This window comes from Lotus japonicus, chromosome 2, assembly GCF_012489685.1.
Source record: "Lotus japonicus ecotype B-129 chromosome 2, LjGifu_v1.2".
NCBI classification, from domain to species: Eukaryota; Viridiplantae; Streptophyta; class Magnoliopsida; order Fabales; family Fabaceae; genus Lotus; species Lotus japonicus.
The window spans coordinates 71,458,848-71,580,314 of record NC_080042.1 but is presented as its reverse complement, the minus strand read 5'-3'; the positions used below and the strand labels follow the sequence as shown (position 1 = coordinate 71,580,314).

General features: G+C 35.3%; 14 protein-coding genes and 2 long non-coding RNA genes across 19 annotated transcripts; 9 read left to right on the top strand and 7 right to left on the bottom strand.

Moving 5' to 3' along the window:
• Positions 1–563: 563 nt before the first annotated feature.
• Positions 564–3,441, top strand: LOC130736979 (uncharacterized). Its single transcript, XM_057588752.1, has 4 exons — positions 564–653; positions 735–1,897; positions 1,983–3,177; positions 3,262–3,441. The coding sequence occupies exons 1-4, from the start codon at positions 564–566 to the stop codon at positions 3,439–3,441; spliced, it is 2,628 nt and encodes an 875-aa protein (XP_057444735.1).
• A 1,070-nt stretch (positions 3,442–4,511) lies between these two features.
• On the bottom strand, positions 4,512–6,497 carry LOC130736978 (protein MAIN-LIKE 1-like). Its single transcript, XM_057588751.1, has 3 exons — positions 5,379–6,497; positions 4,799–5,302; positions 4,512–4,718 (listed from the first exon to the last, which is right to left on the bottom strand). Exons 1-3 carry the CDS (start codon positions 6,495–6,497, stop codon positions 4,512–4,514), a joined length of 1,830 nt encoding a protein of 609 aa, XP_057444734.1.
• Positions 6,498–7,560: 1,063 nt separating this feature from the next.
• Positions 7,561–10,287, top strand: LOC130739262 (uncharacterized). 2 transcript variants are annotated; one of them, XM_057591515.1, is made up of 6 exons: positions 7,561–7,724; positions 8,824–8,911; positions 8,994–9,082; positions 9,198–9,343; positions 9,517–9,598; positions 9,976–10,287. In XM_057591515.1, the coding sequence occupies exons 2-6, from the start codon at positions 8,875–8,877 to the stop codon at positions 10,087–10,089; spliced, it is 468 nt and encodes a 155-aa protein (XP_057447498.1). In that variant the 5' UTR covers positions 7,561–7,724; positions 8,824–8,874; the 3' UTR covers positions 10,090–10,287. The 2 variants fall into 2 exon arrangements, with proteins under 2 accessions (XP_057447498.1, XP_057447499.1); XM_057591516.1 differs by having other exon boundaries at positions 8,815–8,911.
• A 1,315-nt stretch (positions 10,288–11,602) lies between these two features.
• On the bottom strand, positions 11,603–13,119 carry LOC130739264 (uncharacterized). The gene is made up of 2 exons (XR_009019818.1): positions 12,576–13,119; positions 11,603–12,091 (listed from the first exon to the last, which is right to left on the bottom strand). It is a non-coding gene; the product is annotated as an uncharacterized LOC130739264 (long non-coding RNA).
• A 13,856-nt stretch (positions 13,120–26,975) lies between these two features.
• On the top strand, positions 26,976–33,869 carry LOC130739261 (uncharacterized). Of its 2 annotated transcripts, none has more exons than XM_057591513.1 (5): positions 26,976–27,548; positions 28,292–28,663; positions 28,752–30,732; positions 30,820–33,058; positions 33,401–33,869. In XM_057591513.1, the coding sequence occupies exons 1-4, from the start codon at positions 27,447–27,449 to the stop codon at positions 33,021–33,023; spliced, it is 4,659 nt and encodes a 1,552-aa protein (XP_057447496.1). In that variant the 5' UTR covers positions 26,976–27,446; the 3' UTR covers positions 33,024–33,058; positions 33,401–33,869. The 2 variants fall into 2 exon arrangements, with proteins under 2 accessions (XP_057447496.1, XP_057447497.1); XM_057591514.1 differs by having other exon boundaries at positions 33,314–33,869.
• Positions 33,870–37,851: 3,982 nt separating this feature from the next.
• LOC130739260 (xyloglucan O-acetyltransferase 4) lies at positions 37,852–41,095 on the top strand. The gene is made up of 3 exons (XM_057591512.1): positions 37,852–38,324; positions 38,441–38,730; positions 39,954–41,095. Exons 1-3 carry the CDS (start codon positions 38,033–38,035, stop codon positions 40,743–40,745), a joined length of 1,374 nt encoding a protein of 457 aa, XP_057447495.1. The 5' UTR covers positions 37,852–38,032; the 3' UTR covers positions 40,746–41,095.
• A 2,000-nt stretch (positions 41,096–43,095) lies between these two features.
• On the top strand, positions 43,096–48,464 carry LOC130739259 (uncharacterized). Its single transcript, XR_009019817.1, has 3 exons — positions 43,096–43,444; positions 43,722–43,815; positions 48,238–48,464. It is a non-coding gene; the product is annotated as an uncharacterized LOC130739259 (long non-coding RNA).
• Positions 48,465–51,219: 2,755 nt separating this feature from the next.
• LOC130739258 (uncharacterized) lies at positions 51,220–53,063 on the top strand. Its single transcript, XM_057591511.1, has 2 exons — positions 51,220–51,957; positions 52,683–53,063. Exon 1 carries the CDS (start codon positions 51,408–51,410, stop codon positions 51,954–51,956), a length of 549 nt encoding a protein of 182 aa, XP_057447494.1. The 5' UTR covers positions 51,220–51,407; the 3' UTR covers position 51,957; positions 52,683–53,063.
• A 1,328-nt stretch (positions 53,064–54,391) lies between these two features.
• LOC130739257 (alpha-dioxygenase PIOX) lies at positions 54,392–61,849 on the bottom strand. Its single transcript, XM_057591510.1, has 10 exons — positions 61,672–61,849; positions 61,318–61,581; positions 60,617–60,766; positions 59,648–59,781; positions 56,397–56,610; positions 55,974–56,119; positions 55,592–55,819; positions 55,285–55,487; positions 54,933–55,176; positions 54,392–54,792 (listed from the first exon to the last, which is right to left on the bottom strand). The coding sequence occupies exons 1-10, from the start codon at positions 61,792–61,794 to the stop codon at positions 54,567–54,569; spliced, it is 1,932 nt and encodes a 643-aa protein (XP_057447493.1). The 5' UTR covers positions 61,795–61,849; the 3' UTR covers positions 54,392–54,566.
• Positions 61,850–67,066: 5,217 nt separating this feature from the next.
• Positions 67,067–70,428, top strand: LOC130739256 (uncharacterized). Its single transcript, XM_057591508.1, has 4 exons — positions 67,067–68,121; positions 68,218–68,311; positions 69,069–69,703; positions 69,809–70,428. Exons 1-4 carry the CDS (start codon positions 67,129–67,131, stop codon positions 70,319–70,321), a joined length of 2,235 nt encoding a protein of 744 aa, XP_057447491.1. The 5' UTR covers positions 67,067–67,128; the 3' UTR covers positions 70,322–70,428.
• Positions 70,429–75,311: 4,883 nt separating this feature from the next.
• On the bottom strand, positions 75,312–78,399 carry LOC130739255 (WAT1-related protein At3g28050-like). Its single transcript, XM_057591507.1, has 7 exons — positions 78,082–78,399; positions 77,921–77,986; positions 77,699–77,812; positions 76,834–77,086; positions 76,401–76,559; positions 76,158–76,309; positions 75,312–75,816 (listed from the first exon to the last, which is right to left on the bottom strand). Exons 1-7 carry the CDS (start codon positions 78,273–78,275, stop codon positions 75,642–75,644), a joined length of 1,113 nt encoding a protein of 370 aa, XP_057447490.1. The 5' UTR covers positions 78,276–78,399; the 3' UTR covers positions 75,312–75,641.
• Positions 78,400–87,439: 9,040 nt separating this feature from the next.
• Positions 87,440–91,721, top strand: LOC130739254 (RING-H2 finger protein ATL46-like). The gene has a single exon (XM_057591506.1). The coding sequence runs from the start codon at positions 87,978–87,980 to the stop codon at positions 89,136–89,138; it is 1,161 nt and encodes a 386-aa protein (XP_057447489.1). The 5' UTR covers positions 87,440–87,977; the 3' UTR covers positions 89,139–91,721.
• Positions 91,722–94,561: 2,840 nt separating this feature from the next.
• Positions 94,562–95,346, bottom strand: LOC130739252 (uncharacterized). The gene has a single exon (XM_057591505.1). It carries the CDS (start codon positions 95,259–95,261, stop codon positions 94,794–94,796), a length of 468 nt encoding a protein of 155 aa, XP_057447488.1. The 5' UTR covers positions 95,262–95,346; the 3' UTR covers positions 94,562–94,793.
• Positions 95,347–97,300: 1,954 nt separating this feature from the next.
• On the bottom strand, positions 97,301–101,148 carry LOC130739251 (uncharacterized). 2 transcript variants are annotated; one of them, XM_057591503.1, is made up of 7 exons: positions 100,978–101,148; positions 100,802–100,882; positions 100,522–100,698; positions 99,619–99,789; positions 99,138–99,371; positions 98,953–99,041; positions 97,302–98,552 (listed from the first exon to the last, which is right to left on the bottom strand). In XM_057591503.1, exons 1-7 carry the CDS (start codon positions 101,060–101,062, stop codon positions 97,815–97,817), a joined length of 1,575 nt encoding a protein of 524 aa, XP_057447486.1. In that variant the 5' UTR covers positions 101,063–101,148; the 3' UTR covers positions 97,302–97,814. The 2 variants fall into 2 exon arrangements, with proteins under 2 accessions (XP_057447487.1, XP_057447486.1); XM_057591504.1 differs by lacking the exon at positions 100,978–101,148 and having other exon boundaries at positions 97,301–98,552; positions 100,522–100,693.
• Positions 101,149–103,062: 1,914 nt separating this feature from the next.
• On the bottom strand, positions 103,063–105,450 carry LOC130736977 (subtilisin-like protease SBT1.7). Its single transcript, XM_057588750.1, has one exon. It carries the CDS (start codon positions 105,448–105,450, stop codon positions 103,156–103,158), a length of 2,295 nt encoding a protein of 764 aa, XP_057444733.1. The 3' UTR covers positions 103,063–103,155.
• A 5,212-nt stretch (positions 105,451–110,662) lies between these two features.
• LOC130736976 (heat shock 70 kDa protein 15-like) lies at positions 110,663–111,240 on the top strand. Its single transcript, XM_057588749.1, has one exon. The coding sequence runs from the start codon at positions 110,663–110,665 to the stop codon at positions 111,035–111,037; it is 375 nt and encodes a 124-aa protein (XP_057444732.1). The 3' UTR covers positions 111,038–111,240.
• The last annotated feature ends 10,227 nt before the right edge of the window (positions 111,241–121,467 follow it).

Below are 121,467 nucleotides of genomic sequence, written 5' to 3'. Positions count from 1 at the left end.
TTTATGGCAGGGACTATTTGTACCATCCCTCTTTACTATCCACACCATCCCCTTTTTTTATAATCCCAAAAATACCCCCAACATAAAAAACATACAAAGTAGCAAAAAAAAAAAAAATACTCTCACAACTCACCTTCTTCTTCCTTCTTCCTCTTCCACTCTCACATTCCCCATCCCTATTTCATCTTCTAAATCAAGACATCACACACCTTTGAGGTATTTGAAGCTCCAAATCAGTGTAGAAAATAAGTGGGTGAGATCAAGGAAGAATCAAAGCTCAAAATAGGTTTGTTTTTTAAGATTTGTACTGTTTTTTCGTGAATCTGGGTAGAATATATGGGTTCTGGTTCGTTCCGCTGTCAAGATAGCGGACGTTGTCTTGTTTTCGCTATCTTAGTAGCGGTAGTTTCCGCTATTTTGATAGCGGAAGTTACCGCTACTAAGATAGCGGTAACTACCGCTATCAAGATAGCGGAAGTTACAGAAACTTAAATTACGGATATTGTTGCAGGTTCTGGTTTAGGGGTTTGACTTGGTGAAGTTTGTTGTCTATTAGGAGCATTATGGAAGCTGGAACTTCTGAGGTTGATAATGAACATGATGGCACAATTGTTGTTAGGGTGGATCTCACAAAGGTCTTTACTACTGATAAAGTAAGTATTAAAATTGTTTAGTAAGGACTTGCAGATACGTTTATGTGATGAGATAATGATTTATAATTTTTGTATGTGCAGGCTTTTGCATCCCACACTGATCTTATTGATTGGGCTCGCTGTGTAGGTAAAGAGAATGGTTATGTTGTTATTGTGATTAGGTCTGACTACGGATCTGCAAAAAGGAAGCCTTTGATAACATTGGGATGTGAACGTGGTGGGAAGTACAAACCAGCGGCTAAAGTGTTAAAACGCAGTCAAACTGGAACAAAAAAATCTGATTGCCCTTTCAGGCTAAGAGCAAGGCCTGGCGGCGTTGATGGGCGATGGAAGGTGATAGTTCATTCTGGGATTCACAACCATGATTCAGCTGAAACATTACAAGGTCACTCTTTTGTTGGTCGTCTAAATCCTGATGAAAAGGTCATGGTGGGAAGTATGATTGAGAAAAGGGTTAAGCCAAGCGACATGTTGATTGCACTAAGGGAGAAAAACCCCAACAATCTGACTCGAATCAAACAAATCTACAATGAGAAGCAAGCCTACAATAGGATTAAGAGGGGACCTTTTTCGGAGATTCAACACTTGATGAAGTTGTTGGAAGGTGACAAATACGCATATTGGTCTAGGGTTGAGGGTGGTTCTAATGTGATTAAATCTCTGTTCTTTGCTCACCCTGATTCTATTCATCTTTTTAATGAATTTCCTACTGTGGTGCTTATGGACAGTACATACAAGACCAACAGGTACAGAATTCCTTTACTTGAAATGGTTGGGGTGACATCAACTAATTTGACATACTCTATTGCCTTTGCTTACATGGCGAATGAGCGCACAGATGAGGTGTTATGGGCATTAAATAGGTTGAAAGGGTTGATTGTGAAGGAAGAAAATCTTCCTAAGGTAATTGTCACTGACAAGGACACTGTTTTAATGAAAGTCATGGAAGACGTGTTCCCCGCAGCTCGCCATTTGTTGTGCCAATTTCACGTTTCAAAGAGTGTGACCGGGAAGTTGAAGACACTTATTCAGTCGATAGAAACCCGTGTATTTATTACTGATATCTGGAATCGGTTGATGCATGCTAACAGTGAGGCTGACTACCTTAAGGAGGTTGCAGCGATGCAGGTGAATGCATGTAACTTATGGCCATACCTTGAAACCAATTGGTTGCCGTTGAGACATAAATTTGTGAAGTTCGAGATTGATACCTGCATGCATATGGGGTGCACAACAACAAACAGGTAGTTACTAATTATAGCTTCCTTCCTCAATAATCTTTGCTTTTTGGTGAATTTATGTGATAATTGTTATGTTATTTGTTGATAGAGTTGAAGGTGCGCATTCAAAGTTGAAGAAGCTTCTTTCAGATAGCCTAGGTGACTTGGTTAAAGCTTGGACTGCTGTCAACAAGCTTCTTATCATGCAGCATGACAAGATTAAAGAATCATACCAGCTCAGCATTTTTGTCACCGAGCATACTCTCAATGATGTGTTTTATAAGGATTTGCGAGGCTTTGTTTCTAGAGCAGCATTGCATATGATTGCTAGAGAGAGGAAACAAATCGGTAGGCCTCGTGTTGATGGTTTATATTGCGGTTGTGCGATTAGAAGAACCCATGGACTACCATGTGCCTGTGAACTTCAGAAGTTAACTTTTGTCCCATTACTTGCGGTACATGCCCATTGGAGGAAATTGAATTGGGATTGTTCAGACCCTGCCATTGATCCTGAGTTGGGCGTCAGTTTTGAGTCTGAACTTGAAGCTTTAAAAGTTAAATTTGACGGATCTTCTGCGGCAGTGAGGAAGTCCATCATTGATAGCATTAGAATGATTTCTTTCCCGGAAAGGACTTCCATGTGTCCTCCTCCAAAGAAGGTCCCAACTAAGGGTAGGCAAAAAGGCTCTTCGAAAAAGGTCACAGCAAAGAGTATCAAAGTACCTAGTCAGCGCTCTACAAAACGTATGGCGTCTCGTTGGGAGCGTATTGATGTACAATATCCGGGCTCTTGGGAAGGTAGCAACTCCACACCAAATACTAGTCAGCGCTCTACAAGCCGAATGAAGAATCAAAGCCTCCGCCCAAGCATGTTGAGACAAATCCCCGAAGAGTTTCATCCATTCATTGATTCCTTGGTTCATGTAGAGGGAGACGGACATTGCGGATTTAGATGTGTTGCTGCAATGTTGGATATGGGAGAAGACAAATGGGCGATTGTTCGTCGGACTCTGATCCAGGAACTTGACACTGAATTTGACATGTACTGTTCAATATTTGGGATAGCTGAGGCAAATGAGATACGTTGTGCTTTACATGTCACTTCAGACGGGCCAGTAGGAGACGATAAGTGGATGACCGTTCCTAATACGGCATACATTATATCCACAGCTTATAAAGTGGTGTTCATGACCCTTGCTATTAGTGGATGTAACACTTTCTTCCCATTGAGAGGAAGTGCAGACCCACCGGCACTCCACAAACGCATTGCAGTTGCATTTGTTAATGAAAATCACTTTATTGGGGTAGTTAACTCTTACCGTATTATTGTCTTTTTAAGTATATATATATATTTATAGTGTTCTAAGATGCTTAATTTCCCAATGCAGGTTGTTCTTCGTGATGGGCACCCAATGCCGCTCACTGCTCACATGTGGACATATCATCGCAGGAATGAGGCCAAGACATGGGTTGATCCCTATTCTGCTCGAATCGACACTTATAGTGCATATCTTGCCGCTAAACATGGTGGTGGTGATCACTCAAGAATAGACCTTAGTGAGGATTAATAATTATTGTAATGTTATAAACCTTAGAGAATTTATGAGCATTCTGAATTCTGTAATGTTATAAACCTTAGTGAATTTATGAGCATTCTGAATTCTTTAATGTTATAAACCTTAGTGAATGTATGAGCATTCTGAATTCTGTAATGTTATAAACCTTAGTGAATGTATGAGCATTCTGAATTCTGTAATGTAACCTTAGTGAATATTATGAGCATTCTGAATTTTATACCCAGGCAGTTGCCGCTATCTTGATAGCGGACGTTACCGCTATCTTGATAGCGGAAGTTAAAAAATTAACAAGCAAACTGAATTTATTGTATCCGCTATCTTGATAGCGGACGTTACCGCAATCTTGATAGCGGACGTTACCGCTATCTTCATAGCTGAAGTTAAAAAATTAACAAGCAGACTGAAATTATTGTATCCGCTATCTTGATAGCGGACGTTACCGCAATCTTGATAGCGGACGTTACCGCTATCATGATAGCGGAAGTAAAAAAATAACAAGCAAACTGAAATTATTGTATCCGCTATCTTGATAGCGGACGTTACCGCAATCTTGATAGCGGAAGTGAAAAATTAACAAGACCTCTTCACAATGAAATTATTGTATCCGCTATCTTGATAACGGAAGTTACCGCTACCTTGATAGCGGACGTTACCGCTATTTTGATAGCGGAAGTAAAAATTTAACAAGATGGGTACAAAGTGAGATTGGTGTATCCGCTATCTTGATAGCGGACGTTACCGCTATCTTGATAGCGGACGTTACCGCTATCTTGATAGCGGACGTTACCGCTATCTTGATAGCGGAAGTTAACAGAATACAAGATTAGATTGTTGTAAAATTCTCAGTAAAAGTTTAACAGAAAGTATACAAGATGAGAACTGAAACTAAAATTTGGCTGCAGTTTCCCATAAACATAAACACATCCATGTCCATAAACATAAACATATACAACATCCATGTCCATAAACTTAAACAACATAAACACATACATGTCCATAAACATAAACACAACTACCAAAGTGAACAACATAAACACATCCATCACTCATAAACACTAGCATCACTCATAATCAGCTGAAGTCCCAACCCCGCTAGCACTCCTCTTCTTTCTACGTTGCTTTGGCTCCTCCGGTCCCTCCAATGTCTTCTGAATAATGGAATGCATAGTATGAACTACATCCCACATGGTTGTGCCCTCTGTGGGTGCCCCAACAGTCTCTGGATCAACAGCAACAGTAGAGTATGTCGACAGCAAAGCAAACTGACCCTGTAACATTCAAAGAAAGTGTCAATATTCGCAAGGTAATATTGCAAGAAAGTGTCAATACAGGGTTAAGTTTAACAAACCTCAAGAAATGACCAACGGTCAACTCTCAGCTCCTCAGGAATCATGAAAGGATGTGAGTGTTGTTTGTACCAGTCATTGTACTCAGTATCACACTCGTGCGGGTAATCAACATAGCGTCCTCTAATAGTATGGTTCCGCCAATCCATCCACATAGCATCACAATCCTCGCATGAAACTTTTGATGGAGGAGCTCGAGGCTTGGACTGCACAATCCCAAACTGCCTGGATACACGCTCAGGTAGGTATGGATAAACTGAGCCGTTGAACCTGATGAATCCACTATACAGTGAGACATGTTCAAATGAACGATGAACATAGTGGTCCATATAAGGCCTCCATATCACTCCACCAGCAGGAAAGTTATCGAGATTAAGTCTCTTCTGGTCCACTTTCTTTGTCCCCCTGAATGCCAACCACCTCCTAGCCACAGGCATACCCGCTTTGTATTGAGGGAACTCCTTTCTCTCAAACAGCGACCCAGGAAAACGTGCATATACCCACGCCTGCAAATCTAAGGTGTCAGTATTAAAATACAAAAAAATACAAATGAACTTAACAACAAATATGTCAAATACTGACCTGTAGCAAAGTCAAATACCCAGCAACTGTCCTCCCAGTCTTTTTGCAAGCCTCCCCTAACTGACCATACAAATATGCCAACGCCGTCGCACCCCATGCATACTGACCAGCCAAGCTAATATCCCTGAAAAGCTCAAGATAGGCAACACTGACAGACGTGTTACTCTTATCACAAAAGAGAGTCATGCCAACCAAGCGTAACAAGTAAGCTCGGGCTGCTTCTGTCCATTTCAATTCCTTCACACGGTTTTTCACAAGAGCTAGAAGCCAAGCATAATGAAGACTAGGACCTCTACACCTCCGAAACTCATCCTGCACCTCCTCAATTGTCACCCCCAGCAAATCAACAACCACAGGGGCAGCCTCTTCCTTAGTCGGCTTGCCCAATGAGAAAAAGGACCCTACCACAGGGATGTGCAATAGAGCTGAGACGTCATCTAGAGTGATCGTCATCTCGCCCCACGGCATATGAAATGAGGACGTCTCTGGCATCCATCGCTCAACAAAGGCGGTCACAATGCTAAGGTCAACTGAGCCGCCGTTACAGCTATACGGAAGGTGTCCCAACCCTGCAGCTGCCACAAGTGTCTTCACATTGTCAGAGAAGAATTTTACAGGAAAGAAGTGTTTTCCATGATGATGAATCTTCAATGGGGCCCTACATTTGAAGTCAGATCGCACATATGACTTCCAGACGTCATGCGCTATATGCTGCCCAAACTTAGGCAAAAGAGAGAGGTCATAGGGACCTCCGGGATACCAAACACCATCTGTTTCATCACCATCCTCAGACTCTCCATCCTGCTCACTATTACCATCCTCATCACCATCTTCAGAACCCATCTCAACCTCATTCTCATTATCATTCTCATTATCATCATCATTCTCATTCTCATTCTCATAATCATTGTCATTGTCATTCTCATTCTGCAGACCATCACCATCCTCAGCACCCCAATGTCGTGCATTAACCAGCACACCCTCCTCAACTTCTCCCACACCCTGAGTCCCTTGACGATCTCGGCGAGCGGAAGCATGAGTTCGCGAACGGTCTCGGGGAGGATGAGGTGGTCGTGAAGCCTCTCCCACAACGCGTTGTGTATGTTTTGTCCTTGCCATCATGCCTGTGTTAACAAAGAAAATCAATGTTAGTTCTTTATTTACAAAACAAAACCCAAAGCACATATTAATAAAAACATGATTTCATGGCATCACAAGTTTCTGGCCTACACATGATATGAAATCTGTAGCTGACATGATTTCATGCTAATTAACCAGAAATCAGAACTAATTTGAATCACAAAGGAAACAAGCTAGAATATTACAAATTATAACAAGCTAGAATACAGGGAACAGACCTGAGAATATTACAAAGCAAACAGACCTGTGCTATAATATTACTAATTTTGAAAATCACATATTAATACTGCAAATTATAACTCCTGTGCTTCTTGATCGAATTACACTACCGCTATCATAGCTGCGGAAACGACCGCTATCATAGCTGCGGAAACGACCGCTATCATAGCTGCGGAAACTACCGCTATCATAGCTGCGGAAACTACCGCTATCATAGCTACGGAAACTAACCCGCGATGCCACACTACCGCAATCCTTGATTGCGGAAAGGTGAAACTGTGGGTTTTTAAACAGGCTAACAACTCGGAGGGAACAACATTGGGCAAATGGAATGAAAAGGGAACAACTCAGAGGGAAAATGTGGGTTTTTAAGCAAACCAAAGGGAACAACTCAGAGGGACTTACCAGAGTCAAGGTTCCTTCTGAAATTGAGTCCTTCTTCCTCTTTCTTTCTTCTCCTTCTGAAATCGTGATGGTGATGGACAACGGAGAAACCGTGATAGAGGCTAGGGTTTTGGTGGGGAAATGTGAAGGAGGACCGTGATGGAGGCTGGAACTTTGGTGGGGAAACCGTGAAGGAGATGAGGAGATGACCGTCAGAATGAGAGGAGATGAAGAGGAGGAGATGAGGGCCGTGAATGAGAGGAGGGAGATGGGAGATGGTGCAGCCGTGTAGATTAGGTTTTTTTTTTTTTTCATTGGAGCAGTTATTTTTTAAAATATTTGGGGGTATAAGTGTATTTTTGCACTTAAGGGGATGGTGTGGATAGTAAAGAGGGATGGTACAAATAGTCCCTGCCTTTTTTTATCCTAACCATGAACCAACCTGACAATTTGACCAAACAAAAAAAAACCAGTCTAACGATAAACCACTTCAGTGTTCTGGGTTTTTAGCAAACTTTGAGGTTCTTCTCTCTCTCTGCGCAGCCAAATTATCCATTTCCCTACTGAGAGACTCAACCAAATCGCTCGTTATCATTCTCACTGGTAAGATTTCATTCTCCTATTCAATATCGAGCTTAATCTCTTTATCTGCCACTTTCAGTTTCCTAATTGTTCTGGGTAGTTGTGGATTCTATGGCTACACAAGCCATTTATATGATTTAAAAAAAAAAATCAGTTAGACACCCTTTTTCTCAGAAATTTTAATTCAAATTATTTACTGATACCTGAAAGAAGAACTGGATTAATTAACTGTAGAAAGTGGAAACTTGACATTTGCACACAATGGTTGTTGAACAATGCAGCTAATATAGTGATAGAATCCAAATGATCCCCTCAGAATTAGGGGATAAACTTGTCCATTCATGTGATTGTACTAAATGTAGTATGGAGTCAAGGGCATTGTATTCCTATTTAGTGTATCGAAAATTCAGCTTTGGTAGCATTGATTGACATTTATGGAGTTCATTGTAAAGTTAATAGTGGTTAGCATTCCTCTCATGCTCAGCTAAGCTTCTAGTAATGCCAATTTTCAATTAATTTCGAGTCAGGAATTCCAAATATGTCATAAAGTGTAGCACTAAATACAGTACTAAGTAACCAATGTTATAAACTCAGACCGGCTGCAAACTTGGTTAAGGTATTGAGTTATTGGCTCACTTGTAGAACTAGTATACATAAAAACCTACAAAATTTTATGCTAGCATTTCAATTTCCAGCATTTTCAGGCACTTGAATCTGTGCAGTTCTGTTTCTAGACTTGGCAGGATTTTCCTCGTCCAATGCAGTTTTTGTTAAAGCTTAAGGTTCGTCTTGGTTTCTGTGTAGTGTGTAATGAACTCTTATCACTTTCCTGGATAAATTGAAGTCTTGATAAGTTTAATGTGTAAGGCACTTTGACTGATGAGAATCAATTTCATGAGCTATCAATATTTTCAACACATCAAAGCTTTCTTTATTTTCTCTCTTTCTGATCTGGTTGATTTTTGCTTACTTTTTATTTTTTATTTTGTACCCAATGGCTGCTTTTCTGTCAACTGTTAATACTCTTGGTTATAACCAAGAAACATAAGGAGAAAAGGTTTTTTATTTTGAGACAAATTGATCATGCATGAATATTCAATAACCAAATCAGGTTATGCAGGTTTCCAGCATTGAATTGGGTATGATTGGTTAGCGAACATTTAAGTCTCTAATGGAGATCCTTTCTCAGTCGCCAGTGAACTATACAGGTTTTCTTCTAACTATGTTGGTTTCGACCTATGACTGCTTATTTTGCTTCCTGTTTCATTTCATTGACTTGATATATTGCAGGTTTTCTTCATCAAGGTACTCCCTTTCTGCCATCGAAGTTTCCAGTGAGAGTTGATTATTACAGAGATGTTTCTCGAACACCACAAATGGTAATTATTTCCTATCTCCTCTCTATTTTTACCTTCATGCCTCCTTCTTTATATGAGTCTGTACATGTGTTTCTAGTGGTAATATATCATTTGAGATTGCTTGCTGTGTTGCCAGATTTGTAGAAGGAAGATAAAACAAGAACGTGCAAACCATATTTGCTCCAAATTTGTGACGTCAGCCGCAAGAAATGGTCGCCATCTATGCTATGATGATTTGCCTCAAAAGCCTTTTTTGCTAACATTGATCAAGGATGCCTTCTGGTATTTTGAAACTTCAATTTTTCGTTAAAGTGCAGTAGTATAACAATTTTGTGTTCTTTGTCATGTACAGATGCTATTTTTATAGTGATTAAAGACTTAAGTTTTTCTATTTAATTTTGGAGAAAAATATGATCATATTGACTAATAAGTAATAACTATCTATTCTTTTCCAGGGGGCTAAAATCTTTATTTGAATTTCTGATTGAGCAACCTAGCCAGCTGAAGTATGTAGAGTGGCCAAGCTTTAGTAATACAGTATGTCTCTTTTGTTTATTATTTATAGCTACACACCATAGTGGTTCTGTTATAATGTTTTGTTTTTTGGTATAGAGAAAGGAAAAGGGAGAGAATAGAAACTGAATTGATATTTACTTGAGATGATATGATGTGTTGGAAAATATATCAAAAGATAAAAGACTAATCCTTATCTATACCAATAAAGGACTCTTAATCCTAATTACACATGAAAACAAATCATGAAATATAAGGAAATATGAAACTAATCCTCAGATAATGTGAAGTACTACACTGAAAGATATTTTTCATATAATTAACAGGTACCAATTATATTCATAATGTCTTTTATTGTTTAAATCTATTGAATGCTTTATATCTTTATGAATCCTTTGCAGCTGAGGACTGCGACTCTGACTCTTGTTATTGTTGCACTGCTTATCGTTGCATTATCATCAGTTGATTCGGCTCTCTACTACCTTTTGGCTTTAGCTCTTCGGAAAAGCCCATAACTCTGCCGGGATGCCTGTGTTACCAGTACCTTGTAAGCAGTTGAGTCTGATACTTGTAATCTGTTTAGGTCTATCCTTGTAAACATGTAAATCTCGACTCCTGTTCAATTAGAACGGACTAGTATATCTAGTACATTCAAGAACCTTTAATTAAAGCCGTTTGCAACGCAGTGAAGGCGTTGTTTGCATTGCATAGAATCTTGTTGCTGACATAATGCCATGGATGGAAAGATGGAACCTGGATTGGAATTGTATGTTTAACAACAGGGACTGGAGTGGATACAATTATGGATGCTCTAAAATTTTGCAAATATATTGTAATCTTGGGGTGTAGAAAAATTATAAATGGATTATTTATATACATGTAAAGGAGGGAATGACTAAATATCATTGAGTTGGGAATGGTATTTTCATTCAGTTGCGTTTGTAGCTCTGGCTAAAGTTTGAGTTTTGTGACTAAGGATTGTTATGATTATGAGGCTCATATCCACTAGGATTGTCAATACAATTAAATTTTGATCAGAACATTGACTGTTAGAATTGATAATAAACTTCTGAAAGATTAAGCTGTTTGTCTTTGTTTTGAAATCCTTTTATTCATTTAACCAACCCACTTAGTGGTAAAATCAGTTTTTTTGTTGTACTCGAATAAATTGCAAAAGGTTAACATGTTTGTCCTAGCTTTCAAAAATAGTAAGAAGCCGTCATCAGTAACAATAGGTAGCTTTATGGTGAACCTTCAGATTTTCATATTTTTGCAGACCACAAGGATCTCAGTATTCAGATCTCTATGCTTCTATCAATTATCAGTACCTGAAAAAAATGTGTATTATCTCAGCAGTAACTATAAGATATTGAGATAAAACATTGGCTTTATTATAGTGCAATAACTTCGAATTTTAGTATCATTTTGGATGATCTGAAGCATGGAATCAAACTTCCAGGATTTTGATTTATGATGCATTCTGTCTGCAGAGAATCCTTACCCTTCTTGTATAGTCTTATCATGTTCACAGTTATGAAAATAATTCAAAGTTTCATCCGATATAGAAGTGCATCTTCGTCTAAAGTTTCCTAGATTCTATAGCTGTTCCACTACTGACATGGTAAATGTGCCAGAGGTTCAAAGCTTGAAACAGAAGTTCTGAACCTGCTACAACAGAGAATATAGTACAACTGCAGTTGCATACGCAATGACCACATGTTCCACAATTTTTACTCTATATCAATAAGGGAACCGGGAATTGGCTTTAATGTCACCATTTTTTTTTATTTCTTTTTCATTTTCTCGTCACCCAAATTTACCCCATTTATATTTGCGGGAACCAATTACACACCACACTTATAAGTATGGAATACAAATTATACATTCTATGGGAATTGAAAGTGTTGTAACATTAAAACCAATTCCCTATCAGAAATGTGTTAAAGGAGATATAAGTATGGCCTTTCTTTTTTTTTAATCAATCAATATTAATATTAGTAGTGCACTTGTTTTTATGGGGATCAGTAGAATAACTAAATTTGAGCAATCCTCTTGTGAAACTTGTTACACATTGGAAGCTTTATTATTTCAGCTCAACAAAGAACAACGAAGGAGATCAGAGACTTTTTCAGACCGAGAATATCCACGTTCTGGTAGGCTAGCTCTCTCAATAGAAATTATTTTATACACATAATTCGAAGCTGAAACATTGCTTATGGGGAATAAGTCAATCATGTACTACTGTTTGAGCAGGTGCCCTCACATACCAAACAGAAACTGCATGTAGATTATTGTCTCCCAGACTCCCACTGTATAATAGCTGCAATTCTTGCTTAGATACACTATTCTTACAATAACTTTCCATCAATTTCAGCTCTACTATGATGCCTGAGTAGTGGGAATTAACACCATCTTGCATTGTGCTTCCTTGTTGAAGCTCAGTGTAATCACATCTAGATGGTTATACAGCTACTAATTAAGATGTAACCATGTTACTACATCAGCTGGAAAAGTGCCCTGAGCTTAAGCAAGAATAAAAAATCTGGTGAATATTAGATATTCAGGAACTTGCATAACTTAATGCTGAAAAGATAAAACTGCTTCACTAGCATGAATAAAAGGAGAGGCAAAGGCAATCATGGTCATTGCTAAGCTCAAGAAACAAATACTAAGCTGAAACATGAAATTCATTCAGTGATTAATTCATAAATAGCCAAACTGAAATCATCAAATTCAAATTCAAAACCATAAACACAAAATAGTAGAAACAGTGGTGCTGCATATAATACTGATTGGCTACTGACTCTAAAGCTCATTGCCATGTTCCTTCAAATGCACCAGAATATCATGGACAGAGTCAATCAAATTGTGATATAGATGGTTAGATGGAGAGTTTTTGAAATACAAGTAGAAAAAAAAAGTAATGTCTGCATTGAATAAAACTTTGTTGACTCTTTCTTCAAATTGAAGTAGGACTTTGGGGAAAGAGAGAAAATGTAACCTCAACAACAACAATATGACCTCAACAACAACAATATGAAGACTTAGGAGGCACATCACAGCACAACCAAACAAACTTGAAGTAAGAAGCCTCTGGCATCCGCATCACCTATTCAATTCAGCAATTAGAATTTCCAGAGAACCTAAATTCATTCTCTCAAAGACTCAAACAGCCAAACCTGTCCAACTAAAACCTTTAGTGTTAAAGACTCTCTTGAAAGGTGTTCCACCCAAAGCAAAGTTGCTCACTGCTTCTTTATTCATCATATAAAGAATTATAGTGGCACACATGTGTTTATCTTGTCACCACTATCAAGTTTCTTGGCAAAGTGGGCATTATTATTATGGTTATGGTCTCAATCAATCACTCTGCTTAGCTTTACCTACTTTTGGGTCCCACAATCAGCACCAAATACAAGATTTGTTAAATGGAAATATGGGACACAATCTAAAAAGTGACAAAACCAACACTATCATGATTGTGCAATATGTATTGTTTATGGTAGAGAAAGGGAAAAGTAAAATAAAAGAAAAAGAATAGAAGGAGAAACCATCTGGGCCAGTGGGCTTGCATGAAAAGAAACAAGTGGAAATTGAACCCTTATGGTGGCCCACCAATGAGGTCCAAAATCTCCAAGAGGAGGCAAGAACTGACTTGAGAAACATCCATAAAATGAAAAAGCCAAGTTGGTGAAGGGTGACAGAGACATACATCAATATATTGCATATAGTAAATGATAAAGGCCACAAAAGCAGTTTCGTGTCTACAATAATAATTATTACTATTTGTTATAATTATTTGTCATTTGCTATAACTGGTCAAAATCTTTCGTTTTCAATCCCCCACCACCCCACTTTCCTCTATTCTTTGTAAACTCAAACACGCACTCCTCAAACATGAGGTCATCATCTCAATTTAACACACTTTCAATTCATCCACAGAAATTTGTAGCTATTCAATAAATTAGAATTGATGCTTGTATTGGATTATTGGTAGTTAGTTGATGGAATAATTCATTTAATTTATTTATGTTCAAATCAAATGTCCCCTACACTTACGTCTGCAATATGTAATGCTATATGACTTTAGTTGCATGATTCTTGTGGTTATAATAATGTTTTGACTCTTAATACTTAAGGAAACATTTTATTGGGTCAAATTGATTTTAACCTTGTTGATAGATTGTCATTGCCTGATTCAGCCAGCAAGAACTGATTTTGATGTAGCCCAAGGATCACTATTTTAGGGTTATAAAAATATGTGATGTTCACGTTTATTTTTTTATTTTTTTTCTTTAGCAAAAGATAGACTCAAGGAATTTGTGCGGCTATACGTTTCGGGAATGTGCATTTCTCCAAAATAAAAACTAGCAAAACAAAGAAAGAAAGAAAGAAAGAGACATGCTTAATTTTGATATGATGCTAGACTTTAATTATATCTTTCCCTTTTGTCCTCTTGGATTGTTGATTAATCTAATCAGACTTTGAAATTCTGAAAATGCTGGCCATGATGCATCAAATGTTACTAATAGATTGTGACCGGAGGGTGCATTGTACCATAAGTTTAGTTTTAGAAGAAGACAAATGACAATGACAATTGATATGCACCTTAAACCATCGTAGGGGAAAAATGCAAAAAGAGAGGACACTGAGGGATTCACTGAATATATAGAAGGAGAGCTAGAAGGAATAAAATTTAAATATATATAATCATACAAGTTTTTTTTATCAGCTATATAATCATACTAGTGAGTCACAACTCACAAGACAATAATTTATATATAAAATTATACATCTATACATAATATTGTTTTTATAAAAAATAGGAGATCGTCTGGACCAGGCTTTCTCTCTTATTTAATCGGTTCCTTAGGAAGGATGCTTGTTGGATTTTGCATTTGTTTTGATTTGAAAATTTTAAGGTTGTACTGCAAACATGAAACACCCCAATAAAAAATACAATTATTTGCACACACTTAAAAAAAAGAGTTCCATACATTTTTACTTTAATTTGTTATGTGTTAGAGATAAAAATACCTCCGCTTGACTCAAGCTTAGTGAGTGAGAGTCAAGCTTAGTAGTAGTAGTTTTGTTAGTTATGCTTCTGTTATACTTGTTGAAGTTAGTTAGGAATTAGATACATTAGATTGTCTAGGTTCATTCACTTTGTATCCAAGCTGCAACTATATTAAGCAGCATTGTATCTTGTTCACATAATTAACAATATCACAATGTAGTTTCTACATTTTTGTTATTATGTTTTCTTGTGTCATAAACTTTTAAGATTTACCATCTAATTCTTTATATTCTAAATAATTAACTGAAAAAATACTAAATTTTCCCGTTTGTAAGAGTACCAGAGCGATATCAATAAAAAGTTGTTCTCAGACCCCAAAAAGATTTTGATCTCTCATTTGTTTGAAAATCAATAATTTTTTTTATAAAAAGAAAGAGAGAATGAAACACACGAAAACAATTAAAAAACAGGGATATATTTGTGTGTTGCTCTTAATAACTTCATAAACAATTATCAACGCCTCTGCTGAAACACAAGTGTGCAATATGCTACAGATTTTAACTTAATTAACCCCGAGAGTAAAAATTAGACAGATTAGATAATTCATCAATAAAAATGCTACAGTAAAAAAACGTCCTACCTTTTAGAAAAAAATGAAAAGAAAGATTAATCAATTACTTCATATACCTTGCTGTGGTACCTTAAGCTAGATTAAGGTGTGATACCCAAAATGAGTTCGTCCGATAATAAAAACTCAATATACCGATTGAAAGTTTGATTTTATTCTATCGTATTAATGCAGCGTTGCATTCTTAGGGACGTGAGATTTGCGAGTTATGTTTTCTGAACTTTATTCATCCATCAACCATGGTCATTTTATGCGCATCTTCATCATCATCATTCGTTTCCACTACTCATTCATTTTTCATTAAAATATAAATTTCATAAGATAAAGTTAATTGATAAGTAAAGTAAAATCTAAAGATGTGGTATTTACCTTGGATAACATGATAATAATCAATTAAATTACTTAATACGGGTACCATACCCAAAAAAAAATCAGGGTACCACAGAATTTACCTACTAATAATAGATAAATCAAGTGAGTTGATATAGTCGTTCAACCTGAGATCTTTTAAGTAAGTTATTGGGGTTCGATTATCAACTTTTGTGGATAAAGAAATTGTTAGTCTCATATGTTTAGTGCGCTGACCGTGCAACTATAGATTAATCTCACGACTACTGGGATATATTGACTAAGATAAAAAATTATTAATATGTGATTTGTTCAAGTGGTACATATCTAATTCTCTTTTAAATATTTCTGACTTAAATAAGATTACATCTCATTAAGGATATTGACGAACAGATGCAGATGTAAGACGTGTAAGAAAGGGGCATCTACCCTCACATGTTTTTTTTAAATTTTAGACCAATGGTATACTAGTATTAAGATGGTAAGTGTTAATTAATATTGCTCCACCCAATAGAAAGTGCTCTCGCACTCATATTTTCCATAAAATTATATAATTTTCAAAATATTAAAATTTATAGATAACAATTATGATGTATATAATTGTAATATGTTAAGTTTTTCATATTACAATTTTTTAATATGTTTATATTTATGTTCAAGTTAATCGAAAGTACATTCATTCTCCAATAGCACAAAAGACATATAAATTAACTAAAACCACATTCAAACTACCTTAAAAATATGTGCTAATAAAAATATAAATACACCTATATATATTGTCCTCACAATTTAAAATTTTTGTATTCGAAGATCTATCTATGGTGCATTAAAAAATCAGTTCATAAATTATTCAAACCCAATTAATGGTAATTATCAATTAATATTAGCCTGTTACTTTATTTGATATGTTTCTTTACTTTAGCTAGAATGGTACAATTTTCTTCCATCTTAGATGAATGGACTATCATTTACATGAGTCACAATCATAACAGGTATCTCACATGTAGATGTGGCCATTATCCCTCATGAAGAACAACAACAGGTAATGCTTGTCCACTCCTCTCTCTCCAACTACCATCCCACAATTTCATCTCTCTATCTATAAGTAAAATATGTTTAGTTTGGATGGGGTTTAACAAACAATTATGTCCTAATCAAAAACAAAGAAGAAATAGAGAACAGGACTTTTGAGTTTTGATACGTTAATTCCCAAACGTTGCTTTCAAGGGGTCGCTTTTGGAAAAACAATTTAAATTTAAATTTAAATAAACACCTCCAAAGAAAACAACAACATAATCAATCACTTTCCCACATCAACATCAAAGACCCGTGGGGCTTGGACGGTTCCTCATCCTTATGGGGTTTCTCAAAAGCCTCACTGCACAAACAAGCCTTTCAAACATTTCATAAACACCAAACAAGGAATGTTAGAATTTTGGGTCACAAATGTAACTTTTAATTGTGTTAGGGTCATTATTTAATTAGCTAAAACTAAAGTGGTCTATTTAATATTGATCTTATGGCTAAGGGCATATGTGTTATGAAAGGGTATTGTGCGGATACCATAAGGCAATATTCTAATTTGACGAGGGGCCAAATTAGAAATATTGAAAACATAATTGTAACTGATGCAGTTACTTATAGGGTTATGGTCCCCAATTGTAGACATAACAACGTAACAACGTAAAAAGTTTCTCCTCATCCCCATCAGAGGAGAACATCAGGAAACCCTAAGGGTGATCTACAATTGGAAGATCACAACCCCAGATCCTTCAGCGATTCCCATGGCTCATTCAGGTACGCTTCCGCTCTAGATCTTCATCATGTTTTTCGGGTATGGGTTAATCAAGTGTGGTTTAGGATTATGCTCCTATTTTCTATATGGGTAGAAAAGCATGTGGTTAGGAACAAATCCTTATTTATTAGAAACCTACAAGTGGTATCAGAGCCACCCATGCCTGATTCATGTATGACTTTGGTAATTCTAAAAAAATTAGGGTTTCAATTTTTGGTTATTAAATCATGTCTGCAGTTTCGGTTTTTATGGATTCACGTATATATTTTTTTTTCGCCATGGGTCATCACATGTTTCATTGATGAAGTATTGGGTTTTCGTTTTAATTATTGAGCAAATTCAGATTGTTGGGTTTAAAGAAACGAAATTGGTAACAATTTTGTATTAGCATTCACATCATATTCATGCTTCAGTGGCAACTTCCATTGATGTTTCAATATCTAGTTTCAAATTCAGTTTCGTTTATATATATATATATATACATATATATTCACGGATTATATATATGCAAGTGGTTTTTTTTTTAATGTATAAATTCAGTTTCGGTTTCTGTAATTTATTCATACTGTTCACACAGTATATGATTTAAGCTGCAAAATTTGGTTGAATACATGCCATCGTTCTCTTGTTAAGAATGAATTCTGGGCTAAAGAAAAGTAAAATTTTTAGTATGTTTTCAAATTTTGGTTATGGTTTGTATTTTTATACAATTGTTTGATATTTTAAATGAGTCAATTAAAATAAGAAAGTCACAAAAGTGACCTCTTTTCATGGAGATTACTCATAAGAAATATTAAAAGTTTGTGAGTGTGTATGTTTATCCATGCGAGTATTAATGGACCCCAAAGGAAAAGTTAATGCTTGGCCGGATTTCATACACACCTGTGATGATAAACATGTGATAATTTTAAGGGTTTACATGTGAATGATAAATCAATCCAAAGAAGGGTTTGTTATTTGACATGATTTATTATCAATGTTTGATCATTACAACAAGAGTACCACTAGCAATCAGTATTACTGTCAAAAGACATGATATTGATGGTGCACTAGGTATCTTGAGATGGGTTATGCCATTATTTGAACGTATTGATGATTCAATTTTTCTTAATGTGAGTATATTTATAGCATTTGTTTTTGTTCTATTTTCAGCTATTATCGGTTCGATATCTGCTAATCTGAATTCGGTTCCGATCCTTGATGGAACAAATTTTAAGGATTGGAAAGAGAACATGGAAATTGTTCTTGGCTGCATGGATCTTGACCTTGCACTAAGGGTGGAGAAACCCGCTTCTCCTACGGAATCTAGTACCTCTGAACAGAGGAAAGATTATGAGAAGTGGGATCGCTCCAATCGCATGAGTCTTATGATCATTAAGCGCGGCATTCCTGAGGTCTTTAGGGGTACTATCTCGGAAGAGATAAAAGGTGCCAAAGATTTCCTTGCTGAAATTGAAAAGCGCTTTGCAAAAAGCGATAAGGCGGAAACAAGTACTCTTCTTCAGAACTTGATTTCCATGAAATATCAGGGCAAAGGAAATATAAGGGAATACATTATGGGCATGTCAAATATTGCTTCAAAACTTAAGGCGCTAAAGCTTGAGCTGTCGGATGACTTGCTCATTCATTTAGTATTGCTTTCTCTTCCTGCACAATTCAGTCAGTTTAAGATATCTTATAACTGTCAAAAGGAGAAATGGTCTCTTAACGAGCTCATTTCATTTTGTGTGCAAGAAGAGGAAAGGTTGAAGCAAGAAAGGAAAGAAAGTGCTCATTTTGTTAGCACCTCTAAAGACAAGGGCAAAAGAAAGAAAACTGTTGAGCCCAAGAATGAAGCTGCAGATGCTCCAGCACAAAAGAAACAGAAAGAGGATGATACCTGTTACTTTTGCAATGTGTCTGGGCATATGAAAAAGAAATGTACTAAATATCACACTTGGCGTGCAAGGAAAGGTACATTTTTTGCTTTGGTCTGTTTTGAGGTCAATTTAGCTTCAGTACCTAGAAACACTTGGTGGTTAGACTCTGGTGCAACTACTAACATCAGTGTTTCAATGCAGGGTTGCCTAAGCTACCGGAAGCCAAATGATGTTGAAAGATACATCTATGTTGGAGATGGCAAGACGGTGGAGGTGGAAGCTATAGGGCATTTTAGATTATTATTGTGTACTGGATTTTATTTGGATTTGAAAGACACTTTTGTGGTACCGTCATTTAGACGGAATTTAATTTCAGTTTCTAATTTGGACAAATCAGGTTATTCATGTTCATTTGGAAACAGTAAAGCCAAGTTGTCTTTTAATTCAAATATTGTTGGAACCGGTTCACTTATTGGATATGATAATCTGTATTTGCTGAGCACTGTAGCCACCTATAGTGAATCCCTGAATGTGGAATCACGTGGTACTAAGCGTAAAATTGATAATAACAATTCAGGAGCATTATGGCACAAGCGCCTAGGTCACATCTCTAAAAATAGAGTTGAGCGGCTAGTGTCAGATGGAATTTTGGATTCCATTGACTTCACAAACTTTGATGTTTGTGTTGAATGCGTTAAAGGTAAACAGACCAAAACAAAGAAATTTGGTGCATATAGAGCTACAGGCGTCTTGGAATTGATACATACGGATATTTGTGGACCATTTCCAACACCTTCTTGGAATGGTCAACAATATTTTATATCATTCATAGATGATTATTCGAGATATGCATACTTATTTCTTATACATGAAAAGTCTCAATCATTGGATGTGTTCAAATCATTTAAGGCTGAAGTTGAGAACCAACTCAACAAAAGAATTAAGAGTATCAAATCTGACCGTGGTGGTGAATATTACGGTAGATATGATGGTTCAGGTGAACAACGTCCAGGGCCTTTTGCTAAATACCTAGAGGAATGCGGAATCGTCCCACAGTACACCATGCCAGGGTCACCTAGCATGAATGGTGTGGCTGAAAGACGAAACCGGACTCTTAAGGTTATGGTAAGGAGTATGATTTGTCATTCTACTTTGCCAGAGTCACTCTGGGGAGAGGCACTAAAGACTGCAGCTTACATTCTAAATAGAGTGCCAACTAAAGCAGCTGCCAAAACACCTTATGAGCTTTGGACTGGGCGAAAGCCTAGTTTGAAACATTTTCATGTATGGGGATGTCCAGCTGAGGCAAGGCCTTATAGGCCAAATGAAAAGAAATTGGAATCCCGAACAGTGAGCAGCTACTTTATTGGTTATTCTGAAAGATCCAGGGGCTATAAATTTTATGATCCCAAATTAAAGACAATTTTTGAGACGGGAACAACCATGTTCTTTGAGGAAATTGAGTTTGGAGGGGAGAACAAGATTAGGGACTTTGCTTTAGAGGAAGAGTCGGTAACAATTCCAAAACTGATTCATACAGTTGCTTCTTATGAAGCAAGTACGGAACCTCTACAAGACATTGTTGTTGAATCTCCTCCTACTCAAGATGATATGGTGGTTCATGAAGAACAAACTCAAGATCCTCAAGAACAAGTGTTACAAGAACCAATACCTTTGCGGAGATCCACTAGAGAAAAGAGAAATGCTATTCCAGATGATTACATAGTCTTTCTCCAAGAACATGAGGAAAATAATGGTATGATGGAAGCTGATCCAATCAACTTCCAGTAAGCCATGCAGGATTCCAACTCTGAAAAATGGATTGAAGCAATAAAGGAAGAGTATAAGTCCATGCAAGACAATAAGGTTTGGGAACTTGTCCCATTACCGGAAGGTGTGAAACCCATTGGTTGCAAATGGATATTCAAGACCAAGCGGGATTCTAATGGTAATGTGGAGAGGTATAAGGCTCGTCTTGTGGCTAAGGGTTATACTCAAAAGGAAGGGATTGACTTTAAAGAGACTTTCTCTCCGGTTTCATCGAAAGACTCTTTTAGGACAATCATGGCTCTTGTTGCACATTATGATTTGGAACTCCATCAAATGGATGTCAAGACAGCGTTTCTCAATGGAAACATTGATGAGACAATCTATATGGTGCAACCAGAAAACTTTGTGTCAGGAGACCCAAAGAATACGGTTTGCAAATTGACAAAATCCATTTATGGACTAAAGCAGGCATCTCGTCAGTGGTACCACAAATTTCATGAAGTAATTCTCTCATTCGGTTTTGAGGTGAATGTTGTTGAAGATTGTGTGTATCACAAATTCAGTGGGAGCAAATATATTTTCCTGGTTCTGTATGTTGATGACATACTGCTTGCCACTAATGATATAGGCATGTTGCACAAAACCAAGAGATTTCTATCAAGAAAATTTGAAATGAAAGATCTTGGTGACGCTTCCTTTGTATTAGGAATTCAGATACACCGAGACCGATCTCGGGGTATTCTGGGATTGTTACAAAGGAGCTATATCGAAAAGGTACTTAAAAGGTTTGGCATGCAGAATTGTACATCAGGGGATACTCCAGTTGCTAAGGGAGACAAATTTAGTCTCAGTCAATGCCCAAAAGGAAACTTAGAAATTCAGGAAATGCAAAAGATTCCTTATGCATCAGCTGTAGGGAGTCTTATGTATGCTCAAGTTTGTACGCGTCCAGATATAGCGTTCATAGTTGGGATGTTAGGCAGATATTTGAGCAATCCAGGAATGGATCATTGGAAAGCAGCCAAAAGGGTTATGAGGTATTTACAGAGAACAAAAGATTATATGCTCACATATAGGAGGTCAGACCAATTGGAGATCATTGGATATTCTGACTCTGATTTTGCTGGATGCCAAGATAGTAAGAGATCCACTTCAGGCTATATCTACATGTTGGCTGGTGGTGCAGTTTCTTGGCGTAGTGCCAAGCAAACTCTCATAGCTTCATCCACCATGGCAGCAGAATTTGTAGCATGTTTTGAGGCATCTAACCATGGGATTTGGCTGAGGAATCTTGTCACTGGGCTGCGAATTGTGGAAGGAATTGAAAGACCGCTTAAGTTATACTGTGACAATAAATCAGCCGTCTTATTTTCCAACAATAATAGGAGCTCGACCAAGTCAAAACATATTGACATCAAGTTCCTAGTTGTTAAGGAAAGGGTACAAAGTGGACAGATTTCTATAGAACACATAGGGACAAACTCCATGATAGCGGATCCTCTTACAAAAGGTCTTCCGCCTAAGGTCTTTCATGAGCACACTGCTCACATGGGTGTTTTGCAGTGTGAGGAATGCTTAGTTTAGTGGGAGTTACTCATATATAAATTTTGTGTTCTATGTTTGGTATTATGCATGCATACTCTAGTATTTGGATGTTTTTTGGTTAATTATAAAGTTTGATATTCTGTTATTTATGCTTTGTACAATAAGGTTATTGAATGATCTCACTAAAGTAAAGTAGGACCAGTTGAAAATTGACAAGTACAGGCCACCTTCTTGTGATTTTCATGCTGCACATTTCATAATGAATCTATGTCATTTAGTTATGTCAGTACTAGTAATCATTGATGGGTTTAGTTATGATTGATATAACGAAAATCACTTTGGGTCTATGTACTGGCATGGCTAATGGACGAGATTATTTGGATATGCTTAAGGTATATAATGGCATTTTTGAGCTCATAAAGTCTAACACATGTGTAGAGTTACATATGTGACCAGTGGGAGATTGTTAGAATTTTGGGTCACAAATGTAACTTTTAATTGTGTTAGGGTCATTATTTAATTAGCCAAAACTAAAGTGGTCTATTTAATATTGATCTTATGGCTAAGGGCATATGTGTTATGAAAGGGTATTGTGCGGATATCATAAGGCAATATTCTAATTTGACGAGGGGCCAAATTAGAAATATTGAAAACATAATTGTAACTGATGCAGTTACTTATAGGGTTATGGTCCCCAATTGTAGACATAACAACGTAACAACGTAAAAAGTTTCTCCTCATCCCCATCAGAGGAGAACATCAGGAAACCCTAAGGGTGATCTACAATTGGAAGATCACAACCCCAGATCCTTCAGCGATTCCCATGGCTCATTCAGGTACGCTTCCGCTCTAGATCTTCATCATGTTTTTCGGGTATGGGTTAATCAAGTGTGGTTTAGGATTATGCTCCTATTTTCTATATGGGTAGAAAAGCATGTGGTTAGGAACAAATCCTTATTTATTAGAAACCTACAAGGAAAAGACAAATCATGTGAGAACCTTGAGTTAGCCGACTCCGATCTTCTACAATCATATTCTTTGCAGTTCTCTTATGTAAATTTTCAGAAATTGATTCTTATATTAAATGGTTTAGATTGATTTATTAAAGGTTCAATTGGTCAAAACTTTTATACACTTATCATTTTACTGGTGCATAGTAGTAGAAGTATCTCTGATGTGTGAATATCATTTCTTAATTGTGTGATATGAATGAATGAATTACAAAAAGTCACACAACCCATGAGTATAGCTAGGGTGATTGATGATGGTTCCAATTTAGCTTAAAATTATATAAGCGCGTTTGAGAATAGAAAATTGAGTGCATCATCCATGGGGCTTGTTGTTCCTGATGTGTTTTCACTATCATTGTGCATGATATTGGTCATGCCAAATGTTGTGCTGGACCATGTGCTAGTGAAATTTATTGGATTTTCATTGTAAAACAATATGGTTGACTGGTTGTTTTGGTGTGTGTGTTAAAACTTAAAAGGTGTGTTATTAACTATATACCCGTCTCTGTAGCTGCTGTTGCAGGGAATCAATCACTATACAAGAGTTTTCACTGCACTCTTGAAAGCCTTTTTGCTTGACCAAAAGTGAAATGCAGTACTTATTTTGTAGGATGTTCTTCTATAGAAGTGGAGAAGAATCTCACAACAACCACTGAGTTATGTTACATTTAAACTTCTTTTACGAATTTAGTGTTATTTTGAAAAATTGTAGTCGTCTCTTTCAATAAATAAACTTTTAGAAAAACATCAAAACACTATTATATTTTAGTTTTGTTATAAAGTAATTGTCTTTTATAATGTGTTCCATTATGTTTTGCTATAGTTTTAACTTTTAAATTCTTTTATTTTTGTTATTCTGAGTATGTAGTCTATTGATTGATTTTTGAGAATCATAGCAGATTAGTAGATCTTTAAAAAATGAGTGATTTTTGATAAATTTATCCTCTAACTTATTGATGGAAATACTTAAAGTATAAACTAATTATTTTTGCAAGTGTTCACCACATATGGCATTTGATTAAATCACATAAGTTCAATTTGGAAGAACTTATGTAAAAGATCTTAGTTTATAAACACTTATACAAGTAACTTATGACCTAAAAAAGTTAACAAGGGAGGGGATACTATCACAATAAAAAAGAACTTCTTGATCGAACTTCATATCTCAGCCTAACCAAGCAGTCAACACTGTGATTGGCCTCTCGAAAAATAAGATGAAAAGAGATGTCCCAGAGCTAGCCAGCTCCACAATCTCCTTCACAAGATCCACGCATGGGTGGTTTCTTGGACACTTAATTGTAATAAGCTCAAAGACAACCTTCAAATCCATCTCAACTTGCAGAGATAGAAAAGGAACCATCAATTCTTAAACCTCTTAAGACTCTCAAGAATCCAGCTCTAGTGGAAGTACAAATCCCAGGTAAAAAAAAAACCCTTAAAAATACTCAGTTCGAACCTTTGGTAAATAGGCAATGCCATAAATGCTTTCCTGGCGGCCAAAACAGTCGGTAAATGGCGGGGGATATTATTGACATTGAAAACTGTCAACAAATGTTATTAGTAAACTTTCCCGCTAAATGTCCTTTTTGTGTACTAGCGCCCCGTAGCCATTGATAATGGTTTTTTTTTGGAGAACATAAGCGTTTAATTAAACTGTTTAAGAAAAAAAGTAATAAAACAATCATATTAGTTTAAAAGTTTTAGGAATACATACTTATTTTCTTCACCAAGAATTATAGGTGGAAATTAAAGGGGAGAAAACATCCCAAATTATTCACTTCCATTTCCTCATAGAATACTCATAATAATAGATTCGGGTAAGTCTCTTCTTACTCTCATTCTTATCGCTATAAATGCAAGTTAGAATTATGAACTTCAAGATCATTTACTTTGTATGCACTATAAACTCCACGAAAACTATGACATTTGGTTCGATCTTGTAAAGAAAGTGACTTCTCTTAGAGAGGAAATTTTTAATAAAATAACTTAATTTAAAAAAAAAATCGATCAGAATGTATTTTATGAAAATAATCATTTTATATGAGAATATAAGAATAAATCACGATCATCATATCTAATCATGAATAATCAAAATTAAAATATTTTGTCATGTGACTTTTTTACACAACTATCAAATTGTTATAGTCATTTTTTATAATGGTGTGTTACTTTTTGAAAGTGGACTACCATCTTTATAATGGTGTTTTTTTTTGGGTAATGGTGTGTTAGAAATCAATGGAAAATGCCATTATTATCATTGCCATAGATATTGTTTACAACATTTTATCAAACTCGCATATTGAGATGATTAATTCAGGAGAAGGATCATTTGCTACTCTTTATGCATAAAAAAACATGCATGCCATAGTTGCAATGTGAATTATATCCACATTATATTTCCTTCCCAAAAGACATGATCTATCTCGTTATCATAAGGAGCGAACATAGTAACCTCTAATAGGCTATTTGTATTCACGTCGCCTCCGCTTCATATGCTCGCTAATTGAGAAGCTTCCATTCCATAATTTTATATTTACGCACGTTTGAAGCCGTCAGATGCCAACAGAAACTTATCTGTTTTTCCGCAATGATTTACTTTTTTACACACGTTTGTAATATCATTAACTTGTTTGCATCCTATAAGCTTCAAACGTCTGTATCTACGCCGCCTCCGCTCCCACTCGTCAATCAAGAATCTCTAATTCCATAATTTTCGCTTGTCAACCGAGAATCTCTAATTCCATAATTTTACATTCACACACACGTGAAGCTATAAAACACTAACACAAACTTGTTTGTTAGCCGCAATGGTTTACTTTTTTTACACACGTTTGCAGTATCATTAATTTGTTTGTATTCTATAGCTTCAAACGTCTGTATCCACGTTGTCTCTGCCTCCGCTCCCGCTCGTCAATTGAGAATCTCTAATTCCACAATTTCACATTTACGCACATTTGAACCTATAAAACGCTCACACAAACTTGTTTGTTTTTCCGCAATGATTTACCTTATTACCTTTAGAAAGCCAAACATCCCATTCCAATGCTAAAAAGGCCAAAGTGATCCACATGCTCTATTTCCATTCAATCAAACCAAACCTGTAAACAAACACAAATTAATTAATTTACAATATTCGAAATTCAAACTCAATTACCATAGGAAAATATCAAAAGATTTAGTAATTATACAATGATAATGCAAAATAAGTTCTACACCTACATCCAATTAATTTTTTTATTTGACTATATTAAAATTACAATAAATTTGAAAATAATAGAAAGTAGTAATATACGGGGTTCCGTTTCATATATACGGGGTTTTAGGGAGTGAGTGAGTAAAGTGAAGAAGCCACGTGAGTCCGTTACGGAAGAAGCAAAACGGTGTCGTTTTAGCAGGCCCACGTTTTAGGGTGGAAAATCGTGGAGATCAATCAAATCCTTTACCCCCAAAATTTTCTCTTCTCTCACAGAAATTTTCTCTCAAAATCTCGCCGTTTCGCGTAACCCAAGCGCACCCCTCTCTCTCTTTCTCTCTCTACTTTCTCTCTCATCGTCGCGGTTCCTTCGCACCAAATCTCTGGATTTTCGCTATTTCCAGAGCGATCAATCGATCTCGATGACACGAATAGAATCACAACAACAACCCTTCAATTCGGAGTGATAACCCTTCTTCGCCTTTGCCACCTAAGCCCTAGAAAAAGCCCCTTTACTTTCCCGTTTCCATCGATTGCTTCAGTTGTTGTGCTCATGGCGGATTCGAGGAGGAGATCTGCGAGCGTGAGCTTGATCTAGGGTTTCCCCCTTTCAGATTGTATCGAATCTAGGGTTTTAGGGAATTCGATTTCGAATTGATGTTTCTTTTCAGGGTTGAACCTGGGATTGACTCGGATGATGGCGGATTATGCATGGCTTCGGTCTTGAGGAGTGGAAACAGAGCCGGCACATGTGGCCTGTACCTTCCAACGCGCCCACTGTAGCTCCTGATTCTGAATTTATATGCAAAGTATAATATCAATCCTTGCGAATTTCCTTTTTTCGCTATTTTTTTTTTTGGTCTTGAAAGGACCTAGAAATCTCTATAAACTTTTTTTCCCCAATATTTGTGCTTTTCATTTTGACCTAATTTTTTGGGTTTTGCCCCTTTTTGGGTCGGGGATTTCACAGCTCGATCTTAATCTTGATGAGGGTGAGGGTGAGACACGAGCTTTTGTGGGGTATCTATGTATGTCTCGCGTGTTCTGGGGTTTTTGGTCCTGCTGATCTGGTGCTTGTCTGGGTATTCTTCGTTTGTGTTTGTGTTAATTAATCCCAACATTTTTGAGAGAAAGCTAGAATGGTTTCCTTGCCGTATTGGTATGAAATTGCTTGTTGTTCTTTATCTCACTTATCATGACTGTTTTCTGATGGTTGGGTTGTTTGTTTTGCCTTTTGATCTTCAATTTATTTGTAATTGATGTTGTTTTGGCAACTTATTCAATTTCTAGTGATTTTTGACTGTCTCCATTTCCCTCTCTTAATGCATTTGCTGTTTGCGGTGATTCCAATGTGCATTTGTTATCTTCTGATTCTTCTCCTATAACCCTGATTGTTTTGTGTTATTAAATTAGCATTCTTTTTACATAACTATAATTCCCCCTGTTATTTTTTCCTATATCTGCTTCAACTACATTCAGATTCCTTTTACGCCCTTTTCTTCTGCCTGAATATTTGGTAGTTTTATTTAATCAGCATTCCTGCTCATTGCAGGATGGACGCAAGATTCGCGTTGGTGATTGTGCACTTTTCAAGCCACCCGAGGACTCCCCTCCTTTTATTGGAATAATTCGCAAGTTGACTTTTGATAAAGAAGAACGTCCAAGTTTAGAAGTGAATTGGTTTTACCGACCTGCTGATTTGAAGCTAGCTAAAGGGATTGTCCTGGAAGCTGCACCGAACGAAGTCTTCTACTCCTTTCACAAGGATGAAACACCTGCTGCATCATTACTCCATCCGTGTAAAGTCGCATTTCTTCGTCAAGGTGTTGAACTTCCTTCAGGGTTATCCGCATTTGTGTGTAGACGAGTGTATGACATTGAGAACAATTGTTTATGGTGGCTAACTGATAAGGACCACATTAATGTTAGTCTTCATACATCTTTTATTTTTATTCACTTACTTTTGTGTTTATGTTTTATTGATTGTGATCAATGGCTGTCATTGGATTCAGGAACAGCAGGAAGAAGTTGAGCAGCTATTAGACAAGACAAAACTAGAAATGCATGGGACTGTGCAATCAGGAGGCCGTTCTCCTAAACCTTTGAATGGTCCAACATCAACACAGCCATTGAAATCTGGTTCTGATAACGTTCAAAATAGTTCTTCCTTAGGTGTACAGGGTAAGGGAAAAAAGAGAGATCGTGGTGATCAGGGATCTGATTCATCTAAAAAGGAGCGGTTATTTAAAGTAGAAGATGGTGATTCTGGTCAATTTAGACCGGAGAGCATGTTAAAGTCTGAGATTGCTAAAATCACTGATAAAGGTGGACTTGTGGACTTTGAAGGAGTTGAAAGACTGGTACAACTCATGCAGCCTGATAGTACTGATAAAAAACTTGATTTAGCTGGGCGAATAATGCTTGTTGATGTAATAGCGCTTACGGACCGGTATGACTGTCTTGGCTGGTTTGTACAGCTCAGGGGTTTGCCCGTTTTGGATGAATGGCTGCAAGAGGTCCATAAGGGAAAAATTGGTGATGGTAATATGCCTAGAGAAAGTGACAAGTCTGTTGAAGAATTTTTGTTGGCTTTACTTCGTGCATTGGATAAACTTCCTGTGAACCTTCATGCACTACAAACATGTAATGTTGGGAAGTCTGTCAATCATTTACGCACCCACAAAAATTCTGAAATTCAGAGGAAAGCCAGGGGTTTAGTAGACACGTGGAAGAAACGTGTTGAAGCTGAAATGAATATGAATGATTCAAAACCTAGTTCAACCCGTACTGTTTCTTGGCCCGCAAAGCCAACAGCTTCTGAGGTTCCTCACCTTGGGAGTAGGAAAAGTGGGGGATTCTCTGAGAATATTGCAAAGAGCTCTGTTATTCAACCTTCAGTATCTAAAAATTCCCAAACAAAGCTTAGTTCTGGAGAAGCACTATCCAAGTCATCTCCTGGCTCAACGAAACCAATGACTACCTCAGGGGGCAGTAACCTGAAAGATCAAAACATCAAAGTCTTGGTTGGATCTGCAACTTCTGATCTACCTCTGACGCCTATCAAGGAGGAGAAGAGCAGTGGTTCCAGTCAATCTCAAAATAACAGCGTATCCTACTCTAGTGATGCAAAAGCTATCGGTTCTTGTAGGGAAGATGCAAAGAACTCCACTGCAGTGTCGATGAGTGTAAGCAAAATTCCTGGCAGTGCATCTCGAACTCGGAAGTCCAGTAATGGTCTACATGGGGCTGGTGTTGCTGTAGCTCAGAAGGAAAATAGCTCTGCTAAAAATTCTACCCGGAGCTCACCTTCTGAAAAGGTTTCACCAACTCAAGCATCCCATGAAAAATCACCTGATCGGTCCCTTACCGATCAAGGGAATAATCAGCGACTCATTCTCAGGTTACCAAACACTGGTCGCAGTCCTTCTAGGGGAGCTGGTGGAGGCTCTTTTGAAGAACCTGGTGTGATGTGGGGCAAAGCATCACCTCCGGCTGACAACAGAAAAATGAAAGCTAAAAGTGATTGTTTGCAAACCAATGTTGCACCAAATGTGATAAATGATGCATGTGATGGTAATGAAAAGGCTGGTGTTGATGAAGCCAAGGGTTCTCCAATGGTTGATGAGCGGTGCCGTGCTAATGAAGATGGTGATAAAGTGGCAGAGACGTCAAAACCCGCTAGTTCATCTGGATTTGTTTCCAGATCAAGGCAGACATATGATGCTTCTTTAAGCCCCATGAATGCATTAGTTGAAAGCTGTGTGAAATTTTCTGAAGCAAGTTCCTCTGTGTCTCCTGGAGATGAAGGGATGAATCTGCTTGCTACTGTAGCCGCAGGGGAAATTTCCAGATCTGAAAATGTCTCACCTGCAGTTTCACCTGAGAGGAAGTCTCCTGCAGCTGATGAATCGAGCTCAAGGAATGATTGCAAGTTAAAAGATTCTTTTGAAGCAGGTGCTCGCAACCTGGGACAGTCTGATGGTGCCGCTACTGGTGAGCATCAATTGAATACTGTTGAGCCATTGCAATTCAAAATTAATTCAATGCAACCTGTTATGACACTAACATGTTACTTTTCAGGAGATGGTGAAGCCATTGCATCCAGTTGTATAGAGAAAACTAGTGAAGGCAGAACACAAATAAATTTCTCTACTACAGATTTGTTACAGAATGCTGAAGGTCCATGCTTACAGCCCGAAACGAAAGAAGACACTTCTGAAGCTATATTGCCAGCTAAAAAGGAGACTCATGCAGAACCTGGAGCAGCACATTTTCAGGAGCATAGGTCAAGGACTTCCTCTTTTGATGATGTTCAGAAGATCGATCACATGGATGAGGGAATCACAGAGAACGAGAAAATGCTGGTTTCAAAAGCTGTTGGAACTGTTAAGACTGAAAATGAACTCGGTAAAAAATCACCTGAGTTATCTTCAGTTGTACATAATGACAACCAGATTAGTGCAGAAAAAGTGATAGGTACCAGTTTATCAGTGCAAAAAGGCTCTCCAGTCACAGAAAACTGTGAGTCCGTAGATTTGAAAAAGGAGGATGTCACTTCACCTGCTTCTGGTAATGCTTTGACGGTATCCAGGGATGAAAAGGCTGATGACATGAAGCCATTGGAGATTCAGCCTGATGAAAAACAAACGGGTCTGGATTCCCTAGTTTCAGATGGTGTTAATGATTGTGCTGAAGAGAATTCGGGTAGAAAAGATGTTCTTGTTCAGTGTTCTGGCTCAGCTGTTCACTCAGATTTTCCAGCAATTCATGGGAAAGTGAAGGAATTGCCTAAGACATGCGAGTCTAACGTAGATGGAAATCAATCTGAGGTTGCAGGAGAGTGGCATGCACACAGTGCTAATCCATCCCCAACTGTTACTGGGTCGGATGCAGTAAAGCTGGACTTCGATTTAAATGAAGGCTTTCCTGCTGAAGATGTAGGCCAAGGGGAGATTGTTAGACAAGAAGAACCTAGCACATCATCTGCAGTACATGTTCCTTGTCCGTTGCCTTTTCCCATTTCATCTATTTCCGGGGGCTTCCATGCTTCAATTACAGTGGCATCTGCTGCCAAAGGTCCAGTTGTCCTACCAGAAAACCCATTGCGAAGTAAAGTGGAACTTGGATGGAAGGGGTCAGCTGCTACAAGTGCATTCCGTCCAGCTGAACCTAGGAAAAATGCGGAGATACCCTCAAATACTAGTGACGTTACATCTGTTGATGCCACTTCAGTCAAACCTTGTCGCCCTCCTTTAGATTTTGATTTAAATGTGGCAGATGAAAGAAGTTTTGAGGATGTAGCTTCACGTGGCTCTTTAGAATCTGGACCCCACGATCGTAGCACTGTAGGATTTGATCTTGATTTAAACAGAGTGGACGAGACTCCTGAAGCCGGGTCTTTCTCTATGAGCAAACTGGATATTCCTTTACCGAGTAAACCTTCGTTGTCCAGTGGGTTGTCCAATGGTGGAAGTGTCTCAAGAGACTTTGATTTAAATAATGGGCCTGGCCTTGATGAAGTTTGCAATGAGGTTCCAGCACGTAGTCAGCAGTTGAAAAGTGCTATACCGTTTTCTACAGCTGCTCATGGCCCGAGAACAAATAGTGTTGAATTTGGGAACTATTCATGGTTTCCTCAAGGCAATTCTTATTCTGCAATTACTGTCCCACCACTTCTGCCTGGTAGAGGGGAGCAGAGTTATGTCGCTGGTGCTGGGTCACAGCGCATCATAGGTCCAACAGGTAGCACACCTTTTGCTCCGGAAATGTATAGGGGGCCTGTGCTCTCATCCTCTCCTGCTGTTGCTTATCCACCTACCACACCCTTTCCATATCCAGGATTTCCATTTGAGACCAATTTTCCATTATCTTCAAACTCCTTTTCTGGCTGTTCAACAGCGTTTCTGGATTCATCAACGGTGGGTGGTCTTTGCTTTCCTACGATGCCCTCACAGCCAGTTGGGCCTGGTGGTGTTGTCTCGTCCACATATCCCCGTCCCTATGTTATGAATCTTCCAGGCAGTACAAGCAATGTGATGCCTGACAGCAGAAAATGGGGAAGTCAGAGTCTGGATCTTAATTCAGGCCCTGGTGGTACAGATGCTGAGCGGAGAGATGATAGATTGCCTTCTGGATTGAGGCAAGTTTCTGTTCCCAATTCACAAGCCTTGATGGATGATCAACTGAAGATGTTTCAGTTGGCAGGTGCATTGAAAAGAAAAGAACCTGATGGTGGTTGGGATGGAACTGATAGATTCAGTTACAAACACCCCTCATGGCAGTAGGATCGTGGCTCTTCAGCATAGATTCTTTAGAGGAGGTCAGCCCCTTTTAAGCTCTCTGACCCTCATGAGCCTTTTAAACCTTGATTTCAAACATATTTAGTTTACTTGTCTTCTAAAACTTTTTTATTTTAGTTTGGTAGTTTTGTTTGTGGTTTCGCAATGTACCAAACATATTTCTAAATGGACAATCATGGATGTTGGAAGCTTCTCTTTAATTAGTTATTTATTTCTGTAAAAAATTTATGCTCAAATTTCTCTGTATTGAACCAGTTCGTTTTTACTGGTTGTAGTTTTCTGTTTTGCATCTTCCTCATTGAAGAATGTGCTGTTTGAAGGTTGTAATGTATTGAAACTGTTACTATTCTGGCACTATGCAGCTTTTATAAAAAATGTGAGAAAAACTGGGGATAAATTGAGTGTTGAGCCATGAAGAATACAAGCAGAGATAGAGGCAACCAATGTGCCTCTACGTTTCCGAGTTGATCAAGTGATCAGAGGTTGTATGAAATCTGCTTCCACAGATTGCCTCTTGAAGATGAGTTTTTTCCTGTGTAGATATCTAACCGAAACAGCAGCAGGTGTGATATTGCCACCTAGAATCGGAGAAATTGGCATCAAGTGTTTGACTGTGACTTTCCTGCAATGCAACAGCCCAATCCATTCTCGAGCATTTGGAAGGAGAGGATTGGATGCATGAACTGGCTAGGCTTGAGGCCAGTTTGTCTTTTTTAATCTTTTTTTTTCCAACTTTTGTTACATATATAGTTATTGCTGTAGTCTTGACTTCCGAATTTTGTCACTTATCACATTCTGGTTATTGATATATTATGCACAGGTTAGCCACCATGGCCAGTGTCTCTTCTCCCTTAACTTGAATTGGTGTGTTGAATTCTTTCTTTGTTGCGAAGGCGTGAGTGTGATGAAATATTTCAAGTGACAAAATACGTGTGCCATTTTGCTTTTACCGATCATTGAGTCTGATATCCTCTCAACAAGTTGGTCTGTTGTGTAGTTTATTTTTGTCTTTTGAGCTGTACTATGTCATCACAACCCAGCATTGCTTGTCTTTTACTATTTGTAGCATTTTTGAAGCCAGAATAAACTAGTAATAATTGTCAGAAATGTGCAGTGTTTGCCGCATATTTGTGAGTTATCAAATTATATTTGGTTTCTCTATTGATTTTTATTGTATTATAAAAACAATTTTTTTATAAAGACTTGGTGATGAGAGGTGAGAGATTCTTAACACTTATTTGATTCGAAGTTTTTGGAACGGAGGGGAGAGGAATAACTGAATGAGAACTAGAGTTCGAAAAGTTCTCTAAAATACACTAAACCATATCCAAAAACCATTAGTTGAGCATGTTGGAACAATAAAGCATCAACATACATATCTTCCATGTTAATAAAAATAATGACCACAAAACCCCACTTTTGACATTTCAGTATATTTCAACCTTTGACACCTTAAATACGTTTTCAATTTTTCTCCCTTAAACCCTTTTTGCTATTTTCCCCTTCCCATTTAGGCATGTATAAGTGTCCATCAATATTTTCCCAGATTCAACGCCCCAGACTCTGTTTCATCATTTTGTGTTTTTGACACCCTTAAATAGCAATTTGGTTGAAAGAAAAACTTCCTTTTGCAAATTGTCCCTGGTTACAATTTTTTTTTGGGGTCACATGGCGAGCTAAACGCCCAAACTACCTACAAAAAGTCCAATTGACAAAATTCATAAACAAAAATATTCTTTGTCTTTATGCTTGAAAAAGAGAAGTTAAGAATTCACAGAATTGGCAATATCTACCCCAATTTAAGATAATTCCATAATAATGCATACATCATCTCTGGTGAAAAAAAAGAGAAATTTAGCATCCTTCCCAAAAACCCTTATATTATTTCATTCTTTGATGCTATTTAGAGTCTCAGAGTATTGATTGCTTAGAAACCATTTGATTGATTAACATGATAATCATACATGCATAGTTATGCAATTTTATAGTTGATATTTATTTAAATTTTAAAAGAATATTATCCCATCGATTGGGAAAAATCTATGGTTCTCATGGAGTTCATACTCCTTCACTTGTGATAACACCTATCAATGTACTGTTAGTCAATAGTCATGCATACTATTTAGGTTTTTACTTGACAACAACTCAATACTACTAGATGGTAGAAACTAGACCTTATGAGTGTCTTAAATCCTATGTGGCAATTTGGGTCCACAAAAATTGAGTTAAGTCCTAAAATAAGTTCCTACCATTATAGATGCTCTAATGGGTTAATAACTTTTTTGAAGGGGGGGTTGTTAATAACTTAATATGCCTTGTTGTACCAAAAAAAATTGAATAATATGCCTTGAACAATTCAACCTATTCATGATTCATCTATCTAATCTAACACTTTCTAATTTGAAGGCTATTAATTTGAAAAAAAAAGGTCCATCTTAATTTTTAAATGCTGCCTCGTACCACGTAGTCATAGCTAGTGCTTTTGACCTGTGAACTCTGATGTGATATATCATATATATCATCCAATGTCTGAAGTCTGAACCTTTCAAATATAAAGAATGTCGGCTACTTAAGGTGGTTTGATGATCTCATTTTTATATATGAAAAACAGAGAATAAAATGGTCTGCAAACTGTTTCCCATGTTGTCTGCACTCTGCAACAATTCCAATCATTTAAATATATAAATATTGGGTTTCGATTCAGTGAGATATTCACCACCAATTAGAACTCTCCTCGTCATATATGCATTCGAGTTTGAGCATGAAAATAGGGTCAAAGCGTGTAGGTGTAGATCAGTACTCGTTGGTCATTTGATCAGATGGCAGATGAAAAAGTGGTAGTAGTGCTACGCCATACACACGCTACTACGTACGTTGCTGCATAAAAGTGCAAAAGGTCGTATTGGGATTGCGCCGTGAAGTAAGGGTAGTGAGGGTACATGGGACTGCTCACATGCATGGATTTATTCAACGACGCCACGCGTCAAATTACACGGTGCAGGTGGCTTCCAAGCCAAACTCATCCTAGAAAACATTTTTTTATTTTATTTTATATTTTTTGATTTCGAAAATTTTAATTGAAAAATAAAGAAAAATATAATTTTAGTATATTTGAAAAGATAATAACCTAAATGGGTTGGTTGGATGATGATTTAATTGTAACTCTAACCGTAAATGCTCTTTGAGCTCGATAGTTTTTTCAGTCTTGAACTAAGACATCGTCTTCTTGTTTGAAATTTTTGTTATATAAACTGATAAACTTGCTTTCAAACCGATAACACAAAGATTTCAAAAATGAGGATTGCTATATGGCACTGACATATTCATGTGCTTGACCCCAATGACAATCTTACACAGAACTATTGACAATTTCATTTAAATAGTTTTCACTAGCCGAATACTATTGTCGTAGGTGTCGTCGTGTACATGAATGAGTCAAGCAATACAACGATCATATTTGGATAAAAAATCGATACATAAGTACAATGCTATTAACATTGTTTCTTAATAATTGTATTAAAACTTTATAATGACAGATATATAAAAATAGAAGGGGGCGGATTCACCTTCAGTAGTGAGAGGGCAATTGCCCCCACAATATTTTTGCTACGGAATAATATAGCTAGTAAGCCCATCACCCCGGTCTAAATAGGGGTCAACATATGAGAATTAAGATGGTTAATTATGGTAACACTCCTCTATACAATACATCTTCTAATTAGATATAATACTCGTGCATTGCACATATTTATTTATAATATTTGTTAATTTTATGTATAAATCATTATAGTTTAGTTTTAATTATAAAAGATTATTAATAACTAATTAAAGTCAATTTTACATATTATTATTTAAAATATTTCTTCATGTTGTGATTAATATGAAAAAATTGATTTTTTTATAATTATTAATTAATATAATGAATAACAATATAACATATAATTTTATTAATAACTAAATAATATTGTTATTAATGTCAATGTAAATTTTAGTTTTACTTATTACTTATTTGTTCTCATGTTGTGATTAATAATGAGAAATTGAAAACCGGTACAATTAGTAATTAATTAATAAATAATATAAAAGGTTATTAATAACTAACCATTATTGTTCCTAATGTGAGTGTCAAGTCAATTTTACCATTATTTACTATTATCATTATCATATTTAATATTTTCACAAGATATCATTAATAATGAGAAACTCATCAAGACTTTTACAACTAGTAATTAATATAATGAATAATATAATTTTTTTAATTAATTTCTAACTAATATTGTTATTAATGTTAAGGTCAAGTCAATTTAACTTTTACCTATTACTACATTATCACTATTTTTCTAAGTTTTTTCTTATTGTCATTAATAATTTCAATTTAAATAATAATGATAACAATAATTTTTTTGGTACATTGGAAAGATAAATTGCTCTCTCCAGGGATTATTCCCTGGACCACCTCATCCAAACCCATATGTCTCATAACTCTTATCACTTGAGTTATCAATCGGAAACTAATAATTATTATTTTGAAATATGAGAGCTGACAGTTTTACAATAAGTAATTAATATGATGCTTAATATTAAATTTTATTAATAACTAATTAATATTTTTATTGATGTATATGAGTTGGGGAATGAAAGGTACAAGAATTTGAAGGGAATTTTGACGGATATTTTTTGGTAAATCAAAAAGATAAATATCATAATAATTTTGAATACAATGATGACATTTATGTACCATTTTTTTATTTTAAAGATGAATAAATAGGGAAAAACAAACAAACATTACTACACACCTTTTCTTACCCTTAAACTTCCTTTTACATGACCAGATATCATTTCCTCTGTTAATATAAATCCCCTAAACTTCTCTGATGGAAGAAAAACTTCCATTTTTTCCTCTGATCATGGTTCATTGATTTATGCTCTCATCATGATTCTCCCACCATTATAAACCCCACCACTCCCTCCCCTGTTTCTCTTCTGTGTTGTGTATGAGTGGTGCTTTAGAAAATACCATGAAGACATCTTCTACTACGCTTTTTCACAATCATAGCCATGGCAAAAGGGATCAGAGATGCATGAACATGGGAATGGGGATGCCTTTTGTTTTGACCTCTATTTCCATGGCCTCCATTTTCTGTTTTTTCTTCCTCTTCTCTCCAAACCCTTTGACCCTCGTGCCCGATCAAGACCGTGACGTGTTTGAAAATCATCCCCAACAAAAAGAACAACAACATGTCATGACCATGATACCAAAGCCTTCATCACCCAAACCACATAAGGGTATGTAAATGTTCAAAAATGATCATTCCCATTACCAAAATTTCTCCCTTTGATCAGTTTGGAACAATGAATTTTAACAAAGTTTGTATATTCAATTATTTTTGTTTTGTTTGCAGTGCAGAAATCATGTGACCTGTTTAAGGGTCATTGGGTTCCATCTTTAGGAGGATCATCATCCTATTACACCAATTCAAGCTGCACCACAATCCCTGAGAGCAAAAACTGTTTCAAGGAAGGGAGAAAGGACAGTGATTTTCTCAATTGGAAATGGAAGCCTGAGCAGTGTGAGCTTCCGAGGTTCGACCCGAGAACATTCCTCCACATGGTTCGCGGCAAGAAAATGGCATTCATTGGTGACTCTGTTGCCACAAACCACATGGATTCCCTCCTCTGCATTTTGTCACAGGTCAGTGTCAAATGGTACGGACTCTAAAGTCTAAAGAAATTCCCTTGTTTTTCACTCAATTACCAATTTCACTTCAAGTGCATGTTGTTTTCACACGTTGCACCCTTAGTTTTGGCTTTTGTAGAGTTGAAATTCTTTGCTTGCTTTGTAAGGGGAATGTGATTCTTGTAAAGAAGCTTGAATGTGATGTACCACATGCTTCTCTTATTTGTCTTTGTCCAATTATTTTCTTAGTTATCACTCAAGTAAATAAGTAAAACTCTGACTTTGTCTGTTTCTCCTTCAAGTGAAAAGGAGTGCAAGGGAAAAACAAAACTTAATTGAATGTGATACCACACCACATGTATCATGTGTCTTGTTTGGAACTTTTGCCTCTTGTGGGCACTCCCCTAACTCGAAAAAAAAGTATATAATCACACTTAAAGGGGAACAAAACTAAGATAGTATTGTAGCTACAAACTTTGTTCAAATTATGGTAGCTATCTGATCATGAACCTTGAAGTGCAGGGTGTAGGTACAGCATTATAAGAGTGAGGTGCAATCTATACTAAAAGAGTGCCCTAAAAGAGTTTTAAATCTTTGCATTAAAAAATAGAGCATGTGGTCCAACAAAATTCACATATGCTATTAGATTAAATTAAAGATTAGTCACAACATATGAAAGTGTATTAATCAATAGTTCTTAGAATTATGGTTAATTATATTTAATGTGATATGTCAACAATCCCATGTCTGGTGCTTTCTGATTGGAATCAGCATTAGGATTGCTGTATACTATGATGTCATGTCCATGTTTATGTCAGTACCAAGGTATTAATCATTGACATTGCATGGATTCTTCTCTGTCTTCATATTTTACTCACATGATGTGTTTGGTACTGATAAAGGAAGAAATGTACTAGAGCAAGAAGGGACAATAAATGAGAATCATTCCATTTCATGTCATAGGATCATAATCTGGGTCTTGAACATGACACTAAATGACTGTATACAATGATTCCCTTGATGGTAATAAGCTCATAGTAAATTCCTTTGATTGATATGTTTATAATGTTAAATGTGTCCCCTGAAAGTCCAAGTTTCTCTGATTTAATGCAATCATTAAGATCATTGCCATGGATAATCCTTAACAGAATTTTCATGCTCCAGATTTTGTGAATTGATTGAGAAACTCTGGCTTTCACAGGGGTGTGAATGTGACAATTTTGTTCGAACTTTTGCAGGAGGAAGCACCAAAGGATATTTACAAGGGCTCAGAAGAAAAGTTCCAGAAATGGTATTTTCCTAACCATGACTTTACTATCATGTTGCTGTGGAGCAGATTCCTCATAGTAGGTGAAGAAAGAATGGTAAACGGCACAGGATCAAGCACTTTCGACTTGCAGATAGACAAGGTAGATGATGACTGGGCTAAAGAATTACCTGAATTAGACTATGCAATCATCTCAGATGGGCATTGGTTCTTCCGAGTGATGTACCTTCATGAAGCTTCAAAATTAGTAGGCTGTGTGTTTTGCAATCAACCAAATATCACTGACTACGGCGTAGATTCGATATTCAGAATAGCTTTCAGAACTGCATTCAAATACATCAATGACTGCAAGGAGTGTAAGAAAACGGTCACATTAATGAGAACGTTCGCGCCGGCGCATTTTGAGAATGGGTTTTGGGACACAGGAGGGTACTGTAACAGGACAGGTCCTGTGAGTGAAGGGGAGGTTGATTTTGGAAGCTTTGATTGGAAAGCAAGGAATATTCAGATGGAAGAGTTTGAGAGAGCAAAGAGTGAAGGGAGGAAGAATGGGAAGAGGTTTGAAGTAGTGGATGTTACTAAGGCTATGCTGATGAGACCAGATGGGCACCCTGGGGAACATTGGGGTAACAAGTGGATGAGGGGTTACAATGATTGTACTCATTGGTGTTTGCCTGGTCCTGTTGATTTGTGGAGTGAGTTGTTGTTTGCTGTTCTTCAAAGGGAGGCTGGGATGAGTTCTGAACTTGAGGCACAAACTTAACAAAAGTATAGATAAATTCATTTGTATACAGCAGTAAACAATAATATTAGTGATAAATATCTACATTCTTTTCATTAGTATTTTTTGGTGAGCCTAAGAGTATCACCCGTGACTTGCACTAAATGGTAAGCGGTTGGTCATGAGATGTGCTCCATTCCCATGAGTGACGATCTAAACCTCGGTCTCATGGTTAAAGAATAAGGTGGGCAACCACTATCCACCATGGCACATACTCATGGTTATTCCTTTCATAAGTATAAGACAAATAAGACAACAATATAATCGTAGTATTGGTTATTTCTTTTCATTAGTATAATACAGCAATATTAATGATAATCAAGTATACGAATTTTAAATTAGGATTGCAGTTGTAATTGTTGCACTTATAGCCTATTTTATCATATATTAAAGTGAGACAGAGCATACACATCAATTTTTGTTTACAACTTTGATTTCAAATTAGGTAGTACAGAAACAATATTTTATCTATGAGAAGTTATTACTAATCAACTTCCAATACCTTTCTTCACTGTTTGAACTTTGAACAACCAATACCTTTATTCTATAGTCATTTCACCACTCCATAATAGCTTATACAGTATACTTTTGGTTAAATAATTGTATGTTCATAGCAGTTCAACCATATAATTTGATAAGTTTCTAAAGTTTAAATGATTCATTAACTTTTAAAACATGATTCAATTTTAGCTAATATATAATTTTTCATTTACTTTCACTTTACATCACACATTTAAATTTGTGTTGACTTCTATTGATTCCGAGTTTTGGGCGCAAAAGAGATAGTATGAGTAAGTGGGAAGAAATATGCAAAGTAGTTGCCAACTAGAATAAGAATTGTTTTATAAACCACCATTTGGTCAGATCCCATGTAGCTAGGAAGAAAATGTGTATTAACATGTCTTCACCTCAAAAATTCTCTTATCATAATTTTATCAATGCATTACTGATGAATTATTAAATCGATTATATTGTTCCTTCATCTCAAGTTTCATACACAAGAGGCTTATCATCTGAGGATGGCCCAGGACTTAAAGGGCTTTGATTTTGAACCCTTCCTTGCCCTTTGAGCTAATTTTGGAGTATGTGTTGTTGAGTTCAAGCTATCATTATGTGTCTCTTTAGCATGACTTTGTTTAGTCCAGAGATGCTTTTGATGTTTGGATTTTTGCATCCAAATAGTGGATTGGATTTATGGGTTTCTTCGCTTCTGAACCCATAAGTAGGTGCAAATGCGATGATCTTGATTCATGAGATTTGTTGATTAAAACTTGGGTTTAATGCTAGACTTTGTTATCGGTGGATGTAAATTGTTCATAACAAAACTCTCAAAATAGGGTAGCGGTCAAACACACTTGCCTTATGATTTCTCAGCAAATGAACATGATTTTACTAAGTATGAAAGAATCTCTTATATAGTTGAGGCCTCTTATATCTTATATACTCGAGGTCTCATTCAATCAATATTACACTCATGGAGGTTATTAGGGAAATACATGAAAAAAATGGGAGGATAAAATGTTCCTATTAATTAACCCGTCACTATTATAAGTAAAAAACTAGTTTTTAAATTCTTTCAATAAATGATGTATCTAGTATGTAGTAATGACTATACATAATTTATTCAATGAATCTAAAATGTTATTTTTTGCTTATAATAATGACCGGATGATGTATATTAATGGGAAGAGGCATTTACTAGCGTGTGCTTGGAGGATTAACTTGGACGTTTCTTGTCCACGGGTGCAAACTCGGGTCATCGACGCGTGCTCGGTCATCCGCCTTCAGAACCATTGGGTTGTCTGCGACCAAATTAACGAGTTTTAATTCATTCCCAATTATCTTTTTCTTATATCTCAATTTCACTAACTTTCTCTTTTCATCTATTTCTGTTTTCTTATCACACCACACAAAATATTTTCTATTTCTCTCGTGTTTTTTTTTTTCTATATCACTCCAGATTATCAATGTATTAAATTAAGAGTAATGATTCATTCACACCTCACTTTCTCTTTCATCGTATTTTCACTCTTTTTTCTTCTTATCTCTTTGTATTTCTTATCACATATCATATCACTCATTTCTTTTTTTTTTTCTTCCTATTTGATCAAAGTAGAGCACTTGGAGGTGGAAAAAGTGTATGGACAAACTATTATTCTTAATTTTTTCTTTGAAAGTAGTATTATTCTTAAATTAAACTTTGCATAGATGTGGTTTACCCCTTCGCAATTGCTTCATGTTTCACAAAACCATTTATTTTTCATTTGTGGATTTCATGGTATTAATTTTTATTATTTAGTATATGTTTAAAATAAGAAAAAAAAAAGTTATTCTTATTACTTTCTTTCTCTATTACCCCAACCTGGGTTTGTTGAGTGTTGAGAGAGAGTGGAGAAAATCGAAACTCCTATACCATGTTCTGCACTGAGTGAACCAATTCCCAATCTTCATTCCAAAATCCCCATCCATTCTCACCCGTCGAGTGGGTGGCTCCGCCGTGTCAGATCTGGGTTGCTGGCAGTTTCCGATGGGTTACGCAATCGAACTCTACATGGACCCAGCACTGGAGAACCAGGTTCTCAAAGCCTGGAACGTCATCGCACGCCGTCAGATCAGCACACAGCTCATCGAAATGGAGTCACGCCCTCACCTCACACAGCTCATCGCGATTCGGAAGGAAGGTGTGTTAGAATTTTATTCTAATTTGGGCTTATATTGATTGATGACTTTTTATTTTATTTTATTAAAATGAGTTGAATGTTACTTGATATATTTTCTCTGTGAACTCTTTTGTTAATGTGATCCTTTTGAACTATTTTGGGAATCACCATATGCATATAAGTTTATTGGGTTGAGCCCAATTGACAAGTGTGTGAACATTAGGTTTTCCATGTTTTATTAATAGAGGGCAGGATCCCCACTTTGACGTTCTTTAACGGCTTGTGCTCCATCGAACAGGTCAGTTTGCAAGAGACGAGAGATCAAGTGGAAGATCCTGTTTTGTCGCATATAGTTGTGTGTCGGCTTCCGCGAATTAAAAGATCTTCAAGAGGTACGCAATTTACCGTTTTATTACTGTTTCTGTTGGTGTTCTAATTCCTAGTATAGATCCAGTTAATATGTAATTTCTACATGTGGTATCAGAGTGGGTTATATTAGGATTAGAATCCCAAATTTGTAAATTTCTGAAACAATGAAACTTGGGATTTAGGGTTCATAACTATTATTTTCTTTTGAAATCAGTTTATAATGTTTTCTGGATACGAAATACAATCAATGTATGCTTTGTTCTATGAACTGTAACTGCACTCCCAAGAATTAGAGGGCTGCGTTCCTCAAATTAGAGAACTGTGCCTGCGTCGCAAAAGAAAGGCAATTACTGACTTTCTAGAATTTCTTTTTCCGGCCTCTGGGTTATATAATTTTGGTCTAGTCTAGGAAATTAAGATTATACTAGTTTAGATGAAGAAGTCGTTTTTTTCTCTTTCTACTATCCATGTTGTCTAGTGAAACATGACGCTGATTGTCATTTGATAAATGATAATTTTTTTTTCTTTTATATTTTTTTGTAAAAGATGGAAATTGTTATTCTGAATTGTTTGTATATATTGATAAGCATATGACTATATTGCAATTTGGATATAAATTGCTATGTGATTGCTAGATGATGGAAAGGCTACGAAAAAGTTGGTAAAACTCTGTAAATTTGTTAATCTTGATATGGTCAGCCTCTTGATATAAAAGAAAACAAAAGTTTTTAATGAAGTATTGGCAGTTGCGATCGGTTATGCTGTTATTCGAATTAATGCTGATATATTTTTTTTGATAAACGGTCAAATTCATTAAGAAGAAATAGCAGCAACATCCATGGATAGAATGCCCTCTAAAGCATAAGGAGCATCACCTATCCAAACAAAACATTGACCAGACAAGGCATATTTTGCCATAAAATCAGCGGCCTTATTCGCACCGCGACAAACATGACTCAAACTAAAAGAACTAAAACTAGATGACAAAGCTACGCAATCCGACACTACCGACGCTAAATACGAAAAATTAGAGGAAAACGTAGACCATGCACCAACAACTTGCATGTTATCAGTTTCAAAGACCACATCCTTAAAGCCCAAATCCAAAGCCAACCTAATTGCCCATTTGACAGCGATACCTTCAGCCACAGCAATAGTGAGAGAATGAAATTGTCGAGCAGCAGCTGAATTAATGCTGATATAAATTGTTCTATATCATATGTTCGGTTGTGGCTCCTGGTTCTCTTGAATTTAAATTCATGTACATCTTGATATGGTCAGCCTCTTGATATACAAGGCATCTTGACTTTTCTATCTTCCATTATGTGATTCAAATTCTTTTTTGGGTCTTTTATAAGAATGTAAAGGCAAAGTTCTAGCCTTGTAATTTTGAGTTTAGCATGTCAAAAGACTCTTGAATTGTTTCTTTTATTCAGCTATTAAAAAAAAAAACAGGGTGTTAGAAAATTGTTAGACAAAGGTTACTTAGCCTAGCTTGTATCCACCAATGGAAGAATTTCCTCTTTTGATTCTTATGTACACGTGGATACGTGATTCATTTTTAAACCTCCAGTAAATATGATCTTCATATGGTACATGAGTGAAAAGACATGTTTAAAAAAAAAAATTGGAGTATATCTTTGTTGTAGTTACACTAATCTAGTAAATGTCCCACCATAGTGTGCCATTTACAAAATTAGTGGGGTTACATGTTGTTTTAAATGTGATTGGGATATGATGTCATTTGGGTTAAATTGTGTTTTACCTCGCCCAAAAGGAGTTAGCTCATAATTAATTTGTAGTGACATGTTATTTTGTGGATGAGTATGACAGTAAAATTCTCACTCACAAGTGTAGAATTTTTGTAACTGTTGATTTTGTATAATACATTCTTCGCCCACAGGGGAGTTTATATTATGTGTCATCCTATAGAATTTGGGTAATTACCTGAAATTTGCCTATGTTAATTATTTTCTAGATTTGTTTTCAACTCCTATGACATTTTCCATGAATAATTATGTGAACTATATAGAGTAATTAACAAGAAATAATTATAAGAGGTGGAATGATGATTTTGAGTTGACCCTCAACTTGTTAGATATTGACATGACAATTAGTGAAACTGAGCCTGTTCTAATCACTGAAAGTACTACTAAGCAAAAGGCATATCATCAGGAGTGGTTGATGTGTCTTCACGTAATTGTAAACTGTTGTTTGGTAATTTAGTGAAGGACATGTTTATATTATTTAATATCCTTCCAAAGGATGAGAATTAAATTGTTTGTTTTGACAATGTTATGAGCTAGTTATTTTTCATTAAAAATGGCACTAAATAATGTATTTTGTTGATGTATAATGTGGATAGGAATAAAAGTGATGCATGATTACGTGTTTTAAAGACACAGAAGATACATTTCTTTTGCGACTGTGTTCCAGTTGAGGGAGAGAATTTGACTTGGGTCATAAAATTTTGTTATTTTGACATGCAACAGAATGTGAAATTTTATATATTTAACTTAGTTGGATATTACTATATTTATACCATGTCTTACATTTTATGGTATATGGTTGCATGTTTTGTTATAAGTTTTATGATAAGGGTGTGATCTTAATAGAGATTAACTGAATGTTTGCTGAAGTGTTTCTTGGGAAACATGATTTTAGGAAAATATGTATGAAGTTGAGAATGACTGTAATTTCATCTTTGGTTTCTAAAGTGCTTTTAATGGATATGAATGATCGTCACCACAGTGACTAGTTCTTGATGTTAATGGAAGGCACTTGTCGTTTTAACTTGAAGATTATTATGTTACTTGAATCAAATAGTGCATTAGGCTACTCATAAGAAGTTTATTGCATGAGTTCTTTTGAGTAACATGAAATTTTATTTTGGGATTCTGTAACAGTGAAAATTATATGCCCACAGGAGTTGAATTTTCTGAAACTGTTGTATGTGGTAGATTTTCTACGCACATGAGAACTTATGTTCAAAACTTATTGAATCCCTGTTGCCGAGACATTGAAAATTTCATCCACAGGTGTCAAATTTTCTGAAACTATTGTATATGGTATATGCTCCTCCACAGAGGAGTTTATATTCATATGGTTTAAAATCCTTTGACTAAATAAATATTGCCCATTTGATAAGTTTGATTGTGTGTTTACTCTCAATTTCATATCATAATCTTTCTTGATAAATGCCCAGATAAGATGTTTTAAAAGTTGAATTATAAATCTTCAAAATGGTAGATACCTATAAAGTGATGATCTTTTGCCATGATGGATATGAACTTTTATCCATGAGAATATGCTTAAGTTTAAACTTAAGTGAATTTTCTTCTTTACAAGAAAATGTTCATTGACTTGAAAAGTGGGAGCTATAATATGCTTTATACATTTTACTCATAATAGGTTGTACATGCATATGTTTGAAGTTTGTAGAGAATATGATTGTGCCTAATCAAGTATTGTTAGATCATATTCTTGTGTTTTATTTTATTTTAATTTATTTATGTCATGCAAGAAATTTGACAACATGAATACAAAGAGAAGCCAATTGTTTTGGTTCCGGAGTGAGAGATGTGCAAAACACTCTCTTCTTAAGAAAGTGTGATAGTTTAGTGATATTGTTAATTTATCACTTATAAAAACCTATGTAGTTTATGATTTCTTGATATGATGGGTTAGTGGGAGTTGAATAGAAATTGAGATTAAATTTATCTGTAATTGTAACTCCCATGGATATCATGATTTTGTTGTTATATGGATATGGTTAAAAATAATGATGTTAGAATGATAATATCTTGGTATGATTATAATATCTGGAGATGGCTATGTTTTCCTTGTAACAATGATCTTTCACTAAAAGATGATGTGTTCCTTTTAAGGAATGATGTTTCGTTAAGAAACATGTTTATTGTCTCCTTGGGGGAGATGGTGATGTTTTCTTGGGAAAACATTGGTCTTTAACCATAAGATGTTTTGTTCCTTTTTAAGGAACAATGTTTAATATAAAACATGTTTACTGTCTCCTTAGGGGAGATGTTGATGTTTCATGTGAAATGTGAAACATGTTTATTTTCTCCTTGGGGAGATGTTGATGTTTACTTGGTGGAAAACATTTGATCTTTCATTTGAAAGATGTTGGTTTCCTATATGGAAATGATGTTTCATGAGAAACTTGCTTGTAATCTCTTGGCGAGATTGATTGTGTTTTCTTGGGAAGACACAATGTGGATCTATACACGATAGCATGAAAATGATGATCACATACTATGCTATTTTGTGTACCTACACTGCACACTTGTGTTATGATCATGTTACTGAGATTGTTGGTTATGTAGTTATAGGTGAACTAAACTTGGAATAGTTTATCTTTGCTTATGGCTCTTAGCTAATGATTTTGTTGGCTGTGATGGTCATGTATTTTATGGTGATTATATCAGGTTGTTTATGTGGCCACAGTTGTTCAACTCTAGGGTTATAATGATTGTACTCATTGGTGTTTGCCTGGTCCTGTTGATTTGTGGAGTGAGTTGTTGTTTGCTGTTCTTCAAAGGGAGGCTGGGATGAATTCTGATCTTATGGCACAAACTTGACAAAAGTATAGTTAAATTCATTTGTATACAGCAGTAAACAATAATATCAGTCATAAATATCTACATTCTTTTCATTAGTATTTTTTGGTGAGGCCAAGAGTATTAACCGTGACTAGTGACTAGCACTAAACGGTAAATGGTTGGTCATGAGATGTGCTTCATTCTCATGAGTGATGATCAAAACCTCAATTTCATAGTTAAAGAACGAGGTGGGCAACCAGTAACCACCATGGCACATAGCCACATACTCATGGTTATTCTTTTCATAAGTATAATACAACAATAGCCATAATAATCGTAGTATTGGTGATTCTTTTCATTAGTATAATACAGAAATATTAATGATAATCAAGTATACGAATTTTAAATTAGGATTGAAGATGTAATTGTTGCACTTATAGCCTATTTATCATACATTAAAGTGAGACAGAGCATACACATCAATTTTTGTTAACTCTGATTTCATATTACATAGTACAGAAACAATACTTTAACTATGAGAAGTTACTACTAATCAACTTCCAAAAGATTATTTAACCAATATTTATCCTTTCTCCACTTTTTGAACAACCAATACCTTTATTCTATAGTCATTTCACCACACCATAATAGCTTATACAGTATAACTTTGGTTAACTAGCTGTATTTTCATAGCAGTTCAACCATATAATTTGAAAAGTTTCTAAAGTTTAAATGATTCATGAACTTTTAATACATGATTCAATTTTAGCTAATATATAATATTTCATTTACTTTCAGTTTACATCACACATTTAAATTTGTGTTGACTTGTATTGATTCCGAGTTTTGTAGTGCAAAAGAGTTAGTATGAGTAAGTGGGAAGAAATATGCAAAGTAGTTGCCAACTAGAATAAGAATTGTTTTATAAACCACCATTTGGGAGGCCTTTAATATACACAAGTAAAAACTTGTGCAAGGTTGCACAAGCACCTTTTGACCTATTATAACGGTGGTGATAGGTGGGGAGATAGGAGATGAAAGGGGAGAGATGATTGTGAAGTAATTAGGGATAATTAGGTTAAAATAAAAAATAAAAAAAGAGTTTGATGGGTTAAAAAGCTTGAAGCTTTGTCTGAGGAATGAAGAAGTGGGATGATGAACATATTTTTTTTTATGAACATGAATTTGAGGATGAAGATGAACTTAGTTGTGATTAACCTAAATCTTTAATTAACTAATTCACTAATAAATATATTTTTTGTTTTGAATTATTTTTTAAAATAAAAATTTGGAAACCTACTACAATGGATCAAAAGGTGCTTGTGTAACTTTACACAAATTTTTACTTGTGCATATTAAAGATTTCCCACCATTTGTTCTGATCCCATGTAGCTAGGAAGAAAATGTGTGTTAATATGTCTTTACATAGAAATTTCTCTTATCCTAATTTTGTCATTGCATTGCAGATGAATTATTAAATCGATTATATTGTTCCTTCATATCAATTATCAAGTTTCATACACAAGAGGCTTATCATCTGAGGATGGCCCAGGACTTGAGGGGCTTTGATTTTGAACCCTTCCATGCCCTTTGAGCTAGTTTTGGAGTATGTGTTGTTGGCTTGTTGAGTTCAAGCTATCATTATGTGTCTCTTTAGCATGACTTGTTTAGTCCAGAGATGCTTTTGATGTTTGGATTTTTGCATCCAAATAGTGGATTTGGTTTATGGGTTTCTTCGTTTCTGAACCCATAAGTAGGTGCAAATGCGATGATCTTGATTCATGAGATTTGTTGATTAAAACTTGGGTTTAATGCTAGACTTTGTTATCGGTGGATGAAAATTGTTCATAACAAAACTCTCAAAATAGGGTAGCGGTCAAACACACTTGCCTTATGATTTCTCAGCAAATGAACATGATTTTACTAAGTATGAAAGAATCTCTTATATAGTTGAGGCCTCTTATATCTTATATACTCGAGGTCTCATTCAATCAATATTACACTCATGGAGGTTATTAGGGAAATACATGAAAAAAATGGGAGGATAAAATGTTCCTATTAATTAACCCGTCACTATTATAAGTAAAAAACTAGTTTTTAAATTCTTTCAATAAATGATGTATCTAGTATGTAGTAATGACTATACATAATTTATTCAATGAATCTAAAATGTTGTTTTTTGCTTATAATAATGACCGGATGATGTATATTAATGGGAAGAGGCATTTACTAGCGTGTGCTTGGAGGATTAACTTGGACGTTTCTTGTCCACGGGTGCAAACTCGGGTCATCGACGCGTGCTCGGTCATCCGCCTTCAGAACCATTGGGTTGTCTGCGACCAAATTAACGAGTTTTAATTCATTCCCAATTATCTTTTTCTTATATCTCAATTTCACTAACTTTCTCTTTTCATCTATTTCTGTTTTCTTATCACACCACACAAAATATTTTCTATTTCTCTCGTGTTTTTTTTTTCTATATCACTCCATGTTATCAGTGTATTAAATTAAGAGTAATGACTCATTCACACCTCACTTTCTCTTTCATCGTATTTTCACTCTTTTTTCTTCTTATCTCTTTGTATTTCTTATCACATATCATATCACTCATTTCTTTTTTTTTTTCTTCCTATTTGATCAAAGTAGAGCACTTGGAGGTGGAAAAAGTGTATGGACAAACTATTATTCTTAATTTTTTCTTTGAAAGTAGTATTATTCTTAAATTAAACTTTGCATAGATGTGGTTTACCCCTTCGCAATTGCTTCATGTTTCACAAAACCATTTATTTTTCATTTGTGGATTTCATGGTATTAATTTTTATTATTTAGTATATGTTTAAAATAAGAAAAAAAAAGTTATTCTTATTACTTTCTTTCTCTATTACCCCAACCTGGGTTTGTTGAGTGTTGAGAGAGAGTGGAGAAAATCGAAACTCCTATACCATGTTCTGCACTGAGTGAACCAATTCCCAATCTTCATTCCAAAATCCCCATCCATTCTCACCCGTCGAGTGGGTGGCTCCGCCGTGTCAGATCTGGGTTGCTGGCAGTTTCCGATGGGTTACGCAATCGAACTCTACATGGACCCAGCACTGGAGAACCAGGTTCTCAAAGCCTGGAACGTCATCGCACGCCGTCAGATCAGCACACAGCTCATCGAAATGGAGTCACGCCCTCACATCACTCTCTTCTCCACTCCATTTCTAGAACCTTCCAAGCTCGAACCACTCCTCAAAACCCTCTCCACAAAGCACGACCCCTTCCCTCTCTCTTTCTCCTCCGTCGGAGCATTCCCCGGCGACCACAACACGCTGTTTCTCTCCCCGACGCCGTCGCTCTCCCTCCTCCATTTTCAGTCGCAGCTCTGTGACGCGATTCGGAAGGAAGGTGTTGATGTTCCGGATGAGTACGCGCTTGGTTCGTGGATTCCGTTTTGCTCCGTCGCGCATCAGGTTCCCAAGGCGAGGATGGCGGAGGCGTTTTCTCTGTTGCGGGACCTGAAGTTGCCGGTTTCTGGTTACGCGGTGGATGTCGCGGTTGTTCAATTCTCTCCGGTTCGTGAGCTGTTCTCGTTCGTGCTTGGCACCACTGCTCCTGATTCCTGAGGTTGTTTTTTAGCCCCTGCTGTTTCTAGGGTTTTGAGAATTGCATTTTGCATCTTCTGACATTTGGTTGTTTTGGTTTTGTAGTTGTTGATCTGTTATTTGAATTGTGATGATTGTTATTGCTGGCTCTTTCTTTTATAGGATTTGGATTCTCTATAATGTGGACTGAACTCTAGAATTTAACAACTTCAGAATTTGTTACTATACACATATGCATGTAATTTTGTTGTTAAATCAACAGTGATATAGTTCACTTTGGAGGAGGCAAAAACAGTATAGGATTCTTCATTTCTCATTTTCAATTAGTTGTGGTAATTTGGTTGTGAAATAATCATTCGGTTTTGCTGGTGGCCTGTTTGAGTTCATTCCTGTTGCTGACTTAGTGAGTTGCGAATATCTTCATCGAGTTATTAACATTATGTAGCATAAGGGTTTCACACTTCCCCCTGTTTCCTGTTGTCTAATTTAACCTTATGAGATGGTGGAATGCAAGCCACCTTCTTTTAGATCGTTTACTATTATTGGGGGATTTGATATCTTTCATCTATAAGCCACCTTCATTTAAATTGCTTCATTTGTCAATGTGGTGTTGCTTAAACTTATTTGCAGTGAAATGCATACTCATCACTTATGATTAGTTCTGATTAAAAGTTGTAATTTCAGCTCCAATTTGGTATTTTTAATTTTAGCTCCAAACTGAATATATGATTTTGTTTTCATTAACAGAGTTTAGATACCTCTGAGAAGTGCTTGCTGGCATGCTGGACCTCTTCAAGTTCATGTGATGCGACTGATCTGATATTCAGTTTTTCTTATTGACTGGCTGGAAATTTGGTCTGCATACCATGCTGGGCCTGAATGGTTCTAATTTTTAAAGCTATTTGAGATTAATGTGTCCATAAATTTTAGTGTACTTTGACTCTTTTCTTGCTCTTAGATTATCTGGCAGTTGTCTCTGGTCATCTATTTCTAGTAGTAGGATGAAAACGAAAACAAAATGCATGTTTGCTGCCTATGTGAATTGCTGATTAATGCTAGTTACACTAGTGCATAACAGTTAATGAGAGTGCATATGAGTAATGATTTTTACCGGAGGTTCTGACTCAATATTGTTTTAAACTCCGACACAGACACATTAACAGTTATTTTAGAGAGGTTCTTGCTGGCCAGGTTGTGTGAATAAACTTCCCATAAATCCCCTCCATTTCTCGGAAAAGTAAGGGGGGGGGGGGGAGGTGCGTTCAATGTTTCATATTTCATCCATTGTAGGTCCTGACTTTATAGGTTTATAAGGACAGGTACTACTTTACTAGATGACAGTCCTTCTGAGTTCTTCCCCATGTTCCTTATCTGCTACTGCCCAAGCAATTTGCTGTGGTCCATAAGTTGCTCTCCTGCATGTCTTAGTTTATATCCTTATTTTCATTAGGTGTTTCAGTTATTCAATTTTATGATTCTTCATAGATTTATGATGGACCTTGTAGAATATCCTATTCTTTTCTGTCTGAAGCTTGCAAATTATCAGGGACCTAAGAAGTGCAAGTATTTCAAAATTTCTAGATGTATAAATATTGAACACCTACTGGGATCATGATTTCAAGAATTGATGTTTCAATTGACAATTATGACTTGGTAGTTGGTATTTACTGTTTAACGTGCGTTTTGCACTTTGGAGGAGCTAAATCAACAATACTTGTAAACTAAAATTGAACAAAAGTGAAAAATATTAATTTTGATTAAATCCATGGACTCGTACTTCTAGCATGTTTGAATCAACTGCTCTTCCCTCGGAATCAATTCTAGAACCCAGAAGCTACCCACCATAGCTATTTCACAAAATTGATCAACATTAAATCAAATGTAAAAAGATTTCCAAACATGCATTTCATTTTACTGCTTACATCCAGTACGTTTAGAACACTGAATTGCTACCAAGCAACTTAGATGAATGTGGTTGGATGTTAGTTGAGTTCATTGAATGAATTTTCATCCTAATCCCTAAGAAGAGTCATGCTCACTATTTTTCTTAACGAGCGTAGCCTAAAATAGTTGTTTTGGATGGCTGTAGATTTATCCAAGTGAGCAACATTGTTTGCAATAGATGAGTGTTAGCCTCAACTGAAGCAACACTAGCAGTCTTGGAAATTTGCACGACTCTGAGTGTGTTTGATTCTCAGAGTCATAGTTACTTTTAGGAAAAATATTAAGTGTAGTTTTTAGGGTTATCGTCTTTTAGATTTTGTGCTTAAATTTGTTTCTAATTGATTATTAGGACTGATACACTGAATTGAATGATTGTATATAAAGTTAACCAAGCAAATTTCAATAGCATTTGATTTGATTAGGCAAAAACCCTAATTGAAAAAAACACCACATACAAACAATTGTGTTTCCACCAACATAACAAGGAGTTGTCTAAATGAAAGAAGGGTAAGTTTTAATGGAAGAAGGATAAGTTTTATTGAAAGAACAAAGGATAAGTTAAAAAGACCCAAATGCAAACAAGTAATAGATGCAGTACCTACATCTACTCAAATAAAACGACAGACAATTTAAGAATAAACCAATACAAACACATCAATAGGCCCCGATAACCAAAAGGAACAAGGATTAACGGGGGATACGAAGGTAAATTGGAACGTGATTGTGAGTGTTTGGGGCTAAATCCCAAACAGAGAAAGCACTAGAGGCATTTAACCACTTGTGTGTCATTTCTGGGTAGTGACGGTCGATCACATCCTTCAAGCTCTCGGTCGTGTTCACCCAGTCTAGCCCTTTCTGCGTGTAGGCCTCTGCGTTGAAGTTGCTTGTGAAAAACCTATCAGCCTCTAGCCTCCTGTATAGTGCAAGAAATTTCAATTTCGTTATTCAAATTTTTCTTGTTCGAATCGGTTAGGATCTCTATTATAAGTTACATATTGTAACATATTAATTAATGTTTTATTGAGTACTATTACATAATAATGTTGTTTTTACCTGGATGCCATGAGCAGGAAAATTGTGAAAGCAGTCTCACTGATTGCAAAGCCTTTGATCTTCTTCTCTGCCATGAGACCTACCAACAGATCCATCTCTTCAACATCATCACCATACACCTCTTTCAATACTTTAATTGCTTCCTCGTCATCAGTCAGATCTTCCCACTTGGAGATAGGTATCATCAGAAGTGACCTCCTAAATTGGTTGTACCTAGCTACCTTCCTTTCTCGATCCCTATAAACTGCATCATTAAATATATATATATCATGTTATTAAATGGATTAATTATAGCTCTACGATCTTCATTAATTAAGATTAAGGGGGTGATAATATTGGGTAATGATCTTACTTTCAAGAGCAGCTAGGTCCACATGATCAGACCTTTCTGTGCCATCAATGTTATGTGGTATTAGGTCTCTCAAAAACTCTGGATAGTTCCAAAGCTCTAGTGCCCCACATGCTTGGTGACCCATTGATACTAAATGCACTGGAACTCCTATGTCTAGTAGAACCTTTTCTCCTTTCAGTCCAATCAAATCGTTCATAGGAATTCTATAAATACCAAATGAGAGAAAGATATATCAATTTCTTTTTAGTTAACCTTTTAATTATTGGAAAAGAAAATGTGGTGGTGTACTGAAAATTTATGATCATACTCTTTGATCATTGGTGGAGTTTTGTTAGGCCCTGGCCTGGCAGATATGTCTCTCAATTTGATGCTGTCAGGTAGGAGTGGGTGCATTCTATAGACGCTGACAAATTCCTCAGTTAGAGAATATGGGACACCATGATTTTCTGGTCTCTTCAACCCCACAAATCCTCCTAATATGGATCCTCCAACGTGCCCAAACGTGTCCTTGAATTTCTTTCCCAATAATCCATACCTGAAACACAGTTTTTATTATTTCACCATGGTATATCAATTTGTACAATCAATGATGAGAAATTTAATAAGAACAATGGTTTGAGGGATCAAAATCCTCTATTCCCAATTGATATCTCCTTCAATGTGAACCAGTGCCAGTGTTGGATGCTTACCAATTGGCGCGCATGCCTGCAAGTAAAGTGTCAGTTTTGAGAAGCTCAACAGTCCAATCTATGGTGTGAACCTTGGCAATCACAGCTGAGGTCACCAATCTGGCATGGCGATAAAGATCATCGTCTTCCAAGTGTGGATAGTTTTTCTGATTGAATACATTGAGGTGAAGATACATAGCTAGTTAGTTTCAAATCAGTAACATTTACATTTTGGTCGAGTTAGTTGGTCGAGTTAGTTCTGAGTTTTTTTCTATACACTCGACTCGAACCTTAAACACTAGCTAAATAAAATCAAATGTGTAATACTTTAACCAACCATTTATATAACACTTATTACACTCATATAAGTATGATATATATGTTTTAATTTATTTCATAGTTACTCTCAAGCACCTAGTTAAGTATGTTAATTTATATACATACCTTGAGAGCATCACAAACAGCATTGTGTTCTTGAATGAAAAGGGCCTGCAAGGTTGAGACACCGGCCCAACTATTGCGGATGTCACCTGAGATTGCTGTTCCATTTTCGTTGTGAAGAAGGTGACCATTCTTCGATATCTTGATCTTCCCATCTTTGAAAGTCCTCACTTTCTTCAAAACTTCTTCAGTGCTTCCATATAGGACACTTCCATCCCTTTAATTACAATACATATAATCCATGTCCAAGTTAAAGGTCTAATAATTCTAGATACATGTATATCAATTCATATAATTAAAATGATTCCCGATCATAAAGCAAATAAGCTCATTTTGAAAAAGAAAAAAAAACTTTTATTTCAACTTAGACAAAAAATTACAAACACATTCTATGTGAATTTGTAAAAGTAATATTTCAAAATAGGCATTTAATTTTAAGAGTAAAATACACTCACCCCCTCAAGGTTTGTGAGAATAACACTTAACTTCATTCTTATCCAAAATATACACTCCACCCTAATAATAATCTCATAATTACACTTAGCTCAATTCTTCTCTGAAATCTTCACTCCACCCCACCCCTTTAACACCATCCAAAAGATGCTAACGGAATATTCCTTTAACTCAAATTAATTAATTAAAATATAAATGATAAATAAATTACATTATCCTCTAACCAAATAATAATTGTACTATAATTTTGTAAATATTATAAATATTTATAAAATATTTTAAATACCTCCAAATAAAAAATAATAATTAAACTTGATGTTTATTATGGTCAAAATATTTCTCTCTCTAATATAACTCAAATTTAAATATGGAGTATTTCAGTCAAAATATTTATCAAATTATGAGTTCTTAATACCTGTGTATAACCTTAAACAACTTAAATTTTAGAACTTAAAATGTCATGTGCTTAAGTGCTCATACAACCTAATAACTAAGGTAATCACATATCGTCATAACACAATTATATTTTGAAAGTTTAGTAAACTTATTGACAAATTTTTTTAGTAAACTTAGTGGTAAAGTTTTTGAGTTTTGATGGTTCTGACATTGAGTTAAGTTTTGCTAAATTTGTGATGGAAAATGTTGTTGCCTTGAAGAGGATGATTTCAAACTTAGCTGGAAGCTACGTAACTCAGATCCGGAAGAAGTAAAACAGAAGTTGTTCTCGTTTAAGAAATGTTTAGTTCTATGAATTTGGAATTACACCAAGAAGGCCAAAACATGCTTTATTGTAAATCATTTGTGCTGCCCTCCAAATAACAAGGATTTGTTTACTTGAATGAGCAATGATTATCTCGTGCTACTTTTTTTTTTTAAAAAGTATATTTATTATTTAGTTAGAAGATAATGTAATGTATTTATATTCCGTTAGCCTCTTTTGGATGGTGTTAAAGGGGGTGGGGTGGAGTGTAGAATTTAGAGAAGAATTGAGTTAAGTGTAATTGTGAGATTATTATTGGGGTGGAGTGCATATTTTAGATAAGAATGGAGCTAAGTGTTATTCTCACAAATCTTGAGGGGGGGGTGAGTGTATTTTACTCTAATTTTAATGGTGTGAAAGTTTTATTAACCACCAATCAAAATTGGCTTAAATGTGTTTTTTTATCCCTCTAAAATTAGGGTCTTTTGGTTTAGGCCCTTCTAATTTTTTTTTGGTATACACCCTTATTTTAAAAATAATATGGACGGATAAGCCTCTAACGTTACCTTTACCTAACGAACGCTGAGGTGACATATTTCAGAGGGACTTAAACCAAAGAACTATGATTTTAGAGGACCTAAAACTCAATTTTTATCATGTTTTAGGTCCCTCTGAAATCATGGTTCTTTGATTTAGGTCCCTCTAAACAACGTAAGGTGACGACAGGGGCTGAAACATCAGTTATTATTTTGCATTTAGAGGTGTACTAAAAAAACATATTTAGAGGGGCCTAAACAAAAAGACCCTAATTTTAAAGGGACCAAATACATATTTAAGTCATCAAAACTATTCGTGTTGAGTTAGATTGTATGTCACAAATTTTTACTTCTGAAATTGAACCAACCAAATCCAACGATGTTCAGGTCGGATCGGGCGGATTGATTAAATTAATATTTAATTAATAATTAAATGGAACGTAAAAAAATTATCAACACAGTGTTATCTCAGTTTCAACTCAATTAGTGAATATTTCAACTTCTTATATGAACAAGATTAGAAATTGGATAGAACATAAATCCAAACAAAGTTGCGATAAGTGGATAGCATGCAATAAGTCAATTACTCAATTACTAGGGGGTATTTCATTAAAGTTATTAAAAAAATTGTTGTTATATATTCGGTTAAGTTGGGTGGATTTATTGGCAAATCCGAGATTCAAACCGAACATAGTTAGATTAGAAAGAGATATCCATCCAAATAGGTTCATTTGCTCAATTCAACCCATAATTTTATTTTCGGATCAATTTGAGTTGGGCGGGTGCATTGAATCTACCTTTGTCATGTACACCCCAAATTAACATCCTATTTCCCTTTCCATATCACCACCTAGTTGGCCACCGCTTTTGAAAAGAATAAAAATCTTCCAGTCGCCATATACTACTTGTCAATTAACCAAAGCCATTATGTGCACCCCGCTTCTCATATAAAGACGACAATGACGACAATGAGATTTTTTTACTTTTTGACTTTTGATGATAAGCACTTCTAACTAGTTAGTTTCATGTTTAAATTAAATTTATGTTCAATTTAATGTCCATCCATGCTAAAGTTAATGTAACAAATTAATTGCTTCTCTGTTTTGTTCTTTTTTTTTTTGGTTACAAATTGCTTCTCTATTCATTCCTTTTTTTTGAAGCTCTCTATTCATTCCTTAAAAAACGTAAAATAGCATTTGCATTTTTCATTAATGCTCAAATAAACGTACACTTAAAAGAAAATGCATTATAAATAACCATTTTGAATTTAGACACCTATATTAAGAAGAGAAATAAAAAGCTTACGAAGTAAGACGCAACTAAAGTTAATAACACAATCTCCGAATGATAGCTCAAGTGGTAAAAGTTAGGGGCATATGGGTTGGGGTGTGGAAGCTCCAGACATTAATTATTTATATTTAATATCATAAGCAAGATTAATTTAGCAAAATTATAACTAATATTAAATATTTATATAATATTAAATTGTTGAAATTAAACTCTTTTATAATTTATTATTTAATATCTTGGTATATTCTTAAAAAAAAATTATGTAGCAATCTTACCACCAAGGAGTACGGATGTTCGATGTTCCGGTCTGGATATCATGAAAGCCCGTGGGAATTTCCTTTGTTTCGATGAACTTGAAAGATTTGAGAGGGCATTGACTTTCAACTTCTTTTGGTGCAGTGAGTTCAATCTATATATGACAAATTTTGAAATTAAGGACAGGTATGTTAACATTGATTATTACTTTACTTGTTCCATTTGAATTTGTTTGTTATTTTACATTTTTTTAATCTCGATTGCGATATTTAATTAAATATGAGAGATAAATCAACAAACATAAAAATAAGAAATTAAACTAGATATACAATTTAAGTAAAAATGAATATTAAATTGCAGTTCTTGGTTCCCATGTCACAATCTTAAATGAAAAGAATAATCGAAGTACAACAAGGAAGCCAGATATGTAAAAGTTGATGAGAGACTAAAAACGTAACACTCTTGAAAAAAGTGTGTGGATGTGAAGGTATATATAGAAGTATAAAATATAAACGGTGACTAAAAGATAATATTTTATTTTCTTGGATAAATTTAAAATATGCTCCTACTTGTGTTATATAAAATTACATTTTGCTTCAGTAACAGATAAGGGCGTATTACACAATGTAAACAAATATTTTAAGGAGCTGTGTGCATTATCTTGTAGTTTTAGTTATGGACAACTTAAAGGGTAGACCGAATATTTTGGACGAAGTTTGTTTGAAATTTTAGACATGATTCTATCTATACAAGCTATTTTTACCTGATTGAAAAAGAAAATTTATCATGTTAATAAATTAAATTGATTAAAAGTTGGTAATTTTTCTATATATACAAGCTATTTTTACCTGATTGAAAATGTTTGTATGAATATTACTATATATATATATATATGTATATATATATATATATATATGTATATGTAGAGGCAAGATTTGTCATGATCTTGCCATAAATATTTTTTGTCATGATCTCAAAAATTAATGTACCTGGTTGGTGCCCTCAAGATGATCGATCCAGTCATGAATCATAAATTGAATCCAAGAGGCAGCTATCACATTGAACTGCTTATCTGTATCTTTGTATGTTCTCCTTGCAAGAAGTTTGGCAGCCACCACCATTGGATCCGGCTTCAACAGCTGAGTCCAAAAAACCTCGTCAACTCAAACACCACTATACTTGAATAAAAGCTTCATTTCACATTTATTATTAATATGTAGGATGATGTGATTGATTATCAGTGTAAAACTATTTTATAATGAACTAACATCTCCATTAAACTCTTTATTATTATCCTTTTGTGGTAATTTCCTTTTTTTACAGGTAATTTCCTTTCTTTCTTACATAGTTTATTTTATTTCATGTCTAGATTTGTCTCCGATCACTATTTGGATGCCGAGTATTCGGAACTTAAGATTTGGCCACAACTAAGACTTTTAATGCATTAATTGTGAGTGGATCAAACTCGAAAACTCTTTCCATAAACTCAACCTATGTTCCCGACTAAACTAGCCATCATGCTTGTCAAGATTCAATTAAGTTTATCTATGCATGTTTGAAAATCTTGATTGAAGTAAAAATTTATTTGGAGAATAAAAGTTTCTTTGAACAGTTTCTAAATGCTAAAATTGATTATGAAGAATGAGAAACTGATCCAAATTCAATCATGCTATAAGTAGATTTTGTGAACCTTCTTTTTCTGGTCGACCGGGAGAACATTTCTTCCAAAGAAAGATCCATGGCTACCAGCACCTTCATTGAACGGGTCATTAAATTTTCCATCAGAAGTTCTGAATGGAACATCAGAAGGGTTGAATCTAACTCCCACCGGTGTGCTCCCCACGTTCAAGAGGTTGTACTCCTGGTGAAGATGGCGCCGAATGGCAAGGTACAACAGGCCTAAGAAAACAGGTGAACGGTGCCATAACCCCAACTTGTCAAAGGAGTGAACAATCTGTATAAGCCATAGTGCAAAAACAACCATGTAAGTAACTAATGATAAACATTATTTAATGTAACAATTAATGAAGGATGATGTTTGTACGAGGAAGAGAAAAGCATCTATGATGGTCATCTTGGCAACTGCTTCATGGAAGTCTTTATGGATGTAATGATGCAGAATTTTAGTAATGAGAGCTCTAATGGTATCTGCTATTCCAAGCACCATGGTTGCTTTTGTTCTTTTTGTGATGCTAAGCTATGTGTTTGTGTGTATCATCATGAGAAATGTAAGGTATTTATATACGCTAGGGTGAGAAGTTTTTCTCTCAATTTGTGCCTCGTGATAAGACTAAGAGGCTGACCAATATTGACCATTTCTAAGATCAAATAAAAAAAAACACGAGTACGTAATTGAAAATTCAATTAGCCTAAGTAGTTTTTTAATTTTTTTTTCTTTGTTGAAAATGTGTCAAATATATATGTACAAATTATTAATATTTAATATCTTAAGTCACTGGAAAAATCTTTAGCGTTCAAAAAGTGATTGATAAATCAGTGTTATTATTAAACCAAGTGAGTTGGTGTAGTGGTTCAGTACTTCATCCTTTAAGCAAGTGGTTGGGGGTTCGAATCCCAACTCTTGCGAATAGAAAAAAACCCTTGGCCAGCCCCTACCGCTTAGTGCACTGACCGTGGGGCGATGAATTAGTCTCACGGCTATCAGCTGTGGGGATACCTTGGTCAAGACAAAAAAAAATCAGTGTTATCAAACTCAATCCTGCGAGTTTGATATAAATTGTTGTTTATCATTGAAGTTTTTAAATGATGATTACTTGAGAAAGTTTTGTTCTCAAGTGTTTTAAAGATTATTAATAAATCGGTTTTGCTTAAAAAAACTCTGATTGTTAGCCCGCCAACCAAATAACTAAGGGTAAAATATACATTTTCATATGTGATGTGATTTTAGGGTTCAACACTTGTCTTCTTCGTTCCACTTCCCACTTCTCAGCCTCTCTCGCTCGCCTTGTCATCACATTTTCCCTCTCTTGTTCCACTTTCCAATTACACAATTGCACGTCTCGTAAGTTGCACCAGGCTTCATTTTGGCTTTCTCTCGCACAGGCTTCTCACATCCATTTCAGCCTCTCTCACCCGCGTGTCACATTTCCCCTATCTCGTTCCATTTCCCACTTTCCAATTACGCAATCGCACGTCTCGTAGGTTGCACCAGGCTTCATTTTGGCTTTCTCTCGCACAAGCTTCTCACATATGTTTCAGGCTCATCAATTCTCCCTCGTGTGCTTCTCTGTCACTACAAGAAAAGTGGTCATCAGCGTCAGTTAACGGTTCAAAAACTCACGCTATGCATGGTCGAATAAGCATTGGTCTACTGTCGGTGTCGGGGTTGATGATAAAAGTCTTGAAGCTAATACTTTGCATTAGTCGCTCGAGTGACAAGACAATTTATATAGCATCGGTTAAGCCAACTCTAAGTCAACACAACACACTAATTCCCATGGCCAAAGCTAAATCATAAATATTAATTTCGGTCGTATAAGCGGACAATATTTTAATACTATTAGCATTGACTATATTACCATGCATTGTCATTTAACGGCTTTGAATTCAGTAACTTGGACCCTTGATCAATGTGATTTTCCTATTATCCGGCCTCATTTTCTATTACTCATATAACTAATAGGAAAATGGAGACATATATAACCTCTTGTACTTCTATTCAATATATTAATCTATTACCTATAAAAAAAAAAGAAATCAAAGTGATTAAGTATCCAAGCTACATGACAAAATTTAAATCTTTCATTAATGAAGATGCATCGTACTCAATGACAAATTAAAAATTTCACTGTTAAGGAGAAACAACTGAAAAACAAACAAAAGATAAAATTGGATAATTACCACTTCCAACATAAATTTTGTTCTATTGTGATGAAAATAATTCGAACAAATCCATAACAATTAAAAGACATTTGCAATAAGAAAAAGCAATAAAAATCATAATGTTATATTAATAATTTAATTTTCTTATTATAATTATTATTTTGTTCCATTACATGATTCAACACTTTTATCCCTTTTTACATCGATAACTTCAAGCTTATGAATCTGTTTAAATCTTCAAAATTTATTTTTCAATAACAGAGGCGGATTCTTTTGGTCATCTCATTCGGTCTTCGTCGTCTTTTGCTACTCATTAACAATAGTTTTTTAGGGTCTTCCATTAAAAAGTAATATATTTAAATCAAATTTTTATGTTTAATCGAACATCAAACATGATAGTATGAGTATATATGTAATTAATTTTATGAGCTTGTTCTACGTGTATTGTATTTACCTGACTAATTATCCTATAGATATCTTACATCATGAATATTAATTTAATGAATCTAGAGTACTTAATAGTTAATACTAATTAATATTTTCGTGTACTTAACTCTCTCTATCCCCCAAATCAAGGGTGGGAGTTCAGCACTCACTTGCTTTGAGATCTTCATTTAAATATAATATAATTATAGGTGTATGTACGTGATTGAGAGATTGGGTAAACAAACAAACAAATGGGTCAAAAGTCAAAACCGATGCCTGTACATAGACCACAGACAAATAGTGCCAAAATAAGAACCTTATCTTCAACCAGAAAATATAGAGAAAAAAAGAAGCAAGTTGCCTCAAGCGAATAATAATATTCAACAAGAGATAAAATATCCCACTTTCTTTAATCAAATATAACCTTTTTTTTTAATGAAACGTACAACTTATTAGATCCAAAACGTGAATTTATATGTGATTATTCATATTTATTATTCTAGACATCTACTGAAAGTTCATGTTATGTTCACGGGTGGGTTTTGATTCTCTCCATCTAGGTTCACTCTTTTTTATTTGTCTTGTGCTAGAGAAGAGAGTAATCATGGATGTAAACTCTATTTAATATTTATTGAAACTTTGAGAATATACATGTAATTTAGTTCCATGACTTCCATCTTGTTAATTAACCAAAAACAAAAAGGACAGAGGAGGCAAGAACGACGTGGAAAATGAAAAATATTTTGATGTAACATGAATTTAATAGGCTGCGTGCGTTGATTGGTTTTTGTACGGTACTGAGGTGGCTTTAGTTGACATATACATGAATATATTAGTACAGTATCTTTTGAAATTAAACACGAGTTACTAGAAGATATATTGAACATTACTTACAAAATAAAAATAATATTAGAATAAATGATCATGCAACACAATGTACAAGAGAAATATTTTTCTTTTAATTTTACGTTAAATATAATGTTTACAGTTTCAATGAATGACGTGCTCCTTAATTCGATAAGTTAATATATCGAAACATTTCTCAAATTGTATTGGTGATTGCAAACAAAAAAAAAATTATCAAACAAAAAAGTAATTTGTTTTCGTTATATACAATAAAAAATGTCTAAAGCGAAGATAGGATTTTTTTCTGAATAATTAGTTAGAATAACTTTTTCTGAATAATTAGTTAGAATAACTTTTTTTTTTGAACATAGAACGAATAACTTGTTAAAAGTATTAAAATTTTAACTCAGGGTTATTTCATAGCTTATTTAAATGTAATTCTACTTATTATACCAATTTAACTTATTTTATTTAAATGTAATTTTACTTATTGCACTAATACATCCCATATGACATGTCGTATCTTATGAGAAATAAATCATGACTGTTGGATTTAATCATGAACGATCCATATTAAAATAAATTAATAATCATGTGATCACTTACAAAAGTCGCATGTCTTCATGTTTTAATTTGGACTATTCATAATTATATCTAACGATCAAACGATCATAATTTATTCTCAAATGTTCTCATATAAAAATATCATCCTCCTAATAAAAACATTATATATATTTGAGATAAGATCTAATCTATGACCAATTTCCAATTTTCTTGTACATATTTGTTAGTCTAGATCATTCAATACTTATAATATTAGATAATGAAATATTAGTATATCGATGACTCATTTAGTTCCCATACTAAAATAATAGAAGATAAGACAAAATAGTTTCAGAAAAAAAATACACGATTATCTCATCAAAGATTTGATGTACAACTAGTATCAATTTAAATAATATTATATTGAGGTTGGTTTTTTTTTATATGTGGTTAGTTGTTAGTAAGTTAAAAAATCTCTTTAAATTTCTCTTCTAAGATTCGAACCCTGGACTTTCCCCTCCCCAACCCTTATGTCCCCTAGCTCTTACCACTTGAGCTAACCCTCGGGGACATATTGAGGTCTGGGTGGGTAGGTGCTTGACTCATGTGTATTTCCCTTCACCCTTCATTTCCCTTAACTAATTTACGAACAATTAACAACTAATATTTGCTTATAAAAAAATATGGTTGTGGCCAATTAGGGATTTAGATTCGCTCATGTGTTAATTATGTGAAGATCTGAGCTTTTAATTCTATTTTAATGAAATCTTGATCTTTAATAGATATGTGGAGAGCGAAAATTAAAATTTAGTGAAAAATAATACTGACTATCGAATTTCATTAAAAAAGACATTAATGGTTCAGATCTTTCACATAACAAGGTTATGTGAGATTAACACATGAGGAGATTCAAATCTGTCAATTAAAGACGTTTATGACTGATAAATTCTAATAAAAATTAAAAACCGATAAAAAATGGAAAGCCAAACAAATTGGAAACTGAAAAACTAATTTCTTATTGGATTTAATCGAATTTCAGATTTGATTTCCAAAACCAATCTGATTCAATTGAATATTTTCAAATATATATATATAATTATTTATACATATATCTCATAACTCATACTTACATGTATACATCCTAATATGTTTCTATAGTTATTATGACATGTAGTTATTCATATAAATGTAATTGAGACAACACAATTTTTTTTTGAAAGTGAAAATATATATATTAATAAATCAAGGTCTGAGTGCATGCCTCTGGAAAAGGAAAGCCAAATGCGGCTGATATGCTTTAGAAAAAAGAGCAAATTATCAAAAGGACCAAGAAAAAAAGACCCTAACAGACTAAGACCACTTACAATGGTCTGTTTTTTCTCTTGTTTAATGTTGTTGAAACTTGTTTAATACTTATAATGGTCTGTTGAATATTGTTGAAGGAGGGAAAATGTTGAATGGTTTCAACATTGTTGAGAGAGCCATCCGGAGCCACGTGGCAGCTCCGGATTGGAGCACGTTGGGCGCGTGCACGACACGCGCCGACAAGGCGCGTGTCGTGTCAGTTGGAGAGGAGAGAGAGGACAGAGAGGATAGGATGGGACGCGTGGCAGCGTCCCATTGGCGGACCGGATTTTTTTTTTTTAAAAACTTTAAACTGAATTATCTTGTTGAAAAAAAATAATTTTAATTTTTTTTTTTTACCAAAATTCATAACTTTTTTTTCTCTATAAATGGAGACTTGGTTTGTTAGATTTGGACACAGAAAAAAAAAACCAAGTTTTTCCCCATCTTATTATCTCTCTCACCATCTTATTATCCTTCTATTAGCATTTGTTTTGAAATGGATCCCAACAATCATCATTACAACACCCAGAATTCTTCAAGCTACCCAATTTCCAACCAAAATCCCAACAACTATGAAGATCCAAATCAATTTTCTTACCCACGTCCTCAAAATCCCACCAATTATCAGGTCCCACATCAATTCTCCAACCAACGTCCTCAAAATCCAAACTATTTTCAAGTCCCACATCAATTCTCCAACCAACATCCTCAAAATCCAAACTATTATCCAGATCCAAATCAATATTCGAACCAGTCATCATTTGTTCCAAACTTTCATCCATCTTATGGATCTGTGAGATATCCATCTCAAACACCCCAGTCTAGTGGTTATATGCCAATGGTTCGTGAAAATTTTCCTAGTGTTGATGGACCGGAATTTCCGGAATTTTCAACACAAGTCAATCTTGGTGACGGGTCAGCTGATAATGAAGTCAATGAAGTCACTCCTAAGAGCAAAAAAACGCATGCACCCACATGGAACACTGCACAAAATTTGGTGCTAATTAGTGGGTGGATTAACTGTGGAACAAGCAGTGTTGTGGGGAAAAACCATAAAGGAGAAACATTTTGGAGAGATATTGCTGAGTATTGTAATGAGCATTGCTCATTCGATCCTCCGCGTGATGGAATTGCATGTCGAAACCGTTGGAATTATATGAACAAAATACTGGGTAAATGGATTGGCGCTTATGATGCCGCTAAGCGTCAACAAGGAAGCGGTTGGTCGGATAATGATGTTTTGGCAAAAGCGCAGGAATTATTCGCATGTGGGAAGAATGTTCAATTTACTTTGATGGAAGAATGGATCGCTCTCCGTGATCTACCACGTTTTTGTAGTCAAGTAGGAGGAAATGGTGGCTCAGCAAGTAGTGGATCTAAGAGATCTCACGACAGTGATGCATGTGGCTCAACCACTATAGGATCAATTCCTCGTCCAATGGGTAGGGAGGCAGCTAAAAGAAAGAATAAAAAGAAAAGTAAAGAACCTGTCGTTGAGGAGAAGGGGAAAGTTTGGGTTGAATACAAAGATTTGAAGGCTCAAGAGATTGCACGAATTGATAAGCTAACAATGGTGCAAGAACAGACTAACCAATTGATGAAAACCAATTTGTATCTCAAGCTAAGTTCTGAAGAGGATCTCGATGACCGTAAGAAAGAGCTGTTGAGTAAGTTGGCCCAAGACCTATTTGGTAATTAATTTCAATCGAGTATTTGTCTGTATTCGGTCAAACCCGCCAGTGGTGTCAAGTCTGTGGTGTTTGCTTTAACCATTTGTCAGTGTTGTCGTCAAGTATGTTGTGTTTGCTTTAATAATTTGTCAGTGATGGCAAGTCTGTAATGTTCGGCTTTAATGTATGAGTTATTGTGTTTGAATATGTTCCACTCAATTCGAATCTACTCCTTTTCCGATTATTAACTCTAGTGGGTAACTTGTTTCGAATCTGTTAGTGGTGTCAAGTCGGTGGGGTTTGCTTTAATAATTTGCCAGTGGTGTCAAGTCTGCAGTGTTCGGCTTTAGTGTATGGGTTATTGGGTTTGAATATGTTCCACTCAATTCGAATCTACTCCTTTTCCGATTATTAACTCTAGTGGGTAACTTGTTTCGAATCTGTTAGTGGTGTCAAGTCGGTGGGGTTTGCTTTAATAATTTGCCAGTGGTGTCAAGTCTGCAGTGTTCGGCTTTAGTGTATGGGTTATTGGGTTTGAATATGCTCCACTCAATTCGAATCTAGTCCTTTTCCGATTATTAACTCTAGTGGGTAACTTGTTTTGAATCCGTCAGTGTCCACCATTCAATTTACTTATATATATGGATTCATAGATCAATTTATGTACCAATATCCAAAACCTCTTACTTTCTACTTCGAATTTCACAACAAATGGATCCTTTTGATCCTTTTGAGAATCCTTGTGAAAATCCTTTTGATATTGCAACATACCTTCAAAATTCTCAACTTGAAGAAGCTTTTATACTCAACCAATTAGGGTTGGGTCCAAACCAAAATTTGGAAGATAGTGCACCTCGTAGAAAGTATGTCCGTAGAGATCATGCAGCAGCAAACCGAAGGCTAATTGACGACTACTTTGCCAATGAGCCTACATATGACGATTCAATGTTTCGTCGTCGGTACCGGATGCAAAAACACGTTTTCCTTCGAATCGTTGCGGACCTTTCAAGTAGTGATAACTACTTCACCCAGCGAGTTGATGCAGCCAAGAAAGAAGGTATATCACCCTTAGCAAAATGTACCACAGCAATGCGAATGTTAGCATATGGTGTGGCAGCAGATGCAGTCGATGAGTACATCAAAATAGGAGGTACTACAACACTGGAGTGTTTACGTAGATTCTGTAATGGAATCATACGATTGTATGAGCACGAGTACATGAGAGCACCAACTCAAGAGGACTTGCAAAGAATACTACAGGTTAGTGAACAAAGGGGGTTCCCAGGCATGATCGGGAGTATTGACTGCATGCACTGGGAGTGGAAAAATTGTCCTAAAGCATGGGAAGGTCAATTTACTAGAGGGGATAAGGGAACCACTACAGTTATTCTTGAAGCAGTTGCATCTCATGATCTATGGATCTGGCATGCCTTTTTTGGATGTCCGGGAACGTTGAACGACATAAACGTTCTAGATCGATCACCAGTGTTTGATGATGTGGAACAGGGAAAGGCTCCAACTGTGAGTTTCATTGTGAATCAACGTCCCTATAATATGGCATACTATCTAGCTGATGGTATCTACCCTTCTTATCCAACTTTCGTCAAATCGATCAGACTTCCTCAAAGTGAACCGGATAAGTTGTTTGCACAAGTTCAGGAGAGATGTTGGAAGGACATCGAACGTGCATTTGGAGTTCTTCAAGCTCGTTTTAAAATCATCCGTGAACCAGCTCGTTTGTGGGACATAGCTGATTTGGGTATCATTATGAGGTCATGCATCATATTACATAATATGATTGTTGAGGATGAACGAGATACATTTGCTCAACGTTGGACCGATTTTGAGCAATCTGGGGAAGGTGGATCTAGTACACCGCAACCATACTCGACCGAGGTGTTACCCGCTTTTGCAAATCATGTGCGTGCTAGATCCGAGTTGCGTGATTCGAACGTTCATCACGAACTGCAAGCAGATCTAGTGAAGCACATATGGACAAAGTTTGCAAATGCTTCGTGATGGAAGATGATTTGTATCGTACTAATTACGTTATTTGTGTGTTGTGTGCTTAGTTTGTTGTCTTGCATTTTAAGTTAAGAAAATAAAATATATTATTGTGTGCTTCGTTTATCGTCTTCCATTTTTTAGTTAAGGAAATAAAATAAATTATTATCTATATTAAAAAAAATTAATTCGTTAAGTGTTTATTATTTAATTTAATTTAAAATAATAATTGTAATTTTATGTAAATAAAAAAAACAAAAACATAAAATTAAATAAAAATATGAAATAAAAAGTGGTGGGGTAGGGTGAGTGGTGGGGTAGGGTGTTGAGAGAGAAAACCATTGGAGTGGGTATTTGTTGAAAGTGTGTTGAATTGGAGAGAGAAGATGATGTGGAGTGTTGGGAAGAGAAAAAGTGGTGTTGAATGGAAAATTTTTGTTTAAACCATTGTACATGGTCTAAAGAAAACAACCTTAACAGCCTCGCCAAAAACCACCCTACAACAACAAAGCCTAAAAAGAAATAAAAACCTAGGCCAAAAACCCCCGAACCCAAGAACCTAGAGACAAAGCATCAAAATCACTAAGAACCTCCATATAACCTTGGATGGTTAGCTACTAGATGATCAACGTAGCTCTGAAAGACTTCATCATCAGTCCCGTTAAAAACAACTCCAACCTGTTTGCCAACTAACCCCGATGCCTCAAGAAGGATGAGCGACGACTCCAAAGCAAGAACCTCAGGCACTAGGGTCCTCGTGTCCAAATTAGTAAGAGCTCCACCAACCTTCTTCTGCTTTCCTCTTGAGAGGAGTTTCGTTGGTCGACCTCTCCCCCGGCGCACCACCCCTTTAGTAACTCTCAAATGTCCTTCCTCCACACTCGTGTCATCAGAAGGACCTTGGAAAGGATCCGAACCAGGGAGCGTCTCCTGAAAAAGAGGATTAAGATGCGAGAGGATCAACCCATCAAGAAGCTCACTAGAAAAATGAATGATCTCTGAACTGATAGGATCATCAAGAACAACATCCCTCTCATCTTCAACCGAAGAAACCCTACCCCTGACATCTACTTCCGTAGAACCCCCAAAACCACAGCTTGATAAGAAGATTTCCGAAAACAGGTCAGCAACCGGGAACCCACTCACCACCGAAGCAGATGAAGAGGCCAAGACCATCTTTGCCTCATCCTCTAAGAAGGGGACCAGTCAAAGAACCTTCCTCACAACACAATTAATAACACCAAGACTATCCGGACATGGCCATAGAATCAGACGACATTTACAATGTCACCTCAAACATGTGGGACACAACACTCTATAAATAGTTAAATACATGTTTGAACTTTTAATTACATAAACATTACTCAGTTTGTTCATTAAATATTCTTCTAAAATTGAGTCTCTTTTTTATCTAAAGGCTTACTTGAGCGACAGAGTGGGTGCATCTACCCCTATGCTCCGGCCAGAATCCAGATCCTCTCCTGCAATTATTTTTGTCCAGCCCCTCCAACATCAATCTTGACCATCGGATACATCTAATGGCTCAAAAAATTAACTACAATAAAACACACAAAAAATAATTAACCATTAAATGACAACCCTTTGATGCATCCAATGGTGCAAAAACTAAACAGTATTCACGTTTCCTCAATGTTCTGAAAACCGGACCGGCCGGTTCAACCGGTCTGATCGGGAACCGTGCCAGTAGCCGGTCCGGAACACTGTTGGAACCGCTAGGAACAAAAACCGGAATTGAACCGGTTAAACCGCTCTGAAACCGGAAAAACCGGTAAAAACCGGAGGTTTCCCGGTTTTGACCGGTTCGTTTAAAATACCCAAAAACGATATCGTTCTACATGGAACAGGTGAACGACCAATCGACCATGGAAAGGGAGGAAAGAGTAGTGGTCTAGTGGTGGAGGGAAGAGTGGGAGATGGAAAGGGAGAGAGGGAGGAGCATGATTGAGAGTGAATTGAGTCCATATAAACACCATCCAAGAGCCACTACCATGTTGTGGCCTTGAGCCCCCTGCAACATACCACTGTGCGGCTGCAAAATATAATGAGAGGAAGCAAGGTAACTAATGGAAGTTGAGGTAATATTAGGGTTAGAGTTGTATTTTTTGTTACTCATTATTAGAGGGCCATGGCCCATGTTCTTTTTTGTAACTTTTGTTGGCACAAAGAAATTAACTTCAATTTCCCAAAGATCACGTGCTTTACCCTTTCTTGTTGTTGTTACTTTACTCACTTTTTTTTAAAAAAAAACTACTTGACTTACTTCTTCTTTTATTGACAGTACTTGACTTATCTTTTTTAAAATAACCACTATCTTAGCTAACATTATTATAAATATAAATTATTTTTAGTAAGATAATATAATTATTAAAGTATATTACATTAAAACATTTAAAGAAAATATTAGTAATCCAAAATGTTATTTCTTTTAATACAATATAATTTTCTTTTGTTTATTTATTTACAACCGGTTCAACCTCGGTTCAACCACGGTTGAACCTTTAAACCTTAAACCAGTACCTTGACCGGTTCAATGACCGGTCCGGTTTTCTAAACATTGTGTTTCCTTCATCTTTCTCCATGAGTCCTCTGCTTTTCATTTTTGTTCCTGTGCCTTGTGTAAGTACCAGTTTTAATTCAATTCACACCAATTTGCCTAAATATACCAATTCCAATTCTTAAACTTTCATTCTCAAGCTTATTATTCGCTGTCTGTCAAAAAAGTGCAAAGAAAATGAATAGTTGCAGGTACTAGAGGTAACAGATCTTGGGTAAAAATGCAAAGAAGATAATGGATAAGCAACACACATATAATCTGTTGATGCTGTTGAGAATAAAAACCATCAGGTCTCAACCACCAATTCCAGTGGCAGAGGGTGGGGAAGGTCGGCAACAGCGGAGGAGGGTCTCCGGCAGTGGAAGGCATCGATGTTGGGTTCTCTCATGACGACAGCCGGAAGGGAAGGACGAGGGAGAATGAACGTGAGGCTTGGGATTGAGATTTTTCATTAATTAAACCTCATTTGATTTCAACCCTTAGATTCATCTCACAGCTGAGATTAATATTTAGATTATAATTAGCATTAGAATTCATCTCCGGTAGTGATGCTTGTGTGCCTCAAGAATACTTCACAGAACCTTGCGCAGATGGTGTTTGATGATATGCAACGAGACATTGCTTCTTGGAAAGTCACAATTTCAAATTTGGCATAAAATATGAATTCTTGCCTAGTGTCTAGTGTCTACAATAGTGTTGAAATCCAATCCATATTCGTTCTTTTCACCTTCTCTTTTCTTTTGTCTTCTTTTGTTACATTCCATCGTGGTTATGATTTTGAAACTAATTTTGTAAATTTTTTTTCTATTAAACTAGGTTCTGTTGATCATACAAGGGGAATCCCATAAGTCAAATTAGAAAAGGAGACATGTGCAAAAATTGGATGTGAAGAAGTTTTTGGATTGTGATAGCAATGACTTTTACTTTGATCTCGTTGTTTGGTATGTTTGTCTAATCGAATCAGAGCGTGAGCGTGGATGTCCTCTGGTGGTTGATGTTGTCAAAGTTGGTCATGATGTCATAGTTGTCATGCGCCTGAAATTGGATGATTGAAATTTGCATTTAATTGAATCGTGGTCCCCCGATGGTTGAGGTGTCTACCGATGCTGTTGTGGTCGTGATCAGTGGCGGAACTTGGAGAAAAAATTTGAGGGCGCTGAAATTTTTCGATACATGAATTAATATTTTTTATTAACAATACACGTATATTTATATAGAAAAATTTAAGATTAAATAATTTTTTTTTGTCTTAACCAAGGTATCTTCACAGCCGACAGTCGTGAGACTAATCCCTCGCTCCACGGTCAGCACACTAAGCGGTAGGGGGCTGACCAAGGAGTTTTTTCTATTCGCAAGAGTTGAGATTCAAACCCCCAACCAACCACTTGCTTAAATGACGAAGTGCTGAACCACTACACCAACCCATTTGGTTAGATTAAATTAATTTATACATGAATATTAAAAATTTATTCTCACTTTTCAATTTTTATCGTGTCCCCTGCCACAATAAGGTTTGCCTTCTCTTATACTTGATCATAAGCTGTCAACTTGTAATAGGAGGGACAGATTCATGGAAAACAACAATAGCCTTTCTAGCTAGCTTATTACAGAGAAGAGAAACAGGTCATTAGAGGAATTTGACCTGTAACTGAAGTACCACTAATGTCTATAAGTGCCTATAATGTCCAGAACTTGTACAGACTTGAATGCTAAGCCCCGGCCCCTCTCAAGTGCTCTCATTTTCCTATACCTTCTTAAATAGCCATATGAAAGTTTAAAATGGTGTACCTCCGTCACACAAAAAACTTCGCTAAGGCAGTAGCAATTGGGTCAGGTAAAGTAGTAGGACAATCACCGGTTAGAATGATATCATCCACATAAACTCACATAAATATGCTGTGTTGAGGAGTGTGTCTAATGAACATAGATGAATATAATTTTGTTTAGTGAATAACCAAAGCCCTTAGAAACAAGTCTAGCTTTGTGCTTGTTCAAGGAGCCATCATCAGCTCTGATTCGGGGGCTTATGAATACATTCCTTGTCGAGAATCAACTTGTTGTGAATACGTGGAGAGAATCATTCTCAAAGTATAACTAGACACCCAGTAAAGGCACCGATTTAGTAGCCAATTTCATCAGTATCAGAGAAGGACATTGCTTGAGTTTTCTTGTTTGTCAACTGTAGTAACCTTTTCCAAGGTACTATATTAGCATTTCAACACATCACACAGAAAAAGATCTGTTATTGAAAAAGTTTTAAAAGTAGTTCCAGCTATCATTTGGGGTAAAAGCCTTTTGTTTTAAGGAAGAGAAATATGCAGTTATAATAAAAATTAATATACAAATAATGCTCTTTATAGGACATGGTACCTTCACTTCATGTCTAAGTAAACTAAGAAATATGTATACATATATATACGGGGATGCATCTTATGAGAAAAATTATTTTATATATACATATACACTTGTCATTTACATCTTCACATTGAGAATGACATGCTATTAGACAGAAAAATGTCAGCTTTACCATAAAACACTTGAAGAGAGGTTGCTCCCTCTCTATGGAAAGGTTTAGTGCAGGCTCCATTCTTAAAGGTGAAGGGAGACTAGTAAGAACTTCTGTTGATGCAATCCCATATCGAGTGAACTACTGAAAATTTTCCATTCACTGTCCTTTAGAGAGGAAACAACTTGGTGACTCAGCAGCTCTTTATGGTTTTCTATGATGTTAAGAGGAATGAAGAGTTTTTACTTGTCTTTCTAAACATTTCCATCTGTCTTCTTTTCAAAAGTTTCAGATATGTAGCTATGCAAGAGAGGTACATTCTCTGTAGTTACTGATTCCAGGCTACCAACATCTTCTTCTATCTCTTCTTTTGCTTTGCCCCACAATACAGCATACATGCCAATTGATATTATTGTAGCTCCAATAATACTGCAAAATACAGAAAGATAAACAAATGAACAGTTTAATAAACTATATCATTAAATTGTACAGTTTCTTCTTTACATGACAAAATTGTAACAATATTAAAACAAACTTTGCGTGGCTGTTTGGAGCTTCTAAAGGGATTTAATGATATTAACTATTTCAAATGGCTTTTGATCATTGGAAAATCAGTAATGAGAAAGACATTGCCAAATTAAAAGTGGCAAGTTTCAGGTTGAGGATGTATAAGCTCATGAAGTAAGATAACAATCGCTTCATCCTCACCTGTATATTTCCTTCCACATATTTTAAGCATGAATCAAATTCTGAAATTGAACTAGTCATACCTCCCAAGATGAAGAGTATCACCAAGGAAAATAACACCCATCCCAACAGCAATGACAATTTGGAATGGCTTGAATGATGTTACATACACAGGTCCTTTTAAGCCCACTGACCAGGTGTAAATAACATTGCTCATTAATTTCCCAAATATTCCCTGAATAAAATGTGTCATCAATAAGCTACAGAAGCCTAAAAAGATTTTTTCTTTGTCTTCAAAATAAAGAGCAGTTTGCAGATTATCTTACAGAGCAAACAATGGAGACCAGTGAAATATCTAGTCCTATCTTCCAAGCAGTTGCATTTGGCGCTGCTAATAAACCTACAGTTACGGATATGATGGTGGCAGTCACGTTGTAAAAGAAGACTATAGTTAGTTCATCCGGGAACTCATTCAAGATATGCACCTGCGGAATGAATATAGGAACTAAATTTTTTAAGAACTTCTTGAAACTTTCCATACAAAGTAACTTGAAATATTTTCCTGTACAGGATTTGGATCCTCTAAGTTGATAAACTTATTGACAATAAAGAGGTAGAGGTAACCAAACATGAAGAATTTAAGAAAGCAATTTAGCATGATCTTGAATTTAAAAAATTCTAAACTGATTACGTTTTCATCAATATTATGCACTTAAATTCCTAAATTATAGCTCTCATTTCAGATAATCCAGATCCTACCTGCAAAATGTACCATAGTGATGCTAGGAAATAGTCAGCTGTCAGTAGAATGCCAGCAATGGCCCAAATTGCATCCTCAGAGTCAGATTTAAGAAAGCGAAATCGTTGATCAAGTAATGAGGTTAGACGGGTATGACCATTGATGACCGATGGACCTTTGTAGAAAGTCAATTCAAATGCACCAGCTATTGATATTATGCTTCCCAATACCTTAGCTTGACTACTTCTTCTTTTTGCAGCTAATTTTTCCATCCTTTATTGCAGTGATAAGCGGATAAGAGAAAACAAAAGTAAGTTGATTATAGACTGAGATATTTGTAATGGTTAATCCATAAAAGAACTACTTTTAGCTTTTGTGGCTGTCCACCGTGATTTTCTACTGTGTATCCAAACATACACTTTGGCTTGGAAACATGTTTATCTATCCTAAATTTACAATGTTGGCATATGTAAGGATATCCATGAGCAAACCACAATAAATGAGTAAGAGCACAGATGTGATGGCTTGAGACTTCCAAAAGATTCTTAATTCTTGTATGTATGACCTCTAATATTGGAGATGAGTAGAAATTAACATCTTGATTCTTAGTCAGAAAATGAGGATAGTGGAAAATTGCTTATCTGGTAAAATAACAGAATTACAATTTGCTGTTCATGTGGCAGTTGAAGATCATTAGATTGTTATTGAAGTGTCAACCTAAAAGCCCACTTCTAAGAAATTACATTCTATGGTTCTGAATAGGTGTTGCCCCCTTTTACACACTATCAAGTTTGTCTCCATTCAAAGATACATCATTGCTTGTAAGAAAAGAGGAATAAACTTCCCTTGAGTAGAAAAAAAAACTTAGCTTAAGGGAGAGTGAACCTGAAGGTGACAGCAAGCATGAAAGTGAAAGCAGGTACCAGATTAGCAATTGATGAAGCAAGTGCTGGAGAACTGTAATTGACTCCAGCATATCCCAGAATCTGGGATGTACTCCTGCAACACAGGGCCATCAAAATAAAAAAACAAGAAGCACAAATCAACACAAGTATAAGATTCCTAACAACTTCTCTGGTAAAGTGAAATGGAATACATGATTTTTACCCTAGTGCTCCAAGAAGAACTATCTTGGAAATTATGGAGAAACTGAGTGGAGGAAGCACTCTTGACCTGAAAAAGCAAAACATGAAGAAATGATTAATCAAGTGTTGTAGGTGCTGAATTAGATTCATGCATGTTTGTTTATGAAATGAAGAATTGGAAACCTTCTGTTGAGATAAAGCACAGGTAAGAGTATAGTGGTAGCAACAGCATAAGCATAGGCAAGAAAGACATGGTTGTTCATCCCTTGAAGTGTGGCTGCTTTGAACAGAGTGAGTGTGCCCATGTCATTGAATTCGTTGCCTATAATCACCACAACTGGTAGAACATCTTTGTAGAAGGATCTTGTTCGTGCCATCTCTGTGTGAACTTCAGTTTTGTTTTTGGTCTTGCAGACACAAATCCCACACGAAACTTTATCGGAGAGTTCAGTGTGGATCAGTTATGTCAGGATGTCCCTTACGCTTGTTTTTGAACGTGGCAGAATGATTATTTTCTCTTCACAAAAGTTAAAAGAAATAGATAATATTTTTTTCGGTGTACTTAAATGCTAAAACAAATTTGATCTCATCTAATATAATGACCGTCAAAATTCTCCATAAGAATGCAGTTGTTAAATGTTGAACTTTTGATCTAAGTGTTAAAGCAGTCATTGCGACCGGCAGTGGTTGAATGAAAAAAAGGTGAGTAGAGAGAAAAATAATGAAAAAATAGTAATTAATAAGTTGTTTGATATAATAAAATAAAAAGAATAAGATGTAATTCCACTATTTTTAATTGGTTGAATAAAGAATGAAAAAAAAATTGTATAAAATATTAAAAATTGAAGAAATTATTGAAAAAAATGTTAAAAGAAGATAAAACTAATTAGCTTTCTCTTCAAATGTTCTTCCAAACTTTTTCCTTTTAATACTTATGTGGCTTATTTTCTGAACTACATAATTTTATAGCCCTCAAAAGGATCTATCTCAACAAAGTCAACATATTTAAAAAATTAAATAAATATAAATTTGTCGATATAATAAAAAATATAAAAAACTATAGTAATAATCGAAGTATATTTCTATTATTTATATTTTATTAAATAGGTGTTAAGTATCAATAGAAACTTCCGTTGTAACAAAAAAAATAGGTTGTTAAGTTAGGTCTACAAAGTTGTTTGAATGACTTAGCTAAATAATTGTTTTTAAAGTTTTGGTCTTCTTTATTTAATAATTAGCATGATGTATGTTAGGCTGTGAGCAATGTGTCCTACGTGATCACCCTTGGGAAACATGAATTTTCAGTTTTTTTTGTTATGGATGAAAGTACAAGAAGTAAAAAAAAATGGTGGGATGCTCATAAAAATAATCACTTCTCCGAAGGGAAAAAGAAAAAAATAATTGTTAGACTTAGAAAACACAAATAAGAAGAATGAGAACATATAGAAATGAACCAAATGATTATCACTTTTTATTTTTATTTGAGCGAGGATGTTTATATCATTTTATAAATACATTTTTTTTATCAATAATAAGTGGTTATTTTATATATATGGCACATTTGATTTTTTAATTTTTTTTAACTTATTACTACTAGAATATAACATAAAACCATTAAATTAGCATTTACCCAACAGTTTAAGCTAGCTCCAGAGTTGAGGTTTCCTCTACCCTTTATAAGCACTTGGTTTGCCACATCTCTAGCCAATGTGAGACTTTTAACACACCCCCTCACATCCAAGGCTGGACATCTGGAGTGTGAATTAACATCAAAGGGTGGCTCATATACGGGATGTCTCCACACAACAAATGGATATAGGATAGACTCTGATACCATATCAAACAGTCATTTCTCATACTACTTTTTCCTACGTTCTTTTTTATCAAATAATTTAAAAATTATCTAATTATTTTCTTTTTCTTTTTAAAATCATGTCAACGACAATGTTCGGTTGCTGGCTTGCTGCTATATATGGTATCTTGGTGACTCCATGTTGTAGAAATAAAAGAAGTTCTTTTAAAAAATAGAAATAAAAGAAGTTTTTGTTTTTTTATAGGTAAAAGAAGAAGTTAAAGATGTTAAAATTAAAAAAGTCGCGAGAGCATAACCAACACGAGTCCAATTGGGTACACTCACTCAAATCATAAATTATTTGTTTATTTATTTATTTATGGAAAATCCTAAATTAATTCTTGCCAACCTAGCAATGACGAATATTGGCCTAGAGTGGGTCCTGCATGATGGCAAAATGCAAACAAACAAATTAAAGTGACAGTGATGCCTAGAGGAAGAAGGTGGAAGAACAAGGACTAAAATTGATTAAAATATTTTTTAAGAGATTAAAATTGATGTGAAAAAGTCCACGTGGCTATCCTTAGCTGACTAGGCTTGTCATTGGACCATTGACTAGTCAAAATTGAGCAAAAGGACTTAATTAGATTAAAAAAACAATTTTAGGGACATAATTTGATGCGAAAATTTTATAGGGACCAGATTTGATTTCCTTTACAATTTCAAGGATAAAAAGAGTATTTAAGCCTATTTTTTTCGGTGTACTTAAATGCTAAAACAAATTTGATCTCATCTAATATAATGAACGCCAAAATTCTCCATAAGAATGCAGTTCTTAAATGTTGAACTTTTGATCTAAGTGTTAAAGCAGTCATTGCGACCGGCAGTGTTTGAATGAAAAAAAGGTGAGTAGAGAGAAAAATAATGAAAAAATAGTAAATTAGTAAGTTATTTGATATAATAAAAGAGAAAGAATAAGGTGTAATTTCGCTATTTTTAATTGGTTGAATAAAGAATGAAAAAAAATATTTGTATAAAATATTAAAAATTGAAGAAATTATTGAAAAAATGTTAAAAGAAGATAAAACTAATTAGCTTTCTCTTCATTGTTCTTCTAAACTTTTTCCTTTTAATACTTGTGTGGCTTATTTTCTGAACTACATAATTATATAGCCCTCAAAAGGATCTATCTCAACAAAGTCAACATATTTAAAAAAATTAAAAAAAATAGAAATTTGTTGATATAATAAAAAATATAAAAAACTATAGTAATAATCGAAGTATATTTCTATTATTTATATTTTATTAAATAGGTTGTTAAGTATCAATAGAAACTTCCGTTGTAACAAAAAAAAGAGGTTGTTAAGTTAGGTCTACAAAGTTGTTTGAATGACTTAAGCTAAATAATTGTTTTTAAAGTTTTGGTCTTCTTTATTTAATAATTAGCATGATGTATGTTAGGCTGTGAGCAATGTGTCCTATGTGTATGTCAAAAAAAATGTGTCCTATGTGATCACCCTTGGGAAACATGAATTTTCAGTTTTTTTTTTGTTATGGATGAAAGTACAAGAAGAAAAAAAATGGTGGGATGCTCATAAAAATAATCACTTCTTCTCTGAAGGGAAAAAGAAAAAAAATAATTGTTAGACTTAGAAAACACAAATAAGAAGAATCAGAACATATAGAAATGAACCAAATGATTATCACTTTTTATTTTTATTTGGGCGAGGATGTTTATATCATTTTATAAATACATTTTTTTGTTATCAATAATAAGTGGTTGTTTTATATATATGGCACATATTTGATTTTTTAATTTTTTTAACTCGTTACCATAATATAAATATTTTTCATTGGAAGAGAATTACCTTTTATGGAAAATAAATACTTCTTTCCTTTCTCATACTACTTTTTTCTACGTTCTTTTTTATCAAAGGAAAATGCCATAGTGCACGAGACAGATTTCTCGTGTAATGCATGAAGTCAATTTGTGGCGGTTATAAGCCGCTTGTAGTGTTAAAACCGCCAGAAATTGCGAGTTGGGTTTTCGCAATTTGTGGCACTTATGCGTTTCTGGCGGTTTGAAACCGCTAGAAAATGTATTTCGTGCATGACACGACAGAAATCAGTCGTGTCATATAGCACTGCTCAAGTCACGAGAGCATAACCAACACGAGTCCAATTGGGTACACTCACTCAAATCATATATTATTTGTTTTATATTTATTTATGGAAAATCCTAAAGTGACAGTGAAGTCTTAATTTTTTTTTGAAAGATAGTGATATCTTAATTAAAAAAGAAAAGTAGATATTTTAAAATGCATATCTTCTAAAATGAAATTATCACTAAAAGAAATAATTAAGATTGTAATTTTTTTAAAAAAATAAAATAAAATTTAAATACATATTCTGTGAGTGTATGAATCTAAAGACGAGAAACCAACAAACTAAACACGACCAAGACAACAATATCAATTTGAAGTTTGAAGGAAGAAGCGGTCTCAACTCAGACAGGAAAACAGTTAAATTGAATAAAATAATCTTGGAATGATAACTGGACGGTCCATTAACCTTTTGGGTGTCCTAGCAATAAAATTAAAATATCTTTCTGTACAAGTGGCCCAATAGGAATTATGATGAAATTTGGCCCAAAAGGATGAAAGTGAAATATTATGTAGTTTATTATTATCTGAAAAATGAAACACACATAGACAAAAGAAAAAAAAAAACTTTCTTTTTGTTTCTTTAGTCAGTTGAAGGAATGGAAGGGCACCAAAGTCTCCATCTACTCATCTAGCTTACATCGCTCTCTTTGTTTTTTGTTTTTTCCTTGTTTTTATACAAGGAAGACAAATATAAATATTTGTATACTAGTGCGATAACCCGTGCGTTGCACGGAATTTTATGTTATATTTTTTTATAAATAAATTAGTTTTCATATATATATATATATATAATTTAAATTATAAATAAGTTAATTGTGTATAAATCAACCGTATAATAATATATGAAGAGAAAAATGAAATAAATAAATGAAATTATATTGTATATATCAAAATATTTTTAAAAAAAAATCTTAAACACTACATTGACAGTACTGGTCTATTGTTTGCCCAAATCATCCAGTTAGAGATGACAATTTTCACCTGCATTTGGGGATTACCCAATTTGGGGACCCGATCTTGGGGAATTTTTTCCGTGAGGGTGGGGGTGGGGACGAAATCCCCACGAGACGAATTTGGGGATGGGGGTGGGGATCACCATCCCCGCCTCATGTGCATAGGTAAAAATTCAATAATACCCATAATAATAATGTCAAGTAGCTAATAAAAAATATAAAGGATTATAAACGTAGCCGATTAGGTACTTCAAAATTTCAGTTTGAATAACATATTTTTATGAAGATAAAGATGTTATTGAGGTAAAAAATATGTGGTTTCTATATTTAAACATTTATGTTCCAGGTATAAATTCATCTATTTCTTATTTTTTAATGATATATTAGTGATCCCAATGGGACCAGTGGGACCTGTGGGGAGGTGAGAATGGGGTGAAAATTCACCCCGCCACGGGATAGGGAGTGGGGATGGGGACAGAGAAGGGATGCAGGGATGGGGAGTGGGGAGGCACTCCCCGTCCCCACCCAGCGCATGTGTCATCTCTGCATCTAATATACATAGTTTAAGACTCTTTCTTGAGTGTATTGTAGAGAAAGGTACATATAACTGATCATGAGTGAAGACGGACCTCAGAAGGAAGAGTCCAACCTGAGATAGTGTTTGTCCTTGCTTTTGTTTATGGTCATCGCGAAGCTACTGCAATTAGAAATTGTCTTCTTCTGCATTTAATTGGAAATTCGGAATTAGAATGGACTTGGATCCTTCTTGAAATGTGTACTTTGACTTTAGCATGTGTTCCCGTGATAACAGTTGCACCAATAGCAAGTTCACCAAGTTCATCCACAGGTTAACCTGGTTCCATTGCGTAAACCTGCTTCTTGGTCTATATTTCTCAAAAGTATGATTGGAGTACCTACTTTCAATAATAGTTTGTGGTTAGTGATTCCTAAACTTTTAGTTTCGTTCGAAAATTATATTGTAAGCCACTCACCCCAAATTTCAGAATCCTCATCAGGTTGCAAGGCAGAGTCAGGGCTCAGATATTCATGTTATGGTGCAGCTACCATGCCAAGCATGTAAGTGTTTATCATTTCAACAGCCTCCACTGTAGGGGCAAATATTGCTCTATCTTTAAAGAATTGCGGGTCTTTCATTATGTGTGGAAGGTCAAGTTATGTATATTTAATCAATTCCATTAATGGGTCGGGTCTAATTAGGGTGAGCATATCTGCTGAGATTTTTACATCATACTTTCATGCTTAGAAATCAGGATGATCGTCGTTTCCAATTTTAAGAATCAAATCTGTAAACTCTTTTAATTTCTTTTGCTTCATCAACGCACGTTCATATACAATTTCATAACTTTAAAATGCTTCCACAATGATGAAGAGTTTTCAGTAGCTTCCACAACTTCCTGTTTGCTTCCTCTAGTTATTACAGGTAATATTTGTCTAAAATCACCTCCAAGTATTACTATTTTTCCTCCAAAAGGTTTATGTATGTTGTCTTCATTTTTCAACCTCATTAAATCTTAGAGTGTAACGGCAAAAAGCTTCGAAACAAAATTTTTTCAACATTGGAACTTCATTCCATATATAATAAGGCTTATTTCAAGCAAAAGTTTTGCTCGTAGACTTCCCTGCTTTATATTACATATTGAGGTCTCTGTAGCATCTAATAGAATGCAAAATTTAGAATGAGCATGTCCTGCCTCCTGACAAGAGTAATGATGCTATGACGCTAGAAGCAACATTAAAAACAATTAGTCCTCTAAATCTAAGTGACGCAGATAAAGTGTTCCAAACAAATGTCTTTTTCGGTTCCACATAGCCATATTAAAAGTAAAAGCTTCCTGAGTTTGACAACACAAATGTGACAACTTTATCATATACACACTTTTGCTCAGGTGTAAGCATACTAAGCAACTTTTCATATTGCTGCATCTTTGTCATAGTTTAGTTCATCGACAATAAATCTATTATCAAATTGCAGGACTTCATCATATTCTGGAGATGGCAAAGATGAGTAATCATTTAATGACCTACCATTTCTTTAGAGCAACTTCTCAATTTCAATGATACATAAATTTTCAAATCAGCATTTGCGATTCGTATTCCAACAGTCAAGAAGGAAGATTAACTAATGTTTTTTAACTGTAGCGAATATAACTAATGGTGTTCACACATTTTGCATAATTATCACGCGCAACATGATTTTCTAAACTTTTGAATTTCATTTATATTAAATCTCAAGAAATAATTATATTATTATAGCAACATTTCAAATCTTAATAATATAACTTGAAAATCTACATACCTTATCTTCATTTTCGCATGGAAACTCCACCTAAGAATATATCTTAGGGTTAACGGTCAAATTAGTCACTGAGTGGCAGTCATTTTTACAATTTTTGGCAGTTTTTTACCACCACCAAATGTCATTTTTCCTCAGAGAGACTAAAATCAAACTCGCTTATAAACTTAGTGACTAATTTGACCATTAACCCTATATCTATATAAAAAAGGTATAAAATTGGGTAATTAAGTAATTTACCATGTAAGATTACACCTATTACCTATTTTAACATTATATTAACGATTGCCATTTTTTATATCATCACAGTTCCATTTTTACCACTTTATAATCATTGTCTGTGGGCTTTTTCTTAAAAAAGAAAACCAAACACTAAAAACAGGGAAAAACGTATGAATATTATTGAATAACTTAGAATTAATGTAATTAACGGATAAAGGAAAAATAATGAAGCAATCAAGGAATGATGTAATTAATGGAGCAATCAAGGAATAAAGGAAAAATAAAAAAGTCAAACCAATGGTATCAAATTAATGTAATTAATTAATGGATTCCATTTGAAAATAGGCTGGTATTGAAACAATTAATTAATTAATTGATCTATTTAATTATATATTTATTGAGTCATTAAATTCAACCAATGAAAATTAAACATGTGGACCAATCAAACAATGTCATTTGGAAATTCAATAGCAACAACCTATAGAATGCAAACATGTGGAAATTATGTAGCAATGTGACCCACTTTGGTGGATGGGCTTTATATATTATTAAGATTAGTTTTATAGAACAAATTTTGCAAACATAACATATATTATACATAATTAACAGTGAAATAATAAACCTTTTTTTTTATGTACCAAAAAAAAACATTTTTTTGTGTGGAGGAGATATTACATGGCCTCTCACTGTTGCGGCCCACGATTCAAGATAGAATTTTTCAAGAGCCCAACAAAAAAAGACAAGTTGAAAAAAAGCGGCCCAAAATATGTATAAAAAGGAAAAAAGATTCGGATTTTTTAATATGATTAAATGGTGTGTGATAAGTAAACCCAAATAAAAGACTACTCTCCCATTTGACCAAAAAAAAAAAGACTACTCTCCTTCCTTACAGCATCTCCAATGCAATGTTCTTAGTTTTTATTTTTGAGTTAAGAACTAAGAACCGAGTTCTTAACCACTAGAGGGGGTTGACGTGAAGTTCTTAGTTCTTAAAAATAAGAACTAGCTCTTATATAAGATATTTTACTTTTTGAGTTCTTAGCATAAAAAATTAATTTTTTTCTCTCATTCATTTAATTTAAGTATTGAATTAGCATTTAAATTTAAATCTTATATGGAAATAAAAAATATTAATATAATGATATTGTGAGATCGGATAAATAGTGCTAAAAACTAAGAACTCATAGTTGGAACAAAATTTGCAAAGAGTTGCTTAAGCACATGTGGCAGTATGAGCTCACATAAATAGTGCTAAGAACTAGCATTAGAGATGTTCTTAGTCATTACCATATATTGACGAGTATAGGGGGCTTTTAGTGTAGGCAAATGCCTATGGGAGAGACAATTGAAAACGAAAGAAGTGGCTGCCTGAAGTGCTTAGGTCTGGAGTCTAGGCACCTTTCATCCATATGAGTTTCCTCAATTACCCGTAGAGTTTGATGTGTTCTTTGCAAATCCTGCATAAAATCTTTTAAACTGCAATTTTCTTAGGGAGATCACCAAATTTCTCTCTCTCCCAGCTCTCCAAGGCTATACCCACGTCAGTAACTTTTAATTTTTATTAAAGCATAACCTCTAGTCGACCAGGTTTTAGCCACCATCTCTTGTACTCGTTCCCACTTTGAAGTTAGACATCTTTAAAGCGAAAAATACGAGCGCCTTCTTGTGCGCATTACCACGAGAAACAAAAATTGGATTACGCCTACTAACCTTTATAGAACAAAATGACATTCACAAGTTTACTAAGCTAAAAATTACACTTCAATCAAAAAGGTAAGTGAAACATCAAAAATCCTAAATTCAAAACAAATCTTTGCCCTTGAAGCCATGTTACATCATAAAGGAATTCATCCCCATGCTACTGAAAAACAGTTTAACAGATCATGCACAACTCAGTGACATGTTCCCTTCATCATTAGTAAACACATAAAGTAAATATCAAAATGCTTATTTACGATTTTATTAAAACCAAGTAATTTTTATTTATTTTTCTATATATTCCTCAATATTTTTAAAAAATAAAACCAATGTGTCAGTCATAGCAATAAGTCAATAACATTCAACAAGTGGATTAACAGTGAGTACCACGCTCCTTTACAACGAGTGGGCTTAAATTTTTGTGGTTTCTTTTTGTCATCCCTTACCTCTTACTTTGGGAACTGCTGCTACTTTCACCATTTTGGATTCTTTCCTTCTTCCCAGAAATAAATTTGGCGCATTTGGTTCGGAATTCAGATCACATGAGAGCCAACAGACACACACAGCCAACAGCAAGACTTTCAGATTTCACTTTTCTCTTCCCGCTCAACACAAAAACAACATCATTGGAACAAGACCATTTCAATCAAAACTTGAAGTGAAGAAGAAACAAACATCCAAATCATGAACTACCCATTAACGAGTTAGGTGAGTTGAGTCAATCTATTGCGTCAAAAAGCAATCTTGCTCCATCACTATTTGGATATTTTCATTTGAAATTATTTGCTACATCACTAGCTATTGTTTGTATCTGTCTGATGTAAGAACACTTTAGTTTAGGTGAGTTTTGTTGTATTTAAGTGTAAAGATATGACTAGGATTGTGTTTGGTTGAGGAGTGTGTATTTTTTGTGATCTGTGTGGTGTCAGAAAAGCATGTATCCTATGTGGTTTTTTGGCCATACCCATTTGAAGATGGCTTGGGTTAAGCATCAAATCCAGCAGAGAGATGGTTACTTGAACTACCCTCCACCAGTTTTGTCTTCATCTTCTTCATCCCCATACCCTGGTTCTGTTTTCCATAAGGAACCAATGTCTTCTTCTTATTCAACACCACCACCTCCTTCATCATCTTCTGGTACTAGAATTAGTCCAGCTGTTCTTTTCATCATAGTGGTTTTGGCTGTTCTGTTTTTCATTTCTGGTCTGCTCCACCTGCTTGTTAGATTCCTCATAAAGCACCCATCTTCTTCTGCATCTGCTCAATCCAACAGACACAATGAAATATCCACCTCTGATGCTCTTCAGAGACAGCTGCAGCAGCTCTTCCACCTCCATGATTCTGGTTTAGATCAAGCTTTCATTGATGCACTTCCTGTTTTTCAGTTCAAGGAGATTGTGGGTATGAAAGAGCAATTTGACTGTGCTGTTTGCTTGTGTGAGTTTACTGAAAAGGATAAGCTCAGGTTGCTTCCTATGTGCAGCCATGCTTTTCATATCAGTTGTATTGATACCTGGCTTTTGTCAAACTCCACTTGCCCTCTTTGTAGAGGAACCCTCATTGCTCCAGGGTTTTCTATTGATAACCCCATGTTTGATTTTGATGATCTGAGGGAAGATGATGATGTGGGAAATAGATTCAGTTCTAGACAGAAAACAGTTGTTGTTGAAGAAACTGTAGAGAAAGAGAAAGAGAAAGGGGTTTTCCCTGTGAGGCTTGGTAAATTCAAAAAGGTGGATGTGGTGGAGGCTGGGGAGACTAATGGAGTTGGAGAAACAAGTAGCAGTAATTTGGATGCAAGAAGGTGTTACTCAATGGGATCTTACCAGTATGTGGTTGGCAATTCAGAACTCAGGGTAGCCTTGAACCATCCAAGACTTACCAAAGGAACAGAAAATGCAGAGAGGCTTTCAGTGGAGGGGGATATGGAGGCAAAGAAGATTAGTAGTGTCAGTAAAGGTGACAGCTTTTCTATCTCCAAAATCTGGTTGTGGCCAAAGAAGGGAAATTTACATGGTTCTATGGAAGCTCAAGTGGGCATGTCATCTCATCTTAATACTAACTTGAGGGAGATGAGGAAAACAGAAGGGGTATGAAAGGTATCCACATTATTTTTTTCTTCTTTCACTTGAATCCATTGATTACAGCTTCTTTTCTCATAGAATTTCAAAAATTTTGGTGTGCTAATTTTGAAATTGTGGTGGCTGATTGTGGCATGATATTGGTATATTATGATTTTGAGTTAAGAAGATATAAGAAATTCATCTCTTGATCTCTTCAAACAGATCTGATTCCATGGTATGATGAAATTGGGTTTATGACAGCAAATGTTGATTTGATCTTATTTGGTTATGCATAGTAGATAGTACAAGTAAAAACATCAACATATCCTTGTTAGATCTATCAACTCCCTAGTCCAAACAATTTGTACTATTTACTCAAAATAATAACAATGGAGAGATCTATGGTAGTTCATAGATCAAATTTGAAATTGGTTCTGGAGGCTAGCCTGTTTCAAAGCCAAATTTGTCTCTTTCTGTGTCAATGTTTTCTTACCATCTGATCATGGTGAGTGGCAAGTGCATTTGCTTTTTTGAGGATTTTGGTTTTTATTTAATCTCTTTTCTCTTTATCACTGCAATTACTTTTTTGGGAGTGTGAATGGGAACCTTTTGTGCCTAATATCTTTTTAGACTGGGCAGTGATGGTGGGATCCACAAAAGCTGGTGTAATAGGATCTATTTATCTTTGTGAAGAATTTTGATTCAAAAATTGGATGTATCCCCCACTCATGTGGGGCCACTTTACCTCTCCCAAGTCCCATGTGTCCATGTTGAAATTAAAGACAAATTTATAATGGGAATCAATCAGTTCCAAAATTGACTTGGGGGGAAAGAAAGGGGGTATTTGTTCAAGAAGGAAATTATCTTGGATTTGCACTTTTTAGAATACTAGACTAGCAAGCAAACCCAAATGTTGTGTTTTCTAGATTAATGATTTGATAGATCAACAATCTGATAGCACCCAAGGTGGTTAAGTTTGTATGATTTAAATCCATGTAGTTATGTCATGCTCACATTTTGTGAACCTAAGTACTGATGTGGAATTGTGGATCTACGCAGCAAAGTTGGATTTTTTGAGTGCCTAGAATTGATTTAGGTAAAATTGTGTTAAAAATGAAGTAATTTATGTTTAGATATGTGTTTGGAAAAAGTGATTTGTGCACGGTAATGTTGTGAAATCTAATTATAAAATCTTAAAATTAATTAGGTCTTAGGCCAAGTACAGTTTAGCTTGATATAGAAATAATCCAGCGATTATCCGGTAGAAACTATGTGAAACAAGAATGAAATTGAAATATCATAGAATGGTATGCTATTAAACCTTGGAAAGAAAAGTATCAACATAAAGAGGGAAAATAGAGGGAGTGCCAACCAGAAAGGTACAAAAGCAAATTGGAGCAATTCAGAGGAGAGGAAATCCATGACTTTTAATTATAACTAGTAACATCCTTTTGTTTGTTTTCATATTTTGATTATAGACTTTTGTGGTGGCATATTTGTTGTTATTGTAGCTTAATTTTTGTTTTAAGAGTTCTGTCGGTGGAATATTCAGACTGCATGTTACCAACTTCCAAAAGGAGAGTCTACTCCTATGAAATGATGATAAATTGATAATGTCTTCAATCTCTATGTATTAGTTCAATAGAAAAAGTGAAAAACAACACTCCCCTAACAAAATTAAGATATAAAAAATAAGGGAAGAGTGAAGGAAATGTTGGACCAGCACACACTCACCAAGAGTCTATCAATAATACTATAATGGATTCACTATGAGTATATGGATCTGAATCAGTACTCAGCTTCTTTGGTTATGCAGTAAGAAATACCATAATTTTTTTTGAGAGAAACTATAAAATATTGTTCTGATTGGCCCTAAATTATCTAGATCCAATATCATCATAGACGATCCAAAAGACTCACGACCGAGTGAATGTTGCGTTGACCCAAAATACTTTTCCTTTGAACCTCTACTAAGGCTTCACAAGTTCGACAGAGTCATCATTCCCTTGGAGAGGTTCTCTTCATCCACTAGGGAGACTTTCCTCCTACTTGGTTAGGTTTTCCCTATACAAAGTGAGTTTCTGCCACATTACACAATTTACTACCCAAATCGTTTTTTGCTTTCTCTTTTCTTTGGCCACCACTGCCACCCTCCCTCTGTCGTTGGCCACCATTGTCGACCTCTCCTTAGGCTGCTTCACGTCTCCTCGCTCTCCATCCCTGAAGGCATCACGAACCTATGAGCCACCTTGGCATCAGGCTCCAGCCACCACCTACTGGCTCCAGCTACTGCCCCTGCCTCGGTCACCTCTCTTGACCTCAGTCTCTGCTGCTGCCATCTTTGTAGCTTCCATCTCCGGTGTGGGTGTCTCCTTTTGCCTACTCAGCTCTTGCTGAGGTATGATGTTTGGAATCCTCATAAGTCAATTGAGCCAATATAGCTAATGACACCCAAGTTGTCCCAAGCACAACCATTGGCTTAGAAATCGTTGACAATGGCGCTTCACTAAGGCTAAGTACCTCACACACAAGTCACACTACATTCTACTAATGCATGTTTGATGTATAATTACATAATAACTACTTTTTTTTTTAAAATTGATTTTTGCGTGGATAGCTTTGTCATTCATTGATACTTTTTAACCTGACTTGAATAAGATAGGATGGTACATGTGGTTTTTTCTTTTGAAAAAATCTTATCGTACCACAAACCATTGAGTACCTGTGACTGTGGGCGTGGGCTAGCGTTTGTTGTTGGTTGGGTCCAAAGTTCTGAGGTCAGAGGACAACTGTGTACACTGCTGGGGTGGGAAACTTGGAAATTGTCAACAAGTTATGTTCACAAATTTAAGTTCACGCTCTGCCAGCGCGTATGTTAGTTAGGACTATTAATCTTTGAAACCCAAATTAGTCGGTTGTTAGTGCCATCGTTCATAATTGGTTTGGGTTTTCATAGCAGCTCAATGACATTGAAGGGTTTGTTTAAATTTTGACAAGTTCAACTTCCATCACTCATCATATTGATAAAGCAATAATTGATTTTAAATGGTAAAAAAAAAAAAATTTTGTTGGCTCTTATAGGGTGTGGTTAGGCCCAATCTTCTTGGATTGATAATATCTTTCGGTTATTGTTTATTTATTCCATATGGGAGTTTTTTTTTTGTTAAGTTGGGCTCATAGTGTGAGCTTGAAACCCTAGCACAACATGAGTGCAAACTAATTGGAATTCCATTAGATACGTGCCCCACCCCTAACCTAGTTTGCATCACTGGCCTTCCCCTTTGAGGGGAGCCTCCCCCTTCTCATGAGAGATATTCTACCCATTTTGGGAGTTACAAATGACTACCCTCATTATTGTGAATTTATTGTGCTTGGCTTTTTGGGTTGTATGGACACTTGGACAGTCTTGCTAGCCAGGGTCCTAAGGGAGGGGAGGAGAGGAATCCTTAATGTGAGCTTTTGGTAGAAGTAATGCTTATGTCGCAGACCGGTCATCATAACGATGGCTTCGAAGGGACACGCCCTCCAAACTCTCAAGTGTTGTGCGCTTGTGGGTTTTAAGAAGTGATTTATAAGTGATAAGGTCATCGTAAGTCGTAACACGATGGCTCGGGAGGGACACAATTTTCTAAGCTCTCAAGGATGGACTTTTGAGAAGTGATCCGTAAGCAACCGGATCATATTAATTAACAAGATAGCTCAAAGGGACAAGAACAATTAATAACGCACTCTAACATCCAAATAAATAAACTTATTCAAAAATCTTATTCCTAAAAATGATTTATTTTCTATATCGAACATCACCTAATTAAACGCTTCCTTGTGGGTGGTTGACTCTATCGACCATAACTAGAGTATAGACAAAAAAATATGTGGACGTCGGTGATTAAAATGATAGGATTTGAGAAAGAAAGACAAAATAATAGAGTGGTGGGTGGAGATGGTGGAATAAGACGCTGGAAAAGAGAATATATGGAGTAGAATCATGATGAAAACGAAGGAACTTTTGGGTATGATTATGAATATTGGATATTGGATGCACAATGTTCAAGTTGCTAACTTGCTATGATGATTTCTTAGTCCATGAAGGTTCGATCGACAATGATTCAACATTGATTTAAGTTCACATGTACTTATCGAATCCATAAGAACTTACTTATGTTAGTGCTCCATGCTGCCACCCTCAACATCATGTATGATCCCATCAATCGATGAACTTTGTCTAGCACAATATGGGGTGTTCACATTCCCACTTTGCTGTTTTGTCACTACCAAATGCCAAAAAGTCAACCAACATTTTCCTAAGGTTCTCTCATCTTTTTGAGTTCTTGTGCCAATCTACCTTAGTTATTCTTCTTTCTTTTTCCTTTTTCCCTTTATCCCATGCTCTTTTTCCCTTTTCTCGCCAACGGTAAGTTCCAGCTAATCATCATCTTATTCTGTATATTTAACTTCATACAAATTTTCTACATAATGCTTTTTTATTACAGGAAATTAAAGATGCAGTAATAGATTTTGAGTTCGAGTCCATATCCGTAAATGTAACTAACTATATTAAAAACTTTGTCACTCGTGGTGATTTTACGGAGCTTGGAACAAGATTATCTGAGTGAATGACACATGTTGTTGAACAATTATAAACAAATATCGTAAGTTGTAACATATCTCGTGTGAAATTCCATTTATAGGATTTATTGGTTCACAAAAATCAACTAAGCTAGTAGCTGATTTAAATTAGTCAATCCCTTCTTTTAAATGGTTGCTATAAGAATGAACTATGTTTCTCAATATGAGTTCCTGAGCCCTTAGCTTTACTTTATTACAAAGTTTGGATCTCCTCTCTAGAAAATTGCATCTCCTCTTTCAGCATAAACCTGATGATCTCAGCTAGGTTCTTTAATATTTAGTAAATAATGTCATTGATCTCCATGTTAATCTGCTAACAAATCAAAGATAACCACTTGAAGGCAAATCAAGCTCTCAAGCCTCATCAACCACAAAAGTGGCTGAACCGGCGTAACATTTGTGGTCACAACGGTTGAGCTTGTCATATGGCAAACAACACCAGTCGTAACAACACTTGATTTGTTGGTCGTAACTTGACACACCACTTATGATCATGTTCATATAACAAGAACTTCTCCTTCTCAACAAAGGCAAGTGAGACGTCCCATCAAACATGCAATTTGTTGATTTGAAAAAAAAAAAACTCAATAGATAATGTGAGGCGATTGAAATAAGTTTATGACCAACAAAATCAACTTCCTCTATCAAACGATTGTTTAAGGAAGAGACTTTGTCAACTCCTAAAATAGTCGAAAGAGCTCTTAACTTTTACTCTATTCGCCATATTTACTGAGGGATATCTATTTGTAGAGGCAAATCATATATGATACTAACACTTCCTAGTCAACAAGACAATTTGCCATATTTACTAAGCACCAAATGGATCATGATAACTCAAAAACATCCCAACCTTTATTCTTGTTTCGTTCCCAATTATCTGAATGTACATCATGATCAAATCTCAAAATTAACCAAAAAAACAAAAACAGAACCCGACTAATTTCAATCACTACAAATGCGGTGGGAACAAAGATTCGACCGTAAATGCGCACCATCACCATCTTCCACAACCCTTTGGTAAAAAGAACGGTGGGCAAACCACGCTCCCAGCGCACGTGATCCTCACGTGAACGCTGGGGCGTCTTTCCCGAGGTCCATGGAGGACTTCGTCGACGCCGGAATGGAAGCGAATCTCGCGGAGAAACCGCCATAACTGTAAACGTCTTCTACTCCTCCGTCGTCGAAGTTGAGGGCGTAGCTGAGCGGATCGTAGTGGAATGAGCCTTTCTTCTCGTAGGAAGCTGCGCCGGCGCCGGTGCGGTTGTTGTTTCTGTTTAATCGCCGTATGAAGGTCTTCCACTTGGGTCCGGCGATGATTTCCGACCAGTCACGCACCTTGCTCCATCCACGAGCCCACCACCGCTCCTTATTCTCCGGCGACCGTACCCGCTCCCACCACGACAGCGATGTTTCGGATGAGGAGAAACAAGGGATTAAGTAGCAGATGCAGGCTCGCTTGGCGAAGAGGACCTCTTGCATGTCGTCGTCGTCGCCGGCGTCGATTGGATTCGACGGCGGCAACGGTGACATTTTGACCAGAGAGATTGGGAAGAGGAGGGTGAGAAAGAGGGTTTGGTTCTTCTCTCTCACTTTCTCTCTCTTGGGTTGGGTGTGGCGTGAGGGAATAAATAGGGTGGCAGTTATGACTGTTTTTGGGAGTGTAACGGAATTCCGTAAATACCGCTGTTAGTAACGGGTGGCTAGTTACCCTCACCGGGAAATGCCGGTTGCCATATATTTTTTTTTTAATTACTAGGCACAAATTTATAATAAAAAAAATTTAAGAGCTCAAATGATAAGAGTTAGCGGAGATTTGTTGTTTTTAAATGGATTCTACAAGAATACAAAGATCTTTTAAAATATAACAGCAAGCAAGCATTGAGCCAAGCGGGCTTTGATGAATGGATGACGAGAAACCTCCAGGGAACTGGTCAAGCAGCCACGATGGTGGATTGGCCATGATTTTATGCGACATCCTTGTGGGCGATTTGGAGGAAGCATAACAATTGGGTCTTCAACCGCCTTGTGAGCCTACTGATTTTTGTACCTAGCGGGGTTGGATGGATCTTAAGATGGCTGGATGAAATTTAATGTGGATGAGTCGGCTAGACGGGTACGGGAACCATTGCTGCGAGTTGTGGAGGAGCAATGAGAAATCATGCCAGTCTTTGGATCAAACGGGTTTTGCATAAATTTGGGGAGATTCGGTTCGAGAAAAACCTTCCTTGCGCAATTGCGGATGACATTTATAATTGTGGATATTGTTCTTAGCTTAAATACTCCACATGTCAATATTGAAAGTGATTCTCTTAAAATTATTCAGCTCATTTTATCCTCAAGTGAGAACCATCGATATGCAGAGTTGTTGTATCCAATCTCTATGGAGCATAGGAACCTACAGAATGCTTTAGCGGATTATTTAACCTAAGTCGAGCATTGTTTTCCTTTTGGATTTCATTTGCTTAGCTCCCGTTTGGGAGTGTCTTAGACTAATTCATTAGAATAGTTTGGAGGTTGCGTCCTCTCTTTCTATTTTGGCTCTAGGTAGCCGTTTTCTTTCATGGGATGAAAAAGGTGAAACAAACATATTCTCAATCATTGATTAATCAATTATGGGATGGTTGTCAACATATTTTTAGTAGGTAAGCCCCACTGTGTTTACAAAAAAACCACCCAGTATTGTGAATTCGCATACCAAACCCAGTGTCCATATATGCTGTGTTACTTCGCTACCGGAATATTGTTAGGCAAGTCATTAAAAATATATTAACAGAACTAACTAATACGCTTAGATTACTGGTCAAAAAATTAAATTTTAATTATTTTATTAGAAGTATAATATTCTATGTCAGTAACGATACACCAAATGCTGTATCTTTCCTGTATAACAAAAAAATGTTGTATTTTTCAATATGAATTTTTAATGTTTGATAGATATGGATTGGTTAGCATAACATTTACAATTATGAATCTAGCCTAATGTGAGGATACCTGATCTCAAAGGAATATATTCCCAAACTAATTTTAAAAAATTGCCTTACACTTATTAAAAAGTTTTTTCCTTATAGGTATCTCAATGGGAGACAATCATGTTTAAGTCGGAAACATGGAGAATTTTTTTCCATTCACAAAATTTAAATCCGAGACCTTAGTTAAGGGGAATCAAGCATGTAACCAACTACCCGTTTGTATGAAAAAGTTATTGAAATATCTGTAGAAATGACTTTTTTCCACCAATGTCATGCACTTAGGACTGGTTTAGGTTGGCTTCTTAAAAATTTAGCATTGTTACCACAATTTTCTAATTCTCAGGTTCTATTGACCTTATTGTTTCTTCATAAATAGTAACCTCCTCCAACACATAACCATCTATTATCTCTTTTATGTTGATCAACATTTCTGATTTCTGCTGCATAGAAAGTAATAAATAAGTGGACTAAAGTTTCCTTCTTTCCTAGTTCATTTACTTCTTCAAGATTCACTAATGTCAGTACCATGCATATGTTTAGGTACAAAAATGGAAATAGAAGTAAAACCATTAGCTGATTTGTGCTATTTTGATCTCTTTAACATACTTAATTCCTTTGTTCTTTGATCTGTCACTGTAAAATAAAGGCAAGTCCAATTCCTTCCACAAATCCCACTCTTACTTTTTTCTTTTCTCTTAATAATTTGTCTGATCAGATTGTATATTGAAATAAAATTTTAGTGAAAATTGCACACAAGCATTAGTACTCACCTAAATTACAGCATTTACTCAGAAGAAATTTTCCAAGACTGCAGTGTCCTCTTTTTCCTTTGTTATGATTTTGATTCTTTTAGGACTAATGTGTCATGCCTAGGTAGAGAAAATTAAGCATTGAACCTTCTATAACCTTTCAGTTTCCAGAGTATCGCATTCATAGGTGATAGACTTATCTCTCGAGGTACTGTCAGATACCAAAGTGATGACCTCTCTCCCAATTGTATATTTTTCATACACATACTTGGTGAGACTGGAGCTTCTTCCACTCGAACCAACACATTGTTGGTAAACCTTATGTAATTTTGATGCTATGAAATCATCACTAATCTTCTTCAATATCAATAACCATGGGAGTAACCAACATAATTCAACCTAGGCCTGACATTTTGGTGACTAAATTTGGGATCCCCATAATCCACAGCCTTGATCACCATGGCTTCACGCCTTCCATCATGTTCTTGAACCGCACCAAACACAATCTCATTTGTCTCGCGGTTCTGCTCATAGTAACCTTGTGGCGTGGAAGAGTAACGATTTTGAACCTGTTGCTGGTGTTGCAGCTTGGGATGCTTTGGCTGATGATGATGATGTTGCTGATGTTCATCATAACCACCATCATCCCACCTGTTCAAGTAACCCTGAGTTTGCTTGAATTGCTTTGGCTTTTCAATCTCATTGGGCATGAAAGGATATGGTTTTCGAAGTGTGGGAGTTCTAGCTTCTATACCAGGAGGTTCATCTCCATCTGGAATGACAAAGCTTTCTTGCATTGGCCATGGATTAGAAGAATGTCTGTTTGCATATTGGTACTGTTGATGATGCTGGTGGTACTGATGATATGGGAGTGGTTTCCTTTTGGATCCTGTGAAAAAGCTTCCCAAAATTTCACCCATGGAAGAGCTAGAGTTCACTAGAAGCCTTCCAAGAGAAACAAAAAAGCCTTCATCTTGTTTATCAAATTCATCTTCAGCTGGGATCAATGGAGGCCTCACTGACTTGGGAGGAGGAGGAGGCCTTTTCTGCTGATGCTCTGCTGCAAATGGTGTACCTTTAGTTCTTAAAGGACCTCTTGGATCCTGAAAATGAAACAAGGTTATGGAATTTTCCCAGTTTGTGCTGCAACATGTTTAGCAGATTAATGAACATGTTCTGGTCTTTTACCAACAATACACTAAACATGTCATTTATCAAGTTCTAGGATATACCAAATGTGTGTTTGGGGTGAACACCTTACATGAGGTATTTACTTAAGCTCTCTTAAACATTTGCATTAGCATTTATGCTATAAGATAAACTCAAATAAACTCTCTCAAACAGACCCAAATGTTATTTATAAAGACTTAACTTGGAGCCAAAGAAAAACATTGTACCACAAAAGCAAAGATAGTTTTGAAATTTATAGGTTTTCCAACTTGTCACAATGGTGGGGCTGGGGCAACATGCTGAAGAGGATAATAATTGGCATGTATAACTTACATCAGGGGAAGAAAACATGGCCCTCACCCTCCACTGCAGTAATGCTAGCATATAACCAAAGAATCCAACAGCAATAAGCACAGCTATTCCTGTAATGTTAATTAATTGCAAACCTCATCGCTAACATGCTCCCAAAATAATAGACAAATGAACATGTAGGAGGCTAGATTAGAGTTGGATCATACCTAAGTGAAAACTACTGTCATTGTCATACTCATCATATTTATATTTAGTGCAGTCATCTTGATGGAGTTGGATCTCTCGAATTGCCTGGTTTCCTCGATCCACCACCAAAAGAGAGCAGCTCCTACCAGCATAAACTACATCAAAATCATTTGAAAACTTGGCATCTTCACTTGGACCATCAACATGGCCTCCTACTTGGCCCCATTTTCCACCTCCAGCAATGGTTGTAATCCCTGTACAAAAGGCATGCCATGGAGTTAAATCAATTTGGTAAAATGAACATCAATCAGGTTTGTTCTGGTCTCAAAGAGTGTAGAAAGGTGGAAACCATTGGGCGAGGTAAATAATTAAGGAGGTTAAGGATGTTATACAATGGAAAGAAGAAAATACAGATCCTTTTGTAATTTTAGTATCTCAGCATATTGGTTCATTCATTTCATCCTTGAAAAGATTTGAGAGCCCTAGGAATTCCATGTGTACCTTCATCACTGATCTTTCTGATGGCCATATTCAGTGTGTCTGCAATGTAAATATTCCCCCTCCCATCCACTGTAATTCCTTTAGGGTGGTTCATTCTAGCTTCTCTAAGCCTCCCATCTATGTGTCCAATATAACCTTCAGGTGATCCAGCAAGCAGTTTGGGTCTGCTATCTGTGGTTCCATCCATTCATTACAGCAAATACCAAACAAAATGGAACCAAATATCAAGCTAATTAGGATTGTATTAATAACTAAAAACCATATATCAATGAAGAGATTATGAAATTTCTCTAGGAATTCAATGAGTTTGACTCTATTTTGAAAGAAGCTTAAGTTACTTGTTAAATGTTAATGACCTCATAGTTTTTATTTTTACCAAGATAGTGTAGCTGGCTTCAAGAACCTCAAAGTTACAGAATTATATTACAGTGGATGTGACATCTGCATTATGTAGTAAGAACCAACAAGAAAGGTAAAGGACTAAAGAAGTCAAACAGATGTTCCATGTTTCAAGTTTGGTATCTTTTTATTCTGTAAATCTTCCTTATTCTTCTTGTTTGTTTATTTTAAAAGGAATGCAAAATATCATGCAGATATGTTATACTCTTCTTTTTTTGGTAACTAAAGCCATGTTGTACCTAAAAAAAGTGGAAACTTGTGTTTAACAAAAGCTCATTAAGCATCTTGGAAACAACTTAGTATAATCAAAAGATGTCCCAGGCAAGAAGCCAAGTCCTTGTACAAATTAAAGCTCAAACAGCAGACATTCTAAAAGAACATGCTTGAATTTTGAATCTAGCATTTTGGCATAATGAAGCAAAGGAAAGCCACAGAGAAAAAATAACCGGATTTTAAATAAAAGACAAAATTGCTAGACAATTTCATCAAAGGAAGCTTAATTACATCGGGATATTGGACTTGGGATCTTGTAGATGTTACTGTTCTCAGAATCCAGAACCAGAAATTCACCATCTGGAGACACTTCAACTGAGTGTGGCTCAATTCCAAGCTTACTTCCATCAAAAATTGTTTCCACATTGTAGCCACTCTCAAATTTCATCATGGAGCGACCATGCTGCACTGAGTAATTAATGATTCCTCATGAAAAACCAATGTTATCTATCACCTTGAAAAGACAAATTCAGAAACATGGGAAAGTGAAAACTCAATGCAAGCATTCTACCTGGTTTGGCTGTGGATTTTAGGGACCATAGCCATTTAACAAGAGCAGAAACCACATTGGAGACAACCCCAGTAACAATTTCTGCATGTCACATGAATTTCACAGGAACACAAAAAAATCAGAAGAAGGAAACTCTAATGAAGGAACCAGTTTTGTTTAGACCTTGTTGCACTCACTTGTAGGTGACGTAGCTGAAGTTGGAGATGACAGACCAAGTAGAAGTAGAAGAGCAAAAACCAGCACATAACAACTCCTGCTCATTGTGTATTTTTATCAGTTTATAAGAAGAGATTCAAAGAGCACTCAACTGTGAAATTGTTCATACATTATATATGCATGTCTATTTAATATAAGCTATGCAAATTGAGAAAAGTGACTTAAGTAGGAGAAAAGAAGCCACGTGCCAATATGCTATTCTTCTTTATATGAAATCAGCACCAACCTTTTTATAGAAAAATAGAGAATACTTGGACTTAGTAATGATATAGATTTGAGTTCTTAGATTGATGTGTCCTTACAAGTCTATCCGACAAAATGGTTCCACAAAGCCTTTGTTTATGCAAGTTTCTCATTTCACAAAACTAATGAAGGATAACTTATTTATGGTTCCAATACAAGTGAATATTGTGTGATCCAATAAAAGCTCATAAAAGACAGGTCCATCAAATTATTTTTAGGCTCCAAAGCAAGAGATAGCTTCTATTTTGGATCTCCACATTCTCTTTTACTCACATACATACACGTACCTCTGCTAACCAGTAACCACCATGTGCTTAGTTTGTTAGATTTCGTGCATGTTTATGCATTAGAGATAACGCAAACATAAATTTACGGAACCTGAGACACTAATGAAAAAGTTAGAATAAACAAAAATTTAACATGTTAATTGGTCAACAGAAATCCAAACACGCACTTAACTAGTAGATTAGTATTTAAGGGTTTGATGCCTCTGTTAATGTGCGCTGTCACTGTGGGAATTTTCTCTTACAAGTTCATGGAATCTAATTTTCATTCCTTTTGCTTTCTTTTGTGTTATTTCTAATCGGTCTTTGGCGCTCAAATAACAAGCTTAATTAATTGCCTTCTCTTTTGGTCAAGTAACTTTTATGTTACGCTACTTGTAACCATGATTACCAATCATGGCGGTAAGTTCTTTTTTTTTTTTTTTGAACGTTCGGTAAGTTCTTTTCTTGAATGCAAATCACTTTGTTTTGCTTTCTTTTTGTGTGTGGTATGTTTGCTTACACTTGGAGGCTCTATGCTGTTTACACATGGATTTTAAACAAAAATGGTTTGGCTGAGGTTCCAAGCATGCTTTAGCAACATGTTGGTTGAGGTGAATTCTCATGTGGCTATCATTATTCGTCTCGGATTCTCAATGCATTTACAGTCTCTTGTATGGACAGAGTTATGATATATACACACTTCTCCACTCCTTTTTCACTTTCATTTTCTATTCATTTCTTTTTTTCAATCAATTAAATCTATCACATTTTTACTTTCTATCTCCTTTCTTCCTATATCTCTCTTCCTCCACCTCTCCACACATTTAAAAAAAGTGTGAAGATATAATTATTCGTATTACACATAATGGAGTTTCTTCATAATCCAAGTTCAAATGTGTTCCTTAATAGGCATGAATGTTAGGTTAGGTGCTAGACTAATGAGATAGTATCACACGACTAAAATTAAATATGAGAGAATAGGACCTAATTGTATTTATGTGGAAATTTCTCAACATATAAGGGAAAATCACGGACAACGGTGGGAAAACGGTACTCATGATTAAACTAGTTATTCATGATTTCAAAAAAAACTAGTCATTCATACTTTTTATTTTATTTTTAATTTAAGATTTTGAAAAACAGTCACGTTCACACTAAGGGAGGAGTATCGAAGATTTTCTTGTCCAGGGTCTAATCCAAATTTGATACTAGTTTTCTAATATTTTGATGTGAGCTAAGCCATCTTTACAAATTTATTTCCAATTCAAATATGAGAATACTATACCATTAGTCCTTTCATTTTATTTCCACTGAAAATGGATTCATCCTCCGCAAGCTAGCTAGCTATCTAGAGGCGTTCAGCAGTTCAATAGCAACGGTATCAAACTTATTATATCCAATAAATTGATTAATTAATAGGAAATTGATTATCATATTTCAGAGGAGTTGAATGTTGTAACAGAAGAAAAAAAATCTCTTTTCACTAACCTCCAACAATGTAGGATAGGATCTTTTTAATTATATAGATTCAAATGTACTACTCTAGCTATAACCATAACCATTAGCCAACCAAGACACTCTTCCAGTTAGTGAAGTGCTTTTGGTTGTCAAGCTTCATGGAGCTTTCAGTCATTGATCCCAACTAAATAAGATAGGACTTCGAACAACGTTCTTTCCATTAAACCATTCCAAACGTCCAAAACCTGGAGTTTTCTGCGGCTTCACACCTGATGCGTTGAATGTAACTGTATAGGACTTTTTTTCTTTTACTCCAAAACTCAACACTTCCGGTTCAACTCTAATCTTGATGCCTGGGATATTTGTCTGAACTGATACCTTGTACGTTCCCGTAGCACCCACATTGGTGAGAGTTCGCATTTGCTTAACCTGTGTACCATTGTCACCAGCTTCAAAAATCACAGCAAATGAAGGGTAATTAAAGTAGTGTATCTTTCCATCACACACGTATTTTCTCTTCGCCACGACTTCAATCATTTCGGGCGTGTAGTTTAACGAACAGAGAAAATTCAGATGATCATCCGCCGTCAAATCATAAATAAGCCCTGGATTGAGTGCAGGGATAGGGTCCACATGTCCTGCGCCAAAATCAAACGGTGTCCCTGGTTTTCCAGTTGCACCGTCCAACAATGGCTTGCCATTCTTGTAAGTCGAATAAGCTGTTGTCATCATTGCAGATCGAATGGCGGCGGGGCTCCAATCTGGATGGACGGACTTGACCAGAGCCGCAATCCCACTCACGTGAGGGCATGACATGGATGTGCCTGACAAGATGTTGAAATCCACTCGCCTTTCATCTGAATCTAAAGAAGAAGGACTCGAATTCCTGGTAAATGAAGCTAAGATGTTGACACCTGGCGCGATCAAATCAGGCTTCAATATTTTTGTGGTGATAGGATTTGGGCCCCTAGAGCTGAACAGTGCAACAACAGGGGAAGGCTCGATCCCGACCTTTGTACCCTCAAACACAATCGTTGCTGTCGGTTTTGGATCAGAAGTTAAGTATTGCTTGATGGCTTCGCCTTCTTTTACGTCCACCATAAGTCCTGGCAAAACAAATGGATCCGCCACCAAATCCCCCGCCTCATCTGCGTCGTTGGCCAACACCATGCCCAAACCGCCGGCGGATTTCACCGCCATAGATTTCGACACCTCATCGTATAATCCACGATCACACACCACGATCTTTCCCTTGCCTTTTTGCAGCAAAAGGCTTCCTGACTTACAATCCTTTCCAAAGATGAGTGGCAAAACAGGTTTATCTGGCAATTTTTTGCCACCGTAAAGAGACACACCGGAATAGTTTTTTCCATTTCCGAGGCTAACGTAAGCAGGGAAATCTCGATCGATTGTGCCTGCTCCCACCGTGATAATCCAAGGTGCCACATTAGTGATAGAAGAGGGATCAGGACCATCGTTCCCTCCGGAGCAAGACACAACAATCCCATGCTCCATTGCCGAAAACGCTGCAATTGCAAGGCTATCTTTGTCGTAATCGGATGGATTACCTCCGAGCGACAAGGAAATGACATTCACGTTGTCAACGATGGCTTGGTCTATCGCAGCCAATACGTCAGAAGTAGTACAACCCTTCTTCCAGCAAACCTTGTAGACAGCAACTCTAGCGTGTGGGGCCATGCCACGCGCCGTTCCAGTAGCGTAACCGAAGAGGCTCGCATTTTGCACCGGAGAGCCCGCAATAGTGCTGGCAGTGTGGGTTCCGTGACCCTCATCATCGCGCGGAGAGAGAGACTCAATAGAATTATCATTTGGGCCCACCGAGGCCACCAAGCCATTGTTATAGAACTTGGTGTGACTATTATAGAACCTGGCACCGATTAGTTTCTTGTTGCAGTTGGCGGTTGTGAAATTCGCACCTACCTGGCATTTTCCTTTCCAGGTGTTGGGGATGGGTCTGTACCCAGTGTCGTCAAAGCTCTTGCTCTCAGGCCAAACACCTGTGTCTATGACTCCGATGATGACATCATCATGTCCTATTTTGGATTGGGTGAATGTGCTTGCAGTGATTTTATCGAGCCCGAGGAACAGTGGGGTTCGAGTTGTATGGAGCTTGTAGATTTCATCTGGTAGCACCTTTAGAACCCCATTTCTGCTTTGCAACAAACGAGCTTCCTCTAGTGTTAACCTTGTTGAGAATCCATGAATAGCTTTGTCATAAGTGTAGATCATTTCTGCTGAGTCAGAAACTGACTTCAAAGTCGATTCGAACCAAGCCGAGTGGTGATCGAAGCTTTCTGGCATTTGGGATTTCGCAACATGTACTATGTAAGTACTCTTCTGGTTCTGATTTGTGGTCTTCACGTTTCTCGCCAGAGACACATCACAAAGAACAAGAAACAAAAAAGAGAGAATGATCATAGCGAGAGATTTCTTAAACGTCTCCATGATAGCAATAGATTGTAGTGAGATTGTGTGAGAAATGCAATAGATAACTTGGCTTTATAAAGGGCTCATTCTGTTCGTAATCGATTTGTTGTTTCATTTACAATATTTTTTAGTTTTAACTATAGAAAATTATTAATAACTAATTAAAGTCAATTTTCCTTATATTTATTTAAAACATTTACTCAAGTTGGGATAAATATTAGAAATAGAAAAGGTTTATAATTAGTAATTAATATAATAAATAATATAAAAAGCTATTAATAACCAATTAATATTATCTTTAATGTAAAAGTCAAGTCAATTTTACTTTTACTTATTATTTTTTATATTTTCTCAAGTTTAATAATGAGAAATGGAAAAGTTGTACAATTAGTAATTAATGAAATGATTATTATAAAAGGTAATTAGTAACTAATTAATATTGTTATTAATGTGAAGGTCAAGTCAATTTTACTGTCACTTATTATTACCATTATTATTTTTTATTTACCCGAGCGTTGCACGAGTTTACTTACAATTTTTTAACATATTATAAAAAATTATTCTAGTTTGAGTAAATAAATGAATATTAATCATTTTTTAATTATAAAATATAATAAAATAAAATTAATTGTGTCAAGACATTTGGATAAATTGTTAATAGTACTAAAAATTTGTAATTTTAATATTTAATAGTTAACAAATTATTTATTTAATACTATAAAACATAATTAAGTGAATATGGAACATTTTAAATCAAGTAATAAGTTATAATATCATCAAATAAGTTTTAATTACAAAAATTTATACTTTTTATCAACAATAAAGTAATTTTTACTTTTAAAACTATAAGAAGATATAACTTTAATAGCCTAAAATGTTATTAGTAGATTTGAATTTATTCAATGTTGGTCAAAATTTTGATCCTCTGTTATAATTTTTGAAGTCATTTCCACAAATATATAATATATCAAAAAATATTTTAAAGAACTTTTTTCATATTATATACACATATATTGTAGTTAATACTAATTAAATACCTAGGTTTTTTCCAAAGGGTTTTTCCTAGTAAGGTTTTAATGAGACACTTTCTCTAAAGTTACCCTTCCAAAGAGGAGTGTTAGGGGTGTGTGTTCCGACCAGATTTGTTTTGGTTTATCTCTATTTCATGAGAGAGTTATTCTCCTATAGCTTTCTCATTCAATAATATTTTCACCTTTCGAAAAAAAAAGCCTTATAGTGACATTTTTAAAATTTAAAAATATTTTATAATTTTTATTAATAAATGTACCTCAATTATTAATTAATAATATTTATTTAGTTATAAAAATATTACTTATTTTAATTTAATATTATAAACTTCTTTTCTTAATATTTGAGTTTAATGTATAAGAAGTCTTCCGGTCAATCTTTGAATAAGAGTTAAATATATATGTATTATCGTTTATATGTCAATATATATTAGAAAAAACAATTTCTATCTGGCTGAGTTAGTGATGTGGCTGCACCAAGTTAATTCTCATAAAAAAAATTCACGTGTCATTCTCATGTTAATTCTCATAAAAACAATTCACGAGACATTACATTAGATAGCTTCTCTTCTGTTATGGGTCTCACGGGTTCCCTGATTCCAACATAAATCTTGAAACTGAATTTTAAAAGATTTGCCCTAATTATTTAAGATTTACCTAGATTACTCCTTACTAAATTTATATTCAAAACAAATCTTGAAATCGTTTTCATTATCTCTTCAAATTAGGAAAAGACTCAAGTCTAATTTACTGCATATTTATAGGAATCCCCTCATTTCTCCTCTTATTCTTTCTCATGATCTACAATAAAAAAATAAAAAATGTAGTGCTGAGATTAGAAAACATTAAAATTTTAAAATATTTTCCCTAATTATCTAAGATACTGTATCAGCCATCTCCCTCCTATATATACCCGTCAATCTCTCATCCTTCTCTAATCACTTGACAATTTTTTTAAACGTGATAATTGAATCAATCTTTATTTAAATAGGTTATAAATTTGTTTAATTATTTTGGGGAATTAAAACAGTTATTGTTTGATGGATACAATGAAGATTACAATATTTGATTTGATTGGTTTCCAAATATTTAAGAAAATGAAGATTTTATTGGTGATTCCTTATATCTATGATTTGTGATATTGTCTTCATATTCATGAAGAATGTCAAACGAGTTCTTGATGATCTCGATTAGGTTTAGAAGATAAGTCTTTTTGTCCACTTCGCTTAGCATTTCAGACTCTTCTACTTCATCTTTTGTTTAATATATTTTTAATAATCAAGGGATTGATTGATGTATCAAATACAATACACATAGCGGGAAGAACACACTAGTTTAATACAAAAAATTTAGTGATTTTTAATTCTTATAGGGGCTTTTTATGTTTGTCTTTGTGCATTTAATACAAATATCAAGTCTCATTTACATATATATACTAGACTAGATATTATATGGTGTGTTGCACGGATTTACTTACAATATATTTTAACATTATCAATAAATTATTATAGTTTAAATAAATAAAAATAAAAATAACTTTTAACAATAAATATAAAAAAATTATGTTAAGATATTTCAATCAATATTACTAGAGTTATTTTTATATAAATAGTTAATATTACTTAAATTTAATTATTGATATTAATTATTAGCATAGAAATAATTTTAAAAATTTATTTTTTTAATAATATACAAAATTATCAAGTTCATTTTAAATATTTTAATTAAATAAAAAATGTTAAGTAATAAGTGTTTAATATCATGAAATAAGTTTTAATATCATTTTTTTTTTTGCTTTTTACCTGGAAAGTCATTTGTGACTTGTCATGACCAAAAGAATAAATTAATTTAAAATTTTATAATTATAATAAGCTATAAATTAAATAGCGTAAAATATTATCTAATGAATTTAAATTTATTCAAATTATTTGGTTTCTGAATGTTTCCTCACGGCTAATAGCTATAAGACTAATCTCTCGAGATTCTGCAATCACGTTAAATGGATAGGCATCTCGCAACGAAAATTTATACAACTTTGGCCATTTTTTTTCTCTATTATACTTCCTCGCGTAATTTTTACTAATTTATCATAGATAAAAAAATATTTAAATATTGTTTTTATAATACACAGTTAATATTAAATACCTTTTAGCGAAACTTTTTAATTTTGAAAATATTTTATCTAAATTAATTATGAAACAAATGTTACATTATTTAACTCAAATAGTGTACATAGTCATCCCATATTATCACTTTGACATTGTTCCCTATGAACAAAATAAAAATAAAAATAGATTGGAAAATAAGTTTTCCCTATGAGGTATATTTGCGAGTACATACTAGTTGGCGTTGCAAATGTGACATTTAAAAGAGTAGATATCTAAAAGAGGATTTTTTTTGTATGCGTACCTGATATGTTTTAATTGAAGTCATTGTATTAACTCGACCCTGAGGAGTTGTTTGCTCTTAATTGAATTTATATTGGTGATAATTCCAATAACATCTATCAGTGAGGAGAATTAGGGCTGGCTCTGGGCATGTGCAAGCAGGCTCACAGCCCAGGGCCTCCAAAAAGAAGGGGCCTCTAAAAAAAATTCACATTAAACTTTTTCCAAAAAACAATTTAGTTATAATAATTAATGTTCAAGATGATATTAATGACTTTAGTTGGTTTAGTGGTTAGTAATTGTTTAAGTTACTTTTATGTATTGTGTTCGAATCCCACCTTTTGAGTTTTAACATGTTATTTGTTAATTAATTTTGTACTGAAAGAATTCAAAAATTAAAGCAAAAGGTCGCGTTGTTTGATTTCAAACACATGACCCTTGAGCAGATTGCAAGAGGTCAGTTGCCAAACAAACCAACATAATGATTTTGATGAAATTTCGAACGTTAAATATATAATGGTATCTGGCAGTTGTATCTCCAAGAGATATTTCTCTTTATTAGGGGTCCATTTTTATTATTTGTCCAGAGCCTCCAAAATGTCGGGACCGGCCCTGAGGAGAATTATACAATTATTTTATTTGAATCATATATGCTTACTTAATAGTAAACTACTTAATAGTAAACTAGATAACTTAGTAACAAATTTTCAAAAACTTACATGTTAGCACATCTTTGTCATATTTATTTAGTAAATCTTCAAAGCTCACAAATTCAAAAATGTGGGGGGAATTATGCTATCATCATTTGTTATTTCCAACGCTATAGTTGTAGCATCAAATTGTATCATCAAAGCATTTTTCTTAACCACAAGAATTTTTTCATTATTCTTTGTGATCATAAAATTTGTGATGGTGTATATTTTTCTTTCTTTTGAAATATTCTTGAATTTGTGTGCAATATTTCTCCGTACAGTAGCATGTATGTAGTTACTCTGAAAAAATTGTAACAATTAGAAATCAAGAGAAGTAAGTTTAGTGAAAATAAAAAAGTTATTAAACAATATAAAATTTAAACCTTCTCCTCAATTAGAACCATATTAGTGCTAATTAATTCATTTTTTCTATATATATTGAGAGTGTCCCGTATTTGTGAAACTCGCACTTTTATTTTCCAATCATCTGCAGTGGAGGATAGGTCACTAAGTAATGTATGTTCTTTGTTGTTGTTGATGATCTTTCTCTTGATACAAAGAAATAAGAAATGAGTAATATGCATAAAAAAGTTAAGATTTGCTAATGTGATGAAAAATGACATACTTGTTAAAATAGCTTGTAACTATTGCATTTCTTTTGTTGTAGGCTGTTGGAGTCTATTGAGTATGATTGGGTTGTTTATGTATAGATATGCAGTAGTGCATAGTTTAGTATATTTGCATTTTTTCAATTTAATGTAGGTAGATGAATAGGCTCTTGGCATTCCCATTTTTTTCGGTTTCTAGAGGGCACCTATTGAATTTGTAATTGGAATATGAACAAATGTAATTGTTGATTTATTGAAATGACAGCTTATGAATTTGTGTAGAATTGATAAAGGGGATGGTGTATTAATTACAATTCAGTTTCTTACAAAACTAAAAGGTGAAAAAAAAAATCAAATGGTTTTATCTCTCAATTATAGTGGATACTAGTTGAATGACCCATGCAATGCACGGGTGACTGTTATTATATAATATCTAAAATTTATGTTTGAAATTTTTTATAATTTTTTTTGTTCATAAAAAGCTTTTCATAATTTTTCATTGCACAAATATATAAATGTTTGTTAGAAAAAATATACAGAAGGTCTTAAATGAGTGTGTTGAAGCTGAGAACTGGCTTAGGGAGAAGAAGAAGCAGCAGGACTCACTTCCAAAATATGCCAATCCTGTACTCTTGTCCGCTGAAATAAGAAAGAAAGCTGAGGCTGTTGATAGGTTCTGCAAGCCGATTATGACAAAACCAAGGCCAGCCAAGCCAGCTACGCCGCAGACACCACCAACCCCACCTTCTCAGGGTGGTGAGCAGCAGCAACCTCAGGGGGATGCTAATGCCAACACTCATGAGAATGGAGGGAATAACGGTAATCAGGCCCCACCAGCTTCTTCTGAACCAATGGAGACTGATAAGCCAGAGAACTCAGGCTCTACCTAATCTTTTTATGTTGGTTTGTTCTCATCTCAAGTTCATGCTAGACTGGTGGGTAGTGTATATGTACTACCTTGTGTATGATAATCATATCAGTTCAGTTTGGCCTGGAAAAGTGGTTTTGGTTTTGGGCAGGATCACAGTGAGTGGCTGTCTGGTGTAGAACCCTTTGTTTGTTGGCTGGTTAGTTACTTGAGTTTCAATCAACATTATTATGATGGTCTCTAGAATCCGAACTTTTTCAAAAAAAAGGTTTTGAAGAGAAAATTATTATGTTTGGTATGTCTTCCCAAATGCGGTGGGAATAGGCCAAATTGACGTTATCCAAGTTTATAGATTATGTGTAACCATTTTTAGATTATAATGTTACTTTTCCCTACAGGACCTTAATTTCATTTTATGTGGGATTTTCACTTTCAAAAAAAATAAATTAATCTCTCGCAATTATGACATGGGTGTGATGAAGGTCAAAAGTCTACCTAAGACATTGACTCCTAGAAATTGAACTCTCAACCTAAAGATTCAAACAATCACTGGTTAAAAATATATATTTAAATTTGATTTTTTATGGATTCTATATATTAATATTTCATAAAAAATAAAATACCAATGTTAATTGCGAAAAATCTTTTGGATCATTATTTTACATAAGATATTTATGTTTAGAATCTTGTTAATAAGAACTCGTTTGGTATGTTGTATTAAGTATGATAGTATAAACTTATACAATACAATACATTATGAGTTTATCCAATATTTGGTGTTAATATTCTATTGTATAAATTTATTCATCAATCTACTTGTCTACATAAAATGATGGGTTATTTAATCCGCCATATAAATGATGAATAAGATCTGATAATATTGTGACATATGAATTACTTGTGACCACCACCACTCTCCACCATTGCCACCACAAATAGTACACATTCCGCCATTGTCATGCCACCGCTGTTTCACTATCGCCACCACCAACCACTGCCAACTTCACTCCCATAAAGACCACCACCCTTTACCACCGCCACCACCTTACAACACTGTCGCCACCACTGTCACTGCCACGACCACAACGAACTCCACCACACACCTCCCCCACCACCCTCCACCACCGCCATTACCACTACCACCACTCTACTGCCACCATCCACCACTGCTGTCGTCACCACGACTACCAAAAACACCACCCTTCGCATTTGCCACCACAGTTGTCGTCTTTGTCACTGTCATTGCCGCAACAACCATCCTACAACACTACCATTATCACTATCAACACTACTGTCGCCGCACTACCACATCCATATTCCTTCTTAGAATTGCTTCCACCACCCCCACTATTGTCACTACCACAACCATCACCCTACCTCCACCATTCTATCACAACCACTACTCCCACAACCACCACCCTATGTCACCACCATCGCCATTATCGTCATCACTTCATTTCACCACTGCTATGCCATAGTTACCACTACCGCCATTTATATCACATTGTCAATACCACCACCACAAACAACTCCCGAACCCCCTAATAATCGCTTCCATCACCCTTCACCGTAGAATATACCATCCAAATTATAAGGTACATAATTTTGAATTTTAAACATCATAATAATAATAATTATTATAATAATACTAATAATAATTAATAATAATAATTGTAATTGAAATTTTAATGAGACAAATAAATCATTCACAATGAATTTAATAATTTCATTAATATCATCAATATGTTTAAAATTGAAATTTTATTATGTATAAAAAAATCTGTAGATGAAGTCATTTTTTAATGGAGAGAAACTTAGTCAACATGGTGGTGACACATGACATGGAATAGAGGAAGAATAATTCTCTTTTTTATGTATAACATTAAATTTTCAAATAAGTATTGATCATTTTTTGTTTGAAGTTTTCGAACCTTATTTTGATTTATGTTAATAGTTAATATTAGAAAAACCATATTTTTATTTTATACTTTTCTTTAAAAAAAATAGAATTTTATTGAGTTAGGATTAATATTTTGTTATTAATATTTTTAAGGGTATTAATATTATAAGGTTAAGAATATCAAATATATACATAATAAGACACAAGTAGTTTATTAATATTTTGCTCTTAAAAGAGAATAAAAATCATTATGTTTCCTTGATATTAAATTGCCTAGTAAGTGTTGATACATTATAGCATCACTAATATTTCTTTCAAATTTAAATTTCAATATGGTGAATAAAAATTTAGAGGTCACATTTTTATTCTAGCGGGATCCTGAATTATTTGATGTTTGTACATAATTTTTTGAATCATTTTATTTTCTATTTAATTATTTCTATTATTCAAATTCGTATTTATGTATTGGTTGAAACAAAAACCTAGAATTAAAATTATTTTTGAATTAGGTGTAATAATTATTTATTTATTTCGTATAAATATAGTTTTTATATTTTTTAATAAATATAGAATTTGTTTTAAATCAGATTTAGATATTAAAATGTGAATAGAATAAAATAAATTAAATAATATGAACTATATGATGACACAAAGAACATGCAAAAGTGATTAAAGATGAAACACTAAAATGTTAAAAAAAGTAAGGGAGAGAAGAAGAATATGGTAAATCAAAAGTAGAAGAAAGTGAAAACTCTTATCTTATAAAGGGAGAATGAACAAAATGATACCTAATTATTTCAGAAAAAAAATGTCAAAGAAAAAAAAAGAAATTTTATGAATATGAAAGAACATGAAAGAAGATGAAAGTACTTATAGAAGCACCATGAAATATAAAGTGTATTTTTTTCTAATTAGCTATATATAATACCATTTAAATTAAATGTGTATTCAATTTGAATTTCATTTTTTTTTCTGATTTTTGATTATTTTTGTTTCATTTTCGAATTTAAGTTTTTTTTTCTTATCATATTTGATATGTTTTCAAATATAATTCGAAGTAAAGGTTATATAAAAAATTGAAATTAAATATTAAAAAATGAAAACATTAGTTATTATGATAATTAAATTAAAAAGGATTTAAAATATTTTTGGACTTTTAAATAAAGGCTACATAAAAATTGAAATTACATTAAATGATATTAAATAGGGTGAGTCATGATTGTATGTTGTGACAAAAAATTAGAATGAGTTTTTTTTTTCTTGGAGGGAAAATGAATGAATATGAAGGTGCCATGTGTCATTGACCTTCTAGAATAAAACCTTATTTTCATATATATATATAGATTACATGTAAACTACTTTGAGCAGAAAATTTCCTTTCTTAATTTAGGGAAGAAACGCACATTACTTTGAGTAGAAAATTTCGTTTATTAACTTATTGAAGAAACGCTTGGTTCCCTTTTTTAGATTATCTTTTATTTACTTAGTTATTGCAATTTTGGTTGCCAGCTTAAGCACAGTGAAAACATTTTCTTGAGAGAGAAATTAAAAAATGAAGGGAATGTTGGCTATCATGTGAGATTATCTATTACTCCTTCCGTTTCTTTTTAAGTGTCATTCTAGCAAAAAGCTTTCCAACCAAGATAGTGGATTATTGAAGTTTTTTTTTTCCATTCTACCCTCTCACATCTTAATAGTTATAAAGTTTTCCAATCAAAATAGTGGATAATTAATTTTTTGTTCCACCCTCTCATATCATTAAACTATTTATCATTTTTTCATCCCTAGTAGCAATAAGAATTTATAACCTCCCTCCAATTTTTAATGTTAACATCTTTTTCTATGTAACTTTGAAAGCTCTTTTGGCTACTTTCGTTGGAATTTAATTTTCACTTACTAGACAAGACTTTAAATTGATGTAATGAGAATTTAATTTTCACTTACTAGTAAGGGTATAATTGACAAAATGAATCTTAAAACATCAAAACGACAGTTAAATAGGAACAAAAAATTTCTTCTAAAACAACACTTAAAAAGGAACAGAGGAAGTATTTCTAGTGTCTTTTTTTCATTTCTTGATTTATTGAAGAGACGCTTGTCTCATTTTTAGATATCTTTTATTTACTTATTTACTGCAATTTTGGTTGCCAGCTTCAGCATAGTGCCATAGTGAAAACATTTTCTTGAGAGAGAAATAAAAAAATGACGGAAAAGTTGGCTATCATGTGAGCTTAATATATTTTCCTCTTGTAACAAAAAAAAAATGCGAGCTTAATATACTTAATAAGTTATGAGTTGACTATTCAGTTAGTTTTCAAAGTTGTGGTGCTTCCATGTCAGTTTTAAATTGTACAAAAAGAAACTGAAAGTAATAAAATTGAAACACATTTAATCTAATTCATTTTGATTAAGTAATTGAAGAATAATTGTCTCCGTAGGATAGCTCAAGTGGTAGGAGCTGGGGACATATGAGTTGGGTAGAGGGATGTTTAGGGATCGATTTCTGGCGAGTGCAATTTATGTTTCCGATGTACCAAAAAAAGTAACTGAAAACTAAGATAGATATCTAATAGGAATTGAAGTAGGTCAGGCCGTCGACAGAGGCCCATAACTAGACTACATCATGCTCAGGTCAGACCAAATTAGTAAATAGATAAGGTAAGGCTTTTTGAAAAGTCTTTTTAGTTAAAAATATCAGACTTAGACAACCCAAAAAGCCTTGTAAGCCTAACTGGCAGGCCTATTTAAAAAGGTAATGTAACACACCGATTTCCAGGTGTCACTTTAGTAATTAAAAATAAACTTTACGCGAAAAACAGGTAATTTTTTTTTCGTTTGATTTCTTTTAATTTAAGCGATAGAAAATAAAGACATAACCCAACATCTAACTAACCGATGTACAAACATATATACATGTACAGCCTCAGCTGCACGTCAACGTCACGCGCCCTCGCAGTGACCTCAAAGTAGTGTGCCCGTAGGCAAATATGTACAGAACCAGTAATGTAAGTAAAAAGTTTTAAGTACAGTCATCCAAGAGAAAGTCGGCTCCAAAAATGGCCTCAACAAAAGACCCCTATATTCCGACAGACTCTCTGTGATTCCTCATCAAAAGAACCACACAAAAAGCTATGTATCGGGAACCTACCCTGTCCCAAAAGTAAGACGAATCAGGGCCCTACACAAAATATGGCGCTGCCTAACCTACCCTCCCAGTCCTGCTCATAGGTCCTCCTCCTCTCCCTCGTCGCTCGGCGAGTAGTTGTCCCCACTGCTGTCGGAATCCACCGTAATCATCTCGCTGTCCAAGTCCACGACCTCCCTCCTAACTGTCCTGCGCACCGTCCTAGTCAAGCCCGTCTCAACATCCACCTCTCCAGTAAGAACATCCTCCTCCACCACCCGAACCAGGGGATCCACACGGTAGCCGCGCAGTGGAGTAAAAGGAAAACGACGTGAGGCAGATGGAACAACAGACTCTCTCTTCGGCCGCACGAGCCTCGAGGACGACGCCACGTCGGTAGGATCAATGGCAGTAGCAGGAGGTGGCGCAACAGGTGTAGCAACATCAACCTCGATCTCAGCTGGGTCCTCGTCATCGGAAGAAGATGAAGTCGGAGGTGGTGCAGGTGGTCCTCGACCAGTACCTGGTCCACAACGAACTGAAGGCGGCAAGTCAAAGCTCAGCTCCATGCGTCGTAGCACTCCTCTCGTCAAACGTCCACGCTCGTCTGTCCGGTCCTCCATGACCCTTCCCCGGTACATCGCTCGGTGACCTGCAACATCGATCACCCAAGCGGTGGGGGCATGACGGTCCACCAACTCATACCTGATCCCCCCCGAGGGAGAGACCATCGAAAACCAGTCCGCCATCGACATCTGGCAGCAGGCCGACCGCCCAAACACAAACATGAAACCAAAGCCAAAGCGCTAGGGTCAACTCCCGGAATAAAGTAATTATACACTCAACATGTGATTGGGGTATAGATATATAAGTTGATATATGTATATAAATAATCCTAGCATGTTATTGGCTCTAACAATGCTTCAATAATTCAAACAGCATACAATTCCAGTCAGAGTGAATGTATGCGTGAAATGCAATTCAATATGATCCGGATAGTTCAAGTGGGATGGGCACCATCGAGTCAGTCCTAACACTGGCCTAGTGTTTAACCATTTCCGCTCGGGTGTCACTTACAAACCCATGCATAGTCGGATCAGCCCCAACCACCCTAGGTCGTGCCACTCTGCCCGCTATGCCGAAGATACAATCAGGTGTTCTTCGATGAAGGCAATCTCCAACCTTCGTGAAGCATTCCCGTTCTTCACCATTCGTGAAGCATTCCCGTTCTTCACTGGAGCCCAATCTTTCGATTGTACAAACCCCAAATGATGCATGATGCAATATGGTTAGCCAAACATCGAATCGTCCTCCCAACGCAAGTGTTTAGCTCAAAACCCAATTTCAAAACCCAAGAGTTTAGTGTCGGTCAATACAACACAACTCCAACAACAAGAGTACTAAAGTACTCGGTGACTTTCAATCATCACCGTGGCTCACCCCCCTGGTGTCCAGCAATTCTCCAAAACCCGCAACAAAAGTCGACTTTTCCCCGTCTTTCGCAATTATTTTCCCCTTTAGTTTTCCTATGTTTTATTCGTTAATAAAAATGTTTCGAACTGAATTAGTCAAGTTATGAGTTTATTTCTCGAAGTCTAAGTTTCCCAAGTCTCTAGTTTTCAAAATCTATTTTCTTTCTAAGTTTTCCAAAAACCCACCAAAAGCAATTCCTGGGGAAAGTCTAAGTTTACAAACAAATGGCTAAGTCTCAAACCCCACGTTTGAACTTTCCTAGGGTTGTTTCCCCAACCCGAAACATCAACTATAACCAGTTCAATGATTCCCCACTCCGAAGTCGCGTCAAAACGCACAATTCAATAACATCTCAATATCATAAGTTATGGAAAACATCATAACATTAATTCATCATCATAATCAATATCAAAGTAAAGCATAAGTCGAATTTATCGACGCCTATCATGCAGTCTTAGCTAAAAGGTAAGTTGCCCTAACCTCGAGTTGCTCCAGCCTCGTGGTCTAAGTTTCCTTCACACACTTGCTCTGAGAAACCCAAAGTTCCTTCAACTGAACCTCGGAGAAAACAAAGCAGAAATCCAAACAAAATCGATTAGCTCGATCACAATACAACTCATTAATGATAGACAAAGCATTGAAGCTTCAAAATACAACAATCGAGTACGAAAAGACAAGTTTTCGAAAACGAAAAACTTCCCCCCCCCCCCACACAAACATGCTCTCGGCCACTATGCACAATTAGGGGGGTCGATTTTTCTTCAATCCAATCTGATTACAAGGTAGTTTTTGGGTAAAACTAAGGCAAAGAAACTGTCGGAAAAATTTTCGGACGATCGGATCGAAATAGGACTATTCAGGGGCGTTTTGGTCCAAAATAAAAGCTCAAAACCTCAAAGTTAAAACTTCGGAAAAAAAATTTGACAGCGATGTTTCTAACGACATTTGTAACAACTAATCCTAAAGGCACGAAGTAGGATTGCGACTTTTCGACATTAAAGTTTCGAAATGTGCGCAAAAAGAGTTTTGAATCAGTTTTTCAGATCCATGACAACTCGATTAAAATCGGCGAATATCGGCGAGTGTTCTAGGCTCTTGGGAACGTACAGAAGATATCCCAAGCGAAAAATCAAGAAAAACAGATAGTTTTACGAAAAGCTCGAAACTTTGAGCACAGAAACGGCTAAAGAAACGCAGTAGAAACGATGATCAGAGGTAAGAATTAACCTAGTTACCTCGATACCTTGAAGTAGGAACGAACTGCGCGAAGATCGGTCAAGTTTCGGCGAAAATCTTCTTCCCCCTTACTCTCCTCAAACTCGCGGCTCTAATGGAAGAAAATGTGAGATATTTTGAATTTTTCAACTATTTATAGGAAGGTGAAATCGCGGGAAAATGAAAATTTCGCGATTCCGATTTCTGCAGCACGTTCATCGGTGAATTCTAAGAGAGATTCTGGCGACAGAATTCCAGAACTCAAAACAAATCTCTAACATTTGGGAAAAACGATTCAAAACGATCCAAAAGCGGTGTAAGTTAATCTGTCCCGAAAAACTACTTTTTGCTGTGAAGGTCAGACGACAAAACTTCGTTCTGAAGAAAGATTGGAAACATCAAAACAAATCTGGTAGCGCGGACGGAAACTTCGTTAAAAGCTCCGAATAGAAAAAGTCTTCATTCAGTGATTGAATTTAGGGTTTTGAAGCAAAGAAATTAGCGTCGTCGGACTTCCGAGAAGTGAATACTATCGTGCGTACAGTCCAGGGTTCCGAAATAAAACACTGGTCGAAGGAAAAATAAAGAGAACTTTTTAATTTTTCCAAGGATTTGAAATCTCACTTAAACGTTGCTTTAAAAGCGAAATTAGCTTATTCTGGACACTCTCGCCATAAGGCAGTTGTGCATACGACTCGTACTAACTCCTAAAACAACTATGAAACATTCCTCAAGCAATTCCTGAACTTTCTTCTCCATTAAACTTTCTCGAACAGCAAACTCCTGTCACACTTACACTGATTCTACGCGTGAGTCGGAAATTAAACTTGTTCTGTAAATCCAGGTCTTACTGGTAACTTTATTTTATTATTTTTACATTGAATTTGTATTATATTAGCTCAAAATTATATATTTATTGACTTACTTATACGTTCAAAAAAGCATGTTAGACTATAGAATTATGTAACCATATAAAGTATAAATCTCTATAGATAGAGACTGGTGACTTTGACTTAGATGATATAATGACATTATTATATTTTTCTCGTTGGCTATAAGTTTGTTGACATATTTACGAATAAATTTGTTGGTATACTTGAATGTTATATGATAAATCAGGCCTATGAATATGCTACTAGGCCAGACTTCGAATAGATTAAGGCTTAAGTCAGAAGAAGAAGAAAAAAAACTTATGACAGATAACAGGCGGGACTCAGGTCTTGAATTTTTGAAACAGGTCAGACCTATTTAAGCAAAGTCCAGCCTATTTCCACCCTTAATATCTAATTCTTTTTTTAAGTAATTCATTTTTAATATTATGAGCTTGTAGTCTTTGCTAATGTGTTTAATGCTCTTGTTACTAATGTATTTAATGTTATTTTTTCAAGTCTCCTTTACATATGTATATAGATATAGATATATATTTCCACCCCTAATATCTAATTCATTTTTAATATTATGAGCATGTAGTCTTTCTTAATGTGTTTAATGCTCTTGTTGCTAATGTATTTAATGCTATTTTTCCAAGTCTCCTTTACATATGTATATAGATATAGATCCCGTTTGGAAGAGCTTATTTGAGCTTATATGATAGCATAACTCTTATGTCAGTGTTTGAGAGAGCTTATGCAAACAGCTTATGACCTATCATAAGTTGTTTTTCAGCTTATTTTCATAAGCTATTCAGAATAGCTTATGAAAAAGAGTTTATGCTTATATATAGTTTATTTTCGATTTATTTCAATAAAAAATTAAAATAGCTTATGAATAAACACTTATGTCATAAGCGCTTATGATCATAAGTACTTAATTAAGTTGTGTTTTCAAACGGGGCCATATATATATATATATATAGATAGATATTGCCATATTGGTATAATGATATTGATTAAGTCTGGTACTATACCAATATGCAAACGACACTTTTGTTTAACAGACAAAAACAGCCACAAAAGTTGGGTCGATTACATTTCGAACCTCCAAAGGGTTCATCTAGTGTGACTGCCCAATGCCCATTGAAATAATCACTAACGAAGTCATTTTGGTTAAATAGAAAAATATTATGAGAAAAATGCTATTCACTTACAACTAAGTTGGGCCACAAATAAGGACCCATTCCACAATTAGAATTGGGCAATATTTTGCAGAGACAAGAACTGGTACATCTTCCTTTTTTAGATTTACTTTCGACTCACATTGGCCTTCAAAAAGAATTAAAAAACAATATTTACATTCTACACAATAATGGCCCTACTTTGAATATACATTGCTTTTCAATTACGAGACAGATTTGGGCCATGAACTTGGGATATAGAAAAATTTAGGCTGCGTTTATGAGTTGAGTTTTGTAGGGAAGGGAAGAAGAAAGTTTATGATAAACTCTTTCTTTATTTGGGAGATTTTAAAATGGGGCGAGTTTGGAAAATTTGTAAAAACACTTCAAAACTCTCATTTAGTATAACTCTTTAAAGTGTTCACAATTCATAGCTTGACAATTGACAATTGACATTGTCACAAAAATAGTAAGAGATGTATCAAGTGAGTGATTAATAGTTCCTTTAAACAGTTAATTTGTTTCCTCAAAGATGGTCCCACTCCCATATCATACCTGCCGCAAAAGTGTTGCAGGACTACTAGATCCTTTTCTTCATTTGTTACGTAATATGTCATCAACCAAACCCAAACAAGAAGAATCCTATTCTTATATAAAGTAAAAAGTAACATAATTTGGATGTAACAT

Excerpts from the sequence above, each read along its gene's own strand:
- LOC130739261 (XM_057591513.1), top strand. The coding sequence starts at position 27,447 with ATGCATGGCTTCGGTCTTGAGGAGTGGAAACAGAGCCGGCACATGTGG. Across the intron at positions 27,549-28,291 it reads ATTCTGAATTTATATGCAAA|GATGGACGCAAGATTCGCGT; the intron begins GTATAATATCAA and ends TGCTCATTGCAG. Across the intron at positions 28,664-28,751 it reads CTGATAAGGACCACATTAAT|GAACAGCAGGAAGAAGTTGA; the intron begins GTTAGTCTTCAT and ends CATTGGATTCAG.
- LOC130739258 (XM_057591511.1), top strand. The coding sequence starts at position 51,408 with ATGGGTTACGCAATCGAACTCTACATGGACCCAGCACTGGAGAACCAG.
- LOC130736978 (XM_057588751.1), bottom strand. The coding sequence starts at position 6,497 with ATGGCAAGGACAAAACATACACAACGCGTTGTGGGAGAGGCTTCACGA. Across the intron at positions 5,303-5,378 it reads GGTATTTGACTTTGCTACAG|GCGTGGGTATATGCACGTTT; the intron begins GTCAGTATTTGA and ends TTAGATTTGCAG. Across the intron at positions 4,719-4,798 it reads ACCGTTGGTCATTTCTTGAG|GGTCAGTTTGCTTTGCTGTC; the intron begins GTTTGTTAAACT and ends TGAATGTTACAG.
- LOC130739252 (XM_057591505.1), bottom strand. The coding sequence starts at position 95,261 with ATGTCACCGTTGCCGCCGTCGAATCCAATCGACGCCGGCGACGACGAC.
- LOC130736979 (XM_057588752.1), top strand. The coding sequence starts at position 564 with ATGGAAGCTGGAACTTCTGAGGTTGATAATGAACATGATGGCACAATT. Across the intron at positions 1,898-1,982 it reads GGGTGCACAACAACAAACAG|AGTTGAAGGTGCGCATTCAA; the intron begins GTAGTTACTAAT and ends ATTTGTTGATAG. Across the intron at positions 3,178-3,261 it reads ATGAAAATCACTTTATTGGG|GTTGTTCTTCGTGATGGGCA; the intron begins GTAGTTAACTCT and ends TTCCCAATGCAG.
- LOC130739262 (XM_057591515.1), top strand. The coding sequence starts at position 8,875 with ATGGAGATCCTTTCTCAGTCGCCAGTGAACTATACAG. Across the intron at positions 9,083-9,197 it reads TTTCTCGAACACCACAAATG|ATTTGTAGAAGGAAGATAAA; the intron begins GTAATTATTTCC and ends CTGTGTTGCCAG. Across the intron at positions 9,344-9,516 it reads TTGATCAAGGATGCCTTCTG|GGGGCTAAAATCTTTATTTG; the intron begins GTATTTTGAAAC and ends ATTCTTTTCCAG.
- LOC130736976 (XM_057588749.1), top strand. The coding sequence starts at position 110,663 with ATGTTTGTTAGAAAAAATATACAGAAGGTCTTAAATGAGTGTGTTGAA.
- LOC130739254 (XM_057591506.1), top strand. The coding sequence starts at position 87,978 with ATGTATCCTATGTGGTTTTTTGGCCATACCCATTTGAAGATGGCTTGG.
- LOC130739260 (XM_057591512.1), top strand. The coding sequence starts at position 38,033 with ATGAGTGGTGCTTTAGAAAATACCATGAAGACATCTTCTACTACGCTT. Across the intron at positions 38,325-38,440 it reads ATCACCCAAACCACATAAGG|TGCAGAAATCATGTGACCTG; the intron begins GTATGTAAATGT and ends TTTTGTTTGCAG. Across the intron at positions 38,731-39,953 it reads TCCTCTGCATTTTGTCACAG|GAGGAAGCACCAAAGGATAT; the intron begins GTCAGTGTCAAA and ends GAACTTTTGCAG.
- LOC130739256 (XM_057591508.1), top strand. The coding sequence starts at position 67,129 with ATGGATCCCAACAATCATCATTACAACACCCAGAATTCTTCAAGCTAC. Across the intron at positions 68,312-69,068 it reads GCTGTTGAGTAAGTTGGCCC|CATACCTTCAAAATTCTCAA; the intron begins AAGACCTATTTG and ends TTGATATTGCAA. Across the intron at positions 69,704-69,808 it reads CAGTTATTCTTGAAGCAGTT|GGAAAGGCTCCAACTGTGAG; the intron begins GCATCTCATGAT and ends GATGTGGAACAG.
- LOC130739251 (XM_057591503.1), bottom strand. The coding sequence starts at position 101,062 with ATGAGCAGGAGTTGTTATGTGCTGGTTTTTGCTCTTCTACTTCTACTT. Across the intron at positions 99,790-100,521 it reads CCCAAGTCCAATATCCCGAT|ATAGCAGACCCAAACTGCTT; the intron begins GTAATTAAGCTT and ends ATGGAACCACAG. Across the intron at positions 99,042-99,137 it reads TGACAGTAGTTTTCACTTAG|GAATAGCTGTGCTTATTGCT; the intron begins GTATGATCCAAC and ends TTAACATTACAG.
- LOC130739257 (XM_057591510.1), bottom strand. The coding sequence starts at position 61,794 with ATGGTGCTTGGAATAGCAGATACCATTAGAGCTCTCATTACTAAAATT. Across the intron at positions 61,582-61,671 it reads TAGATGCTTTTCTCTTCCTC|ATTGTTCACTCCTTTGACAA; the intron begins GTACAAACATCA and ends TGGCTTATACAG. Across the intron at positions 59,782-60,616 it reads ATCTTGAGGGCACCAACCAG|ATTGAACTCACTGCACCAAA; the intron begins GTACATTAATTT and ends TGTCATATATAG.
- LOC130736977 (XM_057588750.1), bottom strand. The coding sequence starts at position 105,450 with ATGGAGACGTTTAAGAAATCTCTCGCTATGATCATTCTCTCTTTTTTG.
- LOC130739255 (XM_057591507.1), bottom strand. The coding sequence starts at position 78,275 with ATGGCACGAACAAGATCCTTCTACAAAGATGTTCTACCAGTTGTGGTG. Across the intron at positions 77,987-78,081 it reads GTGCTTTATCTCAACAGAAG|GTCAAGAGTGCTTCCTCCAC; the intron begins GTTTCCAATTCT and ends TTGCTTTTTCAG. Across the intron at positions 76,310-76,400 it reads TGGTCTCCATTGTTTGCTCT|GGAATATTTGGGAAATTAAT; the intron begins GTAAGATAATCT and ends CATTTTATTCAG.